This window comes from Rana temporaria, chromosome 4, assembly GCF_905171775.1.
Source record: "Rana temporaria chromosome 4, aRanTem1.1, whole genome shotgun sequence".
Taxonomy (NCBI): Eukaryota; Metazoa; Chordata; class Amphibia; order Anura; family Ranidae; genus Rana; species Rana temporaria.
In genome coordinates this window covers 462037327-462181505 of record NC_053492.1, presented here as the reverse complement: position 1 = coordinate 462181505, position 144179 = coordinate 462037327, and the positions used below count along the sequence as shown (strand labels likewise).

The 144179-nt window shown below is 45.3% G+C and overlaps 1 protein-coding gene across 1 annotated transcript; it reads left to right on the top strand.

Annotated features, from left to right (window-relative positions):
- Window positions 1–138272: 138272 nt before the first annotated feature.
- Window positions 138273–140608, top strand: CD93 (CD93 molecule). The gene has a single exon (XM_040351676.1). The coding sequence runs from the start codon at window positions 138550–138552 to the stop codon at window positions 140425–140427; it is 1878 nt and encodes a 625-aa protein (XP_040207610.1). The 5' UTR covers window positions 138273–138549; the 3' UTR covers window positions 140428–140608.
- The last annotated feature ends 3571 nt before the right edge of the window (window positions 140609–144179 follow it).

Genomic DNA, 144179 nt, shown 5'->3' with positions numbered 1-144179 from the left:
TTTTTTTTAACTGCGCATACCGTGGGGGTATCCCAGTGCGCATGCTCAAAATGAAACCGGAACAAGCCAATGTTTAAGACGGTGACGTCAATCTACGCAAATCCCTATTCGCGAACGACTTACGCAGACAACGTAAAAAATTCAAAATGCGAGGCGGGAACAACGGCCATACTTAACATTGAGTACGCCTCATAATAGCAGGTTTAACTATACGCCGGAAAAAGCCGAACGCAAACAACGTAAAAAAATGCCCCGGCCGGACGTACGTTCGTGGATCGCCGTAACTAGCTAATTTGCATAATCGACGCGGAATTCAACGGAAACGCCACCTAGCGGCAGCCGAAAAATGGCACCTAAGATCCGACGGCGTACTAAGACGCACGCCTGTCGGGTCGATCCGAGATGCCGTCGTATCTTGTTTTGTAGATACAAAACAAAGATACAACGCGCAAAATTTGAAATTACGCGGCGTATCGAGAGATACGGCGGCGTAATTCTTTCGTGGATCTGGCCCTAGGTGAATGGTCATTTTCAGGGAGCTCTCTATCCAATGGCCCCAAATGTTTTAGTTTTTTTTAGGAACAAGTTGTAGAGCACAATGGAATAGAACAGTCATGTAATCTGCCATCTTGTGTCTCTGGGTCAAGAGCAATAGTTATCGGTAAAGCCTCGTACACCCGATCGGATTTTCAGTGGGCAAAGCGTAGGACTTTTGTCCGAAGAGCGTTGGCCGTGAACTTGTCTTGCATACAAATGGCAAAGAATTGTCGGCCAACAAACACAAAACAACATAGTTTTTCAGCTCTTCAGCGCCACCCTTTGGGCAACTTCTTCTAATGTTGTGTTATGGTGAGCATTGCTTTTGAGCATGCGTGTTTGTACTGTTTGTTTGTGTACACACGATCGCATAATCCGACAACACACATTTGTTGGCGGACAATTTCAAAGCACGCTATCCCACATTTGTTGGCGGAAAATCTGGCAACAATTGTCTGATGGAGCGCACAAACAGTCGGTTTATCCGACAACAGCCTGTCATCACAGATTATCCAATCGTGTATACGGGCCTTAACTCTTTAGAACCAAAATGGCTTTGCAGCCTGGAGCAGCCAGCTGTGAGATCCGCCCCCCCCCCCCCCCTTGCGAGTGTACAGACATTTTTCCTCAGTTTAGGCCGATATGTATTCCTATACATATTTTTGGTAATAATAACTTTTGGTTGGTTTGCGCAAAAGTTATAGCGTCTACAAAATAGGGGATAGATTTATGGCGTTTTCATTCATATTATTTTTTTGTACTAGTAATGGCGATTTTTATCGGTACTGCGACATTATCGCGGACACATCAGACACTTTTGACACAATTTTTGGACCCTTGTCATTTATACAGCGATTAGTGCTATAAAAATACACTGATTACTGCGTAAATGTCACTGACAGGGAAGGGGTTAACACTAGCCGCAATTTTTTTTTAAAAGGTCAGCAGCTACAAACATTGTAGCTGCTGACTTTTAATAAGGACACTTACCTGTCCAGGGAGCCCGCGATTCCGCCCCCCGAGGCCTCTCCGTCCATCTTATCGAGTGCCGGCGCCGCCATCCTAATGAAGGGAAATATAATACAGGTATTTGCACTCACTTCCGGGCATAGACTCCCACAGGAGTCATGCCCCTTCCCGCCCCCGGCTGTCTTCTGGGAAACACACTGGTCCCAGGAGACAGCGGGGATCAGTGAGGACACGCAGTGCGACTCACGGATGCGCAATAGGGAACCGGGAAGCCATCCTTGGCTGTCACCAAGAATCGCGGCGGGAACAGCCAAGAGCCGAGCGATTGCTTTGGCTGCCGACATTGCGGGCACCCTAGACAGATAAGTGTCCATTTAATAAAAGTCCATGTATTAAATTATTATTTATTAAAAGTCCATTTATTAAAAGCTGCTGTATTTGTAGCTGCTGGCTTTTATTATATTTTTTTTTTAGGCGAACCTCCGCTTTAACTGTGTTCGCTAGTCTGTGTTCTAAATGTGGGGGGAGGGGACTCACTATAGGAGATAACAGATCGGGGTTCCCAGCTTGTAGGAACTCACAATCCGCACCTCCTTTCCTCAAGAAACAGGTATGTGTGTGTTTTTGCTTTATACTTGGTAATCCTGCCAGTTCCCCCTTGGTTCCTTTATCAAACTGACCACATCAAGCATGGATTTGTGTTAGCGTGGTCAGTTTGCATCCCTGGGATCACAGCTAGGAGATATAGGGGTTTACTTACTAAAACTGGAAAAATCTGGTGCAGCTCTGCAAAGAAACCAATCAGATTCCAGGTTTTATTGTCAAAGCTTAAATGAACAAACTAAAGTTAGAAGCTGATTGGCTACCATGCACAACTTTTTTGCACTCTACAGTTTTAGTAAATCAACCCCAAAGGGCACTTTGTGCCTCCACAGTTAGTTTTGCAGCCATGTTTCCCACCCAGACCTGCTGTGTAATGAGTGTGGATCTGCCTTCTGGGATGGGGAACATACTTCACTGCATGATGTCTGCCATGCTTTGAGAATGGAGGACACATAGGAGGCTATGGGGTTATGTGACCGCAGGATGAAAGCTTAAAAAAACATGTATAGATACTCACGGACACTAGTGGCAAATTTTGTAAGATTTGGCAACCTTGGTTGGACCAGTTTCCAGCGACAAACCCACCTTTCCGGTTATTGGACTTATAGGAAATGTTGTCAAGCCCACTGGTGACAGCCTTGAATTCCCTTGGGTGGGGCTTCTTTTCTCTTTCGTGACTCTTTTCTCCTTGGTTTCCTACTCATAGGCCTCGTACACACGACCGTTTTCCTCGACAGAATCCATCAAGAAACTTGGTGGCAGAGCTTTTTTGCCGAGGAAAACGGTTGTGTGTATGTTTTTCGTCGAGAAAACTGTTGTGGATCTCAACGAGCAAAAAAGAGAACAAGTTCTCTTTTTTTCCTCGTCTGGAGTCTCAATTTCCTCGCCGTGTTCCTCGTCGGGCTGGTTTACGACGAGAAACACGTTCGTGTGTATGCTTAGAAACCCATGCATGCTCAGAATAAAGTATGAGACGGGAGCGCACCTTCGGTAAAAGTAGCGTTCGTAATGGAGATGGCACATTTGTCACGCTGTAACAGACTGAAAAGAGGGAATTGTCTCTCACCAAACTCGTACTTAACTTGCTGTAAGGCCTCGTACACACGACCGAGTTTCTCGGCATAAACCAGCAAGAAACTTGCTGGGAGAATTTTTTTTGCCGAGGAAACCGGTCGTGTGTACATTTTCGTCGAGGAAACTGTCGAGAAACTCGACGAGCCAAAAAGAGAGCATGTTCTCTATTTCCTTGACGGGAATGGAGAAAATTGGCTTGTCGAGTTCCTCGACAGCCTAACAAGGAACTTGACGAGGAAAACGATGTGTTTCACCCGTCGAGTTTCTCGGTCGTGTGTACAAGGCTTCACATGAGATTAGTAAAAGCAGCCCCAAGGGTGGCGCCAGTGGAATCAAACTTCCCCTTTATAGTGCCGTCGTACGTGTTGTACGTCACCGCGTTTGAGAACGACGAGATTTTGTCTTGACAGTGTGTACGCAAAGAAAGCTTGACAAGATTGTCGACAAGCCTGACAAGGAACTCGTCGAGGAAAACTATGTTTCTTTTACGACGAGTTTCTCGGTCGTGTGTACGAGGCCTTAGGCCTCGTACACACGACCGAGAATCTCGTCATGGAAAAACCCGTCGTTTTCCCTGATGAGATTCTTGGCAAGAAACTCTTGCCGCCCGAGTGTACTGACTTCCATTTCAAAAGAACCGTGGTTCTCTTGAAAGGAAAAAACGCGGTGACGTCATCGCGTACGACGAGCATGCGCTCGTCACATTCGATGCCGTCGCCGCCATCTTGCTTCACCCTACCTATGCCGTGGAAGCTACCGTGTGTGGAGGTCGCGTCCGCATATGTAAACTATACTTCATATTCCCATCGCACATATTCCTGGATGAGCTCTCAAATTTGGGTGCTGCAGCAACAACCAGCTGGATACTGGTTCAAGTCACAACGAAGATTTTTGCCAGCACACCATGGAACGACGTGAATTGGTCCAAACGGATAATTTATTGCATGATCACAACGTTTTGGAATCACGCAGGGCCCCTTCGTCAGGCATGTGATAGGCATGTGTAAACCACACATGTGAGGTATTGCCACGATCATTAGAGCGAGAGCAATACAGCATTTTTCGCTGTATAAGACGCACTATTTCTTCCCCAAAACTGGGGGGGAAAGTTGGTGCGTCTTATACGGCGAATAGACAAGTTTACCTGTCCGATCGGCGATCCAAACGGGAACAGAAGGCCGCCGCGGCCTTAGGAAAGACCGCGGCTTTGGCCTAGCTCCGGAGCCCGTCCTCCATCTTGGTACACCCGGTGGCGGTGCGCACTGGCGTCATCACCCCTCTGCGCGCGGATCCTAACAGAGCGCGCATCAGAGGAACAGTGAGGTGTGTTGGACTGGCTATTAGGGGGCAGGGCAATGTAATGTTACTGGCTGTTACTGGCTGTTATTACTATGTTGGGGGGCAATGTTACTGGCTATTATTACTATGTTGGGGGCAGTGTTACTGGCTGTTACTGGCTATTATTACTATGTTGGGGGCAGTGTTACTGGCTGTTACTGGCTATTATTACTATGTTGGGGGCAGTGTTACTGGCTGTTACTGGCTATTATTACTATGTTGGGGGCAATGTTACTGGCTGTTATTACTAATGTGGGGGCAATGTTACTAGCTATTACTAATGTGGGGGTGGTGTGATGGTGATGACCAGTGGGGGGCAAATATTTTACTACAGTATTTGGTTCAGAATTTTTTTTTTCTAGATTTTCCTCCTTTAAAATTGGGTGCGTCTTATATGCCGGAGCGTCTTATACGGCGAAAAATATGGTACTTCTCGCCCTGGATCTCCTCTGTAACTTTAAACTGGTAACCCAAGCGTAGCCTATGGAGATTTTTAAGTACCAAAGTTTGGTGCCATTCCATGTGAGTGCACAATTTTAAAGCGTGACATGTTAGGTATCTATTTACTCAGCATAACATCGTCTTTCACATTGTAGAAAAAATTGGGCTAACTTTACTGTTTTTTTTTTTATTCATTTTTTTCCAAAAGCAATGACTACCATTTGTATTCCCTAGGGCAGGGATAAGCAATTAGCGGACCTCCAGCTGTTGCAAAACGACAAGTCCCATTATGTCTCTGCCTCTGGGTGTCATGCTTCTGGCTGTCAGAGTCTCGCCATGCCCCATAGGACTTGTAGTTCTGCAACAGCTGGAGGTCCGCTAATTGCATATTCCTGCCCTAGGGTCTCCGCTAATATATAAATTATATATGTAATATAATATTTTATATATATAATGTTTGGGGTTCTGAGTAATTTTCTAGCAAAAAAATATTATTTTTACATGTAGGAGAGTAATGCTGATCGGATCTCACTATCTTCTCCGCTTGCTGCGCAGACTCATCCCATTCATCCCGGAAGAGGACACAGCAGTAGTAGTTGGAACACTTATCAATTCCTGACTCGACTACGCAAACTCCCTCTACCTAGGTCTACCCAAGTACCAGATTTCTCTTCTACAAATCGTCCAGAACAAGAGCAAGACTGATAACAGGAGAAAAAAAAACCTGGGAATCAATCACCCTGGCCTTGAGGACCCTCCATTGGCTATCCGTAAAAGATCGGGTTACATTCAAGACCCTCTGCCTCACCCACAAATGCACACAAGGAAACGCACCTCAATATTTTTGTGAGAAAATAAAACACTACGGGCCAGATCCACGAAGCCCGGGCGCAACGTAATTTTTCGGATTTAAGTTACACCGCCGCAATTTTTCCAAGTTAGTGCCCGATCCACAAAGCACTTACCTGGAAATTTGCGGCGGTGTATCCTAAATCCGGCCGGCGCAGGGCGGGCCAATTCAAATGGGGCGAGTCCCATTTAAATTAGGCGCGCTCCCGCACCGGACGTACTGCGCATGCTCCGTTTCCGAACTCCCGCCGTGCTTTGCGCGCCGTGACGTAATTTTTTCGAACGGTGACGCGCGTAGCGTAATTCCGTATTCCCGGACGGCTTAAGCAAACGACGTTGATTTTTAAATTTCGACGCGGGAACGACGGCCCTTCTTTAGACAGCAATACACTGTCGGTACTGCATCCTAAGATCCGACAGTGTAAAACAATTACACATGTCGGATCTTAGGGATATCTATGCGTAACTGATTCTATGAATCAGCCGCATAGATAGAAACAGGGATACGACGGCGTATCAGCAGATACGCCTGCGTATACCTTTTGTGGATCTGGCCCTACACCCCTATTTGGGCCCTCCGGTCAACTAACCAAAATCTCCTCCACATCCCCAAGTCCCGCTACAAATCTAAAGGAGAACGAAGAATTGCAGTGCAAGGACCACGGCTATGGAACGCTCTACCCACAAACATCCACATGGAAGAAAACCATCGGGCCTTCAGGAAAAAAATTAAGACCAACCTCTTCTGAAGGATCTGGATGAAATTGGACACAAGCGCCTTGAGGCGATTTAGTTCACTTTTGTAGCGCTATACAAGTTACTCACTCACTCACTCAATGCAGGAATTTGCCCGGTATGGAAGCGTCTACGCCATCTTCAAACCTATAATAATGTGCAAAAACGCCAAAAAAAACCCCACTCTGGCAGCTCAAGGGTTAAAGCATAGATGAGATCGTAGTGATTACATTTAACTATACTTTAACGTACAACTGATCCAAGCCATGGAGTTTCCCATTAGTTGCCGAAACAACTTGACAAAAGCTGGCAGGTGCCTGGTCTTCAATTCCACTGAATATAATATAAAATACATTCCTGAAGTGAAATAACACCCTAAGTGCCTGCGGATATACCCGTCCCAGCATCCAGTTATCTGTAGCCATCATTCTATAAATTGTGTTTTATGCAGGCTGCAAGGATAAATCGGTGAGTCGGTCATCTCCGTCACCATGCTGGGCTACAAATGGATGAAATAAACACAATGTGGTTTGATTTGAGTGATTTGCTCCATGACACGTCTATTCCCACGTCTACCGTTCATCTCCTGGGAAGCTAGCTTATGAATTTATTTGACTCTGTATATGTAGGACGATGTTTTACGCTTTCGCTTACTATATGTTATTATGCATGGTCATGTCTTTATCTAATTTTCTGATCTTGTTCTGAACTTTGAGGCTTCACGTCTTATTTTTTCCTAGAGGTTTATGCTGCGATATACCCAGATCCGTACAATTCAGTGTCAGCTTATATTACATAAAATAGTGGAAATTACTCATGTTAAAGGGGTTGTAAAGGTACAATTTTTATTTTCCCTATATAGCTTCCTTTACCTTAGTGCAGTCCTCCTTCACTTACCTCATCCTTCCATTTTGCTTTTAAATGTCCTTATTTTTTCTGAGAAATCCTCACTTCCCGTTCTTCTGTCTGTAACTCCACACAGTAATACAAGGCTTTCTCCCTGGTGTGGAAAGCCTCTTTAGGGGGGAGGGGGCGAGCAGGAGTGTCAGCATGCCCACTAACACACAGCTCCTTTCTCTATCTGCAAAGTAGAGAGCGTCCTGGCCCTCCTGCTCGCCCCCGTAACGTGCGTCGTAACGTCGCAGGGAACGGAGATCGGCGGCACACGGGGACACTGTGTGAATCGAGCGAGGACCTGCTTGCTCACACAGCGCGGCAGCATCGCAGGATCCAGGGACAAGGTAAGTAATATATAGGTAGATTCAGGTAGATTGAAATAAACTTGCGGCGGCGTAGCTTAGCGTGTTTAGGCTACGCCGCCGTAAGTTAGCTAGGCAAGTACTTGATTCTCAAAGTACTTGCCTGCTAAGTTACGGCGGCGTAGCCTAAAGCGGGTGGGCGTAAGGGCGCCTAATTCAAATGTGTCTAAGGGGGCGTGTTTTATGTTAATGGGGCTTGACCTTACGTTTTTGACGTTTTTTTTAAACTGCGCATGCGCCGGGCGCCTACATTTCCCAGTGTGCATTGCGGCTAGGTACGCCGCACGGGCCTATTGATTTCGACGTGGACGTAAACGACGTAAATCCCTATTCACAGACGACTTACGCAAACTACGTAAAAATTTCGAATTTCGAAGCGGGAACGGCGGCCATACTTTAACATTACTATTAGATGGAATAACTTTAGGCCTGATAATGCCTTACGGAAACGGCGTAAATGTACTGCGGCGGCCGGGCGTACGTTCGTGAATCGGCGTATCTACTAATTTACATATTCTACGCCGACCGCAATGGAAGCGCCACCTAGCGGCCAGCCTCAATATTGCAACTTACGATAGGACGGCGCAAGCCGTCCTATCTTAGATATGTTTAAGCGTATCTCTGTTTGAGAATACACTTAAACATAAGTCGGCGTAGATTCTGAGTTAGGTCGGCTTATCTACTGATAAGCCGGCCTAACTCTTTGTGAATCCACCTATTTGTCTCTTGCTGCTGCGAGGCGAGCCCGAGTCTGGCTCGGGGATACCGCTCTTGGTATAAAAATCTTACCCCGAGCCAGACTCGGGAATACCGCTAGGAGGGTTAAAGCTGAATTCTAGATATGGATTTTTTTTATAGTTACATTGTCTAGCTTGGACCATTTTAAGTATTTATGTAGCTATTGGTGTGCGCAGCCTATCGCATTAGGGTTAAGGTGACCAAATTTGTAAAATGAAATCCGGGGACATATTTTTTTTTTTCCGGCAAATAGTAAACATTTTTGTAAGCATGTTTCCCTCAAATGATATATGCAGTGCAATTTAAAGCAATACAATTTTAGCAAAGAATAACAAATAATGAGGAAATAGTTTTTGATGGGAGCCCAGATGTCCTACAGTACTCTAGTATACACCACTTTGGGGCGCAGATATTAGGGAGATCAAAATGGATAGTAATAAATTGAGTAACGTGTGAAGCCTCGTACACACGACCGAGGAACTCGACGGGTGAAACACACCGTTTTCCTCGTCGAGTTCCTTGTTAGGCTGTCGAGGAACTCGACAAGCCAATTTTCTCCATTCCCGTCAAGGAAATAGAGAACTTGCTCTCTTTTTGGCTCGTCGAGTTTCTCGACAGTTTCCTCGACGAAAATGTACACACGACCGGTTTCCTCGGCAAAAAAATATCTCCCAGCAAGTTTCTTGCTGGTTTTTGCCGAGAAACTCGGTTGTGTGTACGAGGCCTGACCAAAATGGATGGATTTTATCACAGCTCCTTGGAATATGGAAAAAATCTCCTTGAGTTATGACATTTATGACATTCAAAATTATCTCCTATCTGTAAAAGCCTGAGTGGTGTATAATAGATTCTATGAAAAATGCACAGTAATGGTAGTGGTAAAATAATTATGAAGGAGCTCATCGCAATCATCATCGGACAGATCAGGAATATCCTCCATCCAGTGGGCTCGTAAAGTATGTAAACAGGTCGGGTTACTTTGTATTAAGGTTCCATAATAGGAGGTAATAAGCTTATGTACACACATATGGGTTTCCTGGCAGACTTTTTACAGCCGGGAAACCCGAGAAGAAAGCCGAGAACCTGCTAGGCACTGGGCAGCTTTTTCCCCCTACATACGGCTGGTTTTCCTGGCAGGAAAACTGCCATGAGAACTTTGGCTGGTAATCCCGGCTGTGTGTATGCTCCACCACCAGTGTTTACCATAGGAAAACTGCCGGGAAAAAGACCACCGGAAATCGCGGCAGGAAAAAAGAGAACATGGCTATCGGCGGAGATGTAAGCAGCGCAGCTCCAGAGCAAAATAATTTTTTTTTTTTTTTATTTTGGCTTAAAAAAAATTGTTTATGCCCGAGAACCGGAAGTGATGTCAGAGGTCACTCCGGTCCTCCAAGGGCATAGAGACGAGTGGAGAACATCTTGCCCTCGCTCGACGTCCTGCCCAGAAAATGGCCGCATTGGATCGCTTCTGTGTGTTGCCGACGGCTCTGGTAAGCCCGAAAACCATCGGGAAGCAGGGGGCACCTCTCCCACCGCCTCTAAAAGTGATTCTGTGGTAAATGCGCCCGCAGGACCACTTTTATATGTTGCAGAAGCGTCCCATAAAAAATATGATACTGGGGTTATGGCAGCTAGCTAGATGGTCCCCAGTTTTATTTTTAATTTTTTTGTCTGACCCCCCCTTTAGAAACTCATGGCAGGGGCCCGGGCCCGGGCCTGCCCCCACCCCCTGTTTTTTCTTAATTTTCTCTTTTTTTGTCTGACCCCCCACCTTTAGCAACGTGCGACAGCGCCCCCCCCCCCCGTATTTTAATTATTATGTATTTATTTTTCATCTGACTTTAGCAACTTGCGGAAGGAGAGAGAAGAAAAGTCTTGACTTGACTTTGTTTTGTTCGTCAGCACCAACCGTCCCCCCCCCCCCCCCCCTGGCAGGAGAGAGAAGAGATGACACTTTCGGAACAACAACCCGCCCGCTTATCATCTCGCAGCACAAGAGAGTTTTCTTTCGAAAACTAACTCTGAAATTATTAGTACATTTCTTATTTTAACAGGGAAATGGCCATACCACAAAAGTTGAAATGCGTGCAAATAATGATATCACGTCTCTTTGTAGGTCAGGAAAAACGAAGCAGTAAGCCGGAAGATCTGGAAAAGGTTGTGTTTAATAATCTTGTATCTTATTTCAATCACGACAGTCGTGTTTGAAGAGCTGTTATGTAAAAACTTGCGTCTGTCTAAAAGTCTTCTCTTGTCTTCAGAATCTCTTCAACGTCATTGGATTTCTTTCAAGAAGCTTGTTGTTGAAAAAATATCGATGCAATCATTAGCACGAGGATGCAAAATAGCTGATTATTCTGTAGCTTAGTGTTTATCAAATCTATAAGAAGCTCTAATGTCTCTAATGTGAAATAGCTAGGCGCTGTTCTGTTATTAGTAACACTTTCAGCACTTTAAAAGCCACCTACACCTTAACCGCTTGCCGACCGGCCCACGCACTTATACGTCGGCAGAATGGCACGGCTGTGCTAAGCAACGTATATACGTTGCTTTGAATTTCGCACACCGTGCGGGCGTCCCTGCCACAAGCTCTGCGACCGTGCCCACGGGACCTGGGGACTCGATGTCCGCCGGTATCCCGCGATTGTGTCACGGAGCTGCAGAATAGGGAGAGGCCTGTGTAAACAAGGAATCTCCCTGTTCTAATAGTAAAGAAAAAATATTGCGCTTATTTAAATGTGAAAGGAAGCTGCGATCAAAAAAGTGTTATACCACACAAACAGTATGCAAAAAGAGAGGAAATCGCGCTAAATGAATGTAAACCATAAATAATTGAGTGATAAAAACACATGAAATGTTCAAATGGTGATCATAGAAGATAAGTCCGTCAGAAAGACAAATACTGCATGGACAATCTCCCAAGTGTATACAGCGAATCCACATGAGAAAAGTGCTTGACAGGAAAGAACCTCCACCACAGTCAAATAAAGCCTCTTACCGAATGGAGATGATCCCCAAATTATAAGAGATCAAAAACAGCCTGGTAAGAGACATGGATCGATGGTATTCAATAAGGAACCCAGATGATGATAGCCTGATAACCCGTATCCTTGGTATAGGAAAGTGACTCCCGATATGCCATCCGAGGTTATGTAGGAATAAAAGGGGCTCACATAGTGTAAAACCTTAATTTATTCAATAAAAATAAGTGAAGTAACACTTACAATTGTTCAAATATGCAGAGCATATAAAAGCCGGCCAGCTTGGAAACACACAGCCCGTATCCGGGTAGAGAAAATGCGCGGTGACGTCAGCACACCGCCTCCCTACGTTTCGTCACGACAGGACTTGGTTCTGCCTTGTGACAGGATGACTTAGCACTTTGTCTCTGGCATATTGGTCAAAAGTTAACAAAACTAGTACCCAGCAGCAATATTAAAGCGGAGGTTCACCCTAAAAACATGTATTTAACATTCCATTCAGCATAATTCCAACATTTACACTATGCCGTTTTTTTTTTTTTTGCTGTACATACCGTCTTATTGTTATTTTCCACCCGGCCTTCTGGGTTCTCACTCCCGTGGGAGTAGGCGTTCCTATGCAGAGGCTAGATGATTGACGCCTTGTGAAAAACTTTCCCCCGGCGCATAAGGCGCGTCACCAGTTTTCCAAAAGTAGCCGTCTCTATACGGTGTCTGCGCAGTCAGCTCTACACGGCAGGCGCAGGCGCCGTATAGAGCCGACTAGCAGTTCGGCTACTTTCGGAAAACTGGTGACGCGCCTTATGCGCCGGGGGGAAGTTTTTCACAAGGCGTCAATCATCTAGCCTCTGCATAGGAACGCCCACTCCCGCGGGAGTGAGAACCCGGAAGCCGGGTGGAAAATAACAATAAGACGGTATGTACAGAAAAAAAACGGCATAGTGTAAATGTTGGAATTATGCTAAATGGAATGTTAAATACTTGTTTTTAGGGTGAACCTCCGCTTTAAGTGACACACTGGCCCGGATTCAAATAGCAGTTACGACGGCGTATCTCCGGATACGCCGTCGTAACTCTGATTTGCAAGGTCGTATCTATGCGAATGATTCATAGAATCAGTTACGCATAGATTTCCCTAAGATCCGACCGGCGTAAGTGTCGTATCTTAGGCTGCATATTTACGCGAGGAATATGCAAATTAGGTAGATACGCCGATTCAGAAACGTACGTCCGCCGGCGCATTTTTTTATGTCGTTTACGTTAGGCTTTTTCCGGCGTAAAGTTACCCCTGCTATATGAGGCTTATCCTATGTTAAGTATGGACGTCGTTCCCGCGTTGAATTGAAAATTTTACGTCATTTGCGTAAGTCGTTCGCGAATAGGGCTGTACGTAAGTTACGTTCACGTCTAAAGCATTGATGATTTGTGGCGTAATTTCGAGCATGCACACTGGGATTCTTTTACGAACGAATTGTGGGGTCACAATTAATTTGAATAAAACACGCCCACATCATCCACATTTGAATTAGGCAGGCTTACGCCGGACCACATACGCTACGCCGCCGTAACTTAGGGCGCAAGTTCTTTATGAATACGGAACTTGCGCCCTAAGTTACCGCAGCGTAACGTATCTGAGATACGTTACGCTGAGATACGTTACGCCCGCCGATAAATACACCATTGTACCTGAATCCGGGCCACTGTGACAGAGTCAGCCAGAGCCATGATAGAGTACATGCTGCCTGTGAGTTATCATAATGCTAATGATCTTAACCAGTTACAGATCGGCCGTACGCAGATTTACTGCTACAGGGCGCTTGCACTGCAAAGGATCACGTATATACTTGATCCTGCATTTCTGGGTCCACTGGTACCCGCTGATTGTTATGTACACAGGCAGTGCTGTGGTTTGCCTATGTAAACAAGGCAGATCACCGTTCTGTCAGTATGGAAGACATTGATCCTGTGTTCCTGTAAAGCAGTTACAGGGATCTATGACTTCCCTTAGTAAAAGCACCTCCCCCACAGTGAGAAAATACTTGTTAGGCACACATTAAGCCCTAGGCACAGTGAGGCTGCAAATAGGCACAGTGAGGCTGCAAATGGGCACAGCGAGGCTGCAGATGGGCATTGTTGACCCTCTTTTCCGCTTACAGTAGCTGCTGCATTTCTCACCCTAGGCTTATACTCGAGTCAATACGTCTTCCCATTTTTTTTTTTTTTTGTGGTAATGTTAGGTGCCTCGGCTTATATTCGGGTCAGCTTATACTCAAGTATATACAGTATTCTACAGAAGTTCTTCCTTCCATGGTGTGCGACCAATCTTCTTTTTCTTCAAACACCACTCCCTACACCCATAGGTGAACTCCGGTAAATTCTTTATTTTGTAGTTCATAAAAAATAAACAGGTTAATCACCTTGCATATAGAATATAATGGCATACAATTCCTTCAAAAGACATGAGTTACCCATTTAACAAAACCCACAGGGATAGATTCACAAAGGAGATACGACGGCGTATCTCCAGATACGCCGTCGTATCTCTGAGTCAGGCCGGTCGTATCTATGCGCCTGATTCATAGAATCGGTTACGCATAGATTTCTATTAGATCCGACCGGCGTAAGTCTCTTACGCCGTCGGATCTTAACTGCATATTTACGCTGGCCGCTAAGGGCGTGTACGCTGATTTACGCCTAGAATATGTAAATCGTCTAAATACGCAAATTCACGAACGTACGCCCGGCCGATGCAGTACAGTTACGCCGTTTACGTTAGGCTTTTCCCGGCGTAAAGTTACCCCTGCTATATGAGGCGTATATGCGGCGTACCAATGTTAAGTATGGCCGTTCCCGCGACAAAATTTGAAAAATGTACGTCGTTTGCGTAAGTCGTCCGTGAATGGGGCTGGACGTCATTTACGTTCACGTCAAAACCAATGACGTCCTTGCGGCGTACTTTGGAGCAATGCACATTGGGAAATTCCACGGACGGCGCACCCAATCACGTCGGGTCAGGGTTAATTTACATAACACACGCCCAACTCTTCACAATTTGAATTAGGCGGGCTTACGCCGGCCTATTTACGCTATGCCGCCGCAACTTTCTTTTAAGAATACGGCACTTGCCTGTAAAAGTTGCGGAGGCGTAACGTAAATAGGATACGTTACGCCCGCACAAAGAAACGCCATTCTACGTGAATCTACCCCACAATGTTTACATGTCGCCTCCAAATTCTTTTTTAGACAAAAAAAAAAACGATTTTGGAATGAGGACATCTATACATAACACCATGGGCCCGTTGTCCTGCTTCTGGAACAGCACTGAAATAATTGCTTCTGACAGCGAATTAAAATTTTAACAATTCTAGTCAATCTCAATGTCGGCTGGGAGAGGTTATCTGCAGTTAATTCTATTGCAGTACAGGAATGGAGGCCGTTAAAAGGGTGTTTATTACCTCTGTCCTCAATTCTGTTCTGACATCTCATGTGTCTGCATCACGCTGGTTTTGTTCAAATAAATCCCGGCTATTGTAATGGGTAGTCAAGAGTTGTCACATAAGAATGGTATATTTGAAAAGGCAAATAAAATGCAAATAAAAACATCTTAATTCTTCTTAGAAAAACACGATGCATTATGGTGTATAAGAATGCAATAGAATAAAATAGAATAGAATAAAATGATTCCCTGTCTGGTATCTTTTAACCACTTAGCGACCGCCCTAAAGCAGTTTTACTGCTACAGCATACCTCCCAACTTCCGTGGATCGTAGTTGTTGAGCGGGGGGGGGTTTGTCGCAAATTGCATGACCGTGGCGTTTTACCGCGAATCGCGGGACCAAGGGATTTAGCGTGAATTGCGGGGGGGAGGGGGGTGGGTGCCGCGAAAAAAACGTTGGACACTGGCACTGCTCGCGGGACCGCGGAATTTAAAGCGAGTCGCGGGACATTCAAGCGCATTCGGGGACGGTTTGGAGGTATGCTACAGGGAAGCAGCTGTGTGCAGGATCGTGTTTATACATATGTGATCCTGCACTTCCAGGTAGGGAGGAGCAAATGCGCACTGCCAGTGACTCGCTCCTGTTGATCGGGGGCTGATCGGCAGGTACCGAAGACTTGATGTCCACCTAGTGCACAGGTGTCAAACACAAGGCCCGCGGGCCGAATCCAGCCCTCCAGGCCATTTCATGTGCCCCTCGCACCTCTCCTGCAGCAGCAGGAGAGCTCCAGCCCTCCTCTGGTCCTACTCCAGACCCTTACTTTCTGCTTTCAAGCAATGCATCCAGCTTCTTCCCAACAGCAGCATAAGGAAAGGGGGTTGCACTGTGATGTAAGGGAGAGTGGGGGACTCCACTTCTGATGGTGGGGGTGGCTCTTGACATCTAATGTAAGGGGAGGGGATGCGCTGGACCAGGGCTGTCCTAATAGCATTATGGGCCCTTGGGCAAAGTAATGCACTGGGGCCCCTACCAGCTTGCCCCAAGCAAGGGGGGTCAAGAGGGCACAGTACAAGGGGGGGGGGTCTGAAGGGCACAGTACAAGGGGGGTCAGGAGGACACAGTACAATGGGGGTCAGGAGGGCACAGTACAGTGGGGAACAGTACAGGGGGGGTCAGGAGGGCACAGTACAGGGGGGGGTCAGGAGGGCACAGTAAAGGGGGGTCAGGAGGGCACAGTACAGGGGGGTCAGGCGGTTCAGAAGGGCACAGTACAGGGGGGGTCAGGAGGGCACAGTACAAGGGGGGGTCATGAGGGCACAGTACAGGTGGGTCAGGAGGTCACAGTACAGGGGGGGTCAGGAGGGCACAGTATAGGTTCTGGGACACTTCCCGGGACACAACCATATCAGGACAGTTTAGTAAAAAGCGTGACAAATCCGGGACAGTTGGCAAGTATGATGTAATGCAAGATTATGGTGGGGGCCCCCCATGTAACTGGGGCCCCTGGGAAGTGCCCAGGAGTGCCCTTGCATTAAGATGGCCCTGCGCTGGACATCTAATCTTACAGATACAACCGGCCCTTTTGAGAACAATCATAATGCTGATACGGCCCACGATAAAATTTAGTTTATTGACACCCCTGACCTAGTGTTTAGGTGGATCTATCCACATAATGTATACTGCCACTCTGTATCATATTAGTTAACCAAAATCACACTAAATTTTTTCATATACATACAGTATCTCACAAAAGTGAGTACACCCCTCACATTTTTGTAAATGTTTTATTCTATCTTTTCATGTGACGACACTGAAGAAATTGCATTTTGCTACAATGCAAAGTAGTTTTCTGTCCCCTCAAAATAACTCAACACACGGCCATTAATGTCTAAACCGCTGGCAACAAAAGTGAGTACACCCCCATGTGAAAATTTCCAAATTGGGCCCAAAGTGTCAATATTTTGTGTGGCCACCAATATTTTCCAGCACTGTCTTAAACTTCTTGGGCATGGAGGTCACCAGAGCTTCACAGGTTGCCACTGGAGTCCTCTTCCACTCCTCCATGACCACATCACAGAGCTGGTGGATGTTGGAGACCTTGCGCTCCTCCACCTTCCGTTTGAGGATGCCCCACAGATGATCAATAGGGGTTTAGGTCTGGAGACATGCTTGGCCAGTCCATCACCTTTACCCTCAGCTTCTTTAGCAAGGCAGTGGTCATCTTGGAGGTGTGTTTGGGGTCGTTATGTTGGAATACTGCCCTGCGGCCCAGTCTCCGAAGGGAGGGGATCATGCTCTGCTTCAGTGTTTCACAGTATATGTTGGCATTCATGGTTCCCTCAATGAACTGAGTAATGCATGAGTGCTGCAGCCCCAGACCATGACACTCCCACCACCATGCATGACTGTAGACACACTTGTCTTTGTACTCCTCACCTGGTTGCCGCCACACACACTTGTCACCATCTGAACCAAAAAAGTTTATCTTGGTCTCATCAGACTACAGGACATGGTTCCAGTAATCCATGTCCTTAGTATGCTTGTCTTCAGCAAACTGCAGGCTTTCTTGTGCATCATCTTTAGAAGAGGCTTCCTTCTGGGACGACAGCCATGCAGACCAATTTGATGCAGTGTGCAGCGTATGGTCTGAGCACTAACAGGCTGACCCCCCCACCCCTTCAACCTCTGCAGCAATGCTGGCAGCACTCATACGTCTATTTCCCAAAGACAACCTCTGGATATGACGCTGAGCATGTGCACTCAACTTATTTGGTCGACTATGGCGAGGCCTGTTCTGAGTGGAACCTGTCCTGTTAAACTGCAGTATGGTCTTGGCCATCGTGCTGCAGCTCAGTTTCAGTGTCTTGGCAATCTTCTTATAGCCTAGGTCAGAGATATGCAATTAGCGGACCTCCAGCTGTTGCAGAACTACAACTCCCATGAGGCATAGCAAGACTCTGACAGCCACAAGCTTGACACCCAGAGGCAGAGGCATGATGGGACTTGTCGTTTTGTAACAGCTGGAGGTCCTCTAATTGCATATCCCTTGGAAGCATTGAACTTCGTTTTTTTCAGCACGTCGTTGTGTTTTACGTCACCGCGTTCTGACACGATTGTTTTTTTAACCGATGGTGTGTAGGCACGACGGACCATCAGTCAGCTTCATCGGTTAACCTATGAAAACTGCCCATCAGACCATTCTCATCGGATGGTCTGATCGTGTGTACGCGGCTTAACAAGTCACATGACATCAGGGAGGAAAAATGGCTAATTTGGCCCAATTTGGAAATTTTCACTTATGGGTGTACTCACTCGTTTTGCCAGCGGTTTAGACATTAATGGCTGTGTGTTGAGTTATTTTGAGGGGACAGCAAATTTACACCGTTATACAAGCTGTACACTCACTACACAACATTGTAGCAAAGTGTAATTTCTTTAGCGTTGTCACATGAAAATATATAATAAAATATTTAAAAAAATGTGAGGGATGTACTCACTTTTGTGAGATACTGTATATACGTCTGTATATATTTCTAGAATAGTTAAACCCATGTCAAAACACAAGAGAGATACTTTTATTCCCAGTTTAATTCACCATTATCAGGTAATTTAACAGAATGGACTGCCAAAAGATTTCAAACACCATTAATGTTCAACAGCCATTAGTACTGTACAGTGTGTCATTCCCTGGAGCTGACAAAATAATTACTCAGCTAATGGCTACACTGAATGCAATTTAGCATCCTGGCAATGACACAAACTGTAATTTGCAATAAAAAGCAGAAATTGACTAAGGATCACACACAATGAACTCTCTGCTTTTTCCTTTTTGGTTTACATTGTATTTTTCTGTAAAAAAAAGTTAGAATTACATAATGTGCCACATCATCTGCAGCAGCATGAGACTAGCCAGTAACCATTTTATTTCCAGGAGTTCTATCACCTTAGATAGCCTGCCAAGGGCTGCTCAGGCAAGTTCCTGCATCTTAAAGTGTTTTTTTTTTATCAGGGGACAAATGGGCTGGGGGCAAGGGGGACAAAATGAAATACATTAGACATGAAATGTGTTGGACTGGTAGCCCAATTAAATATGTTGGGCTGGTGGCCCAATGAAATACATTGGGCTGGTGTCCCAATGAAATACATTGGGCTGGTAGCCCAATTAAATACATTGGGCTGGTGTCCCAATGAAATACATTGGGCTGGTAGCCCAATTAAATACGTTGGGCTGGTGCCCCAATGAAATATGTTGGGCTGGTGTCCCAATGAAATACGTTGGGCTGGTGCCCCAATGAAATATGTTGGGCTGGTGTCCCAATGAAATGAGTTGGGCTGGTGTCCCAATGAAATACGTTGGGCTGGTGTCCCAATGAAATACGTTAGACTGGTGACCCAATGAAATACGTTAGACTGGTGACCCAATGAAATACTTTAGACTGGTGACCCAATGAAATATGTTGGGCTGGTAGCCCAATGAAATATGTTGGACTGGTAGCCCAATGAAATATGTTGGGCTGGTGGCCCAATGAAATATGTAGGGCTAGTGTCCCAATGTATTACAATAGACTGGTGGCCCAATTAAATATGTAGGGCTGTTGTCCCAATGAAATATATTGGGCTGGTAGCCCAATGAAATATGTTGGGCTGGTGTCCCATGAAATACATTAGACTGGTGGCCCAATGAAAAATGTTGGACTGGTAGCCCAATAAAATATGTTGGACTGGTAGCCCAATTAAATAGGTTGTTCTGGTGGCCCAATTAAATAAGTTGAGCTGGTGGCCCAATGAAATATATAGGGCTGGTGTCCCAATTAAATATGTTGGACTGGTAGCCCAATGAAATATGTTGTTCTGGTGGCCCAATTAAATATGTTGAGCTGGTGTCCCAATGAAATACGTTGGGCTGGTGCCCCAATGAAATATGTTGGGCTGGTGTCCCAATGAAATGAGTTGGGCTGGTGTCCCAATGAAATACGTTGGGCTGGTGTCCCAATGAAATACGTTAGACTGGTGACCCAATGAAATACGTTAGACTGGTGACCCAATGAAATACTTTAGACTGGTGACCCAATGAAATATGTTGGGCTGGTAGCCCAATGAAATATGTTGGACTGGTAGCCCAATGAAATATGTTGGGCTGGTGGCCCAATGAAATATGTAGGGCTAGTGTCCCAATGTATTACAATAGACTGGTGGCCCAATTAAATATGTAGGGCTGTTGTCCCAATGAAATATATTGGGCTGTTGTCCCAATGAAATATATTGGGCTGGTAGCCCAATGAAATATGTTGGGCTGGTGTCCCATGAAATACATTAGACTGGTGGCCCAATGAAAAATGTTGGACTGGTAGCCCAATAAAATATGTTGGACTGGTAGCCCAATTAAATAGGTTGTTCTGGTGGCCCAATTAAATAAGTTGAGCTGGTGGCCCAATGAAATATATAGGGCTGGTGTCCCAATTAAATATGTTGGACTGGTAGCCCAATGAAATATGTTGTTCTGGTGGCCCAATTAAATATGTTGAGCTGGTGGCCCAATGAAATATGTAGAGCTGGTGTCCCAATGAAATATGTTGGACTAGTAGCCCAATGAAATATGTTGTTCTGATGGTTTAAATAAATATGTTGGGCTGGTGTCCCATGAAATACGTTAGACTGGTGGCCCAATGAAATATGTTGGACTGGTAGCCCAATAAAATATGTTGGTCTGGTGGCCCAATGAAATATGTTGGGCTGGTGGCACAATGAAATATGTAGGGCTGGTGTCCCAATGAAATATGTTGGACTAGTAGCCCAATTAAATATGTTGAGCTGGTGTCCCAATGAAATATGTAGACCTGGTGTCTCAATGAAATACGTTAGACTGGTGGTACAATGAAATGTGTCGGACTGTAGCCCAATAAAATATGTTGGTCTGGTGACCCAAATAATTTGTTGGGCTGGAAGCCCAATGAAATATGTAAGGCTGGTGTCCCAATGAAATATGTAGGGCTGGTGTCCCAAAGAAATATGTAAGGCTTGTGTCCCAATGAAATACGTTACACTGGTGGCCCGATGAAATATGTTGAGCTGGTAGCCCAATGAAATATGTTGGGCTGGCAGCCCAATGAAATATGTTGGACTTGTAGCCCAATGAAATATGTTGGACTTGTAGCCCAATGAAATATGTTGGTTTGCTGGTTCGATTAAATATGTTGGGCTGGTGACCCAATGAAATATGTTGGGCTGGTGTCCCATGAAATATGTTGGACTGGTAGCCCAATGAAATATGTTGCGCTGGTGGCCCAATGAAATATGTAGGGCTGGTGTCCCAATGAAATACGTTGGATTAGTAGCCCATTGAAATATGTTGGTCTGGTGTCCCAATGAAATATGTAAGGCTGGTGTCCCTATGAAATACGTTAGACTGGTGGCCCAATGAAATATGTCGGGCTGGTAGCCCAATGAAATATGTTGGTCTGGTAGCCCAATGAAAAATGTTGGTCTGGTAGCCCAATGAAATATGTCGGGCTGGTAGCCCAATGGAATATGTCGGGCTGGTGGGATACTTAACCAAAGGGAAGGAAAAAACTGTCGCTGTAACAGCTTAAAAAGTGTTAAAAGGTGTTCAGTTCAGTTTGTTAGCCAAGCCCACGGAAATCTGCTGATGTATCTACTATGACCCTCTCCACAGACTGTCATTTAATTAGAGTTTACATCAGATTTGAACTAATTATAGATCACAACATATTTTTAAGACTTAAACAAATACATTTTCTTACGACCATTTGTTTTAAATGTGATTTGTAATGTTTAAAAAAAAAAAAAATGAATGCCATTTTTTATTTGTGTTTTATTTTTATACTTGAAAGCTTCAGCTGCTATTAAATATAACAAATGCCTATATCGGTTGGAAGAAATGGCATTAAAAATAATGATTTGTATGTTTCAGTGCGTGGATCCCGTCTAGGAAAACTGCAGGCTGTCAAACCCAACAGCGAAGACTGTCTGCGATCAGATAATTCCGTGTCCTTTATGTGTGCGGAATTTATTTGATATCCATATTTTTCAGACAGAAGGAATCTCCTGCAGGCTGACTGTGCTGCTCGCTGTCTGTGTCCTAGCCTGTTTGTAAACTTGTGTGAATATATGGAATGCATAATAAAAATCACCGGGAGTACATAGATAACGACTTTATTGTAACAAAGAAAATGATAGATGACCTAAATGTAAGCTTTTTTTATAGGACTGTTTAGACAAATAAAGCACAAAAACCTCCGGCACATCCACAGTCATTATGATAAATAAAGGCTAATGTTAAAGTGATTGTAAACGATCACCTTGTAAAACAACCCATTACGTTTAAAATTAAAAGGAAAGGCAAAACATTTGTGTATAGATATAAAAAAAATAAAAATATAAATACCTTTTTTCCCCCTTTTTTTTAAAGTGATCACATTCCCTCTATTTTCAGCTGATACTCTGGCGTATTTTCAAATTTGCCGCGTCGTATCTTAATTTGTGATTCACAAACAAGATACAACGGCTTTTGGCTAAGATCCGACAGGCTTACGGCTTTGTACGCCTTCGGATCTTAGGCTGCAATACTTCGACCGCCCCTGGGTGGAGTTCGCGTCATTTTCCAGCGTCGGGTATGCAAATGAGCTTTTACGGCGATCCACGAAGGTTTTCGCGTTCGTTACGTCCTCGCTACTTGTTTTTTCCCGTCGCAAAGTTAAGGCTGCTTTTACATGGCTTAACTTTAGACGAGCCATGTTAAAGTATGGCCGTCGTTCCCGGGTCGAATTTCAATTTTTTTTTGTTTTTGCGTAAGACGTCTAGGAATACGAAAGTACGTTACGCACGTCGCCGTTCAAAAAAATGACGTCACTTCGCGCAAAGCACGGCGGGAATTTCAAAACGGAGCATGCGCAGTACGTCCGGCGCGGGAGCGCGCCTAATTTAAATGGTACACGCCCCATTTGAATTAGGCGGGCTTGCGCCGGACGCCTTTATGTTACACCGCCGTAAGTTTACAGGCAAGTGCTTTGTGAATCAAGCACTTACGCTGAAAACTTGCGGTGGTGTAACGTAAATGGCATACGTTACGCCGCGGCGCAGGTACCTGAATCTGGCCCCCTGTTTCTCCTCAGTAAACTTCACACCATTACCCGAGCGGTGTTTAGTCAGCCAGAACAGCTTACTGAGGAGGAACAGGAAGTGAGAAAATTCAGACAAAGAAAACAAAGAAAAAAAACATTTAGAAGGGAAATGGAAGGAAAAGGTAAGTGAACCAACAATGCACTGGCTTAAAGGAACCTATTTAGAAAATAAAAAACAAACCTTTACAACCCCTTTAATAGTCCCAAAATAAGGTAAAAAGAGAGGGGGGGAGGTAGATATAATCAGTTCAAACCACATGGGTGGCAGCAACCTTGGGAGTGGAAGCACAACTCTGGGAAAACAAAATAGAAAAGGAACAAGATGCGCCAGTGTAGTATTTAAGAATTCAACAGAAACAAGCCAAATGGCTACTCACAATGAGAAGGTAATATTAAGGCATATACGGTAAATATTATGCGGTCCAAGGTCACTTTGCAATCCACGGTGACTTTAGAAGCTGGATCCCAGCAATAGAATGACAGGCCACAGAGAGATGGAGACGCGTAGAAGCCTCTGTGGGAACCCAAAGGCTGGCTGCCTGGGCTGCACACCATACGATCTCGGCAGCGTCTGGAAACCAGAACCGGAAGTGCTCCATTCCCGAGCCTTTCTGAGGGTTTCCAAGTGCACTAGAGCAGTGTAACGGAATGACCCGTGACACCCAGAGACGTTTGAAGGATGGGGGGTACTCCTGTGCCAGCGTCACTAATGACTCTTGGGTCTAGGGTCACTCTGTGCCCCTTTTGGGCATAGGGTGACTGATAACTGATAATTCATGTATTGCAGGAGATCTGGACATATTACAGGTGATTTCATGCTGACCCACAACAGGTCAATAGGCTCCTGAAAGACATTCCATTGTCCATTGTGTGATGCTAATACTGTGTTGTGTCTATTGTACTGATTAAGTCTGAAAGGTCAGATGTCTCCTTTCAGGGGTAGGGAATTAGCATGTCAATTATGTTTAGTAAAGGAATGTGTTTTGTGTAACAGGTGAGGAGGACTTGTCAAGCTGTATGCGGAGACAGGCTGTCTGGATAATGACTAATAATTAACTCAACTGAATGTCATTGTCTAAGAGAAGGTGTATTGAAGCCCCCCATTGTGTGATGTGTGGGTGGAGTGTGTCTTTGTCCCTGTGATTAACTGTAACATGCTTGTACTGTATATAAGAGAGCTAAGATACCATTAAAAGTTCATTCATACATTTTAAAACCAGTAACATAGCTTTTCTCATTATTCTGGGAATGAGATGGATCGTGTCTGATGTCTGATGTCTCCTAGATTGTGGAGTGTCAGATAAGCTGTCGTGGTTGATGGAATGGGAATATCGTAAACGGTGGTGACCGTTACAGTGGTGGCACAGCAGTGAGATGTTTCCATCGCCAGAAGAACAGCTACAAGGACACAGGACAATGGAGACACAGTATGAACAGCTGAAGCTCTCTTCCCTAATGGACTTACTGGAGAGCCGAGGCAGAACGGCCAGCAACTGTAAGAAAAGGGACATTATCGCACAACTTGTCGAAATGGATAGAGCTAAAAGGCCCAGCGTAACAGACAGTCAATGTGCAACAAGGCTATGACTAAGCATTGATATCCAATGCGAAACGTGTCAGCTGTTTTTCCCACTGTATGCTGGTACCTGTAGTGCATTTTTCCTTCACCCAATAAAGGGCACGTCTTTTTAAGACTTTGGAGTGCGGCTGTCCATATTTTCCTTCTTTTGCACATCCTGTGCATTGCCGGCACCCATTGGTTCCTGAGTGGACAGTGATTATCCTGGAGCGGCAGCTTCCCTACCAATGTGCAACAAGCTTGCGAAGTCCGTAAACCGGAGGTGACAAAGTGACCAAAGAAGGACACCTTCTAAGCGAGTTTGGGGTGGAGGAACTTGACTGGCCTTTCCTGATCTCAACCCGATAGAACACCTTCGGGATGAATAAAAGCGGAGACTGCGAGCCAGACTTCCTTGTCAAACAACAGCACTTGACCTCACAAATGTGCTTCTGGAAGAATGGTCAAACATTCCCATAGACACACTCCTAAACCTTGTGGACGGCCTTCCCAGAAGAGTTAAAGCTGTTATAGCTGCAAAGGGTGGGCCAACTCAATATTGAACCCTACGGACTAAAGGCAGGCGTCCCAATACGTTTGGCGATATAGTTCATCTGCCCTCAAAAGTCCAATGCACTTGGTTTAACAGTAAGTTATATAAAGCATTATCTGATTAATAAGATTTTCAACCGATAGTATTTACAAATCATTATACGTATAACATGGGAACCATCTTTTAGAACAGGAAAAATCCAACTGATGTTTTAGTTTTCAGCCTCCACAGTGAGAGTTTAAATGAAGCAGACCTGAGCAGACTGCAGTCTCCCTCTGATAATAACTCCTTAATGATCTCCCTCTGGTACCAGACTGTGTGATATTAAACGCTTTGCTAATCACTGATGCTTTTTTAGCACAAAGACGATACTAAAACCTGTTGGAGATTTAGAACTGTTGAAGTTTGTACCTTATAATCTCGTACATGTTGAATCACCAGACAAATAGAAACCACTATAGACATGTGCACACTGAAATATTTTGTTTTTCGTAATTTCGTTTTCGTCCAAAAAATAAATGTATTTAGTTCCTCCCAAAATTCGTTTTTATTTATTTTGTTTTTCGTTAAAAAAAATGCATTCGTCCGAAAATCCAAATTAAGGTCAAATCTGTCATTGAAGGCTTGTGGTGTCTGTCGAGTTTGCAGGGATTTCCTCGCACTTTCTGTTTGGCTATGAGACAGGAAGTGAAGGGAAATAGCTGCAAATAGGACACAGATGGCGAAAACAAATTTGACGGGTTATAACTCTCACTTGCTCTATCCAAAATGAAAAAAAAAAAAAAAATAAGAATTTGCCCATAGTTCTTATTTAAATCGGTTTAAAATAAATGCATAACTCGTGGTGTTTGGCTCATTTTAACCACTTAACCCCCGGACCATATTGCTGGTCAAAGACCAGAGCACTTTTTGCGGCACTGCGTCGCTTTAACTGACAATTGCGCGGTCGTGCGACGTGGCTCCCAAACAAAATTGGCGTCCTTTTTTCCCCACAAATAGAGCTTTCTTTTGATGGTATTTGATCACCTCTGCGGTTTTTAGTTTTTGCGCTATAAACAAAAATAGAGCGTCAATTTTGAAAAAAAATGAATATTTTTACTTTTTGCTATAATAAATATCCCCCAAAAATACATAAAAAAAACAATTTTTTCCCTCAGTTTAGGCCGATACGTATTCTTCTACATATTTTTCGTAAAAAAAAAATCGCAATAAACATTTATTGATTAGTTTGTGCAAAAGTTATAGCGTTTACAAAATAGGGCATAGTTTTATGGCATTTTTATTAATATATTTTTTTTACTAGTAAAGCCGGTTGATCAGTGAATTTTATTTGTACTGCGCTATTTGGGCAGACACTTCGGACACTTTTGACACATTTTTGGCACCATTGGCATTTTTATAGCGATCAGTACTATAAAAATGCATTGGATTACTATAAAAATGCCACTGGCAGGGAAGGGGTTAACACTAGGGGGTGGGGAAGGGGTTAAGTATGTTCCCTGGGTGTGTTCTAACTGTAGGGGGGGTGGCCTCACTAGGGAAAATGACTGGTCCTCGCTCTGTAACGAGCAATCGCGGGTGCCCGCCGGGAACGCGCACGGGAGTCAGGGACGAGCCCCTAGTGGCTGCTTAGAGAGCCAACGTTATACTATGGGCTCTCGCGCAGGGGAGCCGACCTCCTAGCCTCAAATCACACACACAGAGTGGTACAGGTTTTGCTCAAGAATATCCCTGTAGCACCATCTATCTTTCCCTCAACCCTGACCAGTTTCCCAGTCCCGACTGCTGAAAAACATCCCCACAGCATGATGCTGCCACCACCATGTTTCACTGTGGGGATGGTGTTCTTTGGGTGATCTGATGTGTTGGGTTTGCACCAGATATAGCGTTTTCTTTGATGGCCAAAAAGTTAAATTTTATTCTTGTCAGAAAAAAGCACCTTCCTCCATACATTTTGGGAGTCTCCCACATGCCTTTTCGCAAACTCAAAACGTGCCATTTTGTTTTATGCTGAAAGTAATGTCTTTCTTCTGCCATAAAACCCAACTCTATGGAGCGTACGGCTTATTGTCGTCCTATGTACAGATACTCCAGTCTCTACTGTGGAACTCTGCAGCTCCTCCAGGGTTACCTTAGGTCTCTGTGCTCCTCTCTGATTAATGCCCTCCTTGCCCGGTCCCTGAGTTTTGGTGTGCGGCCGTCTCTTGGCAGGTTTTCTGTTGTGCCATGTTCTTTCCATTTGGTTATGATAGATTTGATAGTGCTCCTAGGGATCATCAAAGATTTGGATATTTTTCATAACCTAACCCTGACTTGTACTTCTCAACAACATTGTCCCTTACTTGTTTGAAGAGTTCCTTGGTCGTTTGCGTAAGCGTACGTGAATGGGGCTGGGCGTAGGTTACGTTCACGTCGAAAGCAAGGAGTATTTGCGACGTGATTCTGAGCATGCGCACGCATGCGCCGTACCAACGGCCCTCATTTACATGGGGTCACGATTCATTACCATACAACACGCCCCCTACCTGCCTATTTTGAATTAGGCGGGGTTACGCCGGGCCATTTGCGCTACGCCGACGTAACTTAGGAGGCAAGTGCTTTGTGAATACAGTACTTGCCTCACTATGTTACGTCGGCGTAGTGCAAATGGGATGCGCTACACCGGCATAAAGATACGCCGCCGTATGTGAATCTAGCTATATATCATTTTCTGGGCAAAATGCCAGAAGGTCGGTGGAGCAGGAAACCCCTAAAAAAAAGAGATGACAAAATGTTGGGTTTTCATAATCTCTAAGTCATTATCCCTACACAAGTGGGATGACATATGTCAGGCAAGAGTCCTTTCCTTTAAAGCCCATGTTTAGTAAAAAAAATTTAAAAATAAATGTAGCGGGGTCACCCTGTCTGAATCTAATGACAGGCCGTCCTGCTAGAACTTTGCACACACTTGTAAATACGTTGGACACTGTTGTGAAGTTATGCATTGCGGGACTACAAGAAGCAGGAGATATGCACTCCATTGATTCTTAGAAAGAAAGAACTACTTTTCCCGCAGTGCTTTGCCCTGTTGGAACATATGACACCTCCGAACAGACTTGTGGGGGAGGTTACTTAAGGAGAGGGAGTGCCGCTTTTTCCCTCTCTCGGGAACGGCCTCTTCTCCTCTGCGGAGCTGCTGACAGAAACGGCCGTGCTGTTAGGCCTGAAGCCTGGGTCTGGGTTGACCGGGAGACCAGCCATCCAGAGGGAACACAGACTCCAGTATCCCACCTGAATATCCGGAGATCAGAGAAGCAGCCCAGCTGACCACCGGAGCAGAAGAACACCCTCGTCCAGGATCCCCCTTGTTGTGGAGAAGTGTTTCACCGACGCGTTTTTTTCTTCCTGTTTAGTACAGATACTTAGTGTCACCCCACAGGTCACAGGCACGTGTTGGGCCTTTAGCCAGAACTCAGAGACCTAGTTAGTTGTTCCAGTGTTTAATAGAAGTGCTTGACTCTAACAAGCGATCAGTCCACTGCCTTCCATCTTTACAACACCTTGATTGACTGACTTAGTTTCATCGTCACTCCCTGTGGATTACAAATTCTAAAGTGCACCGACCGGCCGCATCATAGACATTCACTGTACTGTAGGAATCCCTGCTAGAGGGAGCTCGCGAGCACAGACTGTTTACCTTAGTTTAGATGAATGGTACCATTCCTAGTTTAAGTCATATCCTCTTTATATCAGTTGCTGATCCCAACAAGGGCCCTTGTGGGAATCATTGTCCGGTGTTTGATTGTGATTTTACCTCATGCTTGTTTATTAAGTCAGCCTGAAGTAAATTTATATCTTTTGGTTCAAATATATTTTCACTGTGTGGAGTGTGTTTCTCACCTGGAGGGATTGGTCGTGAAGCAGGTAATACCACTATACTGTTTATCTACATACCTATGTGCATATTGCTTGCTATTGTGACCTCAGCCAAACAGGGGTCACAATAACTTACCCATTAGCCTTCTGATGTGTCAAGGAGGGGTTCAAGCTAGTTAAAAAAGGGGTGAGTCAAACCAAAAGAGAGTAGATGCCAAATCATTCAGCAGCTCCTCCGGGGGTAGCGCTACATACAAATCAGCACAAGGGACATTACTCACAAAATGTCTTTTTGCTGCTGGATGCAGATTTAGTTGAAATCTTCCATTCTCCGATCCCCCTACTCTTATCACCATAATCAGCCTGGAGGCATTTCAAACCTGGATGAGAGGGACTAACATTACTGCTCCGCTGGCTCCGGTGACAGATACAAAGCACTACTATTCTTTTTTAAATGTGAGTACAGTTCTTTTATGCTGTTTGTCTTTTATGAATAAAGTGATTTACTGCGCTAGATCTATGCCCTTCCTCTCTTCCCTTTACTTTTGACATCCACTGACATCGCAGTCAAAAAAGAAACAGTTCAGTTGAGTTCAGAGTAGCGAGCATAGAGGCTTTCTACAAGAGGGAAGAACAACTTTAGATATCATTTATTGAAAAGACAAGAAAAATGGCCCAAGAAAAAAATTCACAGATAAAGATATTTTAAAAATATACAATAGTAACAGCAAAATTAGTGGGGACACAGATTTAGCACTGGCTCTGTAGGTCTTGCTGAATGTTGACTTCATAGATCTCTCCCTGGTTACCTGCAGCTGGTTTCCAAGGGTTCCCCACTTAGGTGCAGAGGGTTCCTACTTAGATGCAGAGGGTTCCCACTTAGGTGCAAAGGGTTCCTACTTAGGTGCAAAGGGTTCCTACTTAGGTGCCGAGGGTTCCTACTTAGATGCAGAGGGTTCCCACTTAGGTGCAAAGGGTTCCCACTTAGGTGCAGAGGGTTCCCACTTAGGTGCAGAGGGTTCCTACTTAGATGCAAAGGGTTCCCACTTAGGTGCAGAGGGCTAGCATGCGCCGTTCGTTAAAAATGTCAATCACGTCGGGTCACGAGTCATTAACATAAAACACGCCCCCCTGTTCCTCATTTGATTTAGGCGCGCTTAGGCCGGCCCATTTACGCTACGCCGCTGTAACTTAGGAGGCAAGTGCTTTGTGAATACAGCACTTGCCTCTCTGACTTACAGCGGCGTAGCGTATATGCGATATATACGATACGCGGGCTCAAAGTTAAGCCAGTCTTTCAGAATCTGGCTATAAGACAATAAACAGACCATATGCTTTGTTTTGTATTTTTATTGGGGGAATTGAACTTGGATGGGGTAAGGAAAATATGCTCTTTGTGTGCTGGCAGCCTCTGCATTAGTGGGGGGCTCGCTAATCATTATCATCTGTACAGTGACTGTGCCTTTGACCATCATCAGCCACCGGCCCTTTCAGGGGTACCGCTACACTCTAATATGTGATTTATTGGAAATGCAGCTACCCTGATACCTCTAGAACCCCGTGAAATACCCAAACTTGAAACCCAGTCTACACAGAAACATAATGCACAACATAAAAATTGGTTTAAAAATGATTGTGTTAATATCATGCTTTCAATGCTTTGGAAACACACAGCAAATTTAATGTTGACTACAAAGTGGAAATGGTTTGGTAAAAAGTAGAAAATGTGTGCACATAACTTCTCCTGACAGCAAACACAAAAGGAAAGACATTAAATTGTATGTTGCAAGTATTGAATTTCTGCGCATAATAGCTGACAATAACCAGTAAACACAAACTCAGCCATTAAACGGCATTCAAGGGCATGGTTGAAGCACTCAACTAATAACTGTATTTTAAAGTCTTTATAAAAAAAACAGCTTTTATGTAATCCTCTCTATGAAACATTTTTTGCTTGTTAACACCAAAAAGTTTAAATAAGGTTATATTTGGAGTGTGTGGGTTCAGAGCGAACCTGAATTTGCCCTCACAGGGGCAAGCCCTGCGCTTACAAGGGCTTTGATGCAAGCCCTTGCTGCAACACATACTCATCTTTTTATTGCCTACCCACTCCATTGGTGACTTTCAAAGATAATTAAGCAGTAGACTCACTTCCCTACTTCTCACGTGATGGTGATGGTACTTGTCAATTTGCTCCTCAGGCATCACCAGAGTCCTCAGCTTTGTGTTAGCTCCAACTAGGATCAACATGGAGCTCAAGTAGGACATAATCTCCAACTTCTGGCCTTCTAATTCCCATAGTTAGATACATAAAACAACCTGTTTAGGTCATCTTCTTGTTTTATTTACCTCAAAAAGGTTCTCATGGATGCTTTAGCTTTTTGGATGTGTACTGATGTAGTACTTTTCAAAATGTTGTGATCTGCTAGTGTGCTTCAGCCAGCTTAGCTGTTTGCTGGGTACTTTTCTGTAGCTACAGAGTATATGATCTCTAGACTGTGTTGTGCTTGAATGAATGAATGAATGAAAAACTTATATAGCGCGGCACATGCAAACTAAATCGCCTCTGGGCGCTTGTTGTTCCTGTCTTTTGACATCAAAAGAGCAGAGTTTTAATCTGTCTTCTGAAGGTCAGGTGGTTTTCCTCCAACCGAATGCTGGTTGGTAAAGCGTTCCATAGTCTAGGACCTTGGACAGCAAACCTTCTTTCTCCCTTGGACTTGTATTTGGTTTTTGGTACCTTGACCAGATTTTGGTCGGTGGATCGCAGAACGCGATTGGCATTGTGGGGTTCTATCTTGTCGCAAAGATATTGCAGAGCCTTCCCATGGATGCACTTATGCGTCAGACAGAGTGCTTTAAAAACAATTCTGTCCTTTACTGGCAACCAGTGAAGGGTTCACAACGAAGGTGAGATTGATTCCCATGGTTTTTTCCCAGTCACAAGTCTGGTGGCCGTATTCTGAACGACTTGCAGACGAGAGATTTGGTACTTTGGGAGTCCGAGGTAAAGGGCATTTGCATAGTCCAGTCTGGAGTTCACAATTGTTCCTACCACGACTGCTACGTCTTCTTTGGGGATAAATGGAATAAGTCTGCGTAGTAGGCACAACAGATGGTGAGATCCGCTGACTACTGACCCTATTTGTGCATCCGTTGTCATGTAGGTGTCGAAGATGACCCCGAGACTTTTGACTTTGGAGCTAGGGGTGATGATTTGGCCCAGAATGGGTGGAGGTGTCCAGGTTGTTGCCAGTCGACTCTTACGGCTGGCGTGAAACATGAGTAGTTCTGTTTTGGAACTGTTGAGTTTAAGATAACTCTTATGCCGCGTACAGATGGTCGTTTTATGCGATGTAAAAAAACGACGTTTTCTGTGAAGTAAAAAACGACGTTTTTGAAACTTCAATTTTCAAAAACGATGTTGCCTACACACCATCGTTTTTTTCACAGTGCTCTAGCAAAGCGAGGTTACGTTCACCACGTTTTTCCATTGAAGCTCGCTTCATAACTAGCTTCTGGGCATGCGCGGGTGTAAAAACGTCGTTTGAAACGTCATTTTTTGCTACACACGGTCAATTTCTGTGAAGTAAAAAACGACGTTTTGAAAAACGACACATAAAATTGAAGCATGCTTCAATTGTTTTTGGTCGTTTTTCAGAAGACATAAAACAACGTTTTCTCCCACACACGGTCAATTAAATTGACGTTTTTAAAAACGTCGTTTTTTTACATCGCATAAAACGACCGTCTGTACGCGGCATTAGTCATCCAGTTTTCTACCAAAGAGAGACATTTCACTAAACTGAGATGATGATCCTTTTTGTTGCAGATGCGAAAATACAGTTGCGTGTCGTCTGCATATGAGTGGTAGAGTAGTTCTTGGCTACTGATGATTTCAAAAAGAGGGCGAAGATAGATGTTGAAGAGTACCGGTGACAGGGGGGATCCTTGGGGGACTCCACATGACACTGTGCGCTTTTCAGATGTGAAAGATCCCAGTTTCACTGTTTGTGATCGGTTTTCCAGAAAGGAGGAAAACCATGGTAAATCACCTTCTGCGACTCTGGCTACCTCAGCCAGTCGCATCAATAACAGTTTGTGGTCCACTGTGTCAAAAGCTGCGCTTAGGTCCAGAAGAACCAGGAGACAAGATTCTCCTTTGTCTGCGGCCTCAAGGGCGTCGTCCCATATTTTGAGCAATGCAGTTTCCGTCCCGTGTCCGGGACGGAAACCTGATTGAAATGGCCAAGTAGATTATGGGTATCTAGATGCTGTTGCAGCAGAGTATGCTAGAGGTAATATTTTATGTTAAGGATGTGTGATACCTGGCCAATCAGCAGGCTAAGGGGGGTCTTCCCTCCAGGGTTTCATACTGAGAGGATGCTGCGGTTATACCAATCATGTCCCTATGCCTTAGAATTGCCTTTCTAAATCTTTTCAATACAGAGGAGCCCTTAATATAACTTTTTGGGTTTCAGGGAACCCATGCTAAAAATGACTATATCTACATGATACATTAGTGTGATGGTCAGTGGGAAGAATGCTCCTTACATTTGTGGTCATTGGGAAGAACTACCCCCTAATAGATAGCTAGAAAGATCAATGGTGAACTTAATTATGATGCAGAACTGCTCATTGCTCAAGGAACCCTTGACAACCTGTAGAGGAACCCTGGTTGAGAAACCCTGTCTGTAATAGAATGTATAAATAACTGACTCCATTTTAAGTAGAAATTAATAGAATATATGTGTTTTGACCTAATTAGCTTAACTGACAGCTTGCATAGAAACACACCCTTCAAGTCATTTGTGTTAAACTGATTCATGGAGCAGCCTGTTGTGTAAGCAAAATTATTAGCTAGTATTTGTTAACCAAGTCAGCAAGTTTAAATCGTGATAAGAAAGTACGGAGTTTGTATAACTTTTAGAAATGTATGCATTAAGACATAGCCCCTCCTATCTTTCTTTTGCATAAAAGCCACTGTGGTACTGAATAAAGGTTAGAGATCTTATAAACACACTCAAATCTGTTTCTGTGACTCAGTTGATTTCTCACAGATCCAGGGGTCACTGAAAGTTATCCTGCATTACCTGAAGTACACCTGGGTGGCAGTATTACCTGCTTCACTGTCCAGGACATAAGAATATGGGATGTTGCCACGTTCTCCCCTCCTGGAAGGCCCCTCATGAAGATATTGGCTGCAATGGATTCCTTATTGGTCCTAGAGGAATCAGACTGCAGAGGTCCTCCACATGGAGATGGCGAGAGACTTCTGAGAAGGAAAAGAACAGTTCCATTGATGTCCTGTCTTGAACCTCTAAATCTGAGTTACCACTGGAACCTCAGAAGTTGAGGAGTAAATCTAAAGTTTTAGTGTCCAATATAGCTCACTGAGAGTGGGACACTAGAGAGATCCAGATCAAAACGACCAGAGACTGTGTTTGAGAAGCAACCAACAGGTATCCTGAGCTCCCTTCACCCTCCTTAAACATTTCTTCATGCACATGTGCAATTAACCTTCAAAACCCAAAGAAAAATGACTGGCACCCATTATTCTGACCATCCTGTGGACAATAACGTCACAGTGAAAGGATCATGCCTGGAACTTACTTTCACCAAGTAAGTCTGGGATATTTGTAATGTAGCTATTGCGTATCTAAAGAGTCAAATACCTTTAAAATGTGTCTGCTTGCTTTACAGATGCGTCTGTGTGCTACAGATGCATCCTCAAGAATGGAGCACAAGCCTACAGCTCCTCTCCACTCTGAGACATTTGACATTCCTTTTACATACACTTTACATTACCTTACAGTTTTTAGCACTGAAGAAGGGGCAGGGCCCTTAAACGTCTTGGCTATACTTGCATATAAGTTTAAATAAAAACTTAGAAATGTAATGACCAAATGCCTTGAGAGCTTTTTTTATGGTGCTCCACCTACTTCACCAGCATTAGAAAAAGAAATTAACCAGTAATTCTTATACTAGCTCATTGTTATCTGAAGGCATAAAAATGTTTTGGCTGACATTATTTTAATAACTTGAATATCAGCAAGCGGCCAACAGAGATGAATATTTCAAGATGTGCGTCCACAACACTCACTAAGCAGACACCTCTGTAGCTCCAGGCCCTCTCTGCATGCAGGCAGATTGAGCTGTGTATAGTTATATAGAGACAGAGCCTGGCCCAGGCTGGGGAAAGGGTTAAACGTTAAAAGCTTAGCTCACGGCCTTTTGGTCCTAGCCAGCCCACCTGTGCTATAGAAAGGGGGGTGGCTAAGGTCCAGAGTCTCTGGGGTTCAGTGGGTTCCAGCATCACCTGTAAGCGCAATCATTTCTGTTATTTAAGGAACCAGGGTTTTTCAGAAGACATCCAGCCATGAACAATGCCGTTATGGTCTTTCCCCTTATCGAGGTATGCCTGGGCCACTACACTACTATAGTTAGGATTAAGGGAAGGACATTGTTCACATTGAACTGTTATGCCACACTTGTTCAGTAAAGTTATGTTAACCATTATGAGCCTGGCCTGCTATTCAAGTTATTCAAAGGGGTGCATATTGATTCTGGCATATAAAAAAAACAGGGTCTGTAAAGTGTATGGAGTAACACTGTTACAAAAAGGGGTTCACTTGGTAAGACAAGGAGAGAAGTGTAGTTGCTGTGAGTAGCCAACCACATCTTCAAGGCACAAAGTAACCAGTCTTTACCGTGTGGTACCTGGTAAGGTGACAGGTCCTCCAATAGCTTGGGGGTCATTGTCTGGCTCCCTGCCTAGCGGTTGGTGTTCGTTGGAAGGTACAACATTGTTTCCATATCAGACATTTATGGATTTTTACTGCCTGGTTAATAAAGCCATTTGACCTGTTCGAAGTCTTGGAATTTCTGTAAAACAAGATTATACAACAGGGTGTGTATAACTGAAGAGTACATATCAGAACCTTCATCTGGGAGAGGATTCACACATACTCCCTGGCGGTGGGGTATGTTAATAAGTGAGCCTGAGCTCAGACCTCCTGGTGATATGAAGATCACAGTGCCCGATTGCCTCACTTTCAACCAGAAAATCAAAGGGACCAGATGTGGACTGGAATGCTGACCTGGGTCAAGGCAGGTGTTCACAGAGTAATCCTGCCCCGTTGTCGAAGACAGTAACATATTTCCTGGAGGATGTTTAGGACAATAACAAACTTCCTGGTGATTGGGAAAAACAGCCCAATATACCTTCTCATTGAACAGAGGACTACATGGGCGGCAAGGGGGGTTTTGTGTGGGTTGTGTCTGTGAGTGATTCAAAATGTGGGGACCAATTATGAAGGCCCCCTTTTTGTCCTGGAGCCCAGCCAACATACAGAACCCTGAGGAAGGTCATGCGTAACATCATCCCTGCTCTTTTGTTCTATATGCTCTGTATCACTATCCTTAGATTTTATGTTGGTGTTCTACTTTCTTTATAAATGAACAAAACCTTTGTTTCTCTGAGCATTATGTTTATTTTTACAGATGATATTGTTATTATATCATCGCCTTTAAAATGATCAGAGCTTTGCTAGACTATGAAAAATAGGAAATTGGGAGGAAGGCCTTAATGAGAGGCCCTCGTTTGGTAGACCATGTAGGTCTGGTACCTTTGATAGACTAGCTAATTATAGGAACAGACTAGATAATACATAGTTATAATTTAAATAGGTGGAATCCAAAATCACTCCATATTTATTTCAGTATCCAATAGCAACTGGATCCAAACCCACGTTACAGAGATCTTTGGGCTGGTCATGAAGTATGGGAAGGGTAGAGTTATTGAGCATGAATGAAGTCCATGCTATGTGCTCAGAGGGACCCCATTGTGTTAAATGGAGTGAGGTAACAGAGGCACACTGGTGGAGTGGGCACAGACTCAGCATGTCCCTTCTAATGGAGCATAAAAGTTACATTGTGCAGTGACATGAGACAAGTCGCTTTTTAGAGGAACTCTGCATTGATTACAGCACACAGTTTACATTACAGCTCATCTTTAAGTTGGGGAACTGCCTAAAGCAGACATCCCAACCTGCAAAAACTAATTTCCGGGAGGCGGCGCTCCGCGGACACCCACCACACCCCAGTGCCGTGATTTTTTTTTAAATACATTTTTAAATTTACATTTACATTTACATTTACATTGCTTTTGGAAAAGGGGGGGGTGGGTTGTGCCAGTAGATGGTTTTAGTGTTTTTTTTATTTTCACATATTGGGGCAGTGGGCAGTGTTGGTAGGGCGAAGAGGGGGGGGGGTGTTGATGTCAGTAGTTTTTTTTATACAACTAACCAGACCCCTGATATCTCCCTTTTGAGACAGAGAAAGCGACTGAGGACACAGATTCCCTAATCTCTTTCTCAGTATTGAAGATGAATAGACAGGAGACAGAGGCGTCCGTCCATTCATAAACTGAATCAGAGTAACACACAGTTTGCTCTGCTCAGTTATCACAGGACACAGGAGCGATCGGTTGCGAAGCCCTCTATGTCTCATTCCTCCGCTCTCCAAACTGACAGATCTCCCCCAGCCAGTGCCAATCCTGACCTCCCCGGGGCCCTAAGCAAAATGACATGTCACATTAAAGTTGAGAATCGGCAGTGACATGTCACATTAAAGATTAAAGTTGAGAATCGGGGGGAGGGGGGTGTTCTGCACAGTTGGAATTGACATCTTGCATTGAAGTGAGAAGCGGGGGGAGGGGGTGTTCTGCACAGTCGGAAATGACATCTTGCATTGAAGTGAGAAGCGGGGGGCGCTGACTTCTTACCTCTTCTCCCATGCAGCCAGCGAGTTGAGAAGCGGGGTGAAAATGACTTCTCACCAGGTGGAGCCTCTAGTAATTTGGGGGGCCCTCCGCAGCTTTGCGGGGCCTTAAGCGGCTTTCATAGTGAGCCTATAGGGCGGATCGGTCCTGCCCCCAGCAGCTGGTGGGAAAGGAGAGGAGGGGAGTCGACTGCGGGGGACAAGGGGGGGTGGAGAAGGACATGAGGGGGAGGATGGAGGAGAACAGGGGGAGCGGAGAAAGACAGGGGACCAGAGGAGCAGCCGGAGGAGAAGCACATAGGGACAGCTGTGAACAACAATCTACCTGTATAGCTTTTTAACCAACAGCCAAGAGAGGGTGAGAAGGAGAAGCGTCTGTCAGCTCAGCTGAAAAGTTATACAGTGTTCATAGCTGTCCCTCCTGCCGCACTGATCATTCCCAGGATATTGGGAGGCGCTTGTGGGTGTCCGGGAGCCGCAGCCAAATAGCGGGAGACTCCTGAACCTCTTGAAAGACTAGGGATGTCTGCTTGTTAGATTCTTCATTGATAAGCTACCCCCACATGCATAGGTGCAGATGACCCCACCCATATGCAGGGTGTGGAAAAGAATGAGATTGCAGGTCCATACTTGCCAACAGTCCAGATTTTCCGAGGGCAATCCCGATTTTGGGACCCTCGTCCCGATTGGAGCTCGTCCCGATAAAATTCCTGGAATTTTGCCTTTGTCCCGGGAAAATTGGGAATAGGTCACATCCCCACTGCTATGTGATTCTTTGATCCACCTTGTTTAGAATGTCTATTGCTGTTGGACAGAGAAGGTCACATAAGGATAGAGCCAACCAGGTCTTCCCTGAGACTGCAGACAGTAATAACAAAAGAGGACCCGGTGTCTATCTTATACCTTATATATCTTGATATAGTTAAGAAACCATATTACAATGTCAAATCTCTGCCACATTTATATTGCTGGCATAAGACAGAATTTCCCTTTGTGCAAGCCTGTGCTTCCTGTTGATATGAAAACGTGTAATAGTTCAGAATTGCAAAATGTGGTTAAGCTTAAAATGTTTTTTTTTTTTTTTTTTTTGCAATGCCCAAATTGCATGGGTGCTTGAGAACATTTATATTTATTATACGCTCCAGCAGAGTGCAGAGAAACACATTTATCATGTCTATGCTGTGAATTTAAACCACCTGCTCCTCAGCCTATGGCTCCGTTATTATTCGATTTGAAAAGCTCGATGTGTCTCTGTACCAGGACAGCACTAATAGCTGAATGCAGCGGTTAAAGGGAAATGACAACCAAACCATAAAACTAGAGCCAGACCACCTCAAAGCTGATATTTTACTTTTCAGTAGACGTGCAGAACGAAAAAATGTGTTTAGTTTCGATTCTTTATTTACATACATTTGTTTAGTTAAATTTGTTTCATTCGTTTTCAGAATTCGTTTAGTTTATTCGTTTTCTAATCTTTTCGAAAAAGTTTTCAAATCGATTCGAAAAATTTCGCATAAATTTTGAATTTGAAACGTTTTCGAATTCGTTTAGTTTTCAAATTTCCAAAAAGAATCAAATAGAATAGAAAATAAAGCAATAGAATATAATGTTTACCCTATTCTATTCCCTTATTTTCTATTCCGTTTTATGCTCTTTAGAAATTGGAAAACTATTCAAATTTGAAAAGTTTTCGAACTCGAATTTGAAAACGTTTTCGAAAAGTATTCGAAAACTATTCAAATTCTATTTTTTTTTTCGTTATTTCGGATTCGTTTACATTCAGAACTATTCTAATTTAGAAATTTGTAATCTAATCTTAATTTCCAAATAACGAAAATGCGTCTGAATTTTAATTCGGAACTAAATGAACCGCACATGTCTGCTTTTCAGTGGACACTAGGATAAGGCCCCTTTCCCACCAGCGGACCGATTGGGCCAGCCTGTCAGTTTTTCAGGCGGACTGGATTGGACCACCCATTGTCCTCTATGGGGTGGCAGATGTCATTGGACATGTATCCGCTGACACCCACCGGGCATCCGATCTGCCAAAATCCACTGAAAACAGATGTATGGCAATATGTTCGCATCCGTCCAGCAGATCGGATGATAATCAGATAGAAAGGGACACAGAGGGCCAGATTCTCGTACAGCGGCGTATCTATAGGCGGGCGTAACGTATCCGATTTACGTTACGCCTCCGCAACTTAGACGGGCAAGTGCAGTATTCTCAAAGCACTTGCTCCGTAAGTTGCGGCGGCGTAGCGTAAATCGTCCGGCGTAAGCCCGCCTAATTCAAATGTGGAACAGGGGGGCGTGTTTTATGTAAAATATCCATGACCCGACGTGATTGACGTTTTTCACGAACGGCGCATGCGCCGTCCGTGGACATATCCCAGCGTGCATTGCTCCAAATACGCCGCAAGGACGTATTGGTTTTGACGTGAACGTAAATTACATCCAGCCCCATTCACGGACGACTTACGCAAATGACGTAAAATATTAAAAATTCGACGCGGGAACGACGTCCATACTTAACATTGGTACGCCACATGTACGCCACCATATAGCAGGGGTAACTTTGCGCCGGGAAAAGCCTAACGTAAACGGCGTATCTGTACTGCGTCGGCCAGGAGTATGTTCATGAATTCGCGTGTCTAGCTGATTTACATATTTCTAGGTGTAAATCAGTGTACACGCCCCTAGCGGTCAGCGTAAATATGCAGTTACGATCCGACGGCGTAAGAGACTTACGCCGGTCGGATGTAATAGAAATCTATGCGTAACTGATTCTAAGAATCAGGCGCATAGATACGACGGCACAACTCAGAGATACGACGGCGTATCTGGAGATATGCCGTTGTATCTCCTTTGTGAATCTGGGAAACAGTCTGTTTCCATCCGATTTCCCCGTCTGCTTTGATCATTTTAATGGCGATGATATAATAACAATATTGGCTATAAAAATAACACAATGCTCAAAGAAACAAAGGTTGTGTTTATTTATAAAGAAAGTAGAACAATAACATAAAATCTAAGGATAGTGATACAGAGCAAAAGAGCAGGGATGACGGTACGCAATAACCATCAAGGTTCTGTATGTTGGCTGGGCTCCAGGGCAAAGAGGGGGCTTCATCATTGGCCCAAAGCACTAACAGACACAACCCACACAAAACCCCCCTTCCCGCCCATGCAGTCCTCTGTCCAATGAGAAGGTATATTGTGCTATTTTTCCCAATCACCATAAATTATATTATTACCCCAAACATCCTCCAGGAAATATGTTACTGTCTTCCACAAGGGGGCAGCATTACTCTGTGCACACCTGCCTTGACCCAGGTCAGCATTCCAGTCCATGTCTGGTCCAGGGGCGGACTGACAACACATGGGGCCCTCGGGCAATAGGAGATTATGGGGCTCCTGGGCAATAGGAGATTATGGAGCCCCCAGTGGGGCCCTAGTGGCATGGGGCCTTCGGGCAGTGCCCGAGTGCCCGAAAGGTCAGTCCGCCCCTGGTCTGGTCCCTTTTATTTTTTGGTTGAGAGCGAGGCAATTAGGCGCTGTACTCTTCATAACACCAGGAGGTCTGAGCTCAGACTTTCTTCAGCTTTAGTAAGTCAACCCTAGCTGGTCTACTCGTGTGGCAATAGGAAGGGATGAGCGCTGGCTGTTGGGGTAGCGAGGGATAAGGTACGTAAAACAGTTTTTAAACCCTACAGTTGGGCGGGAGCCAAACTTCAAGGGTAGTTTTTGAATTTCCCTGGTTGTTCAGCTTTAATCCACAGCCTATTCATTTCACACTGATTGGTAGCATTTAGCTTGGTAATTACTGCTGTAAACTTCCCAATAATTGTGCAACTTCAGTGGTTCAGTTCTGTGAATGCTGATGAGAAAGATGTTCCAAGACTTCAGCATGCAGACTAAATACCGTCCTCATCAAAACATCCAAAAATATCTCACATAATGTACAACGAATATAAACTACATGAACTGTGTATAGCAATATACAGCGGGGAAAAAATGTATTTGATCCACTGCAGATTTTGTAAGTTTGTCCACTTTCAAAGAAATGAGGGGTCTATAATTTTTATCATTGGTGTATTCAGGGGCGGACTGACAACTCATGGGGCCCCCGGGTAATAGAAGATTATGGGGCCCCTGGGCTTACAGATGGCCACCACGCCAGGAGGCAGTGCAGAGGCAGGGCAGCTAAAATTTCGGGATTTTCACATCAAAAGCATGTCGGTTTCATATCAGGGACAGATCTAAAATAAACACAGATTTTTACATACTGTCCCTGGTTTTATTGAGCCTGGCAACCCTGATGGGGCCCCCTAGTGGCATGGCACTGCCCGAGAGCCCCAATGGTCAGTCCGCCCCTGGGTGTATTTTATATGATAGAGACAGATAGCTGGATTCAGGTACAGTTACGACGGCGTATCAGTAGATACGCCGTCGTAACTCCGAATCCGCGCCGTCGTATATTTAAGCGTATGCTCAAACTGAGATACGCTTAAATGTTGCCAAGATACGACCGGCGTAAGTCTCCTACGCCGTCATATCTTAGCTGTCTATTTACGCTGGCCGCTAGGGGCGTGTATGCTGATTTACGCCTAGAATATGTAAATCAGCTAGATACGCCTATTCACGAACGTACGCCCGGCCGTCGCAGTAAAGATACGCCGTTTACGTAAGGCGTTTTCAGGCGTAAAGATAAACCACCAAAAAGATGGCGCAGCCAATGTTAAGTATGGACGTCGGAACCACGTAAAATTTTTCACGTTTTACGTCGTTTGCGTAACTCGTCCGTGAATACGGCTGGGCGTAAGTTACGTTCACGTCAAAAGCATTGACTTTTTGCGACGTGATTTGGAACATGCGCACTGGGATACGTCCATGGACGGCGCATGCGCCATTCGTTCGAAGCGTCATTTACGTGAGGTCACGAATAATTTCCATAAAACACGCCCACCTCTTCCACATTTGAATTAGGCGGGCTTACGCCGGCCAATTTACGCTGCGCCGCCGCAACTTAAGGAGCAAGTGCTTTGTGAATACTGCACTTGCCTCTCTAACTTGCGGCGGCGTAACGTAAATAACATATGTTACGCCCGCACAAAGTTAAGCCGCCGTATGTGAATCTACCTAAGAATATCAACCAAAAATCCAGAACACGTGATACAAATGTTATAAATTGGGTTGCAGTTATTTTCCCCACATAAGACTTGCAATATAAATTAATATTTGCCCTTTTCTTTTGAATTTGTGTTTGAATTTTGTGACATAGATTAAAGAGAAAAATTTGGTGATACTGCGCTGTCTGGTAAATGAACAAAATAAATAAAAATGCTAATAGCTCAAAATGTGAGATACCCACAAAAAAATAGTACAATGGAAAACAAGCTGCGCAATTAATGTGAACACTCAAGTATCTATGACACACAGGGGCTGATTTACTATTCTCTGTGCGCTGCGCTGGTTCATGCCTTAATTAGTGCGTCGGGTGAAGCCTTAATTAGGCGCATGAACCAGCGTAGCAGCCGGCGCATTGCAAGTGATATGTAAAGCCGCACCGAACTCCCTATAGAAGTCTATGGGAGAAATCAAAAGTGTTCATTTTAAAGGCTAATCTGCTAGTTGTGTCCTAAAAAGTGTTTGGGGACCTCAGTCCTGCCCCAGGGGACATGTATCAATGCTTTTTTTATTTTTTAAAACGGCCGTTTTTTCGGGAGCAGTGAAATTAATAATGCTTAAAGTGAAACAATAAAAGTGAAATATTCCTTTAAATTTCGTACCTGGGGGGGGGGGGGGGTGTAATGTCAGCATGTGAAATAGCGCATTTTTCCCGCACTTAGAACTGTCTCTGCACAAAATGACATTCTGAAGGAAAAAAAGTCATTTAACCACTTAAAGCGGGAGTTCACCCAATTAAGTTTTTTTTCCTCTTTTCCCCTTAGACGGATGCTCGTTTTGTCTAGGGGAATCGGCTAGTTGTTTTAAAATATGAGCTGTACTTACCGTTTTCGAGATGCATCTTCTCCGTCGCTTCCGGGTATGGGTCTTCGGGAGTGGGCGTTCCTTCTTGATTGATAGTCTTCCGAGAGGCTTCCGACGGTCGCATCCATCGCGTCACTAGTAGCCGAAAGAAGCCGAACGTCGGTGCGGCTCTATACTGCGCCTGCGCACCGACGTTCGGCTTCTTTCGGAAAATCGAGACGCGATGGATGCGACCGTCGGAAGACTGTCAATCAAGAAGGAACGCCCAGTCCCGCAGCCCATACCCGGAAGCGGCGGAGAAGATGCATCTCGTAAACGGTAAGTACGGCTCATATTTTAAAACAACTAGCCGATTCCCCTAGACAAAACGAGCATCCATCTAAGGCCCCATTCACACCTAGGCGTTTTTACGCCTGAAGCGCACTGCTCACAAACGCCAGAGGGGAGAATTAACATTATTCCCTATGGTGACTGTTCACAACTGAACGCCTGAACGCCCAAACGCCTGTCGCGCGAAGCTCAAACAAGTCCCGGACCTTTTTTTGTCGCGCGAATCGCGCGACAGCGGCGTTTGAGCGTTCTTTTTTCCCCATAGAAAGTAATGGGAAACGCGCGTATTGAGCGTATCGCGCGACAACGGGCGTTTGCTATGGGCGTTTAGTCGCTTTAATCAATAGAACTTGTCGCCCATGCAGAAGATTAAAAAAAATCTACCAACATAGCAACAAGTGATGAAAAGATGATAATTTTTCCTATTGGCTAAAATAAGAAACGCTGAAGTACAAAAACGTCGCACGACGCTGTATGCAAACGCGCAAATAAGCATGAATACGCGCGGAAAAAAACGCCCGAAAAAACGACCGAACGCCCTACGCTCAGGTGTGAATGCAGCCTAAGGGGAAAAAGAGTCATGTATGGGTGAACCTCCGCTTTAAGCCCCGGGCCTGTTTTTCAGATTCGGTGTTTACGAGACTAAAACATTTTTTTTTGCTAGAAAATTACTTAAAACCCCCAAACATTATATATTTTTTTTCTAACACCCTAGAGAATAAAATGGCAGTCATTGCAATACTTTTTGTCACACCGTATTTGCGCAGCGGTCTTAGAAGCGCACTTTTTTTGGAAAAAGTTCACTTTTTTAATAAAAAAATAAGACAACAATAAATTTGGCCCAATTTTTTTATATATTGTGATAGATAATGTTACGCCGAGTAAAATTATACCCAACATGTCACGCTTAAAAATTGCGCCCGCTCGTGGCATGGCGTCAAACTTTTACCCTTTAAAATCTCGATAGGCGACATTTAAAAAATTCTACAGGTTCCATTTTTTGAGTTACAGAGTAGGCCTAAGGCTAGAATTATTGCTCTTGCTCTAACAATCGCGGCGATACCTCACTTGTGTGGTTTGAACACCGTTTTCATATGCGGGCGCTACTCGCGTATACGTTCGCTTCTACGCGCGAGCTCGTCGGGATGGGGCGCTTTAAAAAAGATTTTTTTTGGTTTTCGGATTTATTTTTATTTATTTAAAAAATGTTAACACTGAAATAAAAAATAAATAAAAAAATTATCACTTTTATTCCTATTACAAGGAATGTAAACATCCCTTGTAATAGAAAACAGCATGACAGGTCCTCTTAAATATGAGATCTGGGGTCAAAAAGACCTCACATCTCATATTTAGGCTTAAATGCAAAAAAAAAAATAAAAAAAATAATTGAAAATGTCATTTTTTCAAATGACAAACAAAAAAAAAGTTGCTTTAAGAGGCTGGGCGGGACTGACGTTTTGACGTCACTTCCGCCCAGCAGAGCTATGGGGACGGGTGAAGGCGATTTTTCCTTCACTCGTAACCCCGCTCAGCTGCCGAACGGTCCCGATCGCCTCCGCCGCTACCGACGGCTACGGTAAGTGGCGGAGGGCGCGGGAGAGCGGCGGGAGGGGGGGCCTTCTCCCGCCACCGATAACGGCGATCTCGCGGCTAATCCGCCGCAGAGACCACCGTTATCGTGTACCGGACCGCCCGCTGAAGAGATGAATATCTTGGTTGTGGCAGCAGCTGCTGCCATTACCGAGATATCCATCTTTAAAGTGATGACGTATAACGACGGGGGGGCGGTCGGCAAGTAGTTAAAATTCACACGCGGCAATAATGAATTATCGGCTCTGACAATTCAGAGAGGATTCATTCATAAAACAAAAACAAAAAATGTGTAGGGGTTCCCCCAAATTAAATTACCAGGCCCTTCAGGTCTGGTGTGGATTTTAAGGGGAACTCCACCCCAAATAAAAAAAAAAATGGCGTGGAGTCCCCCTAAAAATCCACACCAGACCCTTATCCGAGCACAAAAAGAGGGGGGACAGAGTGCGGCCCCCCCCCTCTCCTGAACCGCACCAGGCCACATGCCCTCAATATCGGGAGGATGTACCCATGTTGATGGGGACAAGGACCTCATCCCCACAACCCTTGCCCGGTGGTTGTGGGGGTCTGCGGGCGGGGGGCTTATCAGAATCTGTGTGAAATGGTAATGGGGTACATTGTACCTCTACCATTTCACCCCAAAAAAATGTCAAAAGTGTTAAAAATGACAGTAGCTGGTTTTTGACAAATCTTTTATTCTCTTTTTTCCGCGGTTTTTCTTCTTCTTTCATTCGGGTTTCTTCCTCTGCTTCTTTCTTGGGTCTTCTCGTCCACATCTTGCCCGACGTCTTCTTCTATCTTCTTCTTCGTCCGTCTGCCTTCTCGTCCCGCATCTTGCCCGGTGTCTTCTCCTATCTTCTTCTCCGTCCGTCAGCTTTCTCGTCCACCTCTTTTTCTTCCCCAGACGCAGCGCTTGAAATTGAATTAGCCGCCGTGATGAGGCGGCACTGATGGGCACTGATGAGTTGGCATTGCTAAGGTGGCACTGATGGGTACTGATGAGGAGGCACTGATATGTAGAATTGATGGGCACTGATAGGCAGCACTGATATGCAGCACTGATGGGCACTGATAGGCGGCACTGATGGGCACAGATAGGTGGCACTGATGGGCACTGACAGGCGGCACTGATGGGCACTGACAAGTGGCTGTGATGGGCACTGACAGGCGGCACTAATTGACACTGATAGGCGGTACTGATTGGCACTGACAGGTGGCACTGGCAGGTGGCACTGATGGGCAGCACCGAGGATGAGATACTGATGAGGTTTTGACAGGTGTTACTGTAGGGCAATGATTGGCAATGTGATGGGCACTGACTGGCACTGTGGTGGGCACTAATTGCCACTTTATTGGGCACTGATAAGCGATCCTGAGGGGGCATTGTCCACGAACTCCCCCCAGCGACAGAGGCTTCTTATCACGATCGAAGATGCGGCGTGTCACTCTGATGTGATGGGGGGGCCTCTAATGTATAGAGGGTACTCTGATGTGAAGGGAGCCTCCAATGTATAGAGGGTACTCTAATGTGGTGGGGGCCTCCAATGTATAGAGGGTTCTCTGATGTGATGGGGGTCTCTGATGTATAGGGAGGACTCTGATGTGATGGGGAAACCTGTAATAAGAAGGAGGGTTTCTGATATTACATCATAAGGTGGTTGTGTACATTGTCCCTGGTTTGGTTTCCCATTGATAAGTAGACATGTGCATTCGTTTTCGTCCGAATTTCAGGTATTTGCGTTATCGTTTTAACAAACGATAACGAAAGCACAGAAAATGAAAACTGAAAGATCTGACATATACAAATGCTTTATTTTCGTTTTCGTTGGGGTCGAATGTGCCTAACCTTAACTCTACTAGTCCAATTAGAGAAAAGATTCGACATAGAGAGACATGGAGATTCGACATAGAGAGGCATGGAGATTCGACATAGAGAGGCATGGAGATTCGACATAGAAAGACATGAAGAGTCAAAAAAATTTTTTTTTTAAAGATTCTATTGAATCTTCTTTTTTTTTTCTTCTTCTTCTTAGAACATTCGACAGACACCATAAGCCTTCAATGACAGATTCGACCTTAATTGTGCCTAACCTTAACTCTATTAGTCCAATATTATTCTACATAAAGAGAAAAGATTTGACATTATAGAGACATGAAGAAGAGTCGACATAGAGATAAAAGATTCGACATAGAGAGAAAATATTTGACATAGAGAGATATGAAGATTCGACATAGAGAGAAAAGATTCGACATAGAGAGACATGAAGATTCGACATAGAGAGACATGAAGATTCGACATAGAGAGACATGAAGGGTCGAAATATGTATACAGTACATGTATTTTTTTTTTTTTTAAGATTCTGTTGAATCTTCTTTTTTTTTCTTCTTAGAACATTCGACAGACACCATAAGCCTTCAATGACAGATTCAACCTTAATTTGGATTTTCGGAGGAATGCATTTTTTTTAACCACTTAAGGACCGGACCAATATGCTGCTAAATGACCCAAGGGGTTTTTACAATTCGGCACTGCGTCGCTTTAACAGACAATTGCGCCGTCGTGCGACGTGGCTCCCGAACAAAATTCGTGTCCTTTTCTTCCCACAAATAGAGCTTTCTTTTGGTGGTATTTGATCGCCTCTGCGATTTTTATTTTTTGCGCTATATACAAAAATAGAGCGACATTTTTGACAAAAAAAACTATATTTTTTACTTTTTGTTATAAGAAAAAGCAAATAAACTACATTTTAGTGAAACATTTAGGCCAAAATTTATTCAGCCACATGTCTTTAGTAAAAAAAAATCGCAATAAAAAAAAAAAATAGCTACCCAGCGGGAACAGCGACACTAATACAGTGATCAGAAAAATGATCACTTAGTGACACTGGCAATAGGGAGTGAAAGGGTTAACTAGGGCGGTGATTAAGGGGAAAAACTTTATTGGGGGGGGGTACGGGGGCTACCCTGAACCTAACACTAACTGCCTGTGATCAGTACATATATGATCACTGCATTCAGTGACACTGTGACAGGGGGTGGGGGGGGGGTGATCGGGGGGGGGGGTTAATGTGCCTATGTGTAGTGTGTGTCAGTGTAGTGTTGGTGCGACTTACTGTGTGATGTGATCTCTCCTCAGCGGCGATTGAAAATACCGCCGAGAGGAGAGATCACATCACTTCCTCCTCCTGTGTTTACACAGGAGGAGGAAGTGACACGCAGGGGGAGCGCGCGGATTGGCTGAGAGCGATCTGGAGGGGGCGGACAAAAACAAACAGCCGCCCCCTCATCCCGGATCGCTCAGACAGCCACGGGGACCGCCGCAGGTACCGGGGGGGGGGTCCCGATCGGACTCCCGACCCACGTCTAGGCAGCGACGTACAGGTACGCCAATGTGCCTGTCTGTGCCATTCTGCCGACGTATATGTACATGCGGCGGTCCGGAAGTGGTTAACGAACAACTAAATAAATAAAAACAAATTTCGGGAAATAAATTTATTTTTCGGATGAAAACGAAAAACAAAACAAAATATTTCAGTGGGCACATGTCTATTAATAAGTAACATTTACATTCTAGACTGCGGTGCCTCCAGATTTAGGTGACACGACTAAAAGAAAAGAGTTAAGAAATGCTGGTATAAAACTCGTTAGGAAATGAAGACGTTCCAGCAGTGCACAGCCCACCCATGATAGCGCAGACGGTAGCTTTTTACATTAAACACTGATCATTGTCACTAAGTCCCCTGGCAGACTGACATTCCTTCCCTGGCATTGTTTGTAAAGTAGAAGTGATTGTATGGGGGGGGGGTGCATAAAAAAAGATAAAACCGTTTCAGTGTTTCTCCAAACTAACGCCAGACAGGAGCCTCTAATCCATTAAGGCCGTTCTCTGTAAATGTTTCACATTAGCGTGTCAGTAAGCTAAGTCTACAGAGATTAATGAGAGATTTCCCCGGCTGGTTTTTAATAGAAATGGAAACAGGACAAGACGGAGGCTGTAAGGACATTGTTCTGTGATTGTGAGTTTCCAAGTTATAATACACAAACCTGATTCACTTAAAGTGACACTAAACCCGGGGCCTTCAGAACGGCCTTGATTCTTGGTGGAATAGATACAACAAGGTGATGGAAACATTCCTCAGAGATTTTGGTCCCTAGTGACATGATAACATCACACAGTTGCTGCAGATTTGTCTGTATGTGGAGTGTGGAAGCCATTGGAGTCCAGTGACCTCATTGTCCAGTGGTGAGATGATTGGAGATTTGTGACATGGTGCATTATCCTGCTGGAAGGAGCCATCAGAAGATGGGCACACTGTAGTTATAAAGGGATGGACATGGTCACCAATAGGGGTGCAACGGATCAAAAAACTCACGGTTCGGATCGTTACTCGGATCAGGAGTCACAGATCGGATCATTTTTCGGATCGGCAAAATATAGTAATATCCACATCTCCCCCCCCCACTGTAATATCCACATCTTCCCCCCCCCCCACTGTAATATCCACACCCCCCCCCACTGTAATATCCACATCTCCCCCACTGCAATGGCGTCACTAGGGTTGGTGTCACCCGGTGCAGAAAAAAATGGTGTCACCCCCCCCTCCCACCAACTATAGTCCCCCCTCAGTAAAGAACCCCCTCGGTGCAGACACCCCCCCAGGTAGTAACAGGCAGACACCCCCCCAGGTAGTACAGGCAGACAAGCCCCCCCATATAGTGCAGACAGACCCCCCCAGGTAGTACTCCCAGCAGTGTGTCCCACGAGTGCTGGCTCCTCCTCCTCTGTGGGTGTAAACAGAGAGGAGGGCCGCCGCCGGGTGTACCAAGATGGCCGCAGCTCCGGAGCTAGGCCGAAGCCGCGGCCTTTCCTAATGTTATGGACGCGGCTTCGGCCTAGCTCCGGAGCCGCGGCCATAACATTAGGAAAGGCCTCGGCCTAGCTCCGGAGCCGCGGCCATAACATTAGGAAAATCCACGGCTTTGGCCTAGCTCCGGAGTCGCGGCAATCCGCGGGTCACAGTGTGTGCCAATCCGAATGGGGTGACCCGTTCGGATCATGGATCAACTGTGATCCGTTGCACCACTAGTCACCAACAATACTCAAGTAGGTCGTGGCATTTAAAAAATGCCCAGTTGGTACTAATGTGTTTCCCCAAAAATGAGACCTAGCACGATTATCGGGAAGGGCTGCAATATAAGCCCTACTCCAAAAATAAGCCCTAGTAAAGTTAATAAAAAGAACGATCCACTTTGTAAAATGTCCACACTGACATAAGATGCAACGATCATGTAACGATCATGCAACGATCATGTAAAATACCCCATCCACAGCCGCCGCTGACCCACTGGAGGTCTTCTCCTCTCCTCTCCTCCCGACTGACGTCTGCGGCCCCTCCCTCTGTAGTGCTCGGAGCAGGCTGACGCCAGTGGCAATCTCAGAGCGGAGAAGAAGAGTTAAGGCAGGTTACATGATCGCCGAAAGGCTGCTCTAAAAAGGTACTTCTCATAAAACAGCCACAAAGGGAGACACACTGAACACTACACCAACACAAAACGGATTAAATATTCTTAAAAGTACTTTAACCAAGATGTTTTTTGGGGGATTTAAATCATGTCAAAATACTGATACTAATAAGACATCCCCCGAAAATAACCCCCTGGGTCTTTTTTTTTTGTAGCCAAAATTAGATCGGCGCATTTTTAGGCGGGCATAGCGCATCTCATATGCGCTACGCCGATGTAAAGCAGAGAGCCAAGCACCGAATTCACAATGCAAATGCTCCCAACGTTGTGCCGGGGTAACGTAATTTCGTCGGCATAAGCCGCCTAATTCAAAGTAGCTGGAAGGTGGGCGTGATCCATTTAAATGAAGCGTGACCCCATGCAAATGATGGGCCGAACGAACGGCGCATGCGCCGTACCGTGGACGCATCCCAGTGCGCATGCTCAGAATCACGTCTAAAATACTCCATAAGATACGTCGAATCACTGCCTACGACGTGACGTAACCTATGCCCAGCCCAATTCACGTACTACTACGTAAACGACGTAAAATCCAACGGCTGTTCCCTGGTCCATACCTTAACATGACTTACCCCTGCTTTATGAGGCTTAACTTTACGCCGGACGTACGACTTACGTAAACCGCGTATATGAATGCGCCGGGTGCAAGTACGTTCGTGAATCGGCGTATCTCCCTCATTTGCAGATTCGTAAATCAATGGAAGCGCCCCTTGCGGCCAGCGTAAATATGCGCCCACGATACGACGGCGTAGGAAACTTAAGTCGGTCGGATGAAGCCTATTTTCAGGCGTATCTAGTTCTATAGGCACGGCGCATAGATACGACGGCGCACATTGACACTTACGCGGTGTATCTGTAGATACGTCGGTGTAAGTGCTACGCATAGGCGTGCGCACAGGGTGCGCCAGATTGCACCGAAATATACTGTGTTAAACATGCAGTAACGCACAGAAAAATACAGCATTAAACGGCATATACCACACTGAAATATACAACGTTAAACGTGCACTAATGCACAGAAATATGCTGCATTAAACGTGCAGTAACACACTGGAATATACTGCGTTAAACATGCAGTAATGCACAGAAATATACTGCGTTAAGCGTGCAGTAACGCACAAAAATAGACCCCTGATATTTCACCAAAGCTCCGTAATGGGGCTCCTAAAATAAAATAAATATATAATAATATAAAAAAACTACTGACACTGTCCACTGACCTACTGACACCAATCTCTGCCCTACTGACACCGTCCACCGCTCTGCTGACACCATCAGTATACTGTATATACACATGCAAATAGGTTTGCGCTTTGGGGTGCACACCCTAATGCAATAGGCTGCGCACACCTATGGTGCTACGTGAATCCGGCCCATATCGCCCACTCATTGGGAGCAGGGTGCTACACATACACACAGTGACACACAAGTTCGTGGTGACGTGCAACACTAAGACGAGCCGAGGAAAAGAAGTTCAATGCTTCCGAGCATGCGTCGAATTTTGCGCGTCAGAATTGCCACAGACGGTCGGAATTTTTTCAGCCGGAAAAATTTACAACCTGCTCTTTTGCTGGCGGAAAATTTAGACAGCAAAAGTCCGATGGAGCCTACACACGGTCGGAATTTCCGTTCAAAAGCTCACATTGGACTTTTGCTGTCGGAAAATCCGATCGTGTGTACGGGGCATTAGGGTGGTTGAGAAGACCCCCAAGCAGCCTAATAGGTGTACACTCTGATGCTGACGGACCAGACAAGACTTCCATTAGCCTAAATTATAAGTTGCTATTCTGCTTGAATTTCCTGACTATGTTCTATTTATATCTATCTCTTGAAATACTATTCATCAACTAGACCTTGACTTTTGCTGGCTTTTTGTTGAGACCCCTTTTATTACAGGGAGGGTCTTTGCATTCATACTCAGTTGCTTAGATTTGCCTTGCATTTCTCTTTTTCTGTAATTGTGTTCAGTATTTATCATGCTACTTATTTGTAATACCTTATTGACCTTTTGGCTTCTATTATCCCCTACTTTTCTTGCATATGGCCTTGTTGCCATGTGTATTCTCTTCAATTGTCTTCTATCCTTTGTTGTTTCACATTGCTCACATGTACTTTATCAATAAGCCCACATTTTCCTCATCTGTTGTTTTGCAACCTACTCGTTCTTCAGTTACAACCTGGTCCCTATAAGGATTTCACATGAATTATTGCATTCAGGAGCAGAATTACAAGGTCTTGAGCCTTGCCGTTGCCATGATGGTGGTCTCTGGCCTTCCACTCATAGCTACAATGCTTGTGGTGCCTGACCTCCCACTCATAGCTGAAGTCTAGGCAGATATTTTGTGATTGCATTGATAGATGTAGTAAGGGAAAGGTAAAACCTCTATATGGATCCCTTACTGTACTTTTGTGCCCATAATAAAAACCTCACTGACCATAATAAAAGTCTTAACCACGGGGGCGTGGCCTGGACGGGATCCGAGATGGCTGCTTAGAGAAGGAGCTCCGCTCACAGAGGACGAAAAGAAGCACATTTCCAGGAGCCATCCGACCCTAAAACATGGGTAAATCCACAAGGAGCTCCTCAACACCCCGCACGCTGAAAGAGACCGGGACCCAGCTAAGTAACAATATCCCAGAGATGTTCCGGACCCGGCCGTCAGGGACACACGCGGAGACACACGCTACACAGGCCGCATCCCCGGCCTCGAGTAGCAACACGGCCGAATCGCCGTTCGCCGACGGCGGAACTATGGCGTCCAACCCCAGCCTGCTAGACCTCCAAAGGGACCTGCAGAAGGTGGCGCTGGACATCAAGCACACCCTCACAGCGGCTATATCCGATCTGAAATCGGACATCCACACGATGAATCACCGCATCACGGCAGTGGAGGAATCCTCTCAGATGCAGGCAGCAGCGGTCAGGCAAGTACAGAGGGCCTACGACCTACAACTCCCACACATGTTTGAACTCCACAGGCAAGTGGAGGAATTAGACAACCGTGGCCGCAGACATAACATTAGGGTGAGGGGGCTACCCGAGGGGGTAGACCAAGCTAACATGCCACAGACAGTTTGCGCCATTTTCAATGACCTGCTTGGGCGCCCAGCTGAAACCCCCATCGAAATGGAACGAATCCATCGGGCCCTGAGACCTCCTCCCCGTGACTCTGAACCCCCAAGAGACATTGTCTGCTGCATTGTCAATTTTCCCCTTAAGGAAGAAATACTGCGGAAGGCGAGAGACAGAGGCCGCATTTTGTTTAATGGAGCAGACATTAAACTATTTCAAGATCTCTCCCAAATAACATTACAAAACAGACGGACACTGCGCCCCCTGCTGGACACGTTGCGGGCTCGCAACATCCAGTATAGGTGGAAGTTCCCCTTTTGCCTCTCGGCCTCCTCCAGAGGTCACACAGCTCTCCTCCGTACCCCAGAAGACCTGCCCACGTTCTGCGAGCAGCTGGATATTCCACCTATTGACCTGCCGGACTGGTACGCTTTCTACTTCCCTGCTGAGCCGTGGAAACCGGTCTCCCACACTTCGTCCCCGAAGTCGCAAAGGCAACGTTCCAGACGTCGCAGACTGGACCCCACAGCACCTAATGACCGCCATTCCCACCGTGATCCTCCTCCACATGACCTTGAACCAGCCGTCACCCCGCGTAGGGGCCACCAAGATGCTTAAATCCTGAAGACCTCACCCATCCACTCAACAATGACGAGAGGGAACCCCCGTTATGTTTTTTGTTCATGTTCTTTTTCCTTTTTCTTGTTGCTCCCTCTCGTTCTTTTTTCAGCTTGAAGGTTTACATGTTCTTATCTCCGTATCGCACAGTCGGGCCCTAGACGACTGACATCGCCCGGTAACCCGAAAGACCGTAGCCGACGCGATACAGTGAGCTTCCAATATCCTCCCGCGACTCCAGATGGACAAACCCCTGGATCTCCCCGGCTCAGGTACTGTTTCATCAGATTGTTTGCACGTACACAATCGCAGTAGCCCCCCCGTGAACCAAGCTGAATCATTATTTGTAGATTCTAAAGCTCAGGTATTGATGTGATCTTACACATGTATGGCTGCTATGGCCTCCTACGAACCCCAGCGAGCCCATGTCCTTGAAGCGCTCCAGCTTAGGCACTGTTTGACTCTGCCATTAGCCCATATGCACATCTATAACTGCAGTATCCCCCTGCAAATCTCATCGGACAACTTCTGATACCACCTCAGCCCAGATTCTGCTGTGTTTTATTCGTTAGAGCGTGGGTGCACTTAAGACTACTAGATATCTCGCTCTGCTATGTCCCCTTGCCCCCCTGAGGGCCTAAGGGTAATTCTACACGCCTCTTACACTTTCACTATGGGCTATACTCATACTTATACTCACTGCAAAAACGGTTAGTTGGGATTTCAAATGTTGCTATACATGTGTGGGTTGAGCGTATATCAAGCGGGAAGCGGTGACTACCTTCTCGGAGGAGGTTCCTGGCAGCTACATCTGGGTCTAGAGGGGGATGACCTATCCAGGTAAAGATGCGGATTGCCTAGTTTTCTCAGAATGGGGAAATTGCATTGTATTTTACAACCCTGATGAAACATGTACTGGTCTTCTTTAATCGTTTGTTTTAACTGTTTATCTGCTTAAAGACTGACTGTTTTATACTTAATGTGTTTATAGGATTGGGTAGATCCAACCCCTTTCGGGGGTGCTAGAAGCTTCCTGGCGGTACTTAAAACCGCCAGATGCTGTCACTACCCCTCACATGTTATCTAGGATTTTGCCTACTTGATAGACTCTGGCCCTTGATTCTGCCTACCTTGCACTTGGTGTGCGGTTAAGCCGCAAACTGACTGCGGAGCTGAGCAGACCCAACGGACTACTGATAAGCTTTACTCTGAAACGTTAATGTCCCTCTTTAGTGATGATACGTCTCTATCCACACCCTGGAAACACCTGTTCTCCACCCTTCGTCCTCTGTGGTGCGACATTCCGTATTCCGCCCACGGTTTTCTATCCCCCCCACAGCTTCCCTACTGGATTGAAGCTGACATTCCGGACTCCCTCCCTACCCCCCTAAGGTGGGTGGGTATTTCCCTAGCCACCTCCGGTAATTTCTCACACCTGGGACTGATACACCCTGCGTAGGTGTGACTTTTAATGTTCCTTTCCCCCCCCCCTTTTTTTTTTTTTTTTTTTTTCTTTTTTTTCTCTCTCTCTCTTCTCTCTCTCTCCCCCCTTCTTTCCCATTTCTTTCTTTCCTTACATCTCCTCCCTCCCTCTCCCTGGGTCCAGCGAGTGACGCAAATCCCTCGCATACACTCTCTACTCCCCGCCAGCTGTTACGATGCAGAAGACACAGATCCCTACCCAACAATTGTCGCTGAAATGCCTCTCGTTAAATGTCAAAGGCCTCAACCTCCCAGAAAAAAGGTCGCAGGTCTTAGCTGCTCTGACCAAACACAAAGCTCACTTCCTCCTCTTACAGGAAACACACTTCCGTTCAGATGCCATCCCTAAACTAGGCAACCATGTATACAAATGTGCATTGCATTCCACAAACCCAGACTCCAAAACAAAAGGGGTCTCAATCCTCATCTCCAAACACGCTGATTTCCAAATTTTAGACACGATGATAGACCCCGAAGGTAGATACATATTTGTTAAAGGTAGATACGCCTCCAAACCTGTTACGCTAGCAAATGTATATTGTCCAAACGAACACCAAACTTCCTTTTTCAGGAAAGTGTCCGATCTTCTCTTCACATTTCGCGAAGGGATCGTGCTGCTAGGAGGGGACTTTAACGTCCCCCTCAACCCAACTGTAGATACATCCACCGGTACGACGGCTCTCTCTTACAGAGCCCTCCGCCAAATCAAAATCCAGCTACAGAACCTGACGCTCCATGACACATGGCGCACCATGTTCCCCACTGGAAAAGACTATACCTTTTTTTCCCCCCCGCATAACAAATACTCAAGAATCGACTATTTCTTTCTTTCTCAAACAGACCTTTCACTTCTCACGAAGGCCACCATAGAACCAATGTTTCTATCAGACCACCACCCCATTACAGTGACACTCGTCTTTCCAGAATCCAACAAAACGACTAAGACCTGGAGACTGAACCCCTCCTTACTAAAAGACCCCGAAAACCTTAGACAGATAAGCGCACGAATCCAACGATACTTTGGAGAGAACGCCACCCCGGACGTGACACCCATCACACTATGGGAAGCCCACAAGTGCGTTATTAGAGGGACTTTGATTGCCCTGTCAACGGCGCATAAAAAACGGCACCAAGAAAGGATTAAGACACTCATTGCCACGATTAACCGCCTTGAAGCTGCCCATAAGCAGTCGGCCTTGCAAGCCACACTACAAGACCTCCTGCTTGCGCGCTCCACCCTGCTAGACGAATTAGGCAAACGTACAAGGCGACAATACGTCCTTGGCCAAAAAATCTTCTACGAGCATGGGAACAAGAGCGGGAGATTATTGGCGCGCACGATACAGGCTTCCAAAACTTCTTCGGTAATCCATCATATCCGGGACAAAAATGGCAATGTGTTCTCTAAAAATGAGGACATAACCAAGCAATTCGAGAAATTTTACTCAAAACTCTATAATTTGACGCCAGAAGGGGGGAAACCAGCCGACGCGCTCACGCGTTCGGTCCAAATAAAAGAATTCCTTGCTCGATATTCCCCCAAGGCCATTCCCTCGGAAAAGGCGGAGGCCATGGAGAGTCCTCTCTCCGTGGAAGAACTTAAATTGGCAATTAAACAAATGAAAGTGGGAAAAAGCCCGGGCCCTGATGGCCTCCCCTTAGTTTATTACAAATGCTTCCAAGACGACCTTACCCCTCAAATGCTGCGGACATTTAACTCATTCGCAAACCCCCAAGTGTCATTAGGAAGAATGTTAGAAGCCCATATAGCTGTTATCCCGAAAGATGGTAAAGACCCTTCACTCGTTTCGAACTACAGGCCAATATCCTTGCTTAATGTAGATATTAAACTCTATTCAAAAATCCTAGCAAACAGGCTGATATCACTGATTCCGGGCCTTGTTCTACCCGATCAAGTAGGTTTTGTCCCTGGCAGGGAAGCCAGAGACAACACCATCCGTACACTAAATCTACACCACTGGCTCACCTCATCAGGCACTAAGGGGTTCCTACTCTCCCTCGACGCTGAGAAGGCGTTCGACAGGGTGGCCTGGGATTACATGCGGGAGGTTTTGAGGAACATAGGACTCCTTCCTCGCATGTTCGCGCATATTGATGTTCTATACTCTAATCCCTCAGCCAAAGTTAAGGCTAATGGCCTCCTGTCGGACGCCTTCTCTATTAGCAACGGCACGCGTCAGGGCTGTCCGCTGTCCCCCTTGATCTTTGTCCTAACATTAGAACCCCTATTGAACAGAATACGTGACAATACTGACATCAAGGGCATCCCCTTTGACCGCAGAGAATTCAAAATTGCAGCCTTTGCCGACGACATACTATTATCCTTACAAGCCCCTCGAATCTCTTTACCTAACCTATTAAAGGATATTAATTACTTTGGGACATTGTCCAACCTTAAAATAAATTACACTAAATCTCATGCACTCAATGTGACACTGTCCCCCCAAGACGTCTCTCACTGTCAGGACTCCTTCCCTTTTCAGTGGAAAACTGAGGCCATTACCTACCTAGGAATCCAAATCACTAGAAAGTTATCAGATCTATATAGCGAAAACTTCCTTTCCTCCCTCACTAAAACTCAATCAGACTTGAAAGAATGGGCCGCACTAAACATATCTTGGTTCGGACGTTCAGCGCTCGTGAAAATGGTTGTCTTACCTCGCCTTTTATACATAATGCAAACTATCCCAATCCACTTACCCCCCTCTTTTTTCGCGACATACAAAAAGGCCTGCTCAGCCTTCATATGGAAGAATTCAACCCCACGCATTAAATTCTCGCGCCTAACCTGTGCAAAGACGTCGGGCGGAATTGGGCTCCCTGACCTGAACAAGTATTACCTAGCTTGCCATCTAACCAGAGTAGTCGACTGGAATACTCACAAAAAAAGCAAACCCTGGGTGATGTTAGAGAACTCCTTTTCACAGTTCTTGACACATACTCTACCTTGGGTGACGCCCAGATACTGGCCCCCATCTATCAGGCAGCACCCTCTCATTCTCCCCTCTCTTCTAGCCTTCAGGAAAGCGATGTCTCTCTTCAACCTATCCTCACAACCAGGTCCGCTGACTCCCATGAGAGAGAACCCTGAGTTCCCACCGGGAGAGTCCAAAACATTCCTGCAAAGGGAATGGCCACACGAGGAGGTTCTGGCTTGTCATTTCTTTCAGAAGGGCCGTCGGCGTTCCTACGACGAGTTGAACTCCGATTCTCGTACGGGTGCCTTTCCCTTCTGGTCATACAGACAACTGTCACACTTCTTTACCTCCACAAACGCGAACGACCCCTGGAATAGAAGTCTTACGCCATTCGAAACACTATGTACACGCTCTACGCCCCAGAGACATCTAATCTCATGTATTTATGCTCTTCTGCAAGCTGACAAGGACCCCTCCCTGACACAGTCGCTACATACTTCCTGGGAGGCAGATTTACAACTGACTCTCACGGAAGATGACTGGGAATCCATTTATACATATGCTCACAAAGGCTCGATGAACGTAGCTATCCAGGAAAATGGATATAAAATCATCACAAAATGGTATAGGACCCCAGCCCGCTTACACAAGTTCTCACCCTCAGTTCCGAACACGTGTTGGAGGTGTCAAAATGCAATAGGCTCCATGATCCACATCTGGTGGGAATGCCCTCTGCTCCAACCATTTTGGAGAGAAGTTCACTCCATAATCTCCTCGGTCACCACCTATACCTTAGACTACACCCCAGCTCAATACCTTTTACACCACACATCCCTCTCCCGACACGCCTACCAGAAATCATTGGCCATGCACATGGTCAATGCGGCCAGACTCTGCATCCCCACCCACTGGCGCTCATCGGATGTCCCAACCATCAGAGAGTGGCTGGCCAGGGTGTCCAAAATTGAGGAGATGGAGGAATTAATTTATATTGCCCAAGATCGTATTCAGAAGTTTACAACGACGTGGGCATGTTGGTCACACTTCAGGAACTCAGATTTGTACAAGTCCCTCTTCCCTTGCTAGCAAGAAACTACTTGTCAGAAGGATTCTCACGACCTGGACCCACCCCACCTCCCCCCCCTTCCCTCTTTTCCCCCCCTTTTTTTTTTTTTTTTTTCTTCTCCCTCTTCTTTTCTCTCTCCGTCCCCCTCTTCAACTGGGGCCCTTGGCCCCTCCGGCGATATAACCGACCAACACCTCCCCCAGGCCCCCTGACTGAACCACAGGAGTCGGTTATCAATGACTTGTCCATAGGCTTATGGCATTTAACTGGTGTTATTATGTTAAATACTACATGGCGCTACCTTACGTACTCACTGATGCCGTGATCAACTGTGTTACCTTGCTTATGTCACGCCATAATTGTACTACCAGAAGTATTGTCATACTTTGTTTGTACTTGTGCATTTTTATACGCATATATGTATGACTATCTTTTTCCTTAATAAAAATCTTTTTTGTGGAAAAAAAAAAAAAAAAAAGTCTTAACCACTTCGTTACCGGGCCTATTTTGGCACTTCTCTCCTTCATGTAAAAATCACAATTTTTTTTGCTAGAAAATTAATCAGAACCCCCAAACATTATATATATTTTTTTAGCAGACACCCTAGGGAATAAAATGGCGGTCATTGCAACTTTTTTTCTCGCACGGTATTTGCGCAATAATTTTTCAAACGCCTTTTTTTAGGGAAAAAAACTGTTTCATGAATTAAAAAATAACAAAACAGTAAAGTTAGCCCAATTTTTTTGTATAATGTGAAAGGCGATGTTACGCCGAGTAAATAGATACCTAACATGTCACGCTTTAAAATTGCGCACACTCATGGAATGGCGCCAAACTTCGGTACTTAAAAATCTCCATAGGCGACGCTTTGAATTTTTTTACAGGTTACTATTTTTGAGTTACAGAGGAGGTCTAGTGCTAGAATTGTTGCACACGCTCTAACGCACGCGATGATACCTCACATGTGGGGTTTGAACGGTGTTTACATATGTGGGCGGGACTTGCATGCGCGTTCGCTTCTGCACGCGAGCAACCAAAACAGGGGCGTTTTAATTTTTTTTTTTTATTATTTTTTTTTTTTTTTTACTTCATTTTTTTATTTTTACACTTTTTTTGAATTTTTTTTTGATCACTTTTATTCCTATTACAAGGAATGTAAACATCCCTTGTAATAGGAATCAGTGTGACAGGTCCTCTTTATGGAGAGATGTGGGGTCAATAAGACCCCACATCTCTCCTACAGGCTTACAAACATGAAATCGGTGAGAAAAAAATCACCAATTACATCCTGACAGCCGCGATTGCGGCTTTGTTTACTTCTGGGTACCGGGCGTGACGTCATAACGTCGCGCCCGGTCCTCCGAAGGTCATAGAGATGACTGTGACCATCTGGTCACCAGTCATCTCTATGGTACACCAACGAGCACCGTCCGATTCGCTCTCTGGGCCCCCGATGGCACGGGAGAGCCCGGAGAAGCACCGGATGGCGGTGGGAGGGGGGGACGTCCCCTCCCGCTGCCTAGAAGAACGATCGAGCGGCGGAACCGCCACTTTGATTGTTCTTCTGGTGCACAGAATCGCCGGCTGAAGACGGCGATATCTGAATGATGCCTGCAGCTGCAGGCATCATTCAGATATCACCGCACAAAGTCCAGGACGTCATTTGACGTCCTACGGGTCTCAAGTGGTTAATGACGTGTAGCGCTCTGCTCCTGTTGATCAGGCGCTGCTTTAAATTTAGTGAGGTCTGAGCTGTTATTTGGCTCAGACAAGAATGATTAAAGGGTTTGTAAATCAACATATTTTTTTTATCTTATTTTTTATCTTAATAGCTTCCTTTACCTTAATGCAGTGCTGTTTTCATGTCCTTATTGTTCGTTTTTGCTCTCAAGTTGCTGTAATTCTTCTCTGATCTCCACACTTCCTGGTTGTCTGTTTTCTGATAACCACAGTACTGGGAGCTTTCTCTCTGTGGTCACTAATCAAGGAGGTGTGATTACTGTGTGTCTAAAACCCCTCAGAACCAATCAGTTTAGTTTTCCAAACCATCACTGCCATGTATTGGCTCTGTGTACAGCAGAGAGGCAGGAAACAACATGCAAAAACGAAACTAGAAACTACAGGCACATTATATGATTGATTTTTATCTATTTTTAATCGTTTTTAAAAGGAATCAGTTAACTATTATGTCTCTATACCCTGTAAACAGTCATTTCAGCATACATTTTTTAAAATTATTATTTACAACTCCTTTAAGGGCAATTTAGCCTCTGTTCCAGCCGTGGCTGTGCTGGGAGTATCCACCATTGTTCGCCTGGGGGTGTCATTACCACCCCAGGCCAAGGGTGGCAGCAGCAAGGTCAGGGTGCATTGGATGTCCCCCTCAGCAGCGAATCAGTGGGAGTGGTTGCCTCGCTGTTCATGCTGGGGAGGGGTACTTAAGGGACAGACGCCATTAGGAACGAGGTCGTCGGTCTGTCGTCCCAGACACCTCGTGGCCTGCCTGGCCTGAGGTGCGTGTCCTGAATCCTGGTTCCGGGATCACGTTTGTCCGAGGCTGTGACTTTGTTGGTAGGCCCAGTAGTCTGGCTGGGGCCTGCCTTGCAAAGGTGATCCTGTGCTGTCCGTCCTGCAGGAGGAAGCAACTTGATGAAGAAAACCAGGAGAGGACTTATCCTGGAGAAGGCCATGCAAGAGGCTGGTACCTTGGGAGAAGGCCTGGAAACTTCATAGAAGGATGCACCGTACACCAAGAGGCCTGACAGTGTCGCCTGTCGGGTCTAAAAGTTCTACCAAAGGTAAGCTGGAGAGTTTCGGGTGCTGAATCCTGTGGCAGAGGATTCCAGACCAAAGTGTCTCCTTATAAAGGAAGGTCTGTGGCAGAGACTGTACTTTACTTCATGCGCCATCCCGCTCATGCGCCATAGCCGCTCACTGTATCACTTGGCCCCGCCCCTCGGCGCACCGTGTCACTGGATGTAATTGACAGCAGCGCCAGCCAATGGCTGCGCTGCGTTCAATCCATCTGGTCTAGCCAATCAGCGGCCAGGCTGAGCGGCGAAGAGGATGGCGGGGCCGAGCGCGGGACTTTCGAGGGGTCAGGTAAGTATAACGGGGGGGGCGGTATACTCTGAAGTTTTTTCACCTTAAAGCATAGAATGCATTAAGGTGAAAAAAACGTTTTCCTTTACAACTCCTTTAAGCATTTCCTTATTTAAAAAAAAAAAGGCTTATTTAAAAAAAAAAAAAAAGATTGAGGCCCCAGCATTAAGTAAACCCTCTGAAACTTTTCCCTAAAAAAAAAAAAACCCTGCAAGAGAAAATCATAATGAGCTTGTATGCAAAGCATACAAGCTCATTATTGTCAGAAACCATGAATCAGACCGAGACAGAAATACAGTTAAATCACACTTGTTTAATAATAATAATAATAATAATAATAATAATAATAATAAAAAGGTAAACAGAGTAAGCGAGTCAAAACATAGCCAGAGTTCAGTAACCGTAACTGGCCAAGTCAATGTTCAAGAGCCAGCGATAAAGGTAGTAGTTCAGCAAGCAGGATCTGTAGCCAGAGGGAACGTAGTCAAGCAGGTCTTCAACAGGAACACAGGAGAAAATCTCTTGTGATGTTAACACAGGCGAAGGCAAAGAGCAAATGAACTGGAAGGCTTTAAGTAGGCAGAGCTGACGAGCAGGATCATCAACAAGTGGATCACTGTGGAGAGATGGAAACTGGAAATTAGCTGACAGCTGAGCAGCCAGCACAGAGAAGGAAGGTCTGAACAATTATGAATTACTTACCTGAGATCGAAGCCCCCGCAGGGACCCTCTTTACTCTCCTCCGCCGCCAGCTCTCCCGGAGTGACTTCCGGGTATCGCTGCTCAGGCGCTGTGACTGGCCGGAGCAGTGATGATGTCACTACCGCACATGCGCGTGGGAGCCGTCAGGGACTGCACGGTCCCATTCATTAACGGCACGCTCATTGCGCCTGTGCCGTAGACATCGGTGCAGCCTTTTCTGCAAATATCTCTTTAACCGTGTAGGTTAAGGAGATATTTCTTGCACCTACAGGTAAGCCTTAATCTAGGCTTACCTGTAGGGCCAAGTGGTCTGTAAGGGTTTACAACCACTTTAAAAGTAGAGGAGAATTTAACTTCCTCCTCCTTCGCCGCTCTGCGACTGCGCCTAGTGCTTTCCACCCACCTCTTCCATCTCCATGATCTTCTCTGACGTGCTCTGAGGGAAGGGAACTCTGAAAACTCTAAGGCCCCGTACACACGGTCGGTTTGGTCCGATGAGAATGAACCGAAGTTCATTTTCATCGGACCAAACCGGCCGTGTGTATAGGCTATCGGTCTGGTTTCCTTCGGTCCAAAATTTCGAAACATGCTTCAAAACCGAACCGATGGACCGCTGCCCCATCGGACCAAACCGATGGTTAGTACAGAAAAGCATCGGTCCAAAACACGCGCATGCTCAGAATCAAGTCGACGCATGCTTGGAAGCATTGAACTTCGTTTTATTCAGCACGTCGTGTGTTTGACGTCACCGCGTTCTGACCCGATCGGATTTTGGACTGATGGCGTGTACACATATCAGGCCGTACGGCCACTTCAAAGGTGAACCGATGAAAACGGTCCGACGGGCCAGTTTCATCGGTTTGGTCTGACCGTGTGTACGGGGCCTAAGGTGAGGCTGGAAACATGTGTGCAATGTCATGAAGGATCTGGGCACTGCAGAGCCAGAGACCCATACAAAGTGGAGGGGTTCATGCTGGGACTTGAAGTCCTTCACTTTTGGATAATGTGACCCCCCAAAGTGAAGGACTACAGGTCCCAGCATGAACCCCTCAGAGCAAGCAAGCTGAACAGTGCTGCACATCAGTGCCAATAAGTGTTGCCAATCAGTGCCCATCAGTGCTGCCTATCAGTGCTGCCAATCAGTGCCCATCAGTACTGCCTATTAGTGCCTACCTATCAGTGCCGCCTATTAGTGCCAATCAGTGCTGCCGAACAGTGCCCATCAGTGCCACCTATGAGTGCCCATTAGTGCTGCCAATCAGTGACGCCTACTAGTGCCCATCAGTGCCCATCGTTGCTGCCTATGATCGCCTATGGGAGCAACCGGCCGCACCGTCAGATCATTTCTCGGGGGAATCAGCGGAAATGGTAAGCCCAAGAAACATCGGTGAGCGGGGGGAGGGGGGTGTCGGAAAGAGTTCCAGCAGGTCTTGTGCTGCTCTGAGGCCCCGTACACACGACAGAGAAACTCGACGTGCCAAGCCCGTCGAGTTCCTCGTCGAGTTCCTTGTTGAACTTGTCGAGAAGCTCGGCAGGCTTGCTTTGCGTACACACGTAACATACCAAAATCTGGTCGTTCTCCGGCGCGGTGACGCTCACGACGTATGACGCGACTATAAAGGGGAGGTTTGATTTTGTTGGCGCCACCCTTGGGGCTCCTTTTGCTGATTCCGTGTTTACGCGTGTTAGTAAAAGTTTGGTGAGTGACGATTCGTGCTTTTCAGTCTTTGTGCTTTCAGATTGATCTCTGCCGTTCAGTTTGTACTTGTGGGGGTCGTATCTAGGCAATCGAGACGTGCGGTCAGGTCGTATTGTTTTACATTGCGGTCCTGTCCCCGCGTTTTTCATTGTCAGGGTCGTTCTTCATAGGTCTTGCTGTTCTTCACTGCGGTCTGTTTAGTGCAATTCTGATTTGTCGTTCGTAACTAGCCTTGTAGCCATGTTGCAGGCACCTAGTCGTCGCCGACTTCGTGCTAAGCATCTTCTGTGTGTAGGTCTGTTTGTTTATGACCTAGACGATGAGGAGTTCATGAACAGGAGGAGGACGCGTTCATGGACCAAGAATTGGTTGCTCCGTAGGAACCAATTCTCTAACATGCCTTTGCTGCGGGAGCTTCAGGAAAATAATCCTGTTGATTACAGGAATTTCCTGAGGATGTCTGATCCCGTCTTTCAGCACCTGTTGGCTTTGGTGTCCCCCTATATTACCAGGCAGGACACCGTTATGCGGGAAGCCATCAGTGCTGAGCAGAGGCTAGTTGCCACCCTCCGTTATCTGGCAACTGGGAGAAGCCTTCAGGACTTAAAGTTCTCGACGGGCATCTCCCCCCAGGCTCTGGGCCTCATCATTCCTGACACCTGCTCTGCCATCATCCAGGTTCTGCAGGAGGAATATATGAGGGTAAGTTTTCTCCTTTAATATCACATTTTATGTCTATAATGTATGCTAATGTCTTGTAGTTATCTCCTCCTTCCCTAATTACCATGTCTGGAATATGCTGTGAATGTCCCCTTTGCCCCCATGCATGCTGTAAACTTTGATGCCCCTTTTTTGGCCTACATGCATATTTCCCATCACTTACCTCCCCAGCATGCTATCCTGGGCCCCAACCTACCTAGTCTAGTCACTTCCCAATGTATTGTGTTATATCCATTGTAATGTCCCCCCCCCCCTCCCCTCCAAAATGTGTTGTAAAGTCTATGTTCACCAATAATCCAAATTATATTATTTTTGTACTCCCAAACTCATCTAGCCCTCCCCTCCAAAATGTGTTGTAAAGTCTATGTTCACCAATAATCCAAATTATATTATTTTTGTAATCCCAAACTCATCTAGCCCTCCCCCAAACTTGGGCACTGGCCCATCAGAGGGGGTGTTTAATGTGCTAATTGTCTAAATATATTTAGATATAATATGCTAGTTCCCAGAAATGTTATAATGCTTATAATGTCTTTGTATAATCTGCTTGCAAGGTTATGTGGCTAATTTTTTGCATTTTTTCATCCCCAGCTTCCGTCCACACCACAGGAGTGGCAGTCTGTGGCTTTGGACTTCCAGACCTGATGGAACTTCCCCAACTGCGGGGGAGCCATCGACGGGAAGCACGTCCGCATCGTGCCTCCACCCCGTTCGGGATCCCAGTTCTTTAACTATAAGGGGTTCAACAGTATTGTGCTGATGGCGGTGGTGTCAGCACAGTATGAATTCCTTTTTGTGGATGTCGGGATGAACGGACGGATATCGGATGGGGGAGCCTTCAGGCAGACGGAGTTTGCGCTTCGCCTTCAGGATGATGATCTGTCATTGCCACCGGATGACCAGAATGTAGAAGGCCTGCCATTTGTTTTCCTGGCTGATGAAGCGTTTGCCCTGGGACCCCATCTTATGAGGCCATTCCCTCAGCGCACCCTCACCCCAGAGAGGAGTGTCTTTAATTTCCGGCTGGGCCGAGCACGCAGAGTGGTTGAGAACGCTTTCGGCATCATGGCCAGCCGGTTCCGCCTTTTCCTCACCTCTCTCCACATGGCGGAATATAAGTGGAATACTATTATTTTTGCATGCTGCATTCTCCATAATTTTTTGCGGAGACAATCTCCAAATTATATGGCCCTGGTTGGGCCTGAGGCACAACTTTTGGCTCCATCACAAACTTTGGCGGGCCTTGAAGCTGGCCACACAGGACTGCCCCCCCAGAGTGCCCGTGAAGTCCGGGACAAATACATGGACTATTTCATGGGTAGGGGGGCAATACCATCTCAAGCAAATTTGCCATAATTTTATCTTTCCCAAAAATAAATCCGAATCTTTTTTATAAACTTGTTATGTCTTGCTTGTGTTGCTTGGAGTTCTTTACTAAGTGTAACTAAGTGTATTTTCATTATCAACTAGCAAACATTTCCCAGGTGACCCCCAAACCAAACACATAGAAAATTTAACGTATTTTAGGAAAAACACCACACACTTTTTTGAGGTTCAAAAGCTCTTTATTTTACTAATTTTTTTTTTGGTTTGTTTTCCAAAATACCCTACAAAAATATTTGGGTTTTTTTTCTCATACAATATACAATCATTTTTGTAATTTTTTTGTTCTTTTTTTCTCATACAATATACAATCATTTTTGTAATTTTTTTGGTCTTTTTTCTCATACAATATACAATCATTTTTGTAATTTTTTTGTTCTTTTTTTCTCATACAATATACAATCATTTTTGTATTTTTTTTGGTCTTTTTTATCTTAATAAACATTAAAATCTGGTTATTTTATTTTTTTGTTGTTTTTTTAATTAAAGAAACTCTAAAATCTGGTTATTTTATTTTTTTGTTTTTTTTTTAATTAAATAAACTCTAAAATCTGGTTATTTTATTTTTTTGTTTTTTTTTTAATTAAATAAACTCTAAAATCTGGTTATTTTTTTTTTTTGTTTTTTTTTTTAATTAAATAAACTCTAAAATCTGGTTATTTTTTTTTTTTTTTTTTTTTTTTTTTATTAAATAAACTCTAAAATCTGGTTATTTTTTTTTTTTGTTTTTTTTTTAATTAAATAAACTCTAAAATCTGTTTTTTTAGAAATGTTTTTGTTTTTTTCTGATTCAGACTCTCCCCAAAACATCAAGTAAATTTTTTAATTTATTTTCCACCCTCCTTGTTCTTTCTTTAATTTTTCTGTTGGCCAGATGAATCTCCTCCACCTCTTCTCTGCAGGCCCAGATTTCCGAGATAACCATCTGGACAGTATGCCTGTCCAAGTCCAAGCCACCACCTGATCCTGAAATGTGGGACAAAACCATTTTTTAAAATTAGGCAGGCCTACATCTACATTACCTGAAGCTGGGTTAGTTATATGTTACTTTACCTGATGTGGTGGCAGGCTGCGCATCATCACCATCCCTCGGGGGTGTGGCTTGCTGGACTTCTTGCTCCCGTGTTGAAGCTTCATGACGCCCTACGAGAATGAAGAAAATGGAAACAGGATTTTTATAGCTTATAGGCCTGAAAGAGGAATATGATTCACTTTATACAATTTCTGGGACTATTGATGTTTTGAAAAACCCCTCAGGGCAAAACACAGGATTGAAGGCATTCACAAAGATCATGACAAATCTTTGAGCTTTGGTCTACTTTTAAACATGTAAGCCAACCAAGTATACACTGGATCACCTCACCTCTGTGTGAACCCCAAAATGGGTTATTAAAGGGGACAACAATTATGCAAATGAGTCCACATGTGTCACCGACTGCTGAGCAGACTCTCCTTTTACTGTATATATTTTAATTTAACAAAAAGTTTTGTTGTTTTAATAGCACATCTACATAATTTTCACGATTGATCTCACCCCAATTTTTGTGAAATGTCATAATTTTGAGGATTTTAAACACAATATTTTGTCGTTCCGAATGTACGTCCAGTTTGACGACAAATTCTTGTGCAGAAAAACATAATACAGTACAACCTGAAATAAAAAACACATGGCACGGAACAAATCTTACAAAATATATAACAAACTTACTTCTTCTAATCACTCTCCTGATCCTCTTCATTTGTTCCGGCTCCCGTTTTTTCAGGTCACACCACCTTTTCCGGATCTGCTCCTTGGACCTTTTCACCCCAAATTTCTGATGGAGACTCCTCCTCACCTTCTCCATTATTTGGGCCTTGACCTTATTAGGGTACTTGTATGGCCCATGCCTCCCATCATAGTCCTCTGATTTGAGGATGAGGACCATCTCCACCATTTCCTCAAAGGTCATGTTGGTGGCCTTAAAACGGATTCTCCGTGTCATTCCTCGTCCCGCCTGGCCTGGCTCCTGTCTTGCTGCCATATTATCCAACATGTGCTCCCAACAAAAAAAAAATGGAAAAGGGGCGGGGAAAATACGACACCATGAACGTCAGGGGCGGGGAGACGTGCGTAAAGTCCCACATGCGCGTGTATAAAGGGCTACCACGTGAGTAAAAGGGGCGTTTACAGTTTGTGGAAGACGGCGGAGATAACGATCGGGTCAAAGACCGGTATGTAACTACATTTTACATGTTATTCTTGATTGAATGATTTTGTGGGCTACATCTTAGGTTCATAAAATAAAACATAGCTAGTTCGAAATTTGAAGGTAATGGTCCGCTATAGTGCCGTCGTACGTAACCAACGCTTTGATTATGCATTTTGATCCAACTACTGTTGTGTGGGCAATCTCGGTTCTCATCAGGATGTCTTCTAAAAAAAAGTCGGTTTAAACATGATGCAAATGGTCGCTTTTATGTCTTGACCAAACTAGATCGGAGTGCTTTTCTCTAACTAACGTTTCATACACAAATGAGGATGAGATCTGGCTTATTAGTTCGACACAACTGGTCATCTGTTTCCTAGGAACTGACCCAACATGATCTGCTGCCAATTCCTCCTTGTCGTTTTTGCGACGGAAGATAAGGGGCGGGGGGAAACATCAATTTTTTTTAAGCATGGGCGGATGTCGTGTGCGGAGTGTATATAAGGCTCGAACACACGTAGCGTCCATACGACCGGGTTGCGTAAGAAAGACGTTTGAACGACAAGCGTGTAGGTATGCTTCGAACTTGGGACAGCAGTGGCATATTCAGGAAAGACAGACATTTAAAGGAGCAATAAGCCCAAATTGTTTGGGGCAGAAATAACTAACTTTACATTATATCAGTCTTGATTTCATGTCCTCATTGTCCCTTTTTGCTTTTAAGCAGCTGTAATCCTTTGCATAAATCCTCACTTCCTGGTTCTCTGGCTCCCTCTAAAATTTATCAGGGGAGCTTGTCACTGTGGTCCAAGCTGTGTGTCTAAAAATCCACCAAAACAATGCTAATAATTTTTTAAATGAAAATATGCCCTGGATTTTTTTTTTTTTTGTTCTGTGTGTCTCTTTACTTCACAGAAACATTAAATAATTTTAAAACCAAAAGTGAAACTAGAGGCACATTATATGTATGCACTTGTATGTCTCTAGACACTGTAAACAGTCATTTCCTCCAAAAAAATAGTTATCCATTAGTGACCCTTTAAGGGCTAGCTGGTGAGAAAGAGTAATTAACTTTATAGACTGTGTATTGACATTATTTTTTTCTCCTTGGTTTTGGACAGGAAAAGATGAACCTGTTTAACAGACCTGACTTTTTGGAGATATTTATTGATCGGTGGCAAGAACTTCCTGTTCTGTGGGCCACCAAAGACCCCATATTTCGAAACAGAGAGTTGCGCAAAACCGCACTGGAGAGCCTGCTCCCACTTGTGCGGAGACAGGTGGGGTTTGATGTGACAACTGACCAGGTGGTCAAAATTGGGACCTTGAGAGGCACCTACAGGAAGGCACGCAACAAGGTCTTGGCTTCGATGAGGTCTGGAGCTGGAGCAGGGCGGGTATTTAAACCCAAGTTGTGGTACTATAGCAAACTGAGCTTCCTGGATGAACACCTGGAGGTAAGGGAGTCACTTTCGAGCCTTGCCCCCAGAAGGCACAGAAGGTCCAGCCTTCCCTCCAGCCTTCCCTCCAGCCAACCTGCTGCTCCCTCTGCAGATGAACCCTCTCAGCAGCCTTCCATCCTGGATGAAGATCCGGATTTGCCCAGCTGGAGCCAGGTATATAGTACTTTCAATGTGCAAATGTGTGGTGTTTAAATGTTGTTAAAGAGATGTAAATTAAGATGTTAAAGGTAAAAAAAAATTAGAGCTAAAAGTGTTATACAGAACATTTGTCAGTATTGGCCAGGAATTTTTTTTGTGTGATTGACCATAAAACATGGGTCACAATGATTGGCTTAGCTAAGTCGTGACAAAAAAATATGCAACAGTCAGGAGCTTAAAAAAAAATATTTTAATTTAAAAAAAAAGTAAAACTGTACTTTTTTTCCATACACAGGACGAGACCAGGCAGCAGGAGGATCAGGAAAATGCCAGGCAGGAGGAGGACAGGGTGAGTGGCTTGGAGGAGGCTGCAGGCCCAAGTATCTTGGACGTGTTGGCAGGCCCAAGTGGCTTGAACGTGGTGGCAGGCCCAAGTGGAGCGGATGAGGTGGCAGGCCCAAGTGGGTTGGACGAGGTGGCTGGGCGAAGTACAAGATGTCAGGTGTCTCCTCTTCGCCTGCGTCCGAGAAGGCAGGTGAGGGATACAAGGGTGCGTGACGCCTCACTAGCCCTCATTCGGGACGCCCATGCAACCCTTCAACAGCCTCCCACTGCTCAGGAGGGATTTGTAACGGTGGTTTTGGCCAAAATGTCCGAAATGACAGTAGACCAGCGCCTCCTCTTTGAGGGACTCCTCATCACCCTCGCAAATCAGGGGGTGAGGGGTCTTCTCACGGAGGACACTGTCATTTGCCGCCATCCCCATCCTCACACACCACATAACTCCCAAGCTCCCCCACCTTCTTCTTCTTCTCATGCTCCTTCTCAACATTCTTCTTCCTCTTCTTCTCCTGCTCCTTCTCAACATTCTTCTTCCTCTTCTTCTTCTACTGCTCCTCCTCCTTCTACTCCTCCTCCTTCTACTGCTCCTCCTCCTTCTACTCCTCCTCCTTCTACTGCTCCTCCTCCTTCTACTGCTCCTCCTCCTTCTACTGCTCCTTCTACTACTCCTCCTCCTTCTACTACTCCTCCTCCTTCTACTCCTCCTCCTTCTAATGCTCCACCTCCTTCTACTACTCCTCCTCCTTCTACTACTCCTCCTCCTTCTACTGCTCCTCCTCCTCCACCTCCTCCTCCACCACCATCGTCTACTCATCCTCCACCACCTTCGTCTACTCCTCCTCCTGGCATGAGTACTACCCCTGTGGCACCACCTCCAGCCAGGCAGAAGAGGAAGGCTGCTGAGAAGGCTGCAGAGAAGGTGAAAGAGCAGTCTGCAAGGAAAGCCACCAAGGAAGGCCTTGAAGAAATCAAGAAAGTGACTCCCTTACTTCCATGTGGTGTACCAGAGTTCAGGCTGCTATAGTACCACAACCTGGTGACATCTGCCTGCCCTGCTCCAGTTTGTGACCTCGGGGAGTCCAAGACCTTGATGCGTTCCTTCCTGAATGAACCTCTCAAGTCCCCATTTTGGCCTCCAACTGCTCACCAGTCACATCAGGCCACACCTGGCTGTGCACAAATGGCAGCAAGCTCTCCAGTGCTGACTTTTGCATACTTAATTTATTTTTATAACCAAAATAAATGGTACATTTTTATTTTACAGTTCATACTTGTCCTTGTATTTTTTTGAATTACAATTTTGCAAGTGAGAAGGCAGGTTATTTTTTTGAAAAAATTGGATATAAGGTGTAATTTGAAAGGGACAGATGAGATAAGACAAAGCAATAAGGTTTCTATGGGGGGAACTTGACATTACAAAAAATAAAAGGATTTGCATTTTTGTGAACTTTAAAATTAAGGTGAATATTAAGAGCAGGATTTAAAACACAGGACCAAAATAAGGTGAGAATAATAAAAATAAAAAATATTGAGATCAGTAAGAAAAAGGTTCCACCTAATTTTAAGGAACTCTGTGTGAATATCCTAAAAAAAAAAAAAATAATATTGCTGTTTTGTGCCCTTACAAAAAATTGTGTAAAGCGCTGCAAATAAACGATGAAATAATGTTGGAAGCGACACGAATGTGCTATCTCCATTCCAAACGCTAGTTTTACCTATGTTGTTCTCCAGTGTCTAAGTTTTTGACAGGTTTCTTAGCATACACACGACCGAGTTTCTCGTTTAAAAAACAGCCCGATGAAGAACTCGTCGAGCCAAAATCCACTGCCATCGAGAAAATAGAGAACCTGCTCTCTATTTGCTCGACGAGTTCCTCGGCGGCTCCATCGGGCCGAAAATGTACACACGACAGAGTTTCTCGACAGAATCCGGCTCTTCACAGAGATTCTCGACGAATTCTGCCGAGAAACTCTGTCGTGTGTACGAGGCCTGAAAGGTTTCATGAGAAAGCCAGCTGTCGGTTGCAAAAAACAATACCGGGTAACCCCGGTAAACCATTTGCATACCACAACGTATATATATATGTATTGCGGTCGGCAAGTGGTTAAGTTGTCCCCATTTTATTCAAATTTTTTTGTAACAAATATAAGTTTTATCCCAATTTGGCTGCAAAAGTGGAAATACACTTTAAGGTATCTTCTTCATCATTATACAAAAACGATTTACTGTCAGCATTCATGTCTTTATAAGACTTATAGGTGGATTCAGAAAGACTTAGGCTGGCGTATCAGTAGATACGCCAGCCTAAGTCTGATTCTGCGCCGACGCTAATTTAAGCGTATTCTGGTAACCAGATACGCTTAAATTAGGCTCAGATACGAGCGGCGTAAGTGTCTTACACCGTCGTATCCTAAAGTGTACTTTTTAGGCTGACCGCTAGGTGGCGCTTCCATTGCGGTCGGCCTAGAATATGTAAATGAGTAGATACGCCGATTCACGTACGTACGCTTGCCCGACACAGTAAAGATACGCCGCTTACGTAACGCACTTTCAGGCCTAAAGTTATTCCATCAAATAGCTGGAATAGTAATGTTAAGTATGGCCGTCGTTCCCGCGTCAAAGTTTGAAAATTTTACGTCGTTTGCGTAAGTCGTCGGTGAATAGGGATTTACGTCCACGTCGAAACCAATAGGACCGTGCGGTGTACTTTGCCGCAATGCACACTGGTATATGTACACGGACGGCGCATGCGCCGTTCGTAAAATACATCAATCACGTCAGGTCAACCTCCATTAACATAAAACATGCCCCCCTCAGCCGAATTTGAATCAGCCGCCCTTACGCCCGCCCGATTTACGCTACGCCGCCGTAACTTAGCAGGCAAGTACTTTGTGAATCATGTACTTGCCTCTCTAACTTACGGCGGCGTAGCGTAAACACGATACACTACGCCGCCGGAAAGTTAAGGCGCTCTACTTGAATCTAGCTATATATCTAGTAATCCTGATTCCTAAGTAATAATTGACAACTGTTGTCAGCATAAGCTAGGAAATCTTTTCTTCCCATGTAAGGAGGCAACGCTGGAAGAATTCACGGCAGTTTAGTCTTCTGCCGTCATGCCATCACCTAGGATCCTCAAGAAGCTTTGAAATGTTTCTCTTACATCATATACTGTAACTGTACTTGTTTTACTTTTTCCACCTTTGTCTGGCTGTATATATCATTCCTTTAGGAGACAGGATGTTTGAATTGTGCAAAGAGATAATATATCTTCATTTCTTCAATCCCTATGACCAGACCGGATATTTTAACCACTTAAGACCCGGACCAAAATGCAGGTAAAGGACCCGGACAGTTTTTGCGATTCGGCACTGCGTCGCTTTAACTGACAATTGCGCGGTCGTTACTTTTTGCTATAATAAATATCCCCCCAAAATATATATAACATTTTTTTTCCCCTCAGTTTAGGCCGATACGTATTCTTCTACCTATTTTTGGTAAAAAAAAATCGCAATAAGCGTTTATTGATTGGTTTGTGCAAAATGTATAGCGTTTACAAAAAAGGGGATAGTTTTATTGCATTTTTATTAATAATTTTTTTTACTACTAATGGCGGCGATCAGCGTTTTTCATTAGAGCCGCAAGTCCGGTTTTAAAAGACTTTTTTTCCTTTCAGAAATGACACTTTGTGCAGGGACAGTTCTATGTACTGGAAACATGCGCTATTTCACATGCTAACTTTACACCCCCCCCAGGTACGAAATTTAAAGGAATATTTCACTTTTATTGTTTCACTTTTAGCATTATTAAATTCACTGCTCCCGAAAAAACATCAGTTTTTAAAACTTTTTTTTGCATTGATACATGTCCCCTGGGACAGGACCCAGGTCCTCAAACACTTTTTAGGACAATAACTTGCATATTAACCTTTACAATTAGCACTTTAGATTTCTCCCATAGACTTTAACAGGGTGTTCCGCGGCTTTTCGAATTTGCCGCGAACACCCCTAATTGTTCGTTGTTCGCCGAACAGACGAACAGACAATGTTCGAGTCGAACATGAGTTTGACTGGAACTCGAAGCTCATCCCTAGTCTTGATATATTGGGGGGGCCCTGCCAGGTAGGCTGTACGGGGCCCCGTGATTTCTAGCAGCAGCCCGGCATAGAGGACACTGTTCTTCGCCATCACCCGCTGCCCCACAAGACAGGGTAAGTGCCGGGCAGATGGCGAGCAGGGGGGGGGGGGCACACTGGCAGCATTTGGCACAGTGGCAGCATTTGATGAGCACACTGGCAGCGTTTGATGGGCAGTTTGGACACTGTTGCAGCATTTGATGGCACAGTCGCAGCATTTGATTGCACAGTGGCTGCCATTGATGGGCACAGTCGCAGCATTTGATGGGCAGTTTGGGCACACTGGCTGCAATTGATGGCATAGTGGCTCTAATTGATGGCACAGTGGCAGCATTTGATGGGCACAGTGGCAGCGTTTGATGGGCACAGTGGCTGCAATTGATGGCACAGTCGCAGCAATTGATGGCACAGTGGCTGCAATTGATGGCAGAGTGGCAGCATTTGATAGGCACAGTGGCTACAATTGATGGGCACAGTGGCTGCTATTGATGGACACAGTGGCTGCTATTGATGGACACAGTGAGGTTTTTTTTTTTTTTTTTTTTTTAGTTTGTTTGCGCCCCCCAAATTTTTTCAGCACCAGCCGCCACTGGTTATTTGCATGGAGTTCACCTTTAATATAACTGCAACCTGTCCGCATAGTGCTTCACAGCTCCTCTTGAAAGTGTCCACAGTTGGATCCTTCTCTTCCTGCACTTACCCTTTAAGCCCTGGTTCACACTGGTGCGATTTGACATGCGATTTGGCAATGGCACCGTCCTAATCGGTGCAATGCCGCATACACGGCGCTGCGCCAATTTCAAAATCAGTGCACAGATGTCTCGAAAATCGCGCCCGAAATCGGGACTGACAAGCGGGAGTGAAATCGTGCGCATTCAGCTGAACTCACATGGCTTCACTCCCGCAGCCCAGTGTGAACCCGGGCTAACCTGCTAAAAGCAACATTTTTCCTCAAGAGTTGAAGATCACTTTTGTAAAAGTCGTGCAAAGTATAAGAGAAAGATACATTATTAATGCTTTATATGAATATGATTTTTTTCTGTTTTTTGCCTTTTGACCGTTGGATTTACTCAAAAAGAATGGAGTATACAGTAAGCTTTGAGTGTTAAAATAAGTAAAAACCCGGATATCATTGGGAAGGCTGTTTGATTTCTGGCTGCAAAGAGATAATATTTAGGAATCTGTCATAACAATACTTTTTTTATAGGCAGTTTATAGTTTCATTCTACTAGGACTAAAAAAAACTCTCAAAAACCTGAAGGTTGTAAAATATGACATAAAGCCAAATAAAGAAGGAATGTGTTTACACATTTAGTGTGACGGCGTAATTTCCTGGCAAATCTCAGCTAACAATAGTCGTTAAAAGTGCACCTGTCACACAGACATCCGCCGCTGTGCTCATTTCTGTGCTTTTTTGGGCCATTCTTCAGTTTTGTAGATCTAAAACAAATTATTGACATTTCATACGAGCCTTTGTATTGCATTGATGTAATTCCAAAAGTTGCTTTTAATCTTCTAAAATCTGAGGGCCAGATTCACAAAGAGATACGACGGTGTATCTACAGATACACCATCGTATCTCTGACATAAACTGGTCGTATCTATGCGTCTGATTCATAGAATCAGATACGCATAGATAGGGCTAGATCCGACAGTGTTACAATGTGTTACACTGTCGGATCTTTTTTTCAATTTAAAAATGGCGCCGGGGGCGTTCCCGCTGATTTACGATAAATAATATGTAAATCAGCGAGATACGCAAATTCACGAACGTACGCGGACCCGTCGCAGTGTTCTTACGTCGTTTCCATAGCAGTTTTCCGTCGTATACTTACCCCTTCTTTTATCAGGCGCAGCCAATGTTAACTATAGCCGACGTTCCCGCGTCGAATTTAAATTTTTTAACGTCGTTTGCGTAAGTCGTTTTTGAATACGGACGGACGTCGTTTACGTAAGCGTCGCAACCACTGACATCCTAGCGACGTAAGTGGGAACAATGCACGCCGGGAAATTTCGCGGACGGCGCCTGTGCATTTAAATCGGCGCGGGAACGTGCCTGATTTAAATATGACACTCCCCTAGCCACGGAATTTGAATTCCGCGGTGGGATTTAGGATCCGCCGTCGCAAGTTTGGAGGTAAGTGGTTTGTGAATTAGCCACTTGCCTCCTAAACTTGCGGGAGCGGATCTTATATATATAGATCCGCTGAGCTACGTGAATCTGGCCCTGAATCTTTTATTAAAGGCATTGTTCTATGCCCAGAAGTTGGTGCAAATACCTAGGGCCGGATTCAGCAAGAATTTACGCCGGCGTATCTGTAGATACGCCACGTAAATTCAAAGCTGCGCCGGCGTATCTTCTTTCTGTATTCAGAAAGCAAGATACGCAGAAATTAGGCTAAGATTCGACTGGCGTAAGTCTCTTACACCGTCGTATCTTAGGGTGCATATTTTCGCTGGCCGCTAGTTGGCGCTTCCGTCGTTTTCGGTGTAGAATATGCAAATGACCTAGATATACGCCGATTCACAAACGTACGTGCGCCCGGCGGATTTTTTTTACGTCGTTTGCGTAAGGCTTTTCCGGCGTAATGTTGCTCCTGCTTCTATGAGGCGTACGCAATGTTAAGTATGGACGTCGTTCCCGCGTTGAATTTTTTACGTTGTTTGCGTAAGTCGTTTGCGAATAGGGCTGGACGTAATTTACGTTCACGTCAAAACCAATACGTCCTTGACGTATAGACTAGGCCAGCTATTTGATGGAATAACTTTACGCCGGAAAATGCCTTACGTAAACGGCGTATCTTTACTGCGACGGGCGCACGTACGTTTGTGAATCGGCGTATCTAGGCATTTACATATTCTACACCGAACTCAACGGAAGCGCCACCTAGCGACCAAAAGGAAAAACTGCACCCTAAGATACGACGGCGCAGGCCGTCATATCTTAGCTAGGTTTAAAGGTATCTCTGTTTGAGAATACACTTAAACTTAGGACGGTGTAGATTCCGAGTTAGGTCGGCGTATCTACTGATACGCCGGCCTAACTCTCTCTGAATCTGGCTATCTGTGTTTACATGTAAATAACTGTCATTCATATGCAAATAGTAGCTGGCCAGCGGCATTAATATGTAAATAAAGGCGGCATTCATATGTATATCATGCCCCTTTGCAGTGAGGAGATGATGTGCTGTAACCTCTAGCAACCAGTGAGTAGTATTACTGTACAGTAATCTCTAGAAACCAATCAACAAGAAGAAATCATGTGCTGTAACCTCTAGCAACTAATCAGTGAGCCCTAATGTGTGATGTAACCTCTAGCAACCAGTCAGTAAGTGGTAATGATATGCTGTAACCTCTGGCAACCAATCGCAATCACTGCCTGATCTGATACATTAAACTGATTTTAAGTCTAGCTGATATTTATTGTATGTTTCAGAGCACAAGGGGAGCAAAATTGCATTGGGTCCAATCAATATTAAAGACGGCCCTGGTTGCACTGGGTAACCACGTTTTGGTGGTCGGGGCTGTTGTGTCCATCTTCAATTTTCCCATATGTGTTCCTAACATGGTATAATAAAGTATTTCAATGATTTTGTTTGGATAATGTTGTGTACCAGTGAGTAATGAGCTTACATAATGAGAGAAATAATTTGAAGTGCCTTTTTATAAAGCACATTAGCTTGATGAGAATATGTTGTAACGTGGCCTTTAATCTGCCTAGAACTCCTGCAATCAGGGAACGTGACACACATATCTAATGTATTGCAGAAATAGAGCCTTCTGTTTAACCCCTCAAAGACTTGAGCATCTAATATTGGCGTATATATGGCATATATTGGAGTATTTCATTTTCCATGATGCTATTTGGCTGAGGCTGAACAGTTTTGAGGGTTTGAAGCAACTGGTAGAGCAAATTATTAAAGCACAACTAGTAGGGTCACCATCAGGGGGGTACAGGAGGTACACCTGTAAGGGGCCCAGTTGTCCCCAGGGACCCGGATGGCTTCCCTTTTTTTTTAATAATTTAAATGTTTTTGTTCGTCAGCACCCAGCTACTCCCACCCACTTCTCCGTCACCCCCCGCTTCTCAACCTGCAATACCCCCCCCCACTTCTCATCCCAATTTGCGATACCCTCCCCCCGCTTCTTAACTTGCGATACTCCCCCCCACTTCTCAACTTGCGATACGCCCCCCACTTCTCAACTTCTCAACTTGCGATACTCCCCCCGCCTCTCAACTTGCGATACTCCTCCCGCTTTTCAACTTGCGTCACCCCCCCCCCCGCTTCTCAACATGCTTCACCCCCGCCTCTCAACTTGCGATACTCCCCCCTCCTCTCAACTTGCGTCACCCCCCACCTCTCAACTTGCGTCACCCCCCGCCTCTCAACTTGCGATACTCCCCCTGCCTCTCAACTTGCGTCACCCCCCCTCCTTTCAACTTGCGTCACCCCCGCCTCTCAACTTGCGATACTCCCCCCGCTTCTCAACTTGCGACACTCCCCCCGCCTCTTAACTCGCGTCACCCCGGCCTCTCAACTTGCATCACCCCCCGCCTCTCAACTTGCGTCACCTCCCGCCTCTCAACTTGTGATACTCCCCCCGCTTCTCAACTTGCGACACTCCCCTCGCCTCTCAACTCGCGTCACCCCCCCGCCTCTCAACTTGCGTCACCCCCCCGCCACTCAACTTGCATGACCCCCCGCCTCTCAACTTGCGTCACCCCCCGCCTCTAAACTTGCATCACCCCCGCCTCTAAACTTGCGATACTCCCCCCCGCTTCCCAACTTGCGATTCTCCCCCCCACCTCTCAACTTGCGACATTCCACCCCGCTTCTCAATTTGCGTATGCAGCAAGTCCCCCCCCCCCCCGTTCTCTGCTCCAGGGGGTCCATGCCTGAAGCTGTGTAAGGGGCCCCAAAATTCATAAATTCATTTATTACATTTATTAAATCTTCGTCAGCACCCAAAGCCCCCAGACCTCTAAGGGGCCCAGATGGCATCAACTTGCGATACTCCCCCCCGCTTCTCAACCTGCTGCGCGTCACCCCCCCCTTCTCAACTTGCGATACTCCCCCTCGCTTCTCAACCTGCTGCGCGTCACCCCCCTTCTCAACTTGCGTCACCCCCTCGCTTCTCGATTTGTGGTGGGAGCCCCCCCCCCCCCAGTTCTCTGCTCCAGGGGGCCCATGCCTGAAGCTGTGTAAGGGGCCCCAAAATTAATTTATTCCTTCATTCATTCATTTAGGTCTGCGTGTTTAGAGAATTAAAATATAGATAATTCATTAAATAAACAAATTAAATAAAGATTTCATATGTTGTAAACCTCTGCAATACATACATGCATTATTGCCTTAACCACTTGACCACCAGAAGATTTACCCGCCCCTTCATGACCAGGCCATTTTTTTTCGATACGGCACTGCATTATTTTAACTGACAATTGCGCGGTCGTGCAAAGTTGCACCCAAACAAAACTGATGTCCTTTTTTTCCCACAAATAGAGCTTTCTTTTGGTGGTATTTGATCACCTCTGCGTTTTTTTTTGTGCTATAAACAAAATATTTGTGGTATATTTATTAGTTTGCGCAAACGTTTTAGGGGCAGATCCACGTACCTCTAAGATACACTACGCCGTTGTAACTTTATTTATTTTTTTCGAATCCTCAAAGAATTCGCGCCGTAAGTTACGGCGGTGTAGTGTATCTTTGGCGGCGTAATTCAAATGGATGTAATGGGGGCGTGTTTTATGTTAATACGTCGTGACCCGACGTAAACAACGTTTTTTTTTAACTGCGCATGCGCCGTCCGTGGGGGTATCCCATTGCACATGCTCGAAATTAACCTGGAACAAGCCAATGCTCACGACGGTGATGTCATTCTACGCAAATCCCTATTCGCTAACGACTTACGCAAACAACATAAAAAATTCAAAATTGTACGCGGGAACACCGGCCATACCGACGTAAAAAAATGCGCCGACCGGACGTACATTCGTGGATCGCCGTAACTAGCTAATTTGCATACTCAACGCGGAATTAGACGTAAACGCCACCTAGCGGCCGCCGAAAAGTTGCCACTTAGATCCGACGGCGTACTAAGACGTACGCCTGTCGGATCTAGCCGAGATGTCATCGCATCTTGTTTTGAGGATACAAAACAAAGATACGACGCGCAAAATTTGAAATTATGCGGCGTATCAAGAGATACGCTGGCGTAATATCTTTGTGGATCTGCCCCTTAGTGTCTACAAATCAGTGACTTATAGCGGAACTGCAATATTGACAATTTCTGGGAACCCGTCACACTAATACAGTGATCAGTGCTAAAAATATGCACAGCCCCCTGCGTATAACACGCAGGCACAGTTTACCCTCTATTTTCAGGGTACAAAAGTGAGTGTTATACACCAATAAATACAGTAATTAGTAGCGCGGGAATACCTATCTTATTTTTCTGACATGTTGTTGTTATATCTTTCACTTGGATGTTATAAGTTGCACTAGTAAATACAGCTGGATAAAACAAAAACTGTGTCTGTCATTTCTATACCCATTATACACAGTTACATAGTTAGTCAGGTTATTCTGCTTGCCGACAAGCGGACGACTATATACGTCGACAGCATGGCTTAGACAGGCAGAAGGATGTACCTGTATGTCCCCTTTAAGATTGCGGCATTGTGGACATTTTTTTTACCATAAAGGGTTTGTAAAGGAAACATTTTTTTATCTTAATAGCTTCCTTTACCTTAATGCAGTGCTGTTTTCATGTCCTCATTGTTCGTTTTTGCTCTCAAGTTGCTGTAATTCTTCTCTGATTTCCACACTTCCTGGTTGTCTGTTTCCTGATAACCACAGTGCTGGGAGCTTTTTCTCTGTGGTCACTAACTTCAAGGAGGTGTGATTACTGTGTGTCTAAAACCCCTCAGCACCAATCAGTTTCGTTTTCCAAACCATCACTGCCCTGTATTGGCTCTGTGGCTCTGTACAGCACAGAGGCAGGAAACAACATGCAAAAACGAAGCTAGAAACTACAGGTACATTATATGATTGATTTTTATCTATTTTTAATCGTTTTTAAAAGGAATCAGTTAACTATTATGTCTCTATACCCTGTAAACAGTCATTTCAGCATAACATTTTTTTAAATTTACAACTCTACCTTAAATCACATTGCTATTTGCCTAGCGTACTTGTTTGTAGCCTGAATATTGAAATTTGCACCTAAAAATTTAATTTAGTAACTTTTGTGAAATGGCAAAAAATTTCGGGTGTCAAGCCAGTAAATTTCAATCTAGTAGGTTGGCAACACTGATGACCGCGCAATTGTCAGTTAAAGCGACGCAGTGCCAAATTGTAAAAAGACCTCTGGTCTTTAAGCTGACAAATGGTCCGGGGCTGAAGTGGTTAAAAAAAAGACACAAGTCAAAAGGGGAATGTCCTTACATGGCCTAGTCTGAGCCCAGACCTACAGTTGTATTCAAAATTATTCAACCCCCACTGAAATTGATTGTTTTGGCCAGTCTGACATTGATTTTGATCATCCTGTCATCCTGCTTACAATTAAATCAAAGAGGCACGTGTAGGTCAGACAAATATAACATAACATTTATAATGAAATAACCACAAATGTCTTTTCTGTGCGCACATCATTATCAGTTTTATCCAACCCCCAAGTGACATTCAATCTTAGTACTTAGTACAACATCCTTTTACAGTTATAACAACTTTTAAACTTGAAGCATAGCTTGACACAAGTGTCTGGCAGCGATCTACGGGTATCTTCGCCCATTCGTCATGGGCAAAAGCCTCCAGTTCAGTCACATTCTTAGGCTTGCGCACTGCAACTGCTTTCTTCAAGTCCCACCAGAGGTTCTCAATCGGATTTAAGTCTGGTGACTGCGATGGCCACTCCAAAATGTTCCAGCCTTTAATCTGCAACCATGCTCTAGTGGACTTGGAGGTATGCTTGGGATCATTGTCCTGTTGAAAGGTCCAACGTCTCCCAAGCCTCAGGTTTGTGACGGACTGCATCACATTGTCATCCACTATCTCCTGGTACTGAAGAGAATTCATGGTACCTTGCAGACGCTGAAGCTTCCCTGTACCTGCAGAAGCAAAACAGCCACAAAGCAAGATTGACCCCCCGCCATGCTTCACAGTAGGCAAGGTGTTCTTTTCATCATAGGCCTTGTTCTTCCTCCTCCAAACATAGCGTTGATCCATGGGCCCAAACAGTTCTAATTTTGTTTCATCAGTCCACAGAACACAATCCCAAAACTTCTGTGGTTTGTCCACATGATTTTTGCATACTGCAGTCGACTCTTCTTATTCTTTGGAGACAGCAAGGGGGTGCGCCTGGGAGTTCTGGCATGGAGGCCTTCATTACGCAGTGTGCGCCATATTGTCTGAGCAGAAACTTCAGTACCCACATCTGACAAATCTTTTGTCAGTTCCTCAGCAGTCACAAGGGGACTTTTCTCCACTCTACGCTTCAGGTAGCGCACAGCAGTCAAAGTCAGCATCTTCTTTCTGCCACGACCAGGTAGCGTTTCAACAGTGCCCTTTGCCTTGAATTTGCGAATGATGCTTCCTATGGTGTCTCTTGGTATGTTTAACATCTTTGCAATCTTCTTATAGCCATTGCCCTTCCTGTGAAGAGTAATCACCTCTTCTCTTGTCTTCCTGGACCATTCTCTTGACTTCAACATGTTTGTAACCACACCAGTAAATGTCTAGAAGGAGCTGAGTATCACAGTCATTTTAAAGCTGCCTGATTGGTGCTTATTAGGCTTTATTGCTGCTCCCTGACATCCACAGGTGTTTTCAATACCTGATTGAAAACACTTCAATGAACCTCTGTTCTTCAGAGTGGTAGTCTTTAAGGGGTTGAATAATTGTGTAAATGAAGAATTCACAAAAGAAACATTTACTACTGTATTACAAAACCAATTGATGTCATTTTAGTTGCATATGGTTCTTTAAGAAGTCCTTGTAGGATTTCATTCTGAATACAATTACAAATGTACACTAAATTCCCTAAAACCCTTTACAGCATTGGGGGGTTGAATAATTTTGAACAAAACTGTAAACCCCATTGAAAATCTGTGGAATGACTTATAGACTGCAGTCTACAAACAATCACCATCAAATGTAACGGAACTTGAGCCGTTCTGCAAAGAAGAGCGGACAAATATTGCAAAGTCTAGATGTGGAAAGTTAGTAGAGACAAATCCCAACAGGCTAAAGGCTGGAAATAAAGCAAAATGTAGTCCAATAAAATACTGACATAAAGGGTGATCCTTTTTCTAACTCAGTGATTCTGTTTTTTTTTTTCCCTGACATGTTGGTGTTATTTCCTTCACTTGGGTGTTAGTTATAAGTTGCACTGAGAGCATACAGCTGGATAAAAAAAAACAAAAAAAAAAACGGGTCTGTCTTCATTTCAGGCTGCAAATCAACAAAATGTGAATATTTTAAAGTGGGATGATTCTTTTCTATACCCATTGTATATTTATGTTACTGACCAGCTGTAACCATTTCGGGCCCTACCTTCTATACATTTCTTTAAATAGAACAAAATGATACATACACAAGCTATGTATTATAGCTACACAATTCTGAATAAACTGAGAATAAAAATAGAGATCACGATTTTTGCAGTTTTTCAATTATTAAGTTATAACAGCTCATCGCAATGCAATACATATATATATATATATATATATGTATATCCCCCAAAAACAAGGCCTGCAAATACTTTTTTTAGGATGGTTTCATTCTCTGTATTTCCAGGTATCTCAAGCGCCATTCGTACTGCTGTTATTTGATTCAAATTATGACGTCGCTTCCGCCCTTACTGTGTAACTGTCAGTAACCTCGCGCATGCGCCGTAACCATTCGGTGCTGTGTCTGCGGCTGCTGTTTTCTTTTACTCTCCATTTGTGATGTCTTCTTTTGTCACACGGGGGGAGTATCAGGAAGAGTGGAAGGAGCTAAACACCGTGAGACTTCTCCTCTGTGCCGGACAGAGGGGAAGTTCTTACAGACTGCATTCCGGCAAGCTTTAAATGCCGGTTTAGAGGGGCTAATGTGCGCAAGCGCGGTGACGTCATGCAAACAATCAGCTGCCTTTGTTATGGGCTATTTTTTGAGGCAATGTTGTGTCCGAGGGTTTACATTACAACCACTTTAAATGACTGGCATATTATTGAAAAAACTTACCGTATTTTTCGGGGGTATACCGCACGCCGGCGTATAGCACGCACCCCAAGCTTTGGAAGGTTAAAAAGGAAAAAAAAGAAAACTTTTTTTTTTGCCCTGCGTCCATCGGCGGCCTTGTCCGGCGTCTGTCTGCAGCCTTGCGCGGGGTCCGTCCGCGGCTTCCTTGCACGGGGTCCGTCTGCGGCTTTGGAGGTGTCCGTCTGCAGCCTCCATCCAGGTGTCCGTCTCCATCCAGCGTGTCCGGTGTTCGTTTTTGGATTTGGCGCGAGCCGAGAGGAGCCGGATTTCCTGTGTGTTCGGCTCCTCTCTCGTGGCTGCGGGCGTGGCCGAGCCTAGCCGAGTGCACAGTACACTTTGCTCTGCTCAGCTCGGCTCTAGGCTGTGGCGGGCGGAGCCGAGCGTGGCCGAGCCTAGCCGAGTGCGCAGTACACTCGGCTCAGCGGTGATCGGCGTATATCGCGCACCCACGATTTCCCCCTGGTTTTAAGGGGAAAAAAGTGCGCAGTATACGCCGATAAATACGGTAAACGTAAGGGGCCCCCTATTGGGTGGTGCCCATGGGCTTGAGCCCAGTCAAGCCCAATGGTAAGTCCGACCTTGGTTGTAACTGATATATTTATCTTATAACTTCAACTTTTTACCTGTTTCTTATGCTATAATTTTATAAAATACACACTCGCTCTCTGCTATGCTAATAAGCACTGAAAGCCTCGGGGGGGGGGGGGGGGGGTCAGACTATTGCACTGGTATAAGTGCTACAGTGTACTGTATAACAGCGTTTTTGCCAGAACAATTGGCTCAGTGCTGTTGATGAAATTGTTAACACAAGTCAAAGGATCTATTTTTTTTTTTTACTATATCAGAGTGTAGAAAACAAAATTACGTAACGTACATATTTATTTATTTATCCCATAGCAACATTTCCCAACAATATTTATTTTCCCCATGGTGATGGTCCCCATGCTGCATTCCATTTGGTGGGATGAATGAGCAATAAAATAAGGCTATTTTGGAATAATTGGTTTGTTCTCTAATATTACCAGACTCTGCCTTACAATTTTATGTTCACTTCTTGTATAAAAGGAAGCTTTTTCCAGCCTGTTTTTCCTTCAAGGGCCAGTTCACGCCAGAATGTGGTGCGGGAAAGGCACGTCCTGGTGTGCGTTTCCCACACCACGTTCAAAGCGCACTATCTTTGCGATCTGCTGCGGGTGCCAATACATTTTTAATGGCATCACAAAAAAAGCGTGTAACCAGATCACAGGGTACGAAAGTGCCATGTGGTTTGTTGTGGCAGATTTTTCAAAAGTACCCGCACTACTTTTTGTGCAATCCAGTGTGATTTCAACCCATTGAATGGGCTGAAAATCGCACGGGAACGCGGAGTGAACGCATAGGGACAGGGCCGCCATCAGGGGGGTACAGGCAGTACACCTGCAAGGGGTCCGGAGGTTCCCAGGGGCCCACAGGGCCCCAGATGGCAACCCCCCTTTATTTTATTTATTTTTTATAAAAAAATATATATATTTTTTAATATATTTTTATTTTATTTTTTATTAAAGGGGCGATTTTTTTTTTTTTAGGGGTCCGGAGGTCCCCAGGGGCCCGGAGCTCCCCAGAGCCCTGGATGACAACCCCCCTTTTTTATAAAAAAAATCTTTTTTTTATATATTTTTTTATTTATTTTATATATATATATATATATATATATATTTTTTTTTTTATTTATTATTATTATTATTATTATTAAAGGGCCCAGAGGGCCCCGGATGGCAATCCCCCTTTTTTATAATTTTTTTAATTTATTTTTTATATATTTTTATATATATATATATATATATATATATATATATATATATATATATATATATATATATATTATTAAAGGGCTCAGAGGTCCCCAGGGCCCCATGTCGCAAACCCCCTTTTGTCTAATTTATTTTTTATTAAAGGGCCCAGAGGTGCCCAGGGCCCTGGATGGCAACCCCCTTTTTTTTATAAATGTTTATTTTAATTTTATTTATATTTTTTTATGTATTTATTTTTTATTAAAGGGCCCAGAGGTTTCTTTTTTTTTATTAAAGGGCCCAGAGGTCCCGGATGGCAACCCCCCTTTTTTTGTAATTTATTTTTCAAAAAAAAAAAAAAATGTGTGTGTATATATATATATATATATATATATATATATATATATATATATTTTTTTTATTAAAGGGTTCAGAGGTCCCCAGGGCCTCAGATGGCAACCCCCCTTTTTAAAAATAAATACATTTAAATATATATTTTTGTTTCTTTTTTTCTTTTTATTAAAGGGCCCAGCCAGAGGTCCCCAGATGGCTACCCCCCCCCTTTTGTATATATATTTTTCTTTATTTCTTATTTTTTTGTAAAGGGCCCCCGCTTCTCAATTCGTGGCAGCCTCCCCGCTTTTTAATTTCAGGCGGTTGCGCCCCCCCCCCCCGGTTCTCTTCTCCAGGGGGCCCATGCCTGAAGCTGTGTAAGGGGCCCCCATAATTCCTGATGGCGGAACAGGGAACATGTTACACGTTCCTGTGCCGTTCTGATGTAAACTGGACCTTAAATTGCATGAACCCTTATATAATTTAGTAACTTAAAGCAGAGTTCCACCCTAAAAATTATCAGAATCCTGGAAACCTATAAACTTTTCAACTTACCAGAATCGCACTGCTGCTATCTAGTGCTCCTAATCTGCCACTTCCTGGTCCGCGGCGATCCTAGGTCACTTCCTCCCTCGCCTGTGCTCCAGGGACTTTCCAGGAGTTTGTGGGCACTGGGCAGTACTGTGATCAAAAATCGTGTTATTTTATCACAGCGCCGAGATGTGTTTATCTAACTTGCCATAACAACGGGGCGGAACCTTCCTCCGTCGCCGCCCATTGTTATGGCAACTTTACAAACAATCGGCGCTACGGCTGCCGCTGAATAGCGCATGCGCAAGATCGAGAGGTGCATGCTGGTTATCCATAGCAAACCAGGAAGACATATCGATTGGGCTTCACACGCCCACAGTAAAGATGAAAACGTCCAGAACAAGAGGGAGAACATATTCAGTAAGCGATTTTAGATTGTTATTAAATACAGAAGGAACTGTGCATAAACGTTATTCATACCTCCCAACTGGCACGGATTGTGCGCATTTCCCGCAATGACAACAGGTTTCCGCATTCCCGCAAGAGAGGTTATTTTCCCGCATAACGGGAAAGAAGAGTTCCCCCCCACGCTCCTCAACACTGCAACAGGGGAAGAGGAAGAACTGTGAACATTCGGAGGAAGTGGAAAGAAGACAGGTAATCCCCCTTTCCCCGCTAACCCACTGTAACTGCAGGTCCGGCGGCAACAGCCCCCCCTGCTCAACAACTGCCAAGGCCATATCATTTTTTTCACTGTCCCGCGGCAGCACCCCCCCCACCCCGTTTAACAACTCTTATTATTGTCAGCTTGAATTCTTGGCGTCCCGCAGTAGCACCCCCCCTCTCGGTAGAAGCCCCCACCCGCTTCTCAAGCGGTCCTGCTCCCCCAGTGTCCCGCAGGTCAATGTTGAAGAGTTGGGAGGTATGGTTATTGTATGTACTTAGTACTAATGCTAGTAACAATAAATAAAACATTTTTTGGCCGAACTGACGAGAGGGCTTCCCTTGCGGCTCTGGTCCAAGCATCCCTGAATGTGGTGAGAGAGGTACCAAGCTCAAAGTAGCATGGGTGCCAGTAGCTGAGTCGCAGGTGGGACCCCTCAGGAAAGGATCATGGGCAGACCACACAGTGGAACCCTTGAGGAGAACCTTGGAAGCACAGTGTGAAGACTTGAGCAGGGAAGCAGATAATCGCCAAGACCAGAAACATGGTCAAGCTGGGGTCATGCACTGGCAGGTGGAATAGTGGTCAAGTAGCAGGCCGAAGTAAGTATTAAAGTGGAGGTTCACCCGGAAATAAACATTTTTAACATTAGATTGATGCTCATTTTGTCTAGGGGAATCGGCTAGTTTTTTTTAAATCAAAGCTGTACTTACCGTTTTAGAGAGCGATCTTCTCCGCCGCTTCCAGGTATGGGCTGCGGGACTGGGCATTCCTATTTTGACTGACAGGCTTCCGACGGTCGCATCCATCGCGTCACGATTTTCGGAAAGAAGCCGAACGTTGGTGCGCAGGCGCAGTATAGAGCCGCACCGACGTTCGGCTTCTTTCGGCTACTCGTGACGCGATGGATGCGACCGTCCGAAGCCTGTCAGAAGACTGTCAATCAAAATAGGAACGCCCAGTCCCGAAGACCATACCCGGAAGCGGCGGAGAAGATCGCTCTCTAAAACGGTAAGTACTGCTTCGATTTTAAAACAACTAGCCGATTCCCCTAGACAAAATGAGCATCAATCTAAGGGTAAAAAATGTTTTATGAGTGAACTACCGCTTTAAGGAACAAGGTAGAGCCTAGTCAAGGACAAGCATAGGTCGGTATCTGGGTTTTACAGAACAAGGTCAAGAGCTAGCAGAGCCAGCAATGGAAGATAAGTCAGGCGAAAAAGGAACAAGGGAACTGAAGAAATTCCAGCAATTAGCTCACATCAGGGATTTCTTTAAATAGGCAACTTGGCATTATTCCCGAGACTGGTTGTGAGCAGGTTTGCACCAATGCATGTAGGCATACACGCCAATGTTTGCTGGCACACTCAAATGCACCACCAGTTACTGGCCAGAGCTCATCTGTGTGCTGGCACAAGCACACAAGCATTAGCTTGAGTATTAGCATTAGTTTCCTGAGAGTGTGGGAAGAGAGAAGAGGTAGTGCTACATACATTTAGGTAGATTCAGGTACGGCCGTGCAATGTTAAGACGGCGTAGTCTAGCGTATTTACACTACGCCGCCTTAAGTAAGAGAGGCAAGTACATGATTCTCAAAGCACTTACCTCCTTACTTAGGGCGGCGTAGTGTAATCGCGGCGGGCGTAAGGGCGCCTAATTCAAATTGGTTGGAGGGGGGCGTGTTGTATGGTAATGAGGCTTGACCTCATGTTTTTTGACGTTTTTTGCTACTGCGCATGCGCCAGGCGCCTACATTTCCCAGTGCGCATTGCGGCTAAGTACGCCGTACGGGCCTATTGATTTCGACGTGGACGTAAACGACGTAACTCCCGATTCGGACAACTTACGCAAACGACATAAAAAATTCGAACCTCGCGGCGGGAACGGCGGCCATACTTTAACATTGTTATTCCACCTCATAGGTGGAATAACTTTAGGCCGCCTAAGGCCTTACGGAAACGACGTAATTCGACTGCAGCGGCCGGGCGTACGTTCATGAATCGGCGTACAAGCTCATTTACATAATCTACGCAGGCCGCAATGGAAGCGCCACCTAGCGGGCCATCCGAAAAATTGCAATCTAAGATAGAACGGCGCAAGCCGGCCTATCTTAGATATGTTTAAGCGTATCTCTGTTTGAGCATACGCTTAAACATACGGAGGCATAGATTCGGAGTTAGGTCGGCTTATCTACTGATAAGCCGGCCTAACTCTTTCTGAATCTACCTAATTGTACATTAAAGATAGGTATAAGGATTATCTAAATGTATAACTGCATTATTTGATGATTTTTCCTGTCTAGAATTCATCTTCACATTTATAATAAAATTAATTATAACTGGAGCAAATTGTTTACGACATGCCTGTGGTCCAGCTGCCAAAGTTGTAGTTGAAAGGTTTAGCTGCCACCGCACAGGTAAGGGACACATGAGTCCACGATGGTCCCGCTCTAAACTATAAGCAGAACTGTAGTTTGTAGCCAAGTGCGTCAAAGACCATGACAGTGAACTGTGACTGATCAGTGTTTCGAAAAATGAGGCCATGAGAAGAAGTAGGGCAGAATGTGGAGTGAATTCCTCCAAGGTCTGTCATGCATTTTAAAGCCTTTAGGCGCCTTGAGATGAAGTGGGCTATTATGGAGGGAAATGAGTGGGCTACGGAGAGTGAAATGTCTGTAATTACGAATTTGAGTCATCTTTCAAACGTGATTGCATTTGCTATGTGACATTTAGCTCAAGGCGTTATCCCTTACGTATATATATATTGGAAATGTCCAATTTTCCAATCCTCAGTTTCAAATGTAACTAATAGGCAGCTATGGAAGTAAAATAACCAACATTTGTGAAGGTTAGTTTACCTAATGCCCATATTTCAGGTTTTGATAGATGCTTAACAAATATCCTGAAGGAATCATATGTTTCTCAGTAACAAGTAAAAGACCTGTTTCCCACTATGCAACGCCTCAGATGACAATGTTGATAGATTTATTTTGAGTCATACGACTGTAGTGGTGGGAACACCAATTTTGTAGCAAGAGATGGCTTCAAGGTCAACAGCGAAAGAGCTGGAAACTATGGCGGTGATGAGACCAGTGGGGGACATGTCTTAGCAGATGCAAGTGGTTTACTGGGGTTAGCTGAGGCTATTAGCTATAACCCAGGCATCTGTTCTTTTTAGCCATTGGACCGTTTTCTCATGAATGCAGTCCGAGTGGCTCATTAGCCACTGGATTGCTTGCCAAAGCAGCAGGAGGGGACCCCCCCCCCTTTACCATTTTCACTGGCACGCCCAAGAGATGATCCGGCCACCTGGTCACAGAGGCAATGAAGGACTAGATCATCTCTGATTGTCTCTATGGCCTTGGAAGACTGGAGCAATGTCACATACAGTCTTTTGTTTTTCAGTATGGTACTCCATAAATAAACATATTACACTTACTGGGCCGGATTCAGAAAGAGATACGACGGCGTATCTCCTGATACGCCGTCGTATATCTGAGTTCCGACGGTCGTATCTATATGCCTGATTCATAGACTCAGGTTACGCATTGATACCCCTAAGATCCGACAGGTGTAAGTGACTTACACCGTCGGATCTTAGGCTGAAATCTCACGCTGGCCGCTAGGTGGCGCTTCCATTTGTTTACGCGAGGAATATGCAAATGAGGAGTTACGCCGATTCAGAAACGAACGACCGCCCGTCGCTTTTTTTTTACGCCGTTTGTGTTCGGCTTTTTCCGGCGTATAGTTACCCCTGCTATATGAGGGGTAGCTATAATGTTAAGTATGGCCGTCGTTCCCGCGCCGAATTTTGAAATTTTGCGTCGTTTGCGTAAGTCGTTCGCGAATACATATGGACGTAATTTACGTTCACGTCGAAAGCAATGACGTCCTTGCAACGTCATTTAGAGCAATGCACACTGGGAGATTTTACAAAGAACTCACGCCCAAAGTTAGAGCGGCGTAACGTATCTGAGATATGTTACGCCGGGCGGACAGATACACCTATGTATCTGAATTTTTCAGAATTTTTTTTATGCTGAAAAAGCCAACCTCGGCATATACTCGAGTGAGGGTCTTCCGCTGTGTCAGTCTACTGTTCGGCGGCCATTAACTGTAACAAAACCCCGCCTCCTCCTTGTCCATGATAGATGGAACACTGAACACTGATAACAAACTGAATCAGTGTTCTGTTTATCACGGACAAGGAGGAGGCAAGGCTTTGTTACAGTGGATGGCCGCAGACTGCAGTTGCATGACACAGCAGGAGATCAAAGGTACATGAGGCTGCAGATGGACACACACAGTGAGGCTGCAAATTGGCACAGTGCGGCTGCAAATGTGCACAGTGAGGCTGCAAATGTGCACAGTGAGGCTGCAGATGGGCACAGTGAAGCTGCAGATGGGCACAGTGAGGCTGCAGATGGGCACAGTGAGACTGCAAATGGGCACACACAGTGAGGCTTCCTTTCGGGCACAGTGAGGCCGCAGATGGGCACCCACAGTGAGGCTGCAAATAGGCACAGTGAGGCTGCAGATGGGCATAGTGAGGCTGCAGATGGGCACCCACAGTGAGGCTGCAAATTGGCACAGTGAGGCTGCAGATGGGCACAGTGGGCCAGATTCACAAATGAGATACGACGGCGTTTCTCCTGATACGCCGTCGTATCTCTGTTTCTATCTATGCGACTGATTCATAGAATCAGTTACGCATAGATATCCCTAAGATCCGACAGGTGTAATTGTTTTACACTGTCGGATCTTAGGATGCAATACCGCGGCCGCCGCTGGGGGGAGTTCGCGTCGTAAACCAGCGTCGGGTATGCAAATTAGGAGTTACGGCGGATCCACGACGGTTTTTCGCGTTCGCTACGTCCCTGCTAGTCTAGTTTCCCGTCGCAAAGTTAGTCGTTTTTTTTGGTGCCCTAACTTTAGTCAGCAAGTGTATTGCTGTCTAAAGTATGGCCGTCGTTCCCGCGTCGAAATTCAAAATTTAACGTCGTTTGCGTAAGCCGTCCGGGAATACGGAAGTACGCTACGCACGTCGCCGTTCAAAAAAATTACGCCACAGCGCGCAAAGCAGGGCGGGAGTTAAGAAACGGAGCATGCGCAGTAGGTCCGGCGCGCGAGCGCGCCTAATTTAAATGGCACAAGCCCATTTAAATTGGCCCGCCTTGCGCCGGAGGCCGCCGGCGTAGTTTTCATCGCAAGTGCTTGGTGAATCAGGCACTTGCGATGAAAAATTGCGGCGGTGTAACGTATCTAGGATACGTTACGCCGCCGCGATTCTACGTGATTCTGGCCCAAGGAGGCTGCAGATGGGCATTGTTGACCCTCTTTTCCACTTACAGTAGCTGCTGTATTTCCCACCCTAGGCTTATACTCGAGTCAATACGTTTTGCCATTTTTTTGTGGTAAAATTAGGTGCCTCAGCTTATATTCAGGACAGTTTATACTCGAGTATATACAGTATCTCTCACATGCCTTTCCAATGATACCTCCTAAAATTCTCCTTTAAAGTTGTTGTAAAGGCACAAGGTTTTTTATGTTCATGCATTCTATGTATGAACATAAAACATGTATGAGGGCTTCACAGAACAGCTGTATTTATACTGAGATTAAATTACACACAGTTGGACTATATTTACTAATTAGGTGACTTCTGAAGGCAAATGGTTAGATTTCAGTTAGGGGGTATCAGAGTAAAGGGGGCTGAATTCAAACGCACGCCACACTTTTCACATATTTATTTGTAAAATATTTTGAATACTATTTATCAATTTCCTTCCACTTCACAATTACGTGCCACTTTGTGTTGGTCTATCACATAAAATCCCAATAAAATACATTTACGTTTTTGGTTGTAACATGAGAAAATGTGGAAAATTTCAGGGGTGTGAATACTTTTTCAAGGCACTGTATGTATACTGATTTCTTCTTTACAGGGTTAGATCGGTTAGTGTTAGATGGTGGATGTCTGTAGATGCAGGGATTTTAGTGTAAGGGTGAACGTCTACTTTAACCACTTAACCCCCGGACCATATTGCTGGTCAAAGACCAGAGCACTTTTTGCGATTCGGCACTGCGTCGCTTTAACTGAAAATTGCGCGGTCGTGCGACGTGGCTCCCAAACAAAATTGGCGTTCTTTTTTCCCCACAAATAGAGCTTTCTTTTGGAGGTATTTGATCACCTCTGCGGTTTTTAGTTTTTGCGCTATAAACAAAAATAGAGTGACAATTTTGAAAAAAAATAATATTTTTTACTTTTTGCTATAATAAATATCCCCCAAAAATATATAAAAAAAACATTTTTTTTCCTCAGTTTAGGCCGATACGTATTCTTCTACATATAAAAAAATCGCAATAAGCGTTTATTGATTGGTTCGTGCAAAAGTTATAGGGCCAGATTCAGAAAGAGATACGCCGTCGTATCTCTGAGTGCGCTCGGTCGTATCTATGCGACTGATTCATAGAATCAGTTACGCATAGATCTCCCTAAGATCCGACAGGTGTAAGTGTCTTACACCGTCGTATCTTAGGGTGCATATTTACGCTGGCCGCTAGGTGGCGCTTCCGTCGATTTCAGCGAGGAATATGCAAATTAGGTAGATACGCCGATTCACAAACGTACGTCCGCCCGGCGCATTTTTTTACGTCGTTTACGTTAGGCTTTTTCCGGCGTATAGTTACCCCTGGGTCTATGAGGCGCAGCCAATGTTAAGTATGGCCGTCGTTCCCGCGACGTCATTTTAATTTTTAACGTCGTTTGCGTAAGTCGTTCGCGAATAGGGCTGGACGTAATTTACGTTCATGTCGAAACCAATGACGTCCTTGCAACGTCATTTGGAGCAATGCACACTGGGATATTTTCCGAACGGCGCATGCGCCGTTAAACAAAAATGTCAAAAACGCGGGGTTTAAATAAAACACGCCCCCAACATCCCCATTTGAATTACGCGGGCTTACGCCGCCACACATACGTTACGCCGCCGTAACTATGGGCGCAAGTTCTTTCTGAATGCAGAACTTGCGCCCAAAGTTACAGCGGCGTAACGTATCGGAGATACGTTACGCCAGCAGAAAGATCCGCTGGCGTTGTAAAAAACAAAGTTTTTCAGGCTCTAGAAAAAACAACGTTTTTTTCAACTTCATCATTAAAACGGCCTTGCCTACACACGATCGTTAAAAAAAAAAATGCTCTAGCAAAGCGCGGTGACGTACAACACGTACGACGGCACTATAAAGGGGAAGTTCCATGCGGATGACGCCACCCTTGGGGCTGCTTTAGCTGATTTTGTGTTAGTAAAAGACGATTCGCGCTTTTCTGTCTGTTACAGCGTGATGAATGTGCTTACTCCATTAAGAACGCTAGTTTTACCAGAACGAGCGTTCCCATCTCATAACTTGCTTCTGAGCATGCGCAGGTTTTTCACGTTGTTAAAGCCCACACACGATCCTTTTTTACAACCCGAAAAACGACATAGTTTAAAACATCGTGAAAAAATAGAACATGTGTTGCCCGTTTTTCAGAACCCGAAAAATGCTCTGAAGCCCACACACGATCGTTTTAAATTACATTTTTAAAAAACGTTGTTTTTTACAACCCGAAAAATTATCGTGTGTACGCGGCATGAGACGTTGGATGAGTCTGGTGAGGCAGCTGTGGAATGACGGGCCAGGTAATATTTTATCTTTATAATTTATATATCTAAACATTCCAATCCAGATGAATAAAAACAATTCTATGTTAAATTTTTCTTACCCGGGCGGTTTGCGGTTTGCGGTTATGAAACCGACCTTATATGAACCTTTATTATCTTCCGTCCTGCCTACCAATTCACATAATTCACTTTCAGATGATCTGGGTAATGGTACAGCTGGCCAGACCATACATTGCAGCATTCTTAAATCTTGTTTTTAAGGTGGGCAGCCCCAGTACTTTTTATTTTTACTTTTTCTTTTTCTTAACCACATCAAGACTGGAAATTTTTGAGTGTACAGTACCGAAAATGTACAGTGCTAAAATAAAACAAAAAACCCTTTCAGTGATCCCTATCAAACAAAATACATTGTTGCGTCCGGCGTAGCGTACCTCTGATCCGCTACGCCGCAACTTACAGAGTATTTTCCTTATCCTGAAAGAATTTGCGCCGTAAGTTACGGCGGCGTAGTGTAACTTTGTCGGCATAAGGACGTGCAATTCAAATGGATGTGATGGGGGCGTGTTTTATGTAAATACGTCTTGACACAACGTAAATGACGGGTTTTTTTAACGGCGCATGCGCCGTCCGTGGGGGTATCCCAGTGCGCATGCTCGAAATTAACCCGCAACAAGCCAATGCTTACGACGGGAACGTCATTCTACGCAAAGCCCTATTCGCGAACGACTTACGCAAACGACGTGAAAAAATTCAAAATTCGACGCGGGAACGACGGCCATACTTAACCCCTTCCCGACCGCCGCATGTACATATACGTCGGCAGAATGGCACGTACAGGCACATTGGCGTACATGTACGTCCCTGCCTAGACGTGGGTCGGGGGTTCGATCGGGACCCCCCCCGCGACTTGCGGCGGTCGGGTCCCCTCGGGGAGCGATCCGGGACGACGGCGCGGCTATTTGTTTCTAGCCGCTCCGTCGCGATCGCTCCCCGGAGCTGAAGAACGGGGAGAGCCGTATGTAAACACGGCTTCCCCGTGCTTCACTATGGCGCTGCATCGATCGAGTGCTCCCTTATATAGGGAGACTCGATCGATGACGTCATTCCTACAGCCACACCCCCCTATAGTTGTAAACACACACACAGTGTACACCAAATCCTACAGCGCCCCCTGTGGTTAACTCCCAAACTGCAACTGTCATTTTCACAATAAAGAATGCAATTTAAATGCATTTTTTGCTGTGAAAATTACAAAAATCCCAAAAATGTGTCAAAATTGTCCGAAGTGTCCGCTATAATGTCGCAGTCACGAAAAAAATCGCTGATCGCCGCCATTAGTAGTAAAAAAAAAAAAAATTAATAAAAATGCAATACAACTATCCCCTATTTTGTAAACGCTATAAATTTTGCGTAAACCAATCGATAAACGCTTATTGCGATTTTTTTTACCAAAAATAGGTACAAGAATACGTATCGGCCTAAACTGAGGAAATTTTTTTTTTTATATATGTTTTTGGGGGATATTTATTATAGCAAAAAGTAAAAAATATTGAATTTTTTTCAAAATTGTCGCTCTATTTTTGTTTATAGCACAAAAAATAAAAACCACCGAGGTGATCAAATACCACCAAACGAAAGCTCTATTTGTGGGGAAAAAAGGACGCCAATTTTGTTTGGGAGCCACGTCGCACGACCGCGCAATTGTCTGTTAAAGCGACGCAGTCCCAAACTACACCTTGGGTCTTTGGGCAGCAATATGGTCCGGGGCTTAAGTGGTTAACATAGGAGACGCCTCATATAGCAGGGGTAACTATACGCCGAAAAAAGCCTTACAGGAAATGACGTAAAAAAATGCGCCGGCCGGACGTACGTTCGTGGATCGGCGTATCTAGCTAATTTGCATACTCAACGCGGAAATCGACGGAAACGCCACCTAGCGGCCAGCGTAAATATGCACCTTAGATCCGACAACGTACTAAGACGTACGCCAGTCGGATCTAGCCCAGCTTCAGGCATATCTTGTTTTGTGGATACAAAACAAAGATACGCCGGAGCAAACTAGAAGTTACGCAGCGTATCAATAGATACGCCAGCGTAACTTCTTTGTGGATCTGCCCCATTGTATCCATACCGTACTGTAATGTACAAAATAAAAAAATATATAAAGACTGCGCTATAAACCATATATCCCTAAAAAATAAATAAAATCAGTAAGCAGCAATTCTTTTGTGTAACACAATGGTGCCCCAGGACGATGAAATTTGTGATGAAACGCATAGGGGGGAGCGACGTGCTGACGTCACCATCTCTCTCGTGTCCTGTCAGGCAGGTTTGTTTGGTTGTGTGCCGGCCCACACACCAATCTTCAAGTGGAGTTCCACCCAAAAATGGAACTTCCACTTTTTGGAATCCCCCCCCCCCCAGTGTCACATTTGGCACCTTTCAGGGGGGAGAAGGGAGCAGGTATTTGCTCCCAATTCCAGGCAAAGATCACCGCGGTGACCTACACCACTTCCTGCGCCTACACTGTCCACAAGCAGTCACTTACAGGAGTAAGAAATGAGAAATGGTCCCACTTGCAGTGCTGCCATTGTCTATTAGCAAAGGTGCTGAAAAGGATATCCAGCCTATGCTCGGGAGCCTGGAGGGAAGACGAGACCATCAGACCCTGGTAAGTGCATTGCTGCCCAGTCACTCACCAGCGCCCCCTTCATATGGCGCCCATGGCTGCCATACCCTAGATACACCCCTGACTCCGATAGATACCCCTAATTAAAATCTAGTAGTACCAACTGCCTTCAGAAGTCACCTAATTAGTAAATAGAGTCCACCTGTGTGTAATTTAATCCAGTATAAAATAAAGTTGTTCTGTGAAGCCCTCAGAGGTTTGTTAGAGACACTTAGTAAACAAACAGCATCCTGAAGGCCAAGGAACACTCCAGACAAGTCAGGAATACAGTTGTGGAGAAGTTTAAAACAGGGTTAGGTTATAAAAAAAATATCCAAAGCTTTGAATATCTCACGGAGCTCTGTTCAATCCATCATCCGAAAATGGAAAGAGTATGGTACAACTGCAAACCTACCAAGACATGACCGTCCACCTAAACTGACAGGCCGGCCAAGAGAGGAGAGCATTCATCAGAGAAGCAGCCAAGAGGTCCATGGTAACTCTGGAGGAGCTGCAGAGATCCACAGCTCAGGGGGGAGAATCTGTCCACAGGACAACTATTAGTCGTGTTCTCCACAAATCTGACCTTTATGGAAGAAGAAAACCATTGTTGAAAGAAAGCCATAGGAAGTCCTGTTTTCAGTTTGCGAGCTGGTTAGAGTTGATGGGAATATGGATGGAGCCAAATACAGGGCAATCTTAGAAGAAAACCTCTTAGGCCCCGTACACTTGTCCGAGAAACTCGACGAGCAAAACAGATCGTTTTGCTCGTCGAGTTCCTTGTGAAGCCGCCGAGGATCTCGGCGAGCCAAGTTTCCCCGTTGACTAACGAGGAAATAGAGAACACGTTCTCTATTTGGCCCGACGAGATCCTCGTCGGTTTCTTCGGCCGAAAGTGTATACACGACCGGTTCCTCGGCAGAATACGGCTCCAATCGAGTTTCTGGCTGAATTCTGCCGAGAAACTCGGTCATGTGTACGGGGCCTCAGAGTCTGCAAAAGACCTGAGACTGGGGCAGAGGTTCACCTTCCAGCAGGACAACGACCCTAAGCCAGAGCTACAATGGAATGGTTTCGATCAAAGTATATTCATGTGTTAGGCCCCATACACACACGAGAAGATTTATCCGCGGATACGGTCCAGCGGACCGTATCCGCGGATAAATCCTCTCGAGGATTTGCGCGGATTTCCATGCGATGGAGTGTACTCACCATCGAATCGAAATCCGCGCCGAAATCCTCTGGCGATGACGTGTCGCGCCGTCGCCGTGAATATGACGCGGCGACGTGCGCGACGCTGTCATATAAGGAATTCCACGCATGCGGATTGATTTGATAGCATGTCATCAAATATTTATCCGCTGGAAATCCATCCCAGGGGATAAATATCCGCGGAAACAGATCCGCTGGAGTGTACACACCATAGGATCTATCCGCTGAAACCCATTCGCTGGGATTTTTCAGCGGATGGATTCTATCGTGTGTATGGGGCCTTAGAATGTCCCAGTCAAAGTCCAGACCTAAATCCAATTGAGAATCTGTTTCAAGACTTGAAAATTGCTGTTCACAGACGCTCTCCATCCAATCTAGATGTGCAAAGCTGGCAGAGACATTCCCAAGACTTGCCGCTGTAATTGCAGTGAAAGGCGGTCCTACAAAGCATTGATTCAGTTCAATAATTGCTGTACTCTCTTTTATATAATACTTTTGATACTATTAAAATATATTTTGTATTAAAGTAATTTTTGATCATTCATTGCTGCCTACAGTAACCCCTTTAGGCCCTTCTGCTGGCCGCAATTTCCCAATCCCCCTTATGTCCTTCCTTTTTTCGATTAAAATTGGTTACGGCAACAATACCCAACAGGGTATGTGATCTATTATAGGTTTTATAACCTAAAACCTATATACTAGTGGTTTTCTTGCACATTCCCCCTCCCCATGTCCCCTTGTACTTTATTGATTCAGGGGGGGCTGAATACAAATGTACGCCACACTTTTCAAATATTTATTTGTAAAAAGAAAAAATTGAAAACCCATTATGATTTTCCTTCCACTTCACAATTATGTGCCACTTTGTGTTGGTCTATCACATAAAATCCCAATAAAATACATTTACATTCTTGGTTGTAACATGAGAAAATGTGGACAATTTCCAGGGGTGTGAAACTTTTTCAAGGTACAGTGCCTGCCGCCTTATTAAAGGGGGCTCCCAGATTCCGATAAGCCTCCCGCCCGCATACCCCGACAACCAAACGGCCAGGGTTGTCGGGAAGGGGCCCTGTCCTCATCAACATGGGGACAGGGTGCTCTGAGGTGGGGGGGCCGCAGTGCGCCCCCCTGCCCCAGAGCACCCAACCCCCCCATGTTGAGGGCATGCGGCCTGGTACGGCTCAGGAGGGGGGGGCGCTCACTCGTCTCCACTCGGAGACTTTGGATACGGGTCTGGTATGGATTGTAGGGGGACCCCCTACGCCGTTTTTTCGGCATAGGGGGGTCTCCTTACAACCCATACCAGACCTAAGGGCCCGGTATGCTCCTGAGGGGGGAATCCAATGCTGGATTTTTATTTAAAATCCGGCGGGGAGTTCCCCCTAAGGATTCATAACAAACGCCGCACACGTGTAGAATTGGCGGGAATCCAAGCCGGATCTCCCGTCGCTTCTATGACGGCTTTGTCTCCATCGTGGCAAGCCAGCTCGGCGCTGGCTCCCGCGATGGGGCTCGTAGGTGGTCAATCTCGCCGAGAAAGGGAGCGAGATTGACACAATATCGCGGTCACCCACTGTACTTTAAATATGTTTTGATCTAAACCATTCCATTGTAGCTCTGGCTGTATGTTTAGGGTTGTTGTCCCGCTGGAAGGTGAACCTGTATTTGGCTCCATCCATCTTCCCATCTCTGGCCAGCTTTCCTGCCTCTGCTGAAGAAAAGCATCCCCACAATATGATGCTGCCACCACCATGTTTCACGGTGGGGATGGTGTGTTCAGGGTGATGTGCAGTGTTAGTTTTCCACCTCACATAGCGTTTTGCTTTTATGCCAAAAAGTTCAATTTTGGTCTCATGTGACCAGAACACCTTCTTCCACATGTTTGCTGTGTCCCCCACATGGCTTCTCACAAACTGCAAATGGAACTTCTTATGACTTTCTTATAACAATGTCTTTCTTCTTGCCACTCTTCCAAGGGCAGATTTGTGGAGAGCACAACTAATAGTTGTCCTGTGGACAGATTCTCCCCCCTGAGCTGTGGATCTCTGCAGCTCCTCCAGAGTTACCATGGGCCTCTTGGCTGCTTCTCTGATTAATGCTCTTCTTGCCCGGCCCGGTCAGTTTAGGTGGACGGCCATGTCTTGGTAGGTTTGCAGTTGTGCCATACTCTTTCCATTTTCGGATGATGGATTGAACAGAGCTCCAGGAGATATTTGAAGCTTGGGATATTTTTTTTATAACCTAACCCTGCTTTACACTTCTCCACAACTTTTTCCCTGACCTGTCTGGCGTGTTCCTTGGCCTTCATAATGCTGTTTGTTCACCAAGGTTCTCTAACAAACCTCTGAGGGCTTCATAGAACAGCTGTATTTATACAGAGATTAAATAACACACAGGTAGACTCTATTTACAAATTAGGTGACTTCTGAAGGCAATTGAACTAGATTTTAGTTAGGGGGTATCAGAGTAAAGGGGGCTGAATACAAATGCCCCCCCTCTCCACACACTTTTCACATATTTTGTTGTATAAAAAAAAAAGATTGAAAATCATTTATCATTTTCTTTTCACTTCACAATTATGTGCCACTTTGTGTTGGTCCATCCCAATAAAATACATTTACGTTTTTGGTTGTAACATGACAAAATCTGGAACATTTCAAGGGGTATAAATACTCTTTCAAGACACTGGGCCAGATTCACAAAGAGATCTATGCGACGGATTCATAAGAATCAGTTACGCATAGATCTCCCTTAGATCCGACAGGTGTAAGTGACTTAGGCCCCGTACACACGAGGGGATCTCCGCTGGAAACGGTCCGCCGGACCGTTTCCAGCGGAGATTCCTCCTCCGGATTTGGATCCGATGGCTTGTACTCACCATCGGATCAAAATCCGTGCGGAATTCTTCCGCGGTGACGTGTCGCGCAGTCGCCGCGATGATGACGCGGCGACGTGCGCGACGCTGGAAGGTAAGTACTTCCGCGCATGCGTCGAATCATTACGACGCATGCGAGGGAGGGGAGCGGACGGATTGATCCGGTGAGTCTGTACAGACCACCGGATCAATCCGCTGGACCCGATTCAAGCGGATAGATTTCTTAGCATGCTAAGAAATTTATATCCGCTTGAAATCGATCCGGCCGAGAAATCTCCGCGGATAAATATCTGCTAGGCCGTACAGACGACCGGATTTATCCGCTGGAACTGATCCGCGGATCAATTCCAGCGGATAGATCCGGTGGTGTGTACGAGGCCTCACACCGTCGGATCTTAGGCTGCAATCTTCCGCTGTCCGCTAGGTGGCGTTTCGTGTTTTACTCGCGCCGAATATGCAAATGAGGAGATACGCCGATTCAGAAACGAACGCCCGCCGTTTTTTTTTTTTTACGTCGTTTGCGTTCGGCTTTTTCCGGCGGATAGTTACCCCTGCTATATGAGGGATAGCTAATGTTAAAGGGGTTGTAAAGGAAAAAATGTTTTTCCCTAAATAGCTTCCTTTACCTTAGTGCAGTCCTCCTTCACTTACCTCATCCTTCCATTTTGCTTTTAAATGTCCTTATTTCTTCTGAGAAATCCTCACTTCCTGTTCATCTGTCTGTAACTCACCACCGTAATGCGAGGCTTTCTTCCTGGTGTGGAGAAAGCCTCTTGAGGGGGGAGGGGGCGAAGCTGACAAGTCAGGACACTCTCTACTTTGCAGATAGAGAAAGGACCTGTGTGTTAGTGGGCGTCCTGACACTCCTGCTCGCCCCCTTCCCCCTCAAGAGGCTTTCTCCACACCAGGAAGAAAGCCTCGCATTACGGTGGTGAGTTACAGACAAAAGAACAGGAAGTGAGGATTTCTCAGAAGAAATAAGGACATTTAAAAGCAAAATTGAAGCATGAGGTAAGTGAAGGAGGACTGCACTAAGGTAAAGGAAGCTATTTAGGGAAAAACATTTTTTCCTTTACAACCCCTTTAAGTATGGCTGTCGTTCCCGCGCTGAGTTTTGAATTTTTACGTTGTTTGCGTAAGTCGGTTGCGATTACGGATGGCCGTAATTTACGTTCACGCCGAAAACAATGACGTCCTAGCGACATCATTTGGAGCATGCGCACTGGGAAATTTCACCGGCGGCGCATGCGTAGTTAAATCGGCGCGGGGACGCGCCTGATTTAAATTGTACACTCCCCCTAGCCGCGGAATTTGAATTCCGCCGGGGGAGTTATGATCCGCCGGCGCAAGTTTGGAGGTAAGTGCTTTGTGAATACTGCACTAGCCTCGCAAAATTGCACCGGCGGATCGTAAATCACATAGATTACGCGGATCTAAAGATCCGCTAATCTATGTGAATCTAGCCCACTGTATATGAGCAATACAAATATAAATATATCTAATATATGTGAGTATGGATTACAATATGACAGAGGTTTGGAAACTCTGTTGCAAAATAAATAAATAAAAGCAAGTTAAACCTCAACAAATCACGTTGGGCGCAATGTCGGCGCTGAGTTACTGCACCACACCCAGCGTAATGAAAACAATGAGTTGTCTTTGAATGTAATGGAAATGTGAAGCAAGCGTTAAGAAGGATCCGTCTTCGTTCAAAGCCATCGATGAAACGTTATGTAGTCATTACTATTTTGCCTCGTAATTCCTCTGTAGAAATACAGAAGAGATCTGAACATTGTCTGTTTTTCAGTGTTGAATAGTCATTGTGAACAAATATCTTTCTTTTAAACAATTTCCTTTGTAATCTATTGTAACCGTACCCTAATATTAGATTCTGTTCTGCCTACAGTTTCCGCAGTTCTGCTTTCCTGTTTTTTCCCCGCATAGAGCCATGGTGATGTGTAAAGGGTGGCGTCACCCATGCCAGCGAGTTGGATTTCTGTTTCCATTAGGAGTAGAGGTTAACCACCTCAATACCGGGCACTTTCACCCCCCTTCCTGCCCAAGGCATTTTTCAGCTTTCAGGGCTGTCGCGCGTTGAATGACAATTGCACGGTCGTGATACACTGTACCCAAATGAAATTTGTATAATTTTTTCCCCACAAATAGAGCTTTCTTTTGGTGGTATTTGATCACCTCTGCGGTTTTTATTTCTTGTGTTATAAACAAAAGAGTTGCAAGTTTGAAAAAACCCCCACAGTGGGCCAGATCCACGTAGCGCGGCGCATTGTTCTGTCCGGCGTAGCGTATCTCTGATACACTACGCCGGGTATGGGCTTCGGGAATGGGCGTTCCTTCTTGATTGACAGGCTTCCGAGAGGCTTCCGACGGTCGCATCCATCGCGTCACGATTTTCCGAAAGAAGCCGAACGTCGGTGCGCAGGCGCAGTATAGAGCCGCACCGACGTTCGGCTTCTTTCGGCTACGAGTGACGCAATGGATGCGACCGTCGGAAGCCTCTCGGAAGCCTGTCAATCAAGAAGGAACGCCCGCTCCCGAAGACCCATACCCGGAAGCGACGGAAGAAGATGCAGCTCGAAAACGGGTAAGTACGGATCATATTTTAATACAAATAGCCGATTCCCCTAGACCGAACGAGCAGGAAGCTAAGGGGAGAAATTTTTTTTTTTTACAAATGGGTGAACTCCCGCTTTAACATTGAGTACGCCTCATATAGCAGGGGTAACTATACGCCGAAAAAAGCCTTACGGAAACAACGTAAAAAAATGCGTTGGCTGGACGTACGTTCGTGGATCGCCGTATCTAGCTAATTTGCATACTCGATGGAAACGCCACCTAGCGGGCCAGCGTAAATATGCACCTTAGATCCGACGGCGTACTAAGACGTACGCCAGTCGGATCTAGCCCAGCTTCAGGCGTATCTTGTTTTGTGGATACAAAACAAGATACGCCGGAGCAAACTAGAAGTTACGTGGCGTATCAATAGATACGCCAGCGTAACTTCTTTGTGAATCCAGCCCAGTATTTTTTACTTTTTGCTATAATAAATATCCCAAATTCTTTTTTTTTTTTAACCAATTAAAGGAGTTGTAAATAAAAAAAATGTTTTTGCTGAAATGACTGTTTACAGGGTATAGAGACATAATAGTTAACCGATTCCTTTTAAAAACAATTACAAATAGATAAAAACCAATCATATAATGTACCTGTAGATTCTAGTTTTGTTTTTGCATGTTGTTTCCTGCCTCTCTGCTGTACAGAGCCACAGAGCCAAGACAGGGCAGTGATGGTTTGGAAAACTAAACTGATTGGTGCTGAGGGGTTTTAGACACACAGTAATCACACCTCCTTGATTAGTGACCACAGAGAGAAAGCTCCCAGTACTGTGGTCATCAGGAAACAGACAACCAGGAAGTGTGGAGATCAGAGAAGAATTTGAGAGCAAAAACAAACAATGAGGACATGAAAACAGCACTGCATTAAGGTAAAGGAAGCTATTAAGATAAAAAAAAAAAATTTCCTTTACAAACCCTTTAAGACCCGGACCAATATGCAGGTAAAGGACCTGGCCCCTTTTTGCGATTCGGCACTGCGTTGCTTTAACTGACAATTGCGCGGTCGTGCGACGTGGCTCAGAAAACAAAATTGACGTCCTTTTTTTCCCACAAATAGAGCTTTCTTTTGGTGGTATTTGATCACCTCTGCGGTTTTTATTTTTTTGCGCTATAAACAAAAATAGAGCGACAATTTAAAAAAAAAATGCAATATTTTTAACTTTTTGCTATAATAAATATCCCCAAAAAAATATATAGAAAAAACATTTTTTTTCTTAGTTTAGGCCGATACGTATTCTTCTACATACTTTTGGTAAAAAAAAATCGCAATAAGCGTTTATTGATTGGTTTTGCGCAAAATGTATATCGTTTACAAAATAGGGGATAGTTTTATGGCATTATTATTAGTAATTTTTTTTTGTTTTTACTACTAATGGCGGCGATCAGCGATTTTTTTCGTGACTGCGACATTATGGCGGACACTTTTGACTTTTGATAAAAATGCACTGATGACAGTGACAGTGAAGGGGTTAACCAGGTGGGGGCGCTGTAGGGGTTTAGTGTTTACTAAGGGAGTGTTCTTACTGTGGGGGGGGCGTGGCTGTGCGTGTGACATCACTGATCGTTGTTCCCTATGACAGGGAAAAGACGATCACTGACAGCCACACTAGGAAGAATGTGGAAGGTTTGTTTACACTCACCTCTCCCCGTTTTTCCTCTCTGTGACCTGATCGCGGTACACCAGCGGCGATTGGGTCCACGGGTCCCGCGGGTATGGTCACGAAGGACAGGACAGGCGTGCTCGCGACCCACGGCTGGGCATCTTAAAGGAGACGTACCTGTACGTCCATGTGCCCAGCCATGGCATTCTGCCGACGTAAATAGTCGTGCGGCAGTCCTTAACCGGTTAAAACACATTTTTCCCTCATTTTAGGCCGATACGTATTCTTCTGTATATTTTTGGTAAAAAAAATATCGAAATAAGCGTATATTGATTGGTTTGCGCAAAAGTTATAGCGTCTACAAAATAAGACCCGGGTTCTCAAAGACGTTTTACGACAATAACTTGCATATTAGGCTTTAAAATTAGCACTTTTGAATTCGAACGTTCGAGTCCCATAGACGTCAATGGGGTTCTAAATGTTCGCACGAACGGTCGGTTCGTTCGAAGGTTCTGGTGCGAACCGAACAGGGGGGTGTTCGGCTCATCCCTAGTAGTGACCACAGGCAGGGAACACTGATGACGTCTTTGGTTGGTAGGATGCGGGCGGGCGGCCTGCACAGTCAACAGGTGTAGCAGAGAAGATGAAGAGCTGGGAGGAGGTGCGGGCTGTGCTTTCTCCCTCCTGTCTGTACTCAAGAGTTAACACATCATGCAAAAAAATGTCACCAGCACACCAAGTATTCCTCAAACGGTTCCAAAGCTTTATTTCATGGTCATTTGCAGGGCTGCCATCAGGAGGGTAGAAGCTGTACACCTGTAAGGGACCCAGTTGGCAACCACCTTTTTTTTAAGGTGCCCGGAGGTCCCCAGGGCCCCGCATGGCAACCCCCCTTATTTGTATTTGTTTTTTGTAAAAAATATTTTAAAAAAAATTATATATTTTTTTTGTTTTTATTAAAAGGCCTAGAGGTCCCCAGATGGCTACCCCCCCTTTTGTATTTTGTTCATCAGCACCCAAAGCCCCCCAACCTCAATTCGTGGTGGCAGCACTCCCCCCCACTTCTCAATTTGTGGCACCCCCCGCTTTTCAATTCACGCCCCCGCTGCTTCTCAATTTTCTCAATTAGTAACGGCACCCTCCCGCTTCTCAATTTGAGGCAGCCATGGTCATATGGTACATAAAAAAGCAAAGTTTCTGAGCCAAGCAGGGCCCCTTTGTCAAGCAAGTGACCAGAAGGGGCTCTGCTTGACTGTAAAACGTCGCCTTTTTATGTACCATGTGATCATGAAATAAAGATTTGGACCTGTTGGGGGGATTCTTGGTGTGCTGGTGACATTTCTTTGCATTGTGTGTTAACTTCTGAGTACAGACAGGAGGGAGAGAGAGCACAGCCAGCACCTCCTCCCAGCTCTTCCTTCTTCTCTGCCACTGTCGCTACTCCTGTTGACTGTGCAGGGCGCCTGCTCACATCCTACCAACCAATGATGTCATCAGCTGCTATTGACATGTTATGTGCCTCTACAGCTTTCTGGGTTGCCGACAGCAGTAGTGACAGCAGCAGAGAGGAGGGGAGATCGGGGAGGAGGTACGGGCTGTGCTTTCTCCCTCCTGAATGTACACAGGAGTGAAAGCACAGGATCATTCTGTGATTAGACTGTACAGAGCTTGATTACCTCCTCCTATCTTTTCCCTACACTGTTCTTATCCCAGCAGCAGAAATTGTGGGTAGGGGATAATCAAACCCTGCACAGTCCCGATCTGAGAGCGTTCTGTGTTATCACCTGTATACAGACACAGAGCACAGCAGCCTACCCCTCCTCTTGTCTCTCTCTTCACCTCCGCTGCCACTACTCATGTAGTTTTGGGGTGGGGGAGATTTGTGATAGCAGATGAGTAAGGCCTCGTACACACGACCAGACATGTCCGATGAAAACGGTCCGCGGACCGTTTTCATCGGACATGTCTGCTGGGGGATTTTGGTCTGATGTGTGTACACACCATCAGACCAAATTCCCCGCCGACAGAATACGCGGTGACGTGGCGGCGACGTGCGTGACCCAGCAATTTCAATGCTTCCACGCATGCGTCGAATCACTTTGACGCATGCGAGGGATTTCGGCCCAGCGGACATGTCCGATGAGTCGTACTAACCATCAGACATGTCCGACGGACAGGCTTCCAGCGGACATGTTTCTTAGCACGCTAAGAAACATTTGTCCGCTGGAAACCTGTCCGCTAGCTCAGGAATCCGGTCCGTTAGGCCGTACACACGGTCGGACAAGTCCGCGGACCAGTTTCAGCAGACATGTTCGGTCGTGTGTACGAGGCCTAACAAACAATTGTACTTGGGATGAGAGGTGCTGTGCTAGGAGGTGGGTTTGGGGGGAGGAGATACGCCCTGGGGACGGATGGACTGTGCTAGCAGCTTCACACCAGGTACAGTGTGGTATTGTGTGTTAAATCACACATCTTCCCACACAATAATGAGCTAGCGAATGTGCGTGCATTCATTCCCACCAAAGCGAATGGTACCGCTGTACCATGCATTTTTATTGTGCCCAAATTTAAAAATCAACTTATTTGAGTCTTTCACACGCCTATTAAAAATTGCAATATGCGGGAACGTGCAAAAGAGTGTGCATGCTCGGATGCACCTCCTGGTGTGAACGAGCCCTCAGATTGGTGTGCCCTAGGATTGTGCACAATGCTAAAGGGTGCCTTGATTGAAAAAAGGTTGAAACTATTTGGTTGTGATAGGTGCTCTTTAATGAGATATTAGGGGTAATTTTGACCCCTGATGTCTCAACTGCCATTGTCAGAGCTGGGCTCAGCCCTTCCTTCTCTGAGTTGGTTGCTGAGCTGTCGTCTAATTGTCAGCTCCTTTATCTCCACAGTGACTCACCTCTTCTCCGCCGCTTCCGGGTATGGTCTTCGGGACTGGGCGTTCCTATTTGATTGACAGGCTTCCGACAGACTTCCGACGGTCGCATCTATCACGTCACGAGTAGCCGAAAGAAGCCGAACGTCGGTGAGGCTCTATACGGCGCCTGCGCACCAACGTTCGGCTACTTTCGGAAAATCGAGACGCGATAGATGCGACCGTCGGAAGCCTGTTGGAAGCCTGTCAATCAAGTAGGAACGCCCAGTCCCGCAGCCCATACCCGGAAGCGGCGGAGAAAATCGCTCTCTAAAACGGTAAGTACTGCTTCGATTTTAAAAAAACTACCCAATTCCCCTTGACAAAATGAGCATCAATCTAAGGTTAAAAATTTACTTTTCGGGTGAACCTCCACTTTAAGCCATCCAGCCCAGATGATCTCTGCCTTCGCCTTATTCAACATCACAGAGACTATCTCCTATGTTTCTGTTAAAGACTTCCTTGGCTGACATTCCTTCTGGCTCCAAATCCTGCTTGCCTTTCCTTCTACGCTGTCCTCTGGCTCCCTGATGTTTTGGCTTGTCTGACTATCCGTTCCAGTTCCAGAACTCTGTCTATGTTTTGACTACGTTTACTCTTTTTACCTTTTTTTATTATTATTAAACAAGTGTGATTTAACTGTACTTCTGTCTCAGTCTGATTCATGGTTTCTGACAGCCATCCATTGAAAGTGTGAAAATTGGGAACAATTTGCTTTTCCCCAAATACAGTGGCCAGGAAAAGTGATAGCCGAACCCAGCAGTGATAAAATACACGCTGCTTCCAGGTTCTTATTGGGTAGAGGAGATCAGTGAATGGATGTCTGCTGGTCTACCTCCCCCTCTAACCGGAGGCACTAGTTATGGGGTTCCCAGGCCCACGGGTGGGAGCACAGAGCCTGGGAAACACGATGGGTGCACACAGGGACCAATGTATCAGGAGTGTGAGGAATTGATTGGATGGCTTTACAGCTGCACAATCACTTCCATCTGACAGTCAACAACCAGCTTACTAAAGGTACACCCTGTATCAGCTGACACTGGCCCGGATTCAGATATGAGATACGACGGCGTATCTCCTGATACGCCGTCGTATCTCTGAGTCCGGCCGTCGTATTTATGCGCCCGATTCATAGAATCAGGGGCCCGGATTCAGATATGAGATACGACGGCGTATCTCCCGATACGCCGTCGTATCTCTGAGTCCGGCCGTCGTATCTATGCGCCTGATTCATAGAATCAGGTTCCGCATAGATCCCCCTAAGATCCGTCGGATCTTAGGCTGCAATTCCCGGCCAGCCTCTAGGTGGCGCTTCGGTTTGTATACGCGACGAATATGCAAATGAGGAGAACCGCCGATTCAGAAACGAACGCCCACCCATCGCTTTTTTTTTTTACGTCGCTTGCGTTCGGCTTTTTCCGGCGTATAGTTACCCCTGCTATGTGAGGGGTATCCTATGTTAAGTATGGCCGTCGTTCCCGCGCCGAGTTTTGAATTTTTACGTCGTTTGCGTAAGTCGATTCAGAATACTGCCGGACGCAAGTTACGCTCACGCCGAAAACAATGACGTCCTAGCGACGTCATTTTGAGCAATGCACGCTGGAAAATTTAGCCGGTGGCGCATGCGCAGTTCGATCGGCGCGGGGACGATACTACACTCCCCCTAGCCGCGGAATTAGAATTCCACCGGGGGATTTACGATACGCCGCCGCAAGTTTTGAGGTAAGTGCTTTCTGAATACAGCACTAGCCTCTCAAACTTGCGCCGGCGGATCGTAAATCAGATAGATTACGCGGATCTAAAGATCCGCTAATCTATCTGAATCTACCCCAGTGTGTGTAAACCCCCCACAGCTAGGTACGTATGACATACACCGGTGGCAGTGAAATGGTTAAACGCTACAAATTCATTTTCTGTCCCCAGGAGCAGCCATAATCTAATGGCCAATCTCCACACTTCAAGAGTTCTCAATTGTATGTGTCAAGGTAAGAAAATGATAATACGGAAACTCATAATGAGAACGCAATTGATAGCACATTGTGTTTAACAAATAATTGATAAATGCCCAGAGAACATAATTAGGTCTGAATATCCAAGTGGTTTCCAGCACTACAACACAGCCAGATAGCAAAAAGGAAACCGGGGCAAACAAAACCATCATAAACCTCCATGAGAGACAGTCAGATATCCACTCTGCTGTGCATTATGGAAAACACGGCTTGCATGATATAAAGTCTATTAGCCAGATTCAGGTACGGCGGCGCATCTTTCAGGCGGCGTAGCGTAGCGTATTTACGCTACGCCGCCGTAAGTCAGAGAGGTAAGTGCTGTATTCACAAAGCACTTGCCTCCTAAGTTACGGCGGCGTAGCGTAAATGGGGCCGGTGTAAGCGCGCGTAATTCAAATGAGGATGAGGGGGCGTGTTTTATGTAAATGGGTGGTGACCCGATGTGATTGCATGCGCCATCCATGTACATATCCCAGTGTGCATTGCTCCAAAGTACGCCGCAAGGACGTATTGGTTTCGACGTGAAGGTAAATTACATCCAGCCCCATTCACGGACGACTTACGCAAACAACGTAAAAATTTAAAATTTTGACGCGGGAACGACGGCCATACTTAACATTGACTAGGCCAGCTATTCGTTCGACTAACTTTACACCGGAAAAAGCCGTACGTAAACGACGTAAAAAAGATGCGCCGGGCGCACGTAAGTTTCTGAATCGGCGTATCTAGTCATTTGCATATTCTACGCCGAACTCAACGGAAGCGCCACCTAGCGGCCAGCCTAAATATTGCACTCTAAGATACGACGGCGTAGGAGACTTACGCCGCTTGTATCTTAGCCTAATTTAAGCGTATCTGGTTTCCAGAATACGCTTAAATTTAGGACGATGTAGATTCAGAGTTACGTCGGCATATCTACTGATACGCCGCCGTAAAGCTACCTGAATCTGGCTATAAGATTTGTTTTATGCCCCGTAAACACAATCGAAAATTTCGACAAGAAAAGTCCGACGTGAGCTTTAGGATGGAAATTCCGACTACAAAAATTTGAGAGCTGGTTCTCAATTTTTCAGACGGAAAAAAAATCCAATTCGCCTGTAGCAATTCCGACGCGCAAAATTCCGACGCATGCTCGGAAGCATTAAACGTTATTTTCTCGGCTTGTTGTAGTGTTGTACGTCACCACGTTCTTGATGGTCGAAAGTTCAGAGAACTTTTGTGTGACCGTGTGTATGCAAGCCAAGCTTGAGCAGAATTTCGTCGGAAAAAACACCCAAGGTTTTTCCGACAGAAAATCCGATCGTGTGTACGCGGCATTACCCTTAGACACGAGGGGGTTAATTATTACAGCCCATTTGTTTTAGTGGCGGGCATCACGTTTCCATTTTTTGCTCCAAAGATATTGAATTATGCTGAAATATGCTGAATTACATTTTGTTTCTCCCTTTTTCGTGTGACTTATACAGAACGTCTTCTTACTGTTTAATAATCAACAGATGGTTTCGGTAAAGTGCCCAAATGTTTCTTTAATTTGCTACATCTCCAAACAAACTCTTCCCCTAATCCTCATACAGCTTCAGGCCCAACAACCAGAGAGGTTCTTCAGAAACCAGCTATAAACATTTCATAAACTAACAACACTTCTTGACTGATACGACCTTCAGCTATTTTACTACCAGCAAGAATTCAAATGACCTCGTGAAAATGTCTTTAGGGTTGCTTTAATGCCGTTAAATTCAAAAAGCAACATCTGCACTGCCAATATTAGGAGTATTTCTCTCATTTTATGTCTACCCTTACTGTAATTTTAATACCACTGTAAAAGTTTTATTTTTTATTTATTTTTTATTATTTTTATTTATTTTTTTGCAAAAAGAGCCACTAGCTAAAAATCTGTTTATGTAAACGTTTTTCCTCCATAATTATTGTATACCGTTTATATGTAATACTTTTTTTTTTTAGGTGTTTTTCAGATTTGGTGTTTACAAGACTAAAACATTTTTTTTTGCTAGAAAATTACTTAAAACCCCCAAACATTATATATATTTTTTTCTAACACCCTAGAGAATAAAATGGCAGTCATTGCAATACTTTTTGTCACACCATATTTGCGCAGCGGTCTTACAAGCGCACTTTTTTTGGAAAAAAATCACTTTTTTGAATTAAAAATTAAGACAACAATAAATTTGGCCCAATTTTTTTATATATTGTGAAAGATAATGTTACGCCGAGTAAAATGATACCCAACATGTCACGCTTAAAAATTACGCCCGCTTGTGACATGGCGTCAAACTTTTACCCTTAAAAATCTCGATAGGCGACGTTTAAAAAATTCTATAGGTTGCATTTTTTGAGCTACAGAGAAGTTCTAGGGCTAGAATTATTGCTCTCGCTCTAACGATCACGGCGATACCTCACTTGTGTGGTTTGAAGACCGTTTTCATATGTGGGCGCTACTCGCGTATGTGTTCGCTTCTGCGCGCGAGCTCGTCGGGACGGGGCGCTTTAAAAAATTTTTTTTTTCGTTTTCTTATTTATTTTTATTTGTTTTAGAATTTTTTACACTTAAATATAATAAAAAAATGTATCACTTTTATTCCTATTACAAGGAATGTAAACATCCCTTGTAATAGAAAAAAGCATGACAGGTCCTCTTAAATATGAGATCTACGGTCAAAAAGACCTCAGATCTCATATTTAGACTTAAAGGGTCACTAAAGGAAAAAATTTTATCAGCTATATAGCTTCCTTTACCTCATTGCAGTGCAGTTTTCATTTCCTGCTTCTTCTTTTTTGCTCTGATTGAGAGTTCTGTCTTGTCATTTCTCTCCACTTCCTGGTTGTGTAGATAAGAAAATGATCACTGAGCGAGGAGTTCTCAGTGTGGTCAGTAACGTGCTCGTTCCCTCTGCTTAGACTACAGGTCTGCGTGAGAACGTTGTGCACGTCTGTGTAGACTAGAAGGAGCTGTGAGATCGTGGGTGTGTCTAACACCCCAGCACCTCCTCTCTATCTGAAAGATTCGTTTCAGGCTCTGCCCTGCCTGGATCCCGCCCCCTTTGCTAAGAGGAAAACTTCACTAAAGACACTGACTTTCCAAGCAGCTGCTGAGGGAGGACAAACGTTGCAGAAAAGCCCAAAAAAAAATGGGAAATCTTTCACTCTGTTTCATCATCAGATACAATATCATTGCAATATAAAACTTATTATCAAATTTATGTTGCTGGTTTTTCTCCCTATGCAATAATGCATGTGCCTCCTAATCCCATCCCTCTCTCACCTCAATATGACCTCCATCCATCCATCCATCCGTTCATCCCATCCCTCTCTCACCTCAATATGACCTCCATCCATCCATCCGTTCATCCCATCCCTCTCTCACCTCAATATGACCTAGATCCATCCATCCGTTCATCCCATCCCTCTCTCACCTCAATATGACCTAGATCCATCCATCCATCCGTTCATCCCATCCCTCTCTCACCTCAATATGACCTAGATCCATCCATCCATCCGTTCATCCCATCCCTCTCTCACCTCAATATGACCTCCATCCATCCATCCATCCGTTCATCCCATCCCTCTCTCACCTCAATATGACCTAGATCCATCCATCCATCCGTTCATCCCATCCCTCTCTCACCTCAATATGACCTAGATCCATCCATCCGTCCGTTCATCCCATCCCTCTCTCACCTCAATATGACCTAGATCCATCCATCCATCCCATCCCTCTCTCACCTCAATATGACCTCCATCCATCCATCCGTTCATCCCATCCCTCTCTCACCTCAATATGACCTAGATCCATCCATCCGTCCGTTCATCCCATCCCTCTCTCACCTCAATATGACCTAGATCCATCCATCCATCCATCCCATCCCTCTCTCACCTCAATATGACCTAGATCCATCCATCCATCCGTTCATCCCATCCCTCTCTCACCTCAATATGACCTCCATCCATCCATCCGTTCATCCCATCCCTCTCTCACCTCAATATGACCTAGATCCATCCATCCGTCCGTTCATCCCATCCCTCTCTCACCTCAATATGACCTACATCCATCCATCCATCCGTTCATCCCATCCCTCTCTCACCTCAATATGACCTAGATCCATCCATCCGTTCATCCCATCCCTCTCTCACCTCAATATGACCTCCATCCATCCATCCGTTCATCCCATCCCTCTCTCACCTCAATATGACCTAGATCCATCCATCCGTCCGTTCATCCCATCCCTCTCTCACCTCAATATGACCTAGATCCATCCATCCGTTCATCCCATCCCTCTCTCACCTCAATATGACCTAGATCCATCCATCCGTTCATCCCATCCCTCTCTCACCTCAATATGACCTCCATCCATCCATCCGTTCATCCCATCCCTCTCTCACCTCAATATGACCTAGATCCATCCATCCGTTCATCCCATCCCTCTCTCACCTCAATATGACCTCCATCCATCCATCCGTTCATCCCATCCCTCTCTCACCTCAATATGACCTAGATCCATCCATCCGTTCATCCCATCCCTCTCTCACCTCAATATGACCTCCATCCATCCATCCGTTCATCCCATCCCTCTCTCACCTCAATATGACCTCCATCCATCCATCCGTTCATCCCATCCCTCTCTCACCTCAATATCACCTAGATCCATCCATCCGTTCATCCCATCCCTCTCTCACCTCAATATGACCTCCATCCATCCATCCGTTCATCCCATCCCTCTCTCACCTCAATATGACCTCCATCCATCCATCCGTCCGTTCATCCCATCCCTCTCTCACCTCAATATGACCTCCATCCATCCATCCGTTCATCCCATCCCTCTCTCACCTCAATATGACCTCCATCCATCCATCCGTCCGTTCATCCCATCCCTCTCTCACCTCAATATGACCTCCATCCATCCATCCGTCCGTTCATCCCATCCCTCTCTCACCTCAATATGACCTACATCCATCCATCCGTCCGTTCATCCCATCCCTCTCTCACCTCAATATGACCTCCATCCATCCATCCGTTCATCCCATCCCTCTCTCACCTCAATATGACCTCCATCCATCCATCCGTTCATCCCATCCCTCTCTCACCTCAATATGACCTCCATCCATCCATCCATTCATCCCATCCCTCTCTCACCTCAATATGACCTCCATCCATCCATCCATTCATCCCATCCCTCTCTCACCTCAATATGACCTAGATCCATCCATCCATCCGTTCATCCATCCCATCCCTCTCTCACCTCAATATGACCTAGATCCATCCATCCATCCGTTCATCCCATCCCTCTCTCACCTCAATATGACCTAGATCCATCCATCCGTTCATCCCATCCCTCTCTCACCTCAATAAGACCTCCATCCATCCATCCATTCATCCCATCCCTCTCTCACCTCAATATGACCTACATCCACATGTGCGAAAGTGATTTGATGAATGGATGGATGGATATAGGACAGTCTGATCCGTGCATCAAATCACTTTTGCACGTATCAGACTGTCCTCTATCCATCCATCCATTCATCAAATCCCTTTAGCGCGTATTAAACTCTCCTCTATTTATCCATCCATTCATCAAATAACTTTGGCTGTTATGAGTTTGTTCTACATTCATCCATCCATTCATCAAATCCCTTTCACATGTAATAAACTGTCCTATATCCATCCATCCATTCATCAAATCTCTTTCGCACGCATAAGACTGTCCTATATCCATCCATTCATCAAATCCCTTTCGCTTTTATCAGTCTGACCTACATCTATCCATTCATCAAATCACTCTCTCAATTCAGTCTGACCTACGTCCATCCATCCGTTCATCAAATCTCTATCGCACGTGTGGATGTAGGTCAGACTGAGCTGTGAGAGGAATTTGATGAATGGATGGATGGATAGAGGAGACTTTGATACGTACGAAAGGGATTTGATGAATGGATGGATGTAGTTCAGACTAATAAGAGCAAAAGGGATTTGATGAATGGATGGATAAATAGAGGACAGTTTAATACGTGTGAAAGGGATTTGATGAATGGATGGATGGATATTAGGACAGTCTGATAACAGCGAAAGGGATTTGATGAACGGATCAGACTGTCCTATATACATCCATCCATCAAATCCCTTTCGCTCTTATCAGTCTGACCTACATCCAGAGACAGCGGACTTGGTACAGGAGGTGGAGGACAGAGACAGCGGACATGATACAGGAGGTGGAGGACAGAGACAGCGGACATGATACAGGAGGTGGAGGACAGAGACAGCGGACATGATACAGGAGGTGGAGGACAGAGACAGCGGACATGATACAGGAGGTGGAGGACAGAGACAGCGGACATGATACAGGAGGTGGAGGACAGAGACTGCGGACATGATACAGGAGGTGGAGGACAGAGACAGCGGACATGGCACAGGAGGTGGAGGACAGAGACAGCGGACATGGTACAGGAGGTGGAGGACAGAGACTGCGGACATGGTACAGGAGGTGGAGGACAGGGACAGCGGACATGGTACTGGAGGTGGAGGACAGAGACAGCGGACATGATACAGGAGGTGGAGGACAGAGACAGCGGACATGATACAGGAGGTGGAGGACAGGGGCAGCGGACATGATACAGGAGGTGGAGGACAGAGACAGCGGACATGATACAGGAGGTGGAGGACAGGGACAGCGGACATGGTACAGGAGGTGGAGGACAGAGACAGCGGACAAGGTACAGGAGGTGGAGGACAGAGACAGCGGACATGATACAGGAGGTGGAGGACAGAGACAGCGGACATGATACAGGAGGTGGAGGACAGAGACTGCGGACATGATACAGGAGGTGGAGGACAGAGACAGCGGACATGGCACAGGAGGTGGAGGACAGAGACAGTGGACATGGTACAGGAGGTGGAGGACAGAGACTGCGGACATGGTACAGGAGGTGGAGGACAGGGACAGCGGACATGATACAGGAGGTGGAGGACAGAGACAGCGGACATGATACAGGAGGTGGAGGACAGAGACAGCGGACATGATACAGGAGGTGGAGGACAGAGACTGCGGACATGATACAGGAGGTGGAGGACAGAGACAGCGGACATGGCACAGGAGGTGGAGGACAGAGACAGCGGACATGGTACAGGAGGTGGAGGACAGAGACAGCGGACATGGTACTGGAGGTGGAGGACAGAGACAGCGGACATGATACAGGAGGTGGAGGACAGAGACAGCGGACATGATACAGGAGGTGGAGGACAGGGGCAGCGGACATGATACAGGAGGTGGAGGACAGGGGCAGCGGACATGATACAGGAGGTGGAGGACAGAGACAGCGGACATGATACAGGAGGTGGAGGACAGGGACAGCGGACATGATACAGGAGGTGGAGGACAGGGACAGCGGACATGGTACAGGAGGTGGAGGACAGAGACAGCGGACAAGGTACAGGAGGTGGAGGACAGAGACAGCGGACATGATACAGGAGGTGGAGGACAGAGACAGCGGACATGATACAGGAGGTGGAGGACAGAGACTGCGGACATGATACAGGAGGTGGAGGACAGAGACAGCGGACATGGCACAGGAGGTGGAGGACAGAGACAGCGGACATGGTACAGGAGGTGGAGGACAGAGACTGCGGACATGGTACAGGAGGTGGAGGACAGGGACAGCGGACATGGTACTGGAGATGGAGGACAGAGACAGCGGACATGATACAGGAGGTGGAGGACAGAGACTGCGGACATGGTACAGGAGGTGGAGGACAGGGACAGCGGACATGATACAGGAGGTGGAGGACAGAGACAGCGGACATGGCACAGGAGGTGGAGGACAGAGACAGCGGACATGATACAGGAGGTGGAGGACAGAGACAGCGGACATGATACAGGAGGTGGAGGACAGAGACAGCGGACATGATACAGGAGGTGGAGGACAGGGACAGCGGACATGGTACAGGAGGTGGAGGACAGGGACAGCGGACATGATACAGGAGGGGGAGGACAGGGACAGCGGACATGATACAGGAGGTGGAGGACAGAGACAGCGGACATGATACAGGAGGGGGAGGACAGGGACAGCGGACATGATACAGGAGGTGGAGGACAGGGGCAGCGGACATGGTACAGGAGGTGGAGGACAGGGGCAGCGGACATGGTACAGGAGGTGGAGGACAGGGACAGCGGACATGATACAGGAGGTGGAGGACAGGGACAGCGGACATGGCACAGGAGGTGGAGGACAGAGACAGCGGACATGGTACAGGAGGTGGAGGACAGAGACTGCGGACATGGTACAGGAGGTGGAGGACAGGGACAGCGGACATGGTACTGGAGATGGAGGACAGAGACAGCGGACATGATACAGGAGGTGGAGGACAGAGACTGCGGACATGGTACAGGAGGTGGAGGACAGGGACAGCGGACATGATACAGGAGGTGGAGGACAGAGACAGCGGACATGGCACAGGAGGTGGAGGACAGAGACAGCGGACATGATACAGGAGGTGGAGGACAGAGACAGCGGACATGATACAGGAGGTGGAGGACAGAGACAGCGGACATGATACAGGAGGTGGAGGACAGGGACAGCGGACATGGTACAGGAGGTGGAGGACAGGGACAGCGGACATGATACAGGAGGGGGAGGACAGGGACAGCGGACATGATACAGGAGGTGGAGGACAGAGACAGCGGACATGATACAGGAGGGGGAGGACAGGGACAGCGGACATGATACAGGAGGTGGAGGACAGGGGCAGCGGACATGGTACAGGAGGTGGAGGACAGGGGCAGCGGACATGGTACAGGAGGTGGAGGACAGGGACAGCGGACATGATACAGGAGGTGGAGGACAGGGACAGCGGACATGGCACAGGAGGTGGAGGACAGAGACAGCGGACATGGCACAGGAGGTGGAGGACAGGGACAGCGGACATGGTACAGGAGGGGGAGGACAGGGACAGCGGACATGATACAGGAGGTGGAGGACAGGGGCAGCGGACATGGTACAGGAGGTGGAGGACAGGGGCAGCGGACATGGTACAGGAGGTGGAGGACAGGGACAGCGGACATGATACAGGAGGTGGAGGACAGGGACAGCGGACATGGTACAGGAGGTGGAGGACAGGGGCAGCGGACATGGTACAGGAGGTGGAGGACAGGGACAGCGGACATGGTACAGGAGGTGGAGGACAGAGACAGCGGACTTGGTAGTGACAGCCAGGCAGACTGGTATTGTTGGTAATGACAGCCAGGCAGACTGGTATTGTTAGTAGTGACAGCCAGGCAGACTGGTATTTTTGGTAATGACAGCCAGGCAGATTGGTATTGTTCGCAGTGACAGCCAGGCAGACTGGTATTTTTGGTAATGACAGCCAGGCAGATTGGTATTGTTCGCAGTGACAGCCAGGCAGACTGGTATTGTTGGTAATGACAGCCAGGCAGACTGGTATTGTTAGTAGTGACAGCCAGGCAGACTGGTATTGTTGGTAATGACAGCCAGGCAGACTGGTATTGTTAGTAGTGACAGCCAGGCAGACTGGTATTGTTAGTAGTGACAGCCAGGCAGACTGGTATTGTTGGTAATGACAGCCAGGCAGACTGGTATTGTTAGTAGTGACAGCCAGGCAGACTGGTATTTTTGGTAATGACAGCCAGGCAGATTGGTATTGTTCGCAGTGACAGCCAGGCAGACTGGTATTGTGGGTAATGACAGCCAGACAGACTGGTATTGTTTGTGGGTAATGACAGCCAGGCAGACTGGTATTGTTTGTGGGTAATGACAGCCAGGCAGACTGGTATTGTTTGTGGGTAATGACAGGCAGACTGGTATTGTTTGTGGGTAATGACAGCCAGGCAGACTGGTATTGTTTGTGGGTAATGACAGGCAGACTGGTATTGTTTGTGGGTAATGACAGCCAGGCAGACTGGTATTGTTTGTGGGTAATGACAGGCAGACTGGTATTGTTTGTGGGTAATGACAGGCAGACTGGTATTGTTTGTGGGTAATGACAGGCAGACTGGTATTGTTTGTGGGTAATGACAGCCAGGCAGACTGGTATTGTTTGTGGGTAATGACAGGCAGACTGGTATTGTTTGTGGGTAATGACAGGCAGACTGGTATTGTTTGTGGGTAATGACAGCCAGGCAGACTGGTATTGTTTGTGGGTAATGACAGGCAGACTGGTATTGTTTGTGGGTAATGACAGCCAGGCAGACTGGTATTGTTTGTGGGTAATGACAGCCAGGCAGACTGGTATTTTTGGTAATGACAGCCAGGCAGATTGGTATTGTTCGCAGTGACAGCCAGGCAGACTGGTATTGTTGGTAATGACAGCCAGGCAGATTGGTATTGTTTGTGGGTAATGACAGGCAGGGAGACTGGTATTGTTTGTGGGTAATGACAGCCAGGCAGACTGGTATTGTTTGTGGGTAATGACAGCCAGACTGGTATTGTTATGCAGCACATAAAAGAGCTGGATCACCTGCATGTAACACAGACACCATTCTGTAAACTTGGAGGAAGGTTAGTGGGCTGGAGGAGGCGGGAATATGTGTGGGAGGAGAGAGGAGATACTAATGTGTATAGGCAGAGGGGCGGGAATATGTGTGGGAGGAGAGAGGAGAATCGAATGTGTATAGGCAGAGGGGCGGGAATATGTGTGGGAGGAGGGAGGAGATACTAATGTGTATAGGCAGAGGGGCGGGAATATGTGTGGGAGGAGAGAGGAGATACTAATGTGTATAGGCAGAGGGGCGGGAATATGTGTGGGAGGAGGGAGGAGAATCGAATGTGTATAGGCAGAGGGGCGGGAATATGTGTGGGAGGAGGGAGGAGATACTAATGTGTATAGGCAGAGGGGCGGGAATATGTGTGGGAGGAGGGAGGAGATACTAATGTGTATAGGCAGAGGGGCGGGAATATGTGTGGGAGGAGGGAGGAGATACGAATGTGTATAGGCAGAGGGGCGGGAATATGTGTGGGAGGAGAGAGGAGATACGAATGTGTATAGGCAGAGGGGCGGGAATATGTGTGGGAGGAGAGAGGAGATACGAATGTGTATAGGCAGAGGGGCGGGAATATGTGTGGGAGGAGGGAGGAGATACTAATGTGTATAGGCAGAGGGGCGGGAATATGTGTGGGAGGAGAGAGGAGATACGAATGTGTATAGGCAGAGGGGCGGGAATATGTGTGGGAGGAGGGAGGAGATACTAATGTGTATAGGCAGAGGGGCGGGAATATGTGTGGGAGGAGGGAGGAGATACTAATGTGTATAGGCAGAGGGGCGGGAATATGTGTGGGAGGAGGGAGGAGATACTAATGTGTATAGGCAGAGGGGCGGGAATATGTGTGGGAGGAGGGAGGAGATACTAATGTGTATAGGCAGAGGGGCGGGAATATGTGTGGGAGGAGAGAGGAGATACGAATGTGTATAGGCAGAGGGGCGGGAATATGTGTGGGAGGAGAGAGGAGATACTAATGTGTATAGGCAGAGGGGCGGGAATATGTGTGGGAGGAGAGAGGAGATACTAATGTGTATAGGCAGAGGGGCGGGAATATGTGTGGGAGGAGAGAGGAGATACGAATGTGTATAGGCAGAGGGGCGGGAATATGTGTGGGAGGAGAGAGGAGATACGAATGTGTATAGGCAGAGGGGCGGGAATATGTGTGGGAGGAGAGAGGAGATAGGAATGTGTATAGGCAGAGGGGCGGGAATATGTGTGGGAGGAGAGAGGAGATACGAATGTGTATAGGCAGAGGGGCGGGAATATGTGTGGGAGGAGGGAGGAGATACTAATGTGTATAGGCAGAGGGGCGGGAATATGTGTGGGAGGAGAGAGGAGAACATGATGTGTATAGGCAGAGGGGCGGGAATATGTGTGAGAGGAGGGAGGAGATACTAATGTGTATAGGCAGAGGGGCGGGAATATGTGTGAGAGGAGGGAGGAGATACTAATGTGTATAGGCAGAGGGGCGGGAATATGTGTGGGAGGAGGGAGGAGATACTAATGTGTATAGGCAGAGGGGCGGGAATATGTGTGGGAGGAGGGAGGAGATACTAATGTGTATAGGCAGAGGGGCGGGAATATGTGTGGGAGGAGGGAGGAGATACGAATGTGTATAGGCAGAGGGGCGGGAATATGTGTGGGAGGAGAGAGGAGATACTAATGTGTATAGGCAGAGGGGCGGGAATATGTGTGGGAGGAGAGAGGAGATACGAATGTGTATAGGCAGAGGGGCGGGAATATGTGTGGGAGGAGAGAGGAGATACGAATGTGTATAGGCAGAGGGGCGGGAATATGTGTGGGAGGAGAGAGGAGATAGGAATGTGTATAGGCAGAGGGGCGGGAATATGTGTGGGAGGAGAGAGGAGATACGAATGTGTATAGGCAGAGGGGCGGGAATATGTGTGGGAGGAGGGAGGAGATACTAATGTGTATAGGCAGAGGGGCGGGAATATGTGTGGGAGGAGGGAGGAGATACTAATGTGTATAGGCAGAGGGGCGGGAATATGTGTGGGAGGAGGGAGGAGATACTAATGTGTATAGGCAGAGGGGCGGGAATATGTGTGGGAGGAGAGAGGAGATACGAATGTGTATAGGCAGAGGGGCGGGAATATGTGTGGGAGGAGAGAGGAGATACTAATGTGTATAGGCAGAGGGGCGGGAATATGTGTGGGAGGAGAGAGGAGATACGAATGTGTATAGGCAGAGGGGCGGGAATATGTGTGGGAGGAGAGAGGAGATACTAATGTGTATAGGCAGAGGGGCGGGAATATGTGTGGGAGGAGAGAGGAGATACGAATGTGTATAGGCAGAGGGGCGGGAATATGTGTGGGAGGAGAGAGGAGATACGAATGTGTATAGGCAGAGGGGCGGGAATATGTGTGGGAGGAGAGAGGAGATAGGAATGTGTATAGGCAGAGGGGCGGGAATATGTGTGGGAGGAGGGAGGAGATACTAATGTGTATAGGCAGAGGGGCGGGAATATGTGTGGGAGGAGAGAGGAGATAGGAATGTGTATAGGCAGAGGGGCGGGAATATGTGTGGGAGGAGGGAGGAGATACTAATGTGTATAGGCAGAGGGGCGGGAATATGTGTGGGAGGAGAGAGGAGATACGAATGTGTATAGGCAGAGGGGCGGGAATATGTGTGGGAGGAGGGAGGAGATACTAATGTGTATAGGCAGAGGGGCGGGAATATGTGTGGGAGGAGGGAGGAGATACTAATGTGTATAGGCAGAGGGGCGGGAATATGTGTGGGAGGAGGGAGGAGATACTAATGTGTATAGGCAGAGGGGCGGGAATATGTGTGGGAGGAGAGAGGAGATACGAATGTGTATAGGCAGAGGGGCGGGAATATGTGTGGGAGGAGAGAGGAGATACTAATGTGTATAGGCAGAGGGGCGGGAATATGTGTGGGAGGAGAGAGGAGATACGAATGTGTATAGGCAGAGGGGCGGGAATATGTGTGGGAGGAGAGAGGAGATACTAATGTGTATAGGCAGAGGGGCGGGAATATGTGTGGGAGGAGAGAGGAGATACGAATGTGTATAGGCAGAGGGGCGGGAATATGTGTGGGAGGAGAGAGGAGATACGAATGTGTATAGGCAGAGGGGCGGGAATATGTGTGGGAGGAGGGAGGAGATACTAATGTGTATAGGCAGAGGGGCGGGAATATGTGTGGGAGGAGGGAGGAGATACTAATGTGTATAGGCAGAGGGGCGGGAATATGTGTGGGAGGAGAGAGGAGATACGAATGTGTATAGGCAGAGGGGCGGGAATATGTGTGGGAGGAGGGAGGAGATACTAATGTGTATAGGCAGAGGGGCGGGAATATGTGTGGGAGGAGGGAGGAGATACTAATGTGTATAGGCAGAGGGGCGGGAATATGTGTGGGAGGAGAGAGGAGATACTAATGTGTATAGGCAGAGGGGCGGGAATATGTGTGGGAGGAGGGAGGAGATACTAATGTGTATAGGCAGAGGGGCGGGAAGGGGTGTATACTGGGGGTGGTTTGGGCGGAGTGCTGCTAAAGTGTGCATGAGAACTTTGCTCGTTCTCATCCACACTTGGAAACTAAAAAATCGCTTCTGCACATGCGCGAACCGCTAAGCCTAATGGGAACTGTAGTTCCCATTAGGCGGTGACGTTTAGAACAAGAACGCGCACCGCAAAACCAGCATGTCAGGGGAAAGAAAACTCAGGACGGATGGAAGATACAATGAATGTCCTTTTAAACAGGTACAGCAAGATTTTAAACAATAATTATGACGTTTTTCGTTCACATATGTGTGAAGACTATATTTTAAACCAATAAAAATTTTTCCTTTAGTGACTCTTTAAATGCAAAAAAAAAATGACAACAAAAAAATGTCTCTTCAAGACGTCACTTCCGCCCAGCAATGCTATGGGGACGGGTGGGGGCCATCTTGCCCTCACTCGCATCCCCACACAGCAGGCAGCAGGACCCAATCGCCTCCGCCGCTACCGACGGCTCCGGTAAGCGGCGGAGGACACGGGAGAGATAGATGTCTCGGTTGTGGCAGCAGCTGCTGCCGTTACCGAGATATCCATCTTTAAAAACAGGACGTATATATACAGTGGGCGGTCGTTAATAAAGTTTATTTTAAAAAAAAAATGATTTTTAATACTTTTATGTGCAAGATGAACTGGAAACAGGCTAGGAAGGCTTATTACCTATAGCCCTGAGCACCGGAGGTGTGTGCAGAAGAGCCTTGTGCTGCCAGCATCGAGCATGGGAGTTTTAAAAGGTGTGCATCATATTTTTTATTAAATTTTTTTACACTCAGTAATGCCCCATTCACACCTCAGCATTGTGTAGCTGGAAGCTCGAAGCTCAAAAACACTGGTTGGTAAAAAAAAATCAATTATTCTCTATGGAGTTGGTTCACATCTCCACTCCAGCTCGCCTGAAGCCAAGACCCTGAAGTTTAAAAAAGTCCTGGAACTTTTTTTGTAACTAAAATCAGGCAGATTTTTGTGTTTTTGGAGCATTTTTAATCCCATAGAAATAAATGGAAACGCGATTTGCATGTTTTTACGCGCATTTACGCGTTTTGTCACAAGTTTTTGCGCAAATTTCTGCTCAAATGAAAAAATGTAACACAAATAGTAATAATATATGAATAAATAAATTTCAAAGAAATACATAAATAACAAAAAGAATCAAAATAAATAATAATGTAATAATAAATAAATAGATAATAATTAATCTCTAACCTTAAAAAAATATTAAATACATTATTATTAATGATGATAATAATAATAATAATAATAATAATAATATAATAAATAATAATAACCACCCAAACCCCCCCAAAAATACATTATTATTATTTTTAATTATAATAATAATTTATTGTATTTATTTCATATTATTTTTACCCCCACCCCTTCAACCTCTGCAGCAATGCTGGCAGAACTCATACATCTATTTCCCAAAGACAACCTCTGGATATGACGCTGAGCACGTGCACTCAACTTCTTTGTTCAACCATGACGAGGGAACCTGTCCTGTTAATGCGCTGTATGGTCTTGGCCAACGTGGTGCAGCTCAGTTTCAGGGTCTTGGCAATCTTCTTATAGCCTAGGCCATCTTTATGTAGAGCAACAATTATTTTTTTCAGATCCTTAGAGAGTTCTTTGTCATGAGGTGCCATGTTGAACTTCCAGTGACCAGTATGAGAGAGTGAGAGCGATAACACCAAATTTAACACACCTGCTCCCCATTCACACCTAAGACCTTGTAACACTAACGAGTCACATGACACCAAGAAGGGAAAATGGCTAACTGGGCCCAATTTGGACATTTTCACATATGGGTGTACTTACTTTTGTTGCCAGCGGTTTAGACATTAATGGCTGTGTGTTGAGTAATTTTGAGAGGACAGCAAATTTACACATTTATACAAGCTGTACATTCACTTATTTACATTGTAGCAAAGTGTAATTTCTTCAGTACACGTTTCAACTAGCTGAGTCTTCTTCAGGGATTTTTGTCAGGAACCATGAATCAGACAGAAGTGCAGTAAAAATCACACTTTTTAATAAAATGGGAGAATGACACAAACAGAGAAAACATAGTCAATACAGTAGCCAGGGTTTAGTAACACTGTAAAGCTGTACACTCACTACTTTATATTGTAGCAAAGTGTCATTTCTTCAGTGTTGTCACATGAAAAGATAGATCAAAATATTTACAAAAATGTGAGGGGTGTACTTACTTTTGTGAGATATTGTGTATCCCATAGTTTGTGGACTCTATATAACGTTCCTACCGAGTAAATAATTTACACCGGTTTAGGTCATTGTCACCAAAGAAATGGAACAGAAATTATTTTGGCCTAAATTTATAAAGAAAGATTATTTATTTACAAAATGTTATAACAGAAATGAAGAAAAACGCGTTTTTTCCCAATACTTTCGATCTTTAAATTTGCAAAAAAAAAAAAAATTTGTTTTAAAAAAACAGCAGTGATTAAATACCACCCAAAAAAATCTCTATTTGTGTGAAAAAAAACAACAACATAATTTCGACCTAAACTTTAACCACTTCCATACTAGGCACGTACGCACCTTCCTGCCCAAGCTAATTTTCAGCTTTCAGCGCTGTTGCAATTTGAATGACAATTGCGCGGTCGTGCTACACTGTACCCAAATTAAATTGTTATCATTTTGTTCCCACAAATAGAGCTTTCTTTTGGTGGTATTTGATCGCCTCTGCGATTTTTATTTTTTGCGCAACAACTAAAAAAAGACCGAAATTTTTGAAAAAAAATATGTTTTTGATTTTTTTCTGTTAATGTTTTTGAAAATAAGTAAGTTTACTTCTTCAATTATGGGCACTGATATGGCGGCACTGGTGGGCACCGATGAGGTGGCACTGATAGGCACCGATGAGGTGGCACTGATGGGCACCAATAGGCGGCACTGATGGGCACTGATAGGCGGCGCCGGTATGCTGCACTGATGGACACTCATAGGCGGCACTGATGGGCACTCATAGGCGGCACTGATGGGAACTCATAGGTGGCACTGATGGGCACTCATAGGCGCACTGGGCACTCTTTGGCAGCACTGATGGGCACTTATGGGTGGCACAGATGGATACTGATAGGTGGGCACTGGGCATAGATGGGCACTAAGAGGTGGCACTGATGGACACTGGGTGCACTGATGGACACTGGGTGACGCTGAGGGGTGGTACTGATGGCATTGCTGGGCACAGTCAGTGCCCATGTTGCCAGTCAGTGCCCATTTGTGGGCACTGATTGGCATGATTGCATTAAAAAAAATTGTTTTTAATATATCTATTTGTGCTCTATTGAGCACTGGGGGGGCACTCCCTGGTGGTCCAGTGTGGGGATCCGAGGGGGGACTGTGCTGATAAACAATCAGCGCAAACCCCCTCTGTCAGGAGAGCCGCCGATCGGCTCTCCTCTACTCGCGTTGCGTCTGTCAGCGTCGGTCAACGGCTCTTCCTGTTTACATCGTGATCAGCCGTGATTGGACACGGCTGATCACGTGGTAAAGAGCCTCCGCCGGATGCAGTGTGCGCGCGCCGGCATGAAATTCTGCAGGACGTCAATAGACGTCCAGTCAGGATTTCACAACCACTTCCCGGACGTCAATTTCCCATTGACCGGGCGGGAAGTGGTTAAAAAATTTTTTGGGATATTTATTATAGCAAAAAGTAAAAAAGATTGTGTTTTTTTTCAAATTTGTCACTCTTTTTTTGTTTATAGCGCAAAAAATAAAAAGCGCAGAGGTGATCAAATACCACCAAAAGAAAGCTCTATTTGTGGGGAAAAAAAGACGTAAATTTTGTTTGGGAGCCACGTCGCACGACCGCGCAATTGTCAGTTAAAGCGACGCAGTCTCGAATCGAAAAAAATGGCCCGGTCAAAGTGGTTAAATTTGACCTACAATATACTACAAAGAAAACAAACATTCATTGCAATTTAAATTCCACTAAAGCACCAAATAAAAATGACGTATGCGTATAGTATCAGTGTTCGCCGCAGGAACATTGTGCTGTAAACATGTTGACATTTCTGAGAAGCTCACGCTGTGATTAAAAAACAGAAAAGCGCTCCTTTTTGTGTCGCTTCAATCACAGTAATTGTTTTTCCTTTACAAAGCACATTTTAGCGGCTGAGTACATTTTTTGCCGGGACGATGTCATCTTGCAGCCTGCAGGAAGGGCCAGTTCCTTATATTCTTATTCTTCATCTATTGTACTAACGCAGCAGCTGTTCCCCAATATTGCCACTCACAGCTATTCTCAGTACTTTATCTGCTGCACATTACTGTTCCTTCTCCTAACTTTTCATGACTCCTTTGTAACTTTAAGCTAAAATTTAGTCTACTTATATTTTACCTTCCTCCAACCCTCCCCCATCAACATGCTAGTAACTTCTTTAAATCTTTTTTTTTTTTTTAAATCTTTCCATTTTCATTAAATACCTTATTTTAGACTAGGGCTCTGTGCAATAATAACCCAAAGCAATGGTGTAAGTGGATGCATAATAACGCCCAGCATTGGTGTCAGTGAGAGCAATATAACCCCTAGCATTGGTTTCAGGGGATGCATAATAACCCCCAGCATTGGTGTCAGTGGATTCAATTATAACCTCCAGCACTGGTATCAGTGGATTTATGATAACCCCCAGCATTGGTGTAAGTGGATACAATAATAACCCCAGCATTGGTGTAAGGCCCCGTACACACGGCCGAGGAACTCGACGTGCCAAACACATCGAGTTCCTCGGCGTGTTCAGTCCTGGAGCCGCCGAGGAGCTCGGCGGGACGAGAGCTCCCATAGAACAACGAGGAAATAGAGAACATGTTCTCTATTTCCTCGCCGAGGTCCTCGTCGGCTTCCTTGGCCGAAAGTGTACACACGACCGGGTTTCTCGGCAGAATTCAGCTCTGAACCGAGTTTCTGGCTGAATTCTGCCGAGAAACTCGGTCGTGTGTACGGGGCCTAAGTGTATGCATAATAAACTCCAACATTGGAGTCAGTGTATGCATCAAAAATCTCCAGCATTGGTGTCAGTGGATGCAATAATAACCTCCAGCATTGGTGTCAGTGGATACAATAATAACCGCCAGCATTGGTGTCAGTGGATGCAATAATAACCTCCAGCATTGGTGTCAGTGAATGCAATTAAAACCTCCAGCACTGTTGTCAGTGGATGCATAATAGCCCCCAGCATTGGTGTCAGTGGATGCAATTAAAGCCTCCAAAATTGGTGTCAGTGGATGCAATAATAACCCCCAATATTGGTATTAGTGGGTGCCATAGTAACTCCCAACATTGGTATTAGTGGATGCAATAATACCCTCCAGCATTGGTGTCAGTGGATGCAATAAAAACCCCTAGTGTTGGTGTCACTTGATGCAATATCCACTTGACCTCCAGAAGTCCCCCCCCCCTTCTTAAACAGCACTGCGCTACTGTTAACTGGTGATTGCGCGCTCATGCCACGCTGCACCCAAACAATATGTATACCTTTTTTCACACACATAGAGCTTTATTTTTATGGTATTTGATCACCACTGTGTTTTTTTATTTTTTTGCAATATAAATGAATTTTTTTTTGTCCAAAATGCATTCTGCTACATGTATTTGGTAAAATAAGTGTATAATTAGTTTGTGTGAAAGCTATTGCACCTACAAACTATGGTACATACTGGAATTTACGCAGCTTTTACTTTATGACTGCCTATTAGACATGTGCATTTGTTTTCGTCCGAATGCATTTTCGTCCGAATTTCGGGTATTTTTGTTATCGTTTTAACAAACGAAAACGAACGCGCAGAATACGAAATCCGAAAGTTCCGACATAAAAAAATGCTTTATTTTCGTTTTCGTTACTACAACAGTTCGATATAGATAGAAGATTCGACATGACGGTGACAATAGCGATCTGTGTCTATCCAACCTGCGGTCGAATGTGCCTAACCTAACTCTATTAGTCCAATATTATTCTACATAGAGGGGAAAGATTCGACATTATAGAGACAGTGTTGGGGTAGATCATTCGACATGAACGACGAAGATTTGACAAAGCAGCGAAAAACATACAAACGTCGAATCTGTCATTGATGGCTTATGGTGTCTGTCGAAAGTTCTAAGAAGATTCGACGGAGCAGCTAAACTGTGCGACGTCGCAATCGTACATTTCCCGTCAAATGCTCCGCCCATAGGCTATAGAACAATTATAATGTTGGTTGATTAGTAATAATAATTTATAAATAAAATTACTAGTGTCATACAACATTATAATTCTTCTATAGTTTGTAGGCGGAACATTCGACCAGAAATGTTAGCCTTCAATGACAGATTCAACCTTAATTATTTCGAATTTTTGGACGAAACAAAATAAATAAAAACTAATTTTGGGAGTAACTAAATATATTTTTTTTACAGACGAAAACTAAATTCCGAAACAAAATATTTCAGTGTGCACATATCTACTGCATATCACATTTCTTGAGGTGCTAAAATGCCAGGGTAGTACGAAAAAAAAATGACCTCAAAGAATTGGTTTGTGTTTGAAATCTTGGTGGCTCCGGAATGCTATTGTGCTAGTCACTGCACCGGCTCGGGCTGCCCATGGGACTTGCCACATCACCAAGTGATACTGCAGTAGAAGGCCAGGATGTACTAGGCCACCGGTGCCTGCCAGTTAACCAAAAGGTAGCGTGGCGCTAGTACTGGCACTCTGCAGCATATGAGAATCATTGTGCGATTCTTGCACCTCAGCAACCTGGGCACAGGGTCGGGTATGCTTGACCTTAACAGCAGCCTCTTCTCCATTGTCTGAGCTAACTGTCAGGTTGCCGCTTATCTCTACAGGTTCCTATTATGAGCCTGATTCTGTCAGTGAGGACTCCCCATCGCTCTCATCTGTCATGCTCAGTATCCTGTAGGCCTCTTCACTAGAGTACCTTTCTTTGGACATTTTCTCTGGTAATTTCGTGCAGTATGTCCGCAGTCTCTGGTAATCTCGTGCAGTATGTTCCCAGTCTCTGGTAATCTTGTGCAGTATGTTCGCAGTCTCTGGTAATCTCATGCAGTATGTCCGCAGTCTCTGGTAATTTCGTGCAGTATGTCCGCAGTCTCTGGTAATCTTGTGCAGTATGTCCGCAGTCTCTGGTAATCTCGTGCAGTATGTCCGCAGTCTCTGGTAATCTCGTGCAGTATGTCCGCAGTCTCTGGTAATTTCGTGCAGTATGTCTGCAGTCTCTGGTAATCTTGTGCAGTATGTCCGCAGTCTCTGGTAATCTTGTGCAGTATGTCCGCAGTCTCTGATAATCTCGTGCAGTATGTCCGCAGTCTCTGATAATCTTGTGCAGTATGTCCGCAGTCTCTGATAATCTCATACCCATCGAGGCTGGGTTCACACTACTACACTACTTTCATCCTACTTTGCTCTGTGTTCAATGTTTCCCTATGAGAGTGTCTTGTAGCGTCCTACACAAGTCGGTTCGACTTTGAAAATGCTCCCTGTACTACTTTTGGTCCTACATTGATCCTACTTCAGGCCCATTGAATATCATTGAAGTCGGACCAAAGTAGTATCCTGTTCATGAAAGTAGGATGGATGTAGGACCAATGTAGGATAAATGTAGGACCGATGTAGCAGAGCAAAGTAGGATGAAAGTAGTGTAGTAGTGTGAACCCAGCCTTAGAGTCCTTCATTACTAACAGTGTAATTTTTTAGTTTGTTTGCGCCGATCTGTAAGGCTACGCTATATACCATGATTTGTGATGCTGGGGCTATATACTCTGTCCTGTGATGCTGAGCTCTATACTCCTGACACTATGAGTGGAATCAAGTGGAATACAGGGGACGGAGTGGGTAGATTTTATAAGAGGTGTGGCTTATGAGAAGTGGGAGGGACCAAACGTGGAGGGGCGCGGTCTTGCACCCCCCCACCCCCCATCCTAAAACTTCACCAGCCGCCACTGTTGGGGACACTATACTATCGGGGACGAAAGCTCACTGATGCTATCTGAAGTCACCCGTGACACTAATGCAGTGATTAATAAAAAAAAATGCTGGGGTTATTATTGCATCTACTGACACTAGTGCTGGGGGTTATTATTGCATCCACTGACACCAGAGCTGGGACTTAATTTCCAGTTCCCTACTGTCCCGTGTAGCTTTACTTTAAGAGCAGCACATAGTTAAAACACAGAAAGGCACATTTTAACCCCCTGACTGCACCCCCTCCCCCGTTAACCCTTTCACTGCCCTGTCACCAGTGTCTTAAGTTACTGACTGCCAGTAAAAATACTGACGGTTGACAGCACTGCCCACAACCACCTGCGTGATAAAGGAGCGCCACTGCCACGTCATACGCAGCTCGCACACTCAGAAACGCGCTGCACCTTTGTGACGTCATTGCCCTACGCCATGCTGCCCCTGGCTTTCCAAGCCTCGTTCTGGAGCAACTACCGCACGGCCATCTCCCATCTACAGTGGTTTCCAGCGAGGACTCCAGGACTAGCAGGGTTAAGAACCCAAGGCTTGGACAGTTCACTGCCCCCACCCTCTTGGGATATCTGATGTGCCTGCCATATCTCCTGCAAACCAGAGACTAGTGGAACAACCTGGTCATCCATCTTGCTCATGGATGCTTTTCAGCCTACAGATGTACTCTTCTTTACTTTCTCTCATGTGAGTTACTATTGTTTTTACTATTAAAGTGTTCAATCTCCACACTCAGTGGCACCCCTCTCCTTTTTTTTTCCTCAGCCTTACTGGAATTCTGGCTTCTGGTCTCTACTGGTGGCAGCCCTGAGCATACTGATCCACTATCCACCCCATACTTTTGGATCCTTATGAACTCTATAGGGTTACTTTAGAGGTACTGGTGTTTTGTGCCTTTTGCTTGTCTATATCTCACAACGCCCTGACCAGGGTCATGAAGGAGAAGCCCTTGTCCTTATCAACATGGAGACAACATGCTTTGCCAGGAGGGTATACTGCAAACTCATGCCTGAGCTGAACCCAAAGCTCAACCCTAGTTATAGCCACATTTATTGATGATACCTCTTTTCTTCTGCATACAACATAAGGTGACATTGGCATGCACTGGGTAGATAGCATGGGTTAGAGCAGTGGTCATCAACCCTGTCCTCAGGGCCCACTAACAGGCCAGGTTTGCAAGATAACTGAAATACATCACAGGTGAGATCATTTGCTGCTCAGTGATTGCAGTATTCTAGTTTGCATCTCCCCAAGGTAATACCGTATATACTCGAGTATAAGCCAAGTTTTTCAGCACAGTTTTTTTGATGAAAATGCCCCCCTCGGCTTATACTCGAGTCACCTTTTTGCGCCTAATCTCACGGACTTTGGGGACCTGGTACCAGATGGCCGTAGGTTCCCTGGACCCCAAACTTGGCATGTAGCCCCATTCTTCCTCTACAAGTGTGCAAAGTTTGTTGTCCGGGGGTCCTACGGCCGGGGAGCACCAATCTTTGAAAACCGAGCACCCCTTCCATAGACTCCCATGTTAAACGGCCATTTCTCTGGTGACTTTGGGGATCCGGTACCGGCCGGTCGTAGGTCCCCTGGAACTTGGCACACATGTAGCCCCATTTCTCCTCTACAAGTGTGCAAAGCTTGTTGTCTGGGGGACCTATGGCTGGGGAGCACCGATTTTTCAAACCCGGGCACCCCTTCTATAGATTCCAATGTTAAACATGAGTCTAGTCATGGGCACAGTGAGGCATGGGCACAGTTAGGCATGGACACAGTGAGACATGGGCACAGTGAGGCATGGACACAGTGAGGCATGGACACAGTTAGGCAAGGACACGGTGAGGCATGGATACAGTGAGGCATGGGCACAGTGAGGCACGGGCACAGTGAGGCATGCACATGGACACAGGGAGGCAAAGTGAGGCACAGTGAGGCATGCAGATGGACACCCTAGGCTTATACTCGAGTCAATACGTTTTCCCATTTTTTTGTAGTAAAATCAGGTGCCTCGGCTTATATTCGGTTTGGCTTATACTTGAGTATATACAGTACATATAATCTGGCCTGTTAGTGGGCCCTGAGGACAGGGTTGATGACCACTGGGTTAGGGCATTGACAGTTGTTCAGTCTTTCTAAATAATGGTAGCCAATCACAAGAAGGAACTGACAGGAGGAAGCTAAAGACTCCAAGGTGATAGCCAATTACAAGAAAGAACTGACAGAAGGAAGCTAGAAAGATAAATTAATTTGGACAGCAGGTGGACCAGTGGGCGGATAATAACATAAGAACTACATCCTAATATTGGATGCCTACATTTACATGGTGTTATTTTTAGTGCCCTTGGGTGAGGAACACCCATCCAACCAAAGGTCAATTTGTATTAATATTGTTTTCTTACATAGCTATCAAACTTCATGTCATCATCCATCGCAACTAATGGATGGGGTTTAAATTCTCACGACCCAGCTGCACCTTTTGTCTATTAAGATAGAGTAAAGGAAAGAAAATATTTGACTATTTTTTTTTCTTTAATTCTCATGCAATCTACTAAATAAAATGCAAGTTAAATATGCATGGTCTTACTTGTAAAAAGCTCCCATGTGTGTTTTTTTTTAACTTCCTAAAATAACAAGATAAATAGAAGCGTTTTCTATTTTTATAACTCGCAAATGCCAAGTTCTCAGAAAATGCCAATGTGTAGCTGTAAGTGTTCAGATATCTGAAAGCGATGGTCAAATCAAAGCAGCGTCTTGCCTTTTTTCCTTCATTTTAAAATTTTATTTTTAATTTTTTTTTTGCAAATGTTACATCTCAGGCAAAAGCAACACAGGAACTGTCCAGTCTTTTAAATACAAAATAACTAAACAAAGTAAGGACAGCATTTGAAGATAAGAACCTCTTAACAAAGAAAACAATTGCAAGCCAGCACCATTCAGGAAATTCTGTTCTTTGCCGAAGAATAGGATCTACGACAACACAGGATGCATGCGGACTGTCTCCTATAATAAAGGATATACATTACCAATGTCATAACCCTCATACACCCACTTCTTAAGTTGCCTTTGGATTAGTATGAGGTTCTTCAGTCCCTTCTTAAGCAGAAGAGTCTCTACCAGAAAGAGAACTAGTGGGGAGCAGAGGAGAATGTTGATCTTTATTGCAGGACTTCTATTTTTGACCGCTAATTTACCGGTTTCCAATGGAGTGTATGATGAAAAGCAAGGGGCAGCTTTTTGTTCAAGCAACACGTGCTACACCGTCCACCTAAGCAAGACAAAGTTTTCTGAAGCAAATGCCACCTGCACTAAGACAGACGGCAACTTGGTGACAATTAAGAGTGAAAAAGAAGCTGAAGTTGTCCACAACTTGCTTTTGGAACTCGCCAAAAAAACTCCACCTAAGCAACCTTTAAAACTCTGGATTGGACTTAAATTAAACCAATGTGTTATGCAACATGATTTGCTCAAGGGATTCTTATGGACCACAGGTGACGAGAATACGGAAAAAAGCCAATTTTCCAACTGGATGAGTGAACCAAAGTCAACGTGCACCAGAGAAATGTGTGTGAGTATGATGTTACACGCAAACCCTTTTCATAACTTCAAGTGGGTTGCTAGCTCATGTTCGTCCCTGTCGGATGGCTATATCTGCAAGTATGACCACCGGGGATCGTGCCAGCCTTTAGAACTAGGTGGCCCTGGAATAGTTGAGTACGATACCCCATTTAGTTTCAAAAGTTCCTCTTTGAATCTAGCGCCCTATGCCACCTTTGCTTATGTGTATTGTGGTCACCAAAAGGATGGTAAACACTACAGTTTAATGTGCAAGAAAGTGGAAGTGAGTGGGACCACCGTGTACCAGTGGGCTGATCCTCGTTCAGATAAATATCCTGGAGCTTTGTGTGTTTCTGAGGAACTTGGCTGTGACTATAATAATGGAGGATGTAAACATAAATGTACTAAGAACGCAGAGAAAGGATCTATCTCATGTGAATGCGATGATGGTTATGTGCTTGCACCTGACTTGGTGTCTTGTGTTTTACCTAACCACTGTCAGTCCCACCAATGTGAACACCATTGTGTAAACCACCTGCATGTCCATGAATGTACGTGCTCACCTGGCTTTGTGCTTGCTGAAAATAAAAGAAACTGCTTAGATATCGATGAATGTTTGGAAGGGCCCTGCAACCACACTTGCGCCAATACCATTGGCAGCTTCCAGTGTCATTGTCCCGCAGGTTTTAATTCCCAAGGCACACAGTGCTTGGACGTCGATGAGTGCTTGAAGTCAACTTGCTCTCACGGTTGCCTCAACACCTATGGATCTTACCTTTGTTCCTGTAACAGTGGCTATATCCTTGACAGCAATAAGAAATCATGTTTGGATATTGATGAGTGTAATAATTCCCCATGTGCCCACTCCTGTGAAAACACTCCTGGGAGTTACACTTGTACCTGCCCAAAAGGATTCAAGTTATCATCGGATCGCATCTCCTGTCTTCCAGAACTTCAAAACACAAACATAACTCCCACTGGCCATGGAGACAAAGATCCCGGACCAAAGAACAGGGAAACGACCAGCAATGGCCAAAGAGACATGACCAACCAACCCACCCCGAGCACAGTGTTTAAGGCCTCATTTACGGAGAAAGAAGATAAAAGAAAGGAGATGTCATCCAGTACAACATCCAGTGAAACTGTTAACTTTTCTGCCAATAGTTCTGTAGATCAGGTAGTAAGTGATCCTCAGGATGGGTATAGCGTAGTGTTACTAGTCAGTATCTTATGTGCCTGTGGTGTTGTTCTGGTACTCCTCGTTGTAGCTGGAGGGTTCTTGTGCTACCGGAGAAGGAATGCAAAGAATAAAGAGACTGAGAAGCAATCCAGTGCTACAGATAAGTACTGCTGGGTTCCAGAATCTGAGAATAAAGCAAACAATGACTTCAGGTGACCTGGCATTCCGTACACAGGCATGCAATCCTTTCTTTAACTCTAGGCACTGGTATTGTTTTTTTTTTTTTTTTTAACAGCTTCAATGTTATTATTACAAATCTATATCATACGCATAGGTGTGCGCAGCCTATTGAATTAGGGTGTGCACCCCAAAGCCCAAACACGCAATACCGATCACTCACGATGTTCATTCAGAAAGGGAAGGGGCTGGTAAATTACATATTTACTGGCCCCTTCCCCACTCCTAAAACATCCCAGCCAATAGGAGAGGAGGGAAGCAGGCAGAGCTGTGGGAGGGGGGGGGGAGATGGGACTCAGGGCAGTAGGGGGAATCTGTACTACTCAGGGTGATTAGGGTGTGCCTGGGAACACCTGGCACACCCTATGCTCAAGCCTATGATCATACGTGCATGGACAAAAGTAGCTCAAACTGTAGGGTTGATTTACTAAAACTGGAGATGGGACCCAGGGCAGTAGGGGGAATCTGTACTGCTCAGGGTGATTAGGGTGTGCCTGGGCACACCTGGCACACCCTGTGCTCACGCCTATGATCATACGTGCATGGACAAAAGTAGCTCAAACTGTAGGGTTGATTTACTTAAACTGTAGAGTTCAAAATCTGATGCAGCTCTGCAGAGAAACCAATCAGCTTCAATTTTTTTTTTTGGTCAAAGCTTAATTGAAGAGGCTGAAGTTAGAAGCTGGTTGGCTACCATGCACAGCTGCACCAGATTGTGCAGTTTAGTAATACAACCCCTGTGTTCTTTATTTTATTTTTTAAAAACTGCTTTGAAGAATGTTTAAAACTTTAATTATCTTTAGCAGCCTTTCCCAGCTCTTTTTACCCCACTAGAAACTGTGAAATAATTTTCAGGTTTAGGGAACCCCTAGTAAGATTATCAGGAGTTCTTGGGAAAATGCCTCATTGGTGTGGTGGTAAGCGGGAAGAATGCCCTCTTAAAGGGATGGCCAGAATGACATCCTTGTAGTCATGCTGCTGGCTCTGCCAAGTATTGTTGGACCTGGAGCCAACGCTGTATCCTGGCCTAGACCAACAAGGCCCAGGCCTAGGGCAGCACTTTGAAGGGGGGCACAATGTGAGGCCTCGTACACACGACCGAGTTTCTCGGCAAAAACCAGCAAGAAACTTGCTGGGTTTTTTTTTGGCCGAGGAAACAGGTCGTATGTACAACTTTCGACGAGGAAACTGTCGAGGATCTCGTCGAGCCAAAAAGAGAGCATGTCTTCTTTTTCCTCGACGGGAATGGGGAAATTTGGCTCGCCGAGATCCTCGACAGCCTAACAAGGAACTTGACGAGCAAAACGATGTGTTTCGCCCGTCGAGTTTCTCGGTCGTGTGTACGAGGCTTCAGAATGCAGGGGGGCAGAATGTAAGAATGTTCCTTACATTGGTGATCAGTGGGAAGAATGTCCCTTACATTGGTGATCAGTGGGAAGAATGCTCCTTACATTGGTGATCAGTGGGAAGAATGTCCCTTACATTGGTGATCAGTGGGAAGAATGTCCCTTACATTGGTGATCAGTGGGAAGAATGTCCCTTACATTGGTGATCAGTGGGAAGAATGTTCCTTACATTGGTGATCAGTGGGAAGAATGCTCCTTACATTGATGGTCAGTGAGAAGAATGTTCCTTACATTGGTGATCAGTGGGAAGAATGTCCCTTACATTGGTGGTCAGTGGGAAGAATGTCCCTTACATTGGTGATCAGTGGGAAGAATGTTCCTTACATTGGTGATCAGTGGGAAGAATGCTCCTTACATTGGTGATCAGTGGGAAGAATGTCCCTTACATTGGTGATCAGTGGGAAGAATGTCCCTTACATTGGTGATCAGTGGGAAGAATGTTCCTTACATTGGTGATCAGTGGGAAGAATGCTCCTTACATTGGTGATCAGTGGGAAGAATGTTCCTTACATTGGTGATTAGTGGGAAGAATGTCCCTTACATTGGTGATCAGTGGGAAGAATGCTCCTTACATTGGTGATCAGTGGGAAGAATGTCCCTTACATTGGTGATCAGTGGGAAGAATGCTCCTTACATTGGTGATCAGTGAGAAGAATGTTCCTTACATTGGTGATCAGTGGGAAGAATGTCCCTTACATTGGTGATCAGTGGGAAGAATGTCCCTTACATTGGTGATCAGTGGGAAGAATGTTCCTTACAATGGTGATCAGTGGGAAGAATGTTCCTTACATTGGTGATCAGTGGGAAGAATGTTCCTTACATTGGTGATCAGTGGGAAGAATGTTCCTTACATTGGTGATCAGTGGGAAGAATGTTCTTTTCACTGTTGGTCAGTGGGAAGATTCCCCCCCCCCCTTATAGATAGCTAAGAGGATCATTTACATTGGTTGTTAATTATCCGAGAGGCATAAATAGCTCATTGCTCAAGGAGCCCCTAGCAACCTCTGGAGGAACCCTGGTTGAGAAAGACTGAGGTCTTGTACACACGACTGAGGAACTCGTCGTAAATGAAACATCGTTTTCCTCGACGAGTTCCTTGTTAGGCTTGTCGAGAAACTTGACAAGCTTTCTTTGCGTACACACCGTCAAGACCAAATCTCGTCGTTCTGAAACGCGGTGATGTAAAACACGTACGACGGCACTATAAAGGGGAAGTTTGATTCCACTGGCGCCACCCTTCTGAGCATGTGCGGGTCTCTAAGCATATACACAAACGTGTTTCTCATCGAAAACCAGCCCGACGAGGTTATTGAGACTCCCGACGACGAAAAAGAGATCTTGTTCTCTTTTTTTCTCATCGAGTTCCTCGACAGTTTTCTCCATGAAAAACATACACACGACTGTTTTCCTCGGCAAAAAAGCTCTGCCACCAAGTTTCTTAATGGATTCTGTCGAGGAAAACGGTCGTGTGTACGAGGCCTGACTTATAGTGACCACCACCTTTTAGCTGATTTGGCGCACTTATGAATATTTGGTGGTGGTCACCGGATACAGCAATATTGTAACATTATTGGTTTATCAAGTTTAGCTTTGTTTGGACTTTTTAATTGTTTATAAGAAAGTGCTATATTTTATTATTTGTTTTTTTTTTGTTTTTTTATTACAATTGTATATCATCTCTTCAATGTTATCTGCTTTTGTAGCTTATTTTTAGAGAGATAGCGTGGAATTTCTATTTATACTTATTGAATGTTAAAGTGGAGTTCCGGCCACAATTTCACTTTTTAAATATAAATACCCCTGTAATACACAAGCTTAATGTATTCTAGTAAAGTTAGTCTGTAAACTAAGGTCCGTTTTGTTAGGTTGTTACAGCATTTAGACACTTTATAAAATATAAATTGACTGGGGCCATCTTAAGTGTGGGCATCATGAAGCCAGACTGTATGACTTCCTGGATTTCAGCCTTGCAGATCTCGCACATACTCAGTGCTGAACAAGCAGTGTCAGATCAGGTTTCAGCACCTGTGCTGTCCAAGTCACATGATTCTTTGAGACTGGGGAGTGCACAGACTCCTGGAAAGTTACACCCACTACATTCCCAGGAGTCTGTGCGGTGTAGGTTAGGAAGCATTAAGCACCTAGGTGCAGGAAGTGGGAAGATTAACTATTCTGCCTAGCAACAACACTTTGAAGGCATCTAAAAAAAAAAAAAAATTTCGTAAAGGACTAATGACATTTTTTTAAAACTACTGATGTAATGTTATATTTATGGGTGGAACTCCACTTTAATGAGACTGCATTATATAAGTAAGACTTATATCT

Excerpts from the sequence above, each read along its gene's own strand:
- CD93 (XM_040351676.1), top strand. The coding sequence starts at position 138,550 with ATGAGGTTCTTCAGTCCCTTCTTAAGCAGAAGAGTCTCTACCAGAAAG.